The sequence below is a fragment of the Astatotilapia calliptera genome, chromosome 16, assembly GCF_964374335.1.
Source record: "Astatotilapia calliptera chromosome 16, fAstCal68.1, whole genome shotgun sequence".
NCBI classification, from domain to species: domain Eukaryota; kingdom Metazoa; phylum Chordata; class Actinopteri; order Cichliformes; family Cichlidae; genus Astatotilapia; species Astatotilapia calliptera.
The window spans coordinates 25,428,702-25,572,880 of NC_137437.1; the positions used below are offsets into that span (position 1 = coordinate 25,428,702).

Genomic DNA, 144,179 nt, shown 5'->3' on the forward strand with positions numbered 1-144,179 from the left:
CATAGATGTCCACAAATGAAAGCTGCTAGGGAGAGAAACCCATTTTTTCTGCATGTCATGCTCAGTTACTGTTATTAGTAAACCTATGAGGTGGAATAAATGTCTCCACTGCCATAAGTTGTACCACTTTGACACTAATTTCTATAGATTGACAAACTGAGAGGATAACTTCAATACGACGATCTATGGACTCTAAGGGTTGCCACATCTGCTGTACTGTTACCTGTCTGTCTTCTTAATGTATGGATCACTGCTTGTAGGCCAAATTAAATCTTGCAGACATTGAAGTTTATTTGACTTTATGTATATCTTTTTTTAGACATATTATCTACTTAAACCTAAGGTCTACTTACAACCCATCAGATGAAGCATCTGCAGCAAGACTTAAAATTGCATATCACCGTCTGCTTCCTTGTGATTTTGCTTTACCTGACCACCAGGAGGCCACAACAAGCACAGGGGCAATCACAACACTGAGAGAGATGCTCTGACCCCACCCCACATGCAGGTCTAGCCCCAGAGTCCTTTACACCATGTTCTGTTCAATATGTTCACAGCCCCAGCTGCAAATTTAGCAGAGACACTCTTCCCCTCTTGAGTGCAGCCTCATCTGCATTACACAGATAAATTAAAGCTGGTGTTGGGGGGGAAATCGTTACATGGGATCAAGGCATTCATTGTTGCCAGGCTGAAGCTGAATTCATTTCAGCTGATGACAGGCTCCTGACAGTCTGGCAGATAAGCTGGTTAGCGTCATATTGGGTTATTTATTTATGTGGATTCACTCAGGCTTGTAACTTACCTGGCAGCTGTTCACATGCAATAAAAGACAATGCAATAGGTACAGGTAGGAGCATTAAAGTTAAGCATAAAACAAGGCTTAACAGTTTCCCAGCCATGCCTATCCATCCCTGTTAGACTCGCACAACACAGTCTGACAAAGCTGTAAGAGCTGATTACCTGTCTTACCTGCTGTCATTCTGCTGAGCTACAAAGAAACAAGTGCATGTGTGGAAAAAACAGTTCAGCAGTGCTAAAAGTGCTACCCTGCATTTTCAGCACCTTTAAAAAAACAACCCCCCCCCCTCCAACATCTCAATTATTATGAGCTGTTTGAACATTTTTGGCTTTGGAGTGAATAGACCGCAGGCAGAAAATGGGAAGGCTCCTTTTCTTTATACACCAGCTGAGCCGTCAACTTATTTTCTAACTTTTTTTGAAAACTAACCACTAAATTATCCCACTACAAACTTTGTATTAATGGAAAACTATTAATGCACTTATAAAAAGTGCTTCAAAATAAATGTACCACAAGCAATTTGTGAGGGAAGGCAATGGGAAAAAGCAGATCATGGCGACTGCATGTCAAATGCTAACCATAATAATTTCATAAAAGAGTATTGGTTACTGTGTCCATAGTGTAAATTAGCATGGGCGTGTCCTCTAGTGGGATATGCTAGAAAAGACTGTGTCAGTACTTTAGATTGAGATTAGATAGATTGTTAATGAAGCTGTACCTTTACACATGCTAAGAAGAAGTACAGCTTGTAGGTAAAAAGTATTTTGAACCATATTTTGTGGTAATAATACAAATGTTTTTAAGTTGCATTTTATGAGTATTTCACTGGTGATTAGGTGGGTGTTATTTTTGTCCCAGTGACTGCTAAAAGGAAAGCTATGGCTCTCTCCTTATGCTTTTAAATAGGCAGATGCATTTATTTGCACGTATATTTCTCCCCCAGTGACTGGATCTGCATATTTGATTTGGCACAGATTTTTACACATTTGTCTTGGGATCAACACTGAGAGTACACTAGCTTGTGACACCTGATGCTGGATTTGTGTCTCCCTCTGGAATTTAACAAGAGTCCTTATTCATTAGGATAGGGACTCCTTAAATAAGTACCCAGAGGCATTACCAAGATGGTAATAAACCCGATTCTTTGATCCCCGTGATAGCACAGAGAAACCCCGACTCAGGAGTGGTCAAAACATTTATAAATCTTTATTCAATCATCTTCCTACCAAGTGGGGATGATTTTAGTACATCAAGGGGAGCTGGCATTTTGAACCTAATTCTTTTCCAGTTTATCTATAAATTAAATGATATTATTAAGGTCTCTAAAACACCTTAATAATGTCTAGGCCCTTACAGAAACCTTTTTAATCTTTTTAAATCCCTTCAGATTCTCCAATTCAGAAGTTAATCCTCACTAAGCAGAACAACCCAAGAAAATTTGTTAAAACCTGAAAAGCTGACCTTTCTAAAAATAAAGTATTTTTTTTCTTTTAACTGACAGCATCAATAAAAGAACCAGCAGAGGATTTAAGGGAAACCAACATTAATTAAGCCAGTGGGCCTATAGGCCATTTATGCTCCTGGCTGTCTTTGATGGTGCCAAGGGAGGACGACACTGACAAGCACTGGGTCTGTCACTGGTACGCTGATAAGCACCAGACAAGACAGAGTAGTAGGACATTTCTGGGTGTGCTATCCAGGCCTGCTCTTGCCTGTAGTGACAAAGGGAACAGGAATGAATAACAAAGTATTATGCTTTGTTTGTACTCTCACCACAATTCAAAGAGCTGATATGATTAAAGCAGCACAACAAGTAAATTGAAAGGTGTGATAATTGTGCCCATGACAACACAAATATCTGTAGATAAATGGGCAGCATAGTAAAAAAAGACTATGCTCTTTCTCATCCTCCCCCCCCCCCCCCCCCTCTTTCTGTATTGTAAAGACCAGATCTCAGCAGCGCAGATCAAACGGTCGTAGTGATGAAAAGAGCAGGTCTCTGAGGGCTGACACGGAGAGGAAAGGACGAGCCACCAAGATCAGAGAGAAGGAACAAATAAAGGCTAATTTGCGCTGATGATCTAGACCGTACCTAAAAAGCTTCAAAGAGTGGCAACGTGAACTCGAGATCATTGGTCAGATTGTGTGATTGTACACAGATAATCGGGGTGCTCCACAGAAGGGCCTGGACAATAAACTGCATCTTTGCCTTTGAAGATATTTTCATATTAGTCACAGACTTACATATTCCAGTTCAGTTACTTTTCATTGCTGCTGTCAGCTTGAAGGCCGCCTCTGCAAAACTGTGTTTCAAAGTAACTGATTTGAATGGCTGGAATGCACTAAAGCTGTTGACTGCAAAGTGTTGGATAACCCGAGAACTTTAGAATACGACTGCAATGTTACTGCACAGGCACTGATAGATTTGGTCAAGCATCATGTGCTTGGAAGAATATTTCCAGACGTCCAGTATTTGGTTGTGATTTGTGAAGAAGACAGACAGAGAATCACTCTGAGCTCTTGCATCAGTGTGAGTTCAGAGAATGAATGCAGCACAGACTACACCGATCTGCTGTAGTATGTTTTAACCAGCATGTGAAAGAAATATATAAAATGATGAATTTAGAACCTACTAACTGCTTTTTTTTCTTTTTGTCACAGCAGCTAACAGCAAACACGGCTCCTCCTACGCACATTTGTGCACTGCATACCAGTAAATACAGAATTGTTCAGGATTTTTTTCTTTTTCTTTGTTTTTGCAGGCACAAAAGAAATATGGAAATCATTTGCATATTTATTTTCAAACAAATCCCATTGTATTTTCCAGTTGTGGTATTTTACAAACATAAGAAGTTTTTTGGTTGTTTTCACAGTTGAATTGCTTTGTACTGACGGCGAAAGGGGCAGTTTGTTTATTGTTTTAAAAAAACGTTTTCAATGAAGTTGTTTTCACAAGAATGTTAGTGATGGTTTTGTCTTTTTTTGTTAATACAAAATAGGAAATAAATGCAGCAATTTATTGAAACATTTACAAACATACATGGAACAGTATCTAAAGAAGAAAGAGGGTTGTACAATTCCAATGAGCTTGAAAGTCAATTGTTAGTAAGGCCAACACAACCTGAACTCTCTAGGGGAAGCTTTCTTCTTTCAGTAGTCTTCAGGAATAGTTCTCCAGGCTTCCTGGAAGAATTTCAAAGCTCTTCTTTGGATGTTGGCTGCCTTTCATTGCTTTCTCTTTCGAGATGATCCCACCTTGCTTCAATAATAATGCTTTATAACATGGTCCAGGCTGTGGAGTGGCCAATCCATGATTGATACTGTTCTATTGTGTGTTTTTCTATTCAGGTATGCGTTCACTGTATTGACAGTGTGTCTAGGATCACTGTCATGCTGAAAAATGAAGCCTGTCAGACACATTCCAGATGGTACTGCATTGTAGATTTTCTACATTCATACTTCCGTCAGTTTTGACAAGATCTCCACACCACTGGTTGGAATGCAGCCCAAAACCATGACAGAGCCGTCACCGTGTTTTGCAGATGGTTTCAAACACTCACTGTAGTACCTTTCTCCTGATATTTCTGTACATGTCGGTGTTGATCTGAACCATAAATTTTACATTTGTATTTATCACTCCATGAGACCTGTGGCCAATGATTTTCAGTCCATTTTTTATGTAATTTGGCATACCTCTTGCTCTTCTCCCTGTTTCCCTTCCACTGAGACCATTTCTGATGCTTAAAGTGATCGACTGTGGGGGGAGATGCATCTTTCAGGTCCTGTTTCTGAGATATGTTAGGTTTTTGGTTAATGGCTCTTGGGAAACTTCTTACAGTGCAAAAATAATATTTTAAGCTTTTAACCTGTGTTATCTTTGGCCTTTTTTTTCATTGATTCAGCTAAATCAACTGGAACGAATTATGTGTTTCTGTGACAAGGCTGCTAGCATTAAAGCCCTTAAAAAGTACAATTTATGTTCTTGGTAAAGAAAAAGTAGCCAAAGAAAAACTTAAAAAAAAATCATCCAAAGCCTGAAGAACTATTTCTCAAGATCACTTAAAAAATATAATAACTTTCTTGGAGACAAAATATAAATACATGAGATGAGGCTAAATATTTTTTTGCACAGGACTATATAAAAACATTTTTTTATATAAAATAAACATTATTTATTTTATTCTTCTTTATGTTATTATTTATTCTAAATATACTATTAATTAAATGCAGTTTGACTATGTTAAATGCTTGTTTTGCAGTTGTTTGCTCTTTGGAGGCTGGAAGTGGAAATCCATTTTCGAATACATAGCATCATTTTTTTTAAGTTGATATTATGCCACTATTATGAATACAGTTATGTTCTGATCTGCAATAAGTGCTCAAATGTGAGATGTTAGAAAACTGAAACCACCGATTTAGAGGTCGTGATCATGTTTAAAAGAAACCAATGAGAAAATGTGTGTAGGAGGAGAGAAGCAAGCAGTGCCACATGCCATGGTCGCACTCTCAACACTCATTCATCTAGACCCCTTCTTTAAAAGGTTTTCCAGTGAAAGGTCAGTAGTCAGGGAAACATAACCATAAGCTGTTTTAAGCCTTTGAGCAATAACACTTTTATAGATTTTCTGGTCAGGGCAATCTTTAGCTTTGTTTATGAATAGCAGTCACCTGCACTGTGTGTGAAACACTGCGTGGTATTCGTGGCTAAACCATGTTTAAAATGTGAGTTTGACCAGTTGCTATGGGGTTGCAGCTGCTGTTGTGCTATCACCTCTGTGCACGCGCCCATGAAGTTTCATAACATCTCCTGATTTACAAATGAAATAATTTAAGAGGGTGAAATACGACTTGCTGGCCTTGAGAAATAAGGAAGCAACCAAAACCACAGATTCGATGGACTATGCTGGCGTCACCATGGCAACAGCAGATAGCGCAGTAGCAGAACGCTTGTCAATCAAACCATCTCATGAAGAAAGAGCTTATCGATCTAGGAGAAAGCTGTAAGAGTGTGTATGATAAAAATTGCAAAAAGGGACAAGATGAATGAGAAACATGGTTAGGACCTTACTATCAGTTCACAGTGCTTTTAATGCTCCCACACCTTTGACCAAGGCCTGTTGAATATTGAAGCAATGGGCTTAGGAAGTGTGTCATGTTACAGTGCAGTCAAGACCTGACCCAGGACTGCAAAGATCAGTGTGTGGTGTGAGCTGCACTCTGCTGGCGTGGGGACAGAGAACAGTCTAGCATAATACAGCAGGTCCTCTGGAAACAAGAACTGTAAGCAACAGGCAATTTTTAAAAACAAACAAACAAACATAATAAAACATTTGTTTTCAAAGTAGATTAATATTGCTTCTTAGTATTTGGATGGGTTACGAGTTAATATTCCACAGATTACCCATTTTTTAGCTATCTATTGATGTAATCAATAAGTAGGTAAATTGTATTAAACTATTCCATCAAAGAGCTGGAAAACATTGTGGGAAATAAAGTAAATAAATAGATGGAATTGTTGACATTGCAAAATGTTGCCAATAGTAATTCTTCTCTTTAAGAAATGCAGAAATCCTAATGGTCCTGGTAGCTTGATAAGACTGCCGACTGAATTACTGTTTCACTTTACATATGCAGAAGTCATATTTTCTTGTTTTTTCATGTGAGAATGTAAGTTACTGCATATCGGCTAAATCCGCCCCAAAATGGGAACCACTAATCCACTATTTGAGCCATTTTTGTGGGAAATTTCAACATTTTTCTTTTTTTCCAGAGAACAAAAGTAAAATGGCCTGCATTTGTATAGCGCTTTTCTAGTCCCTAAGGACCCCAAAGCGCTTCACACTACATTCAGTCATTCACCCATTCACACACACATTCACACACTGGCGATGGCAAGCTACATTGTAGCTACAGCTGCCCTGGGGCGCACTGACAGAGGCGAGTTCTGTTAGTTCTGCCACTTCACAGTAAAGGCTTAAAAATGGCTGTGTGTTGGTCCCACACAGAGACTGCCACACCTATGCAGACTCACATGTACATGTAGCCATTTACTGTCACCAGGGGGCAGTGTCACAAGCAACCAGCTAGTGCTCTAATTAATTACAAAGAGCTGAAGTGAAATCTAATGTTAAACCAGTTAAAGCTGTGCACTGCGGCCACACTGTCTGTACTTTTTGTGCACTTTTTTTGCTCTTTGATGGGGTTTTTTAAATGTTTTTTCGTCAACAGTTTTCAACCAGCCAGCATTTGACAGTTCACAGTTCAGTTGGTCTTTTAAAGGACTGTGTGCGAGCCCATCTGTGTAGGTTGCATGCCCATAATCCTTTGAGCTGCGTAGGCAAATACCTGAGCAAACAGACACAAATGTGGTACCATAAATCCCTCATAAGAAGGTTTCAGGTCAAATCTGCCTTTGAGTGTTGACCTCTCTATTTGTTGTTTGCATACTTTATGTGGCTGGCTGGCTTTTCTAGAGTGCCTTTGCCTTAGTGGTTGTAGTGATAATTTGAGGTCCTAAATTGAGTGTAGGTGTGATTATGGATGTAAATGGTTGTGTATCTCTCTCTGTTAACCCTGTAATTGACTCTTGCATGGCTTATCCTTCTCCTCATCCAATGTCAGCTATGAGTTGCCTCCATTCCATTGAGAATCTGGTTTGATAAGAGATCAAGATGATATATGGATGGGTGGATGTCATGATAAAAATGATCAAAAAGCTCTGAAAACAACTGGCCTGATTTAAATGTTGACCGTCTCTTTGGTCCCTGGACTGTGTTCAGAATGGCTGCTGCGTTTAGATCTCAGTGAAAGTCCTCTTATGTCAGTTGTGCTTTAGCAATATCTCTTCCAGCTATCAATCCTTCAGCAGCAATCGCTCTACTTTTCTTTAACTTTCAGGAAGTGGATGAAATTGCAGGGAGACATATTTTGTGAATGAAGAAGTAAGGGAATACTGTTTGTCTGGCCACAAACCTCCTGCATTCTCAATGCTCTCTGAGCTGGCGCGCGCCACAGTTCTGATTGTATCCTTTCAATGTTCTCCCTCAGACACCCCACAATGTTACAGCAGAGCTCCACATTGACAGTCTCACCCTGGGGGACCATTTCACAGCACAGAACCCCATCCGCTTCCTTCAGGCTTGCAAAATATGGGCTTTTCCACTGGAAACTGCTGAGAACTGTTCAGTTGTAGCCAGAAATGCAGCTCTCATCAATGATCCTCCACATGCAACTTTGCTCTCTTAGCAAGCTGCATCTTTGTGGTGAAAGAGCCTACAAGTTGTCAAAATAGGGCTGTCCAATCTATAAATGTAATTTTGATTGTTTTCCACTCACGAACATAATTTTTACATGTTAGAAAAAATATTAAAAGATAAAAAAAAAACAGTTTTGTGTAAAAGTATCTGTATCTGCTTCTACTGAGTACTTAAATTATATGGGTGATTCAGCTCAGGAAGATAATGGAATAAATTAGAAGAGAATCTTTGAGGAAAAAGAACAGAGAGGGAGTAAGATCGCCAAACATCTAAGGAAGTGCAACAAGGAAAACAATTTGCATTAAAATAAAACTCTTAAGAGAAAACCAAGAAAGGCCCTGCAGTTTTGTTCTCTCTGCATTTGATCAATAGAATCACATATCCTGATGATATTCTTGCAACTACAAGTTTTTGTTAAATCGTTTCCATTACGAACCTGCGCCTGTGTTTAAACACCATATATTGTGTATAATTTCAAAATCTTCGCATTTTTCTTGCAACAGTTTTCACACCCGCAGTTCTTCTGAGATCGGTGTCAGCAGAATTAGAATTGCCCGCTAACAAAAGAATGGTCTTGCTGTAATTTGCATAAAATGATTTTGCATCCTAAGCATATAAACACGTTGAGCGCAAGTCAAAGAAAATGTCTCTTTGATTAGCCTGTCCATTCATGTGAAGTGACACGGGTCCCTGTCGAGGCATCATTGTTTCTCGCAAATCTGCAGCTATGACAACGAAGGAAATTGTTAGAGCACTTGATTTACAAAATGAGAATAGTTAAGAGCACAGGAGACTTTGAAGTGTAAAAGAGGACTGTGAGAGGAATAGGAGAGGAGCGGAAGACATATTTTGAAGTTGGAAGGAAAATTGGAAATGTAACGCCGAGAGGAAGTGAGCCAGAAAACAAATCTAGGAGCAGATAATGAGAACAATGCACTGATGAAAGTGGAAGAAGAAATGTCACAGGAAGACTGCAACTGATGTTGATATATTTTGGATGAAAGAAAAAGGAACTTTCTTATACTTCAGAATATTTTAGTGGCAGGAAAAAGAACTGTAATGAAGCACCCAGTGAAACACAGAATGACAAATAAAAGAACTCTGGAGTTTTTATCCAGTCGCCCCTTTCGTTCCCATACACTGCTTCATCTACAGACAGACTGTCACTGGATTTCAGGACATCCTCAAAGTATTCCTTTTGGTGTACAACTTTTTTTCTGCATTTGAGGTCAGCAAGTCTCTTATTTTCCTCAATGTATAATCTTTTCAAGGCCACCTGCTTCAGAGGCTCAATGTTTTTTGTGCGCGCGTGTGTGCTTCAGCAACTGCCTAAGTCCCACTTCACTTGGTTCATCATTATTTGTCAGCTGCCTGTCAGAGACCCACAATCTAACAAGCCTGAGAGAACTCTGAATGTCTGGTGACTGCGACTAATGCGACTAAGCAGTTGCCACTGCAGTTGCAGCCTAATGGAGGTGGTGAACATGGCACATTCAGACTCAGTGCAGACCAAACAGCTGTATTTAATAAATCTGGATTGTTCCCTCTCCATGTTTACAATAATATAACTTAATTGTGTTTCTGTGCCAGCTGCAAAGCTTCCCTTTCATTCAGCTGCATTTCTATCTTTCACGGTAATATGCAATTATAAAAAAGGCATTTTCCCCCTAAATAATCTCTCTCTCTCTCCTTCTCTGTGTTTCTCTCTCTAAGCTGCTGTACATCGGAGAGTTTCTCTATTACAAGTCAAGGTCAAATAGACCGAAATGTCTGGCAATTAATGTTTTTATAGCATGCATTTACTTTCTTTTACTTACACAATCGATAACAGATATTTTTCCCACAGAGTGAGCAGAACAAATGTTTGCATTCGCAGTGTAATCAGTTAAAAAGCACCAAAAGATAAAAATGCTTCACACAGTGTAAACATCATGATTGGAACAGACCTGAACTGATCGATACTAAAACCTTTTATAAACCAATCGGAAGGAAAATATAGCAATGTAAAGTATTTAACAAGATTACTTTCTGCCTGTGTCCTTCCAGCAAATGGCCTGCATCATTACATGAACATATAAGCATGTATGCTTCTAATTATTCTATACGTGGCAACTTCCAAGCTGAACTGTTCTTTTGTGACGATTGTATTTTTAATAAAAACTGGAAGAAACTAGAGAAAGAAAATAACAGCAAACACTGTGTTGAACAGATGATAGACATCCCTCGTCAGAGAGCTGATCAAAAATGCACCAAAGAGATAGCTTCTGACAAAGATGAATGCACAACATTTTCATCAATATTTTGCATGTCACACCCTCTAAGTGCCTCGGTGCATATAAATTCGGGCCTTGTTAAATCAATTCCTATATAAACAATTCCCCCAAGATATTTAATTGTAATGAATCCATTTGCAAATAAATAAAGAAATAAAGGAAATGCCTGCATATTACCATAGCTGTAGACATATGATGTTATCCCCTTAATGCTAATTGTAATTTGGTTTCTAGACACGCTATTGCCAAAAGTATTTGCTCGTCTGTCTTCAAACCCATATTTTATTTTTATTTAATCTTTATTTATACAGCCAGTCCCATTGAGACTCAATGTCTCATTTACAACTTTTTGAACTTTTGAACATTTAAACTTGAGTGACATCCCATTCTTAATCCACAGGGTTTGATATGGGGGAAGGCTTTCCACACAGTTTAGGAGTGTGCTCATGGGAATTTTTGATCATTCTTCCAAAAGCACATTTCTGAGATAAGACTGATCTTGGGCAAGAAAGCCTGGCTTGCAGTCTTCACACTAATTCATCCCGAAGGTGTTTTATCAGGTTGACATTAGGACTCTGTGCAGGCCAGTCTAGTGCTTCTACCCCAAATTTACTCATCCTTGTCACTATGGACCTTGCTTTGGGAACTGATGTGCCCTGGAAGGGGCCATCATCAAAGTGTTCCACAAAAATGGGAGCCAATCACTTCCATTTTGTTATAATCCCAATAACTGTGAAATAATGCCTTTGTTAGCATCCCAGAAAAGGTAGAGGAGTTGGCTGAGAAGAGGGAGGTCTGGGCTCCTCTGCTTAGGCTGCTGCCCCCGTGAAAGAATCGATGGATGGACTGATGGATATTTAGCGGAGAGGACATTTCACAGCTGGAGTTGTTGCACAGGTACCGCGCTGGAATTCACAGAGCTCCTGAGAACAACACATTCTTTCGCGAATGTTTGAAGCAGTCTTCATGCCTAGGGTGCTTGATTATATACACCTGTAGCCATGGAAGTAATTGGAACACCTGAATGCAGTGATTTGGAGTGGACTGAATACTTCTGGTAATATAGTGGTGGTGTGGTGAATGTAAGTCTAATTTTCACCTTATTATCAGTGTCCTTGGTCTCCACCAGCTGCTCCCAAGTTTCTTGTACCAAGTCTGTATGATGCCCAGTTGCTGGCATGTAAGGATAGAGGCGGTAATTGTCAAGGTGATCTGTAGTCAGAGAGTATGCTCGACCCAGGAGACACCATCAACTAAACCAAAAGAGAATCCTAGTAAAACTAAATGTTTCTGGATTGGAAGCATACATGTGTGAAAGGACAACTTGCATTCATGTTGAGGTAATGGGAATCATTTAATGTATTACCTGTAACTTTAATATACTTACTGAAATATTGTAATGCATGGTACTGTAGGTAACATGCTGGAAGTAGCTTTGTAAAACAAACAGAAAAAAACACACAAAAAAAAGCCATTATAACTGCCTCAAGAAAGTAAATTTAACAGCTCGAAGAAAACATTTAAATAAAGCAAAGCTTGAGAATCATCAAGTACTTTAGGACTCACACCACAGCAGCCTCTGCAGTAATGTGCATGACAACTGTTATATTTCCTGGGGTGTTCCTGGTACAATGGTGAAAAAGAAGTAAAAAGGACGCATGGGGGTGGACTGACAGGGATTGAGATGAATCAACACTTTCCTTTATCTGGTGGTGGAGCAAAATGCCTTCAGTTAAAAACAGAAATATACTGAAAGATGTTCTTCTTTCCTTTTCCTGTGGCAATACCAAACACTCCTCCCTGAGAATTTCTTACGCATTATTTCATCCGGCTTGATTTCATACCTTGCGCTTTGTGAACAGACTCAGACCGATGCACAATGCATTTCCTTTGTCCTTTTCTGTTCAAATTTCCAGAGTTCTCACTGGGTTTGTGGGACTTGAGAGGAAATCACAAACTGACGAATCCATTTAACTGATAAACTGATCTTGTTTATTTTGTTGAAACAAGTTATTTCCCCCTGTTTAACTGACACCACTGGCAGATAAACATTTACTTCAAATAGTTCACTGTTAAGAAATAGGGTGCTTACACATTAAATATATGCTGGCCATAGCTGGTACCTGCTAAAGATTATTATGCTGATGTCAGACTTTAGCAGTAAGCTCAAAGAAACCCTTGTCTACAGCCTAATAGTGACATTAAAACAAACTCTCAGACAGAAAATGATCTGAAAAAGAGATAACATTCAGCCAGTGGTAGTTCTCTGAGTGAAAATGCTGTGTTGATGATTGTTGACTACTTTTAGCCAATAGGAATGCAACAGTTATTCAAATAACCCCTTATTACAGCCAAGGTGTGCAGAAGAACATATCTGAATGCACAACACATCAAACACTGAAGCAGATGTGCTATAGCAACAGAAGAGCATACTTAGGGCCAATTACTGGTTCTTGATAATTTACCCACAAGTATTTATAAAGTTTGTTCCTCTTTTCCTGTGCTTTTTAGCTTGAAGTCTTCTTCTTTAACACTGTTGTCACATCAGACAACTGTCAATTTGAAAAAAGCAGTGAAATAGCAGCAGGAGTTTCCGTTTATATCTTTAATTCAAACAAAATTAGAAAGTTTTGCTCATTTGTGCTACTAGTGGTCAAAAAAAACTCAGCAGGGAACTTTTAATTCCACAAATTAGGTAATTGGGATGAAACTGAAAAAAAGAAAGAAGCAAAATCTCTTTTCCTGGTTGTTCAACCTCCTGCAAGTGGCACACACAGAAAATGATCACAGTCAGTGTTAGAAATAAAGTCAATTGGGGCTGAGCTCCAACAGTGCAGGTACACTGTTAGGCAAATCGCCTCCATTCCCAGCTCAGCTGGATGATGCACAGTCACTCACACATGCACAAACACACAGTTACTGTGGTGTTTGCTGCTTTGTCAGAAAACACAATGTGAAAATGAGCATGGGAACGCTCCAGTACGTCTATACTCTCCTCCACCATGACTGACAAATTTCAAATGCAGCTCCTTGTGGGATCGTTTCGTGCAACCGTTTCTCATTATTTCACATGACTGAAAGCTTCCACCATCAGCATGAATCTGTCTATGTAAGAAAGGCAATATATCTCAATCACACAGGGGTAACAAAGCACATACTCTGCCCCACAGAGTTCAATCTAATATGTCTCAACTTTATTTTAACTTGGAAAAAAACCTAATCTTTTCAAACTACGTGACAGCATCTCAGACATAAGCTTAATCTTCTTGTTGTAACACTAACAATATTTCTTTTTAATACTTGCTTTATGAACCTTTTAAAAAGACCCCTTTAATGTGACAGTGAGGGCTTTCGTTTTTTTTAGAAAATGAACATCACACACACACTTTTAAAGCTAATTACATAACCATCTGCCTGGTGACTGTCCTATTGTGGTGCCTTATTTAACCAGTGTTAGAGCAAGGGGTTTTTTTGGTCCACCTAAACAGAAACCTCCCACAACAGCTATGGGAAAAAAAATGAATCATGTTTTTAAAATGATTACCTGCTTTTGCCGTATCAAGTTAATGTTGCTAATAAAGTGTGATTAGTGATTTAAGTCGGATAATGTCTGATATTTTGTTCCTATTGGGGTTGTATTGTAAATATTATACAGCCAATTTTTCACTTGAGTTAAATATTATTTATATATAAAATGCAATAACTGGCATCTGGTCTGTCTTTAACACATACTCTTATAACATATGGACCATCAAATGTATTTATTGCATTGGGATTTGTGTTTGTCATATGCGATGCATATATTTATATATTCTTACTCAGAGTCAGGGCCCACATGGTATCTGTTCTATCACAGACATTTAATATAGAACTGATTTATGTTTATTATAAAATGAATAAATCAGATGAAATGTATCCATGCAATCTGCTCTTGATCTATTTTGGTCATACTTTTAGTTCACATGACAGCTTGGAAACTCTCATTGCTGGGGCAAAGAGAATTTGGGGAACACAAAATAGGTCATGAGCCTGGAAAGGTTGGGAAACTACCCAAGTATTAAAATAGAGTCTTCACTCATCTACTGGGAGACTCTGTTTATTTGACACTTTCACAGAGTCTGCAACAGATGGCAGGTGGTAACTTGAGTTGTGAAAAGCACAGTTGTGTATACACAGTAAATAGGATAACTTCCCCCTTGTGTTTCACAATGTCTGACTTTAGGATTTTTTTTACCATTAGGTGTATTTGCAAGTTTTCCAACCTGTGTGTCTTTTCTTTAAATCCAGAGTTTTACTGGGTGCTTTAGAAGTTGCAATCCTAAAACTCACAGAGTAAACTGATGGTGCGTGAGGCTACAAATCCATGGCAACAAGCTTCCACGGGGTTCACAACTGCTTGCTTAGTGCTTCTTTTGTCCAGATGTCATCTACTGCATCTTCCCTTGGTGCAGTTAGAAATAGTAATCAGTATTGGATCAGAACGCCACATCAGGTCAGAGTGCTAGCGAGAGTGCCGGTGACGCTCTCTGCTGAACACTTCTCCAACAGTTGTGAAAAAATAAGAAACTAAAGCAAAAGTAATGGCAGATTTTTGTTTTGTTGTTGGATTTGAGCAACATTCAATGTTTAATTGGATTTAGTGTTAACACCAGGTTGTATTTATGGTGGGACTTCTCACTGCAGAGAATTGATTATTTTACTAACAGAAGTCTGGAAAACATTTGGCAAGAGGACACACAACTATGAGGGATGAAGGATGACATGACCAAGGACAAGGGGAGACTCAGATAATATGGAGTCTGGAGTCTCTGGCTTGAAGGCAAGAGTGGAAGACTGAGATGAGTTTGGTGAGGTGTCTCACCTTAAAGGCTATTTCACCTTGAGGCTAATGGGTGGAGGAAGTAGGCAGCTGAAGGTGATTGACGCTGACATTCCCTCTAGCTGTTATTCCTCTATATTTGTTTTATTCCTCTATATCTATATTTGTCAGATTTCTAAATATTTCTGTTTTCTTGTTTTTATGACGAGTTGTCTAATGAATTTGTTAAGCACTGTAAGTCCAGACTTTAGGTGAATTGAGTAGATTAAGTTAAGCATCTTCTGCAACAGTGAACATTGTTTCTGAAAGAATCAAAGAGGAAAAATGTATAAAGGAAATAAGAGGGGCTAAAATTAAAGCGTGAGGGATGCCACCTTTAATGAAAGCAGGGGATGGAGAACAGTTTTGTATTCTGACAGAGATGCTTCTATCTCTGACAGGAAGGAAACCAGTGTGAAATTGGTCTCTGCCAACCAACAAAGCAGAGTCACAAAATATTGTCAACACTATCAAACTTTGTGCTAACATGGGGCATGACTAAAACGCCACCAGACCATGAATCAACACGGAGGAGATTGTTGTATACCTTCAATGATTGTAAACCAGACTGAAATGTTTCAAATATTTCTGTGGATGAACATATTTATTAAATGATCAAGACACAAGGTTTAATATTGAGATCAATCAATTAAGCATCAGTGAGGAAAGGGGCTACTTTTAAAGTTAAATAAGATGGCTAAGCCTCGTTTGATTCTGTGAAGACGACAGTGACTTCCAAGAGATGTTGTCATCCACTGGAAGTCAGGACTCACTTACAAAGACTTTGTGTCCATCACAAACTTCTTTTTAAGTAAATTCAAACAGAAGGAGATGCGATGAATTTATTCTGCTCCTTAAAGCACCTGTCTGTGTTCACTCTAGCTATTAAGCTGTTAAATGTTCCGCTATGTTCACAAGATTGTCCCCTGAAGACCGCCTGCCCATTGCATGGTGCTGAGCAGGCAGTGCACAACAGGAATTTAGACTTTTTAACTACAAACAGGAATCTGCTACAGGCAGTTTGTCAGTTCATGCATTGAAGTTTGCTTTATTTAAATTTTACCAATTAAAAATCAAATACTTTTAGTTGCAGTTCATGAAGTTGCTTTTGTTGCCAGGTTTAGATTAAAGAAGCCGGTTTTGGGTGACTGAATCTGGACATGTTCAGCCGTGAGGAAACTCTTGGTATATGGTTTAGGCTGTCTGGCATATTCTTCACTGTGGGCTTTCTAATGAGCACAGCAGACCAGTGCAACTAACAACGAGTTACCACAGCTCTAGCTCATGCTCACTGTTATGTTACAACACACAGCATGTTCGGCCAATTAGAGTGTTTTCTGTGTAGAAATGAAATGCGTTCTGCTTTTTGTTTCTTGTTGCTGCTCTGAGACAAAACAGGGAGCGAGAGACAAATATTTTCAGTTTGCCCTATTATTGAACATTAAAGATACTTAAAGATAATGCAATTTTCATAGCCATAATGCAATAAACCGTTTGGTGGGGGTTTATTTTTCCGTACTGTGCATGGAAAAGTAGCTTGACTAATCCAGCAATGGACATTTGTATGTGCACCTCATTTCCTTCCAGCCTCTTCCTGACATCATGAAATACCATTCTACGTCTGCGCCCTTAGTTGACATTTAGACCAACTGAAGGTGGGAAAGTGTACATGTGAGTCTGCTTTTGTTGTTGGAGAGCTGATAGCATCTGATTGTAAAAAGGATGGCCTGACTCTAATAACTCCCTCTGGCCCACAGACTCACATACAAACAAGCAAACAAAAACACACACACTTTTTCTCAGCTCTTTCTCAACATCTAGCTTTCTGCGAAAAGCAGTGCCTTGTAACAACTACTACTATCAGTACTGAGGTAATAGGGCAATATTTTGGGCAGAACGTTGCACTGTAAAAACTAAAAATGCACAGGGAAAGGCTGTAACCACTTGTGATGAAAAACAGTAATGATCCAGGGCTGGATTGCCATGGATAAATTAAATTTAAAAGAAATGTTCAGTTTCAGAAAGTTACTCCTCTGGGCTTTGAAGATTTTTTTCTGTAATTGCTAGGTTGTGTCATTCCCTTTCTCTGGGTAATAGGCACTGTGGAAATTAATACAGGTTCTTTTGGAATGAGACTGGAGCAGAAAGTCACCCAAGCAGACATAATCCTGCACTGGTGGAAATGACAAAATACACACTCTGTGTGCTGATAATCAGGGCTCGCTATATCCCCAGACATCTTATAGTATAGGATGATCATTGTTTTCATCACCTGCCCATTTTGGTTGCCTAACCCTCCAACAATAAAAGAGTGTTATGTCAATATCCAAGGCAGCAAGTTTTCTTTTATCCTAGCGTTTCACCTGTGTGTATTTGTTGCTTTTCCACTGTAAGCTCCTCTACAAAAGCATTTGTCTGCTCTTCCATAAAGAGGCTGTCTTTTCTGTTTCTTTTGAGGAGGTTAATCTGGCAGTATGTTTTTGGCTCACAGTCATAGTCCACTGAGGAAGGACAGACACTGTCCAACATGGCCATAAATTCTGACAGATCCACACAACCCTGCATGGACAACAACCCGAGTGCTTGATGAATTAATCATGGATGAGAAAAGAATAAATCAAATACAAGGAAAATTGCTACAATTCACACAGAGTGAGAGATCAGTTAAGTGAATTACAGTAGAAATAACAAAGAATATTTAAGATCCTCACCACCGAACTAGTGTCAGACAGAGACCTCGGCGAACAACTTTAATTGGACCTAAATCTGGAAGAATATATGTTTTTCTCTTCTGTATGCCATCATTATCATCTTAATGACTAATTTATCCACAATGGATAATTTCACTTGTTCATGCTGTCACTTGGTGACATGTTTTGTGGGAGAATGTGGGACATTTTTTTTATCACATCTTCAGGTACTCTTTCACACCCTTGGCTGATTTAACAGGATCTACAGACTCATTTTTCTGGCAAGACACCTCTTTCATGTGCAGCTGCTCACTCAAAACTCCAGTAGACACTTTCCCTTTAAAGATAATGAAAAATGGAACCTTCGAACTACAGATGCCCGTACACTAATGCTCTAGAGTATTTGGAGATGCCTTGACTTTTCATCATGTGCAACCGCATTTTTGACATTTGGCGTTCAAATTGAAATATTTCAACTTGGATGGATTTTTGTGAGTTTTTTTTTTAATCAGTACACTGGAAGCAACATCTTATTCTGACAGTACTTGCTTTGATTTTTATTTAAGCATTTCAACACCAGCAGAGTTGACAAAAGTACAGGCATTCTATACGTAAGTAGAAGTACAAATACTATTGTTAAAAAATACTCGAGGAAAAGTTGAAGTTCTAAATCAACTTCTTTACTCAAGTAAAAGTAAAAAAGTACAGGCTCTGAAATGTACTCAAGGTGAAAAAGTAAAAGTGAACCTTGTGCTAATAGCAGGTCTTCAATTCAGCAGGTAGGGGACCCCTAAAATCAGCTGTAATGGCTCAGTGTGACTCACAGTCACCACTGAGTGCTTCAGTAGATGTTCTTCGTGTACAGGCTGTGATCAGCTGACGTGCTACTCTCTGTGGATTTACACAACCGAATTCAAGCAGATGTCAGCAGATGTTTCACGAGTTGTCCTGGCTGATTTCCATCCTCCACACTGACAGTACTCTGTTTAGCTATCTTTTTTTCTAGATGGCATAAAGCTGAGTTCAGTCAATGGAGCTAAGCATCATCGGTTAAAATGCACATGAATCTCTGCTATGAGGCTCTGTGACCAAACTCTGACCATGAAACCACAGCCACACACTGTTATTTACTTTATATCTGTCACAGTACAGCAAACTATGCTCATGCAACCTTTAAATAACACAGTAAGTCTACCTCAGTTTGTTTAGCAGCATGTTTCACTTGTTTCACATCACCTTAACCCCTGACTATAGTACACAGTTTTTCTGAAGTATTTGTACTTTGTTACTTCCCACCTCTGAAAACCAGTAAAGTGATTTATCTGTTTGATAGGTCTAAATTAAATTTTATTCAAAACTATTCAATCTGACTTGCAGAATTACTCTTCTTCTGTCTTAGCAATGAACATATGCTTGCAAGGAGATTATAATACTGGTTAAGCTAGCATGACTGCCTATTTCTGAAAAGTTGGGATACCATGTAAGTCGTTCACAGAGCTGACAGTGATTTGCTATAAGAATGGAGTCTTTTAGAAGTAATAAGGTTCTCAGTACTTTGCCTGGTCAAAGTTTAAGGATTAAGGGTTCGTCTTTCTCTAATGCTAGTGTTAGATGGCGGTACATGGTGGCTGAATCTGGCACCATGGAAAATTTTCACTGACGAGGCATGTGACTAGGATGCCTTCTGGGCATCTCATAGGAGCTCACTCACATATATATATCTATATGTTCCTCATGGATGAATTGATGGATGGATGAGTGGATGGGTTGCTTTCAGGTCTGTCACATCGAATTGGGACAGGTTCAAGAACATCATTGTTTAATGGCTCATTGTTACAAAGGTATTATTTGCTCTCAAAAGTACAGCTCTAGGCAGCAAAGTAAGAAACTAAAACTGTGAATACTTGCTGGAGTTCTTTTTCATGTCGCTGAGAAGAATAATGGGGACTTATTTTAAATTTTTCATTCTCAATTAACCGTAAAACAAGTATTACATTTCAGTCTGACATGTTTGCATCTGTTGGTAATTAAAGTTAGGGTTTTGTGGGGGGTTTTTTGACAACAGGACATGTTATACAATAGCATTCGTTTAAGGGATGAACAGCCCAAACGCATACACCTACATGTATACTGAAGCCTCAATCAGACTTACTTGTGCTCGAACAAAATGAGTTACAATATTCCTGCAATTTTCTGAACTGCAGTGGGTTTGTAATGAATAATACAGGAAGCCTTGACCACGCACTCAGCAGCTGTACAATGCACATCCTTGAATAAGTGTTACAGGACTCAGTAAAGCGTCTCAATCTTGTTTCTGCGGAACATAAATTGGGCGATAGATTTGAAAACCATGAGAAGCCACAGTTATTCTGTCTGGTCATGTTTGCCCTTAGTGGTCACATAAACATTTGCATTAAGAAATAATGCTAATAGTACCATATCTGTTAGTGTATTTACATGTCTGTCTCATGCAACATCTTAGTCTTTGTGTTGTCAGTTTCCTTATACAAATTTAAAAGTAACACAAAACTGCAAAATTGGATTGGTAAAATTTCTCCAGTTTCAATATTCTGCAAATCATACCTGAATCCTGCCTTTGTTACTTCTCTGTCTCGTAACAGTAACAGAGGCATTACCATTACTGACACTCACCTAACATTCATTCAATGTTGCTGAGACAAAAAAAAGTGGTTGATGGTAAAAAACACATTGGCAGCTCACCAGGTTTCAAAAAGGTTTTCACATTTTCACATTCCAAACTTGAGTCACTCTCTCCCTTGGCCTTAGGTTGTTGTGTTCTTCAAAAACCAATTATTTCACAAACCTAGCAGCAATCCCTCAATAATTATGCCTGTGATAAAAGCCTACTGCAGCTGCTACTCCTGATTTGGCCTGATCAGGGGAATTAGAGCCATGCTATTCAGTGTCCACATGGTAGAAACCAAAAGAGAACACTTGAATGGGTGGCAAAGCGTTTCTCCGGGGTATCGAGTAGGTTAAATCTTACACGGGGTCAGTGACGTGAAAAACGTGCCATATACAGTAGTCTTTGTATTTTTCATACAGATTTCTGCTACAGTTGAAAATGATTATTTACCCTGCATCAGACAAAAGGAAGGCAGTGTCAGATGAACAAAGCAAACAAATTACCTGCCAGAATCCTGTCTGCTCTTCACCAGGCATTATCTGTGCCTCCATTATTTCATAGCATATGAGCTAAATGAAACTGGACAGAGAAAATTATTTTGGTGCAGTTTTTTTTTCTTCTTGCATGACCCAATATTTGTTTACAGATCTGTGCAGGCAGAAGGTAGGCAAGGGTACAAGATAAGCAGAGGCCTATTTAGAGAATTAAAACCATGGTGGGACAATGGCATTTGATCCCATCTGTAAACTGAGCATTTAATGAGTGACACGACTGTGAAAAAGCAAACAAAATGTTGTTTTTCCTTCTTTATTCAGGTGAACCTTAAAGCATTAGCTCACCCTCATATGTTAGTTTGATAGAATAGCCTGGCAACCTCTCGGGGACAAGCAGTACATTTACAACAGGTAGGTGACAGATAGATTTAAAACTACACATTGTTATGTTATACTGAGGGGTTTTCTTTTAATATAGAATCTAACAATCAGTTCAATTCAATTCAATCAGATTGCCTCAAGGCACTTTATATTGTAAGGTAAAGACCCTACAATAATACAGAGAAAACAGAAATTCCCAGCAATTATATGACTCCCTGTGAGCAAGTGCATTGGCGACTGTGGGAAGGAAAAACTCCCTTTTAACAGGAGGAAACCTCCAGCAGAACCAGGCTCAGAGAGGGGCAGCCGTCTGCAGCAAAAAGTTAAGGATGAGCAGAGGAAGGATGCACAAAGACATTGTGTAGAAGAGAACCAGAGATTGATAATAACTAATAATACAGGGAGTGCAGAATTATTAGGCAAGTTGTATTTTTGAGGAATAATTTTATTATTGAACAACAACCATGTTCTCAATTAACCCAAAAAACTCATTAATATCAAAGCTGAATGTTTTTGGAAGTAGTTTTTAGTTTGTTTTTAGTTTTAGCTATTTTAGGGGGATATCTGTGTGTGCAGGTGACTATTACTGTGCATAATTATTAGGCAACTTAACAAAAAACAAATATATACCCATTTCAATTATTTATTTTCACCAGTGAAACCAATATAACATCTCCACATTCACAAATATACATTTCTGACATTCAAAAACAAAACAAAAACAAATCAGCGACCAATATAGCCACCTTTCTTTGCAAGGACACTCAAAAGCCTGCCATCCATGGATTCTGTCAGTGTTTTGATCTGTTCACCATCAACATTGCGTGCAGCAGCAACCACAGCCTCCCAGACACTGTTCAGAGAGGTGTACTGTTTTCCCTCCTTGTAAATCTCACATTTGATGATTGACCACAGGTTCTCAATGGGGTTCAGTTCTTGAAGGATGCAGACTTCTTCAAGCAGTGGTACAGGAAGAAGGTGTCTTCCAGAAACTGGCAGTAGGACTGGGAGTTGAGCTTGACTCCATCCTCAACCCGAAAAGGCCCCACAAGCTCATCTTTGATGATACCAGCCCAAACCAGTACTCCACCTTGCTGGCGTCTGAGTCGGACTGGAGTTCTCTGCCCTTTACCAATCCAGCCACGGGCCCATCCATCTGGCCCATCAAGACTCACTCTCATTTCATCAGTCCATAAAACCTTAGAAAAATCAGTCTTGAGATATTTCTTGGCCCAGTCTTGACGTTTCAGCTTGTGTGTCTTGTTCAGTGGTGGTCGTCTTTCAGCCTTTCTTACCTTGGCCATGTCTCTGAGTATTGCACACCTTGTGCTTTTGGGCACTCCAGTGATGTTGCAGCTCTGAAATATGGCCAAACTGGTGGCAAGTGGCATCTTGGCAGCTGCACGCTTGACTTTTCTCAGTTCATGGGCAGTTATTTTGCGCCTTGGTTTTTCCACACGCTTCTTGCAACCCTGTTGACTATTTTGAATGAAACGCTTGATTGTTCAATGATCACGCTTCAGAAGCTTTGCAATTTTGAGACTGCTGCATCCCTCTGCAAGATATCTCACTATTTTTGACTTTTCTGAGCCTGCCAAGTCCTTCTTTTGACCCATTTTGCCAAAGGAAAGGAAGTTGCCTAATAATTATGCACACCTGATATAGGGTGTTGATGTCATTAGACCACACCCCTTCTCAATACAGAGATGCACATCACCTAATATGCTTAATTGGTAGTAGGCTTTCGAGCCTATACAGCTTGGAGTAAGACAACATGCATGAAGAGGATGATGTGGACAAAATACTTATTTGCCTAATAATTCTGCACTCCCTGTATGTCTTTTTTAAATATCCCCAAATCTCTTTTACACCCGCAATCACTTTTTTTTTTTTTAAACCTTTTGGGCAATCATTCAGCATCTAAGGACATGACTGGCTTAGTCCAGCGTGGCTCTTATTATTTGTTGATCTCCACCAACTCTGAGAAAAATATCTGGCTATTAATTGGACCCTTATGGTCACCACAGCTGGCTGCTATCTTTGTCTGATTTTTGTCTATGAGCAGGCAGCATACAGCTGATTTTTAAAGCTTTTTTTTTCATGAATAAGACCTAAATGCTGCTGTTGAAACCAAGCCTAGGGAGCAATTCATCTAAACCCACCAATAAATCTGAAAAGCTCTGAAAAAGAGACATTAACAACACCGTGAACATCCAAAATATTTCAATTTCCACTAGAGCTCTGCTGTTGTAAGACTCTATGAATGAACAGAGATTAGGCTGGGAAAGTGAATTTCTGGAGGAAAATAAGAGAACACAGAGTTGCTGGCAAGTTTGGGAATTAATCTGCCCAAGCTGCCACAAACAGAACTGATGCTTGTTGGCACAACAAATCCCAATCAGGGAACTTACTGACCAGTTTTGGCTGCGAGACACAGACTGGAAAAACAATCCAGAAACTGCAAGTTCACCACACTTTTTTGTTCTTTTATATTATTCCACCTTGAAATAACACATTGTTTTAAAAGAAATCACTGCTGTACACTTAGTGCGATGTGCTATTTTAAATGCAAACAATCATGCCACAATGCTGTGACCCTCTTTCTTTAAGAGCATTAATTCAAGATAACATTGCATAGAGGTTGCATAGACAAGCAGTGAACTAAAAGCCAAACAGGCTCTAAATTATGTAGGCACTGTAAAAACAAAATTAAAAAAATAATAATAAAAGAAACCTCACTTCTATTAATTCAATGACAAGATGGACAGTTTGGCTAAGACCTCAAGGACATCAAGCTTGAGAGGTAGAAGTCACTTGAGCCAATGACCAGATTTAGAAACAAAGAGTGCCAGGTTTTGACTTGGGCTTATACAATAATTATTTCTCCTGCAGAGCAGAAAAAAACCCCAACCATCTCTCTCAGGATCTATTGTCTCATATCAGTACTGTGTGTTCCTCTGCCCATTATAACGTATCAGCAAAGATGCCCTCATTTTCCCATTCAGTGAGTTAGCCTATGCGAGTGTGTTTAATAGCAGCGTGCATTGTCATTGCTGTTTATCAGATAGGACTGGTATTATCTGTATCTGCTTGTCTTTTTTAGCGCCGCCTCAGTTGTCGCTAAGATGTGAGAGTGACTGCTTTTCTGAGAGTGACACATCTTCCCTTGGCTATATTAGTTGAACCAGACACATATTTTTGCTTGTGTTCAAGTGGGCTTGTGCGCACGTGTTTACATGTGTATGATCTTTTTAGCGTGTGCCAGGATCCTCCATTATCCTGTTTGTGAGCTCGCCCTCAGATGGCACTTTCCATCACTTACGCTGTTCAGCTGGACCAAGGGAACACTGGGCGGAGGCCAAACCCACTTCAATCTGCGGTAATGTGTAGACTGGCACAGACCTTTACAGGGTTTGACTGATAAGTGCTTTCAGATGTCTGATACCCATGTCAATTTTTAGATTGCGACTGCCAGAATTTTTGCACTGACAGACAATAAACTTGGATTTTACTTTTTATACTCCAAAAATACAAGGATTCATGGCCAAGATGTGAAACAGCTTTTGGAGCATCACAGGACACTTAGACATGCCAGTAAAAGACAGATTTTGTTTACTATTTGGGGATTCGGTATTTGTCCATATTACACAATGTGAAAAATTTCACATTGTGAAAAACTTTTGTTTGCAGTGGTTAAGTTGCATTCAAAGACCAGTGTGACCCAGAGGCTGCACACACAGTTCCATACATCCAGAGTGAGCTTTGGTACTATTGTGGGATAAAATGTTCAGAACAACCTTTCTCACAACTGGCAATGAGAAACTGGCTTAGCTTGGAGAATTTCCACTATTTATGTTTGGAGCCCAGTCTTATGTATTTAAAAAAATGTTTTCAGCTAAAGCAGCATGCCTCTAGGGATGACGGATGGCAGTGACAGTTGGTCGACTACTTTAGTCCAGACTGAAATATCTCGACCACGTTAGTGTTGGCAGTGCATGTTGTGTGAACATGATGTAAGAAATAATGACATTAAAATGTCTCAGAAAGCTGAAAGATGTAGCAGATGCTACCTTGTTACTGGTGACATACTGAAGGACTAAAGTTTTCCTCCTCAGCCAACCACTCCGACCTGCAGACCCTCTTTGATGGATCCCAGATGTCTGCCAGGTTTAGTTTATTAATTCAGTGCCAGCTGATGTTATTTATTTACCAGCTCGTGTTCCATATATGGAGTAGCTGGAATATTTTCCACTAATTTCATTAAAATAAGATGGCATTTAAGTCAAATTGATTGCTAAGACTAGCCTCTGACATATTCCTCTTCAGATTTAGAATATAATAGTTTGAGATGTCCTGTTTCATTGATCATAATGGTAGGTGTATGTTAGGTTGGTAGCATTAAGGCATACTTGTAAAAACTTATATAATCCACCAGCCATAAATCTAATCTTTTAAAGCATCAATTAATACCGTCAACAATAAAAGGAATGTACGTTTTCCTAAATGTACAATTTAGCACTTACAATTGTTATTTTGGTGGTGTTATGTTGTTAATGGGAGGGTTTTAGCATGCTTCAAAGCACAACAGCTGATAGCGTTGACAACCCTGCTGTTACAGTGTTTGAACAACTTCCACTTCTTGTTTAAACTGGGGTATTTATGGATTAGTTTACTGCCTGGTGACTTAAAAAAATGCTTAGTCCATGGATATGATTTAAAACGCTCACCAAACAATGGTTACAAGTCTGAGCAAAAGAATGCAAATAATGGTCATTTCACCAAACACATTAAAAACAATTAAAATACTCTCATCAGCCAAATACTGTACCAAATATCTAAACACAAACACGTGATATCACCAAAATCAAATGCTGTCAAACCAATTTTTTTCTGCTTCATGAATCTTTTATTGTCACTTGAGATTGTGCCAGAGTGATGGTGATTCAGCTTGCTGGTCATTTTCAAAGCTTGTGGTGGTGGTGTTGATGTGTAAGGTGTTCCTGAGAATGAAGGCTGCTAGAGAAAAGAAATCTCCTGAACATTACACATTATATTCATAGCTAAAATCCTTGAGACACACACATATTTGTGATAATGACTAAAAGCTCTTTCAGCGGCGGCACTTTTGGCTAGAACCTGCCTCCACTTCTTCTTTACAAATTCTGTTGGATCTTGAGGCAAAAGTGTCAGTATATTTGGGAAGATTGTTGTCATTAAAAATTTAAAAAAGAATATGCTTGTATCAGATTCTCTCTATGTGTGTGTATGTTTATGTCAATATTCCCACAGCTTAAGTATCGCTAATAAAAAAGAAGGTTAATAAACTTGTATCTGAAAGCACTAACACAATGCAGGAACCAACCAAGGTGACTAAGCAGTGAAAACCTCCATTTTCCAACAAAGAGTGCAATTTAACAAACATAACTGAACTGCAGTTTTATATTTTTTTATGCTTATAATTTAAGGTCTTTTTAAGCAGCTGTAGCAACAGAAAGCAGAAACTTATGAAACAGAAAAGGTTGCTAGCTTGTAACTTATGTTCACCACAAATGTTTGTATAAAACATGTACCAGGGAAATGCTTGTAGATACATCTCTTAAATTTCAATCCCTTTAATTCAGTTTTACAATTACTTCAGAGCAGCATCTGCCATTTGAGAAAAAATAATCTTAAACGTCTTCAGCATTACTGTGCTAAATAGGACAACATGTTTAAGGGTCAACTGATACAGGAACATTTCCATCTGTTTCTACATCAACTTGTCGTGACACTTGTCTACTTCCTGTTGAGGCAAGGCACCAGCGATACTGCCACAGAGACCCCTGGTAACCAGTGGTCACTAGAGAAAATTTTGTATTCCCCATTGGCAAACACTTGGCTGTAGCTGGGCTTATTTTGTGTAAACATACCCAGCTGTCAAAAACAGCTTGTTTGGCTCCAAGGTAGAAATGCCCTGTGAAGGCACAGTAGACGTTTATTGACATGGGTACTCTGACTGATCTGTGGCTACGCAGCCTCATGCACAGCAGGGTACAATATACTTTGTGTTGTGACAGTTTACTCCCACAACTAGTTTACATTTCCTTTGAATTGTGCTACAATGCTGTTCTGTCAGAGCATGCAGGATGCCAGATGTAAGACTGAAACAACTTTGTTAGGCTATTTGTTGCATCCTCTCCACAGTGATTAGAGGGCTTGGTGATTCGGAAGGAAGATGGAAAATATGAGAACATTTGTTGTGAATGGAAAATTAAAAGGTGGTTTAGAATAACACCGTGCTTGTTATTGTTTAAGAATCTTGAAACATGAGTGTCAAAATCATTCCCATAATATTCTCAGGCAATAATATAATACGACTGTTCCAGGTTGCTCTCACTTATCGCTGCCCCTGCCAGCCCTAATTGTGCCTGTTTACTGTAAACTCGAGGGCAGGAAATCATTAGGTAATGCTTGTGTCGTGATGACATTAAAGAAGCCGTGCCATCCATCTGTCTCTCTTAAATGACTAATAGCCGATGGTGGAGAATAGAGTATTGGCATGTTATACAAGTGTGACCCGGGGTTGTTTCGCACTGTCTACCTTCACTACAGTTCCCACGCTGTGCACAGAACATTTGGTTCAAATTATTTGTGTTGCTCTTGATATTCAATTGTGTGGGTGGTGAAATAGCTGATTTGTTTTGGAAATAATGGACTGCAGTTCAGTAAAGCAGGAAAAATTATATTTGAACGCTCTTTTACCAAGTGCTCCTTCATCCTTAAACCTCCAATTTATTGCTCTTGTAGTGGAAGAGCACTGCATCTCGTCGAAAGCAGGCAGTGGGAGTATTCAAGTGTGCACAAAGAAAAAGAAAAAAATAACTTTAAGTTCAGAGAACAGATGTTCCTCTGTCTGTTTTTTTTTTTCTCTCTTTTTTAAATTAAAAGATATGTTAGATAGAATACGCGACACACTCTGATGATTCCAATGAGCTGCAATCACCAGTGGATCTATGTTGTGACACAGCAAAGGTTTATATCTCTGCAGGGGTGCCATCAAATCTGGAGTATCTTCTACTGATCTTTGCCTGAAGTATCTCTGAAACCCAAGGAGCGAGTGTGATATCAACACTAAACTGAAAGAGACAGCAAACAACAATAATGTAAGCTTTTGCAAAGCCACTAAAAATTTGACTCGGTTACACTCAAAACACAAAAAGTAACCTCACGACTGGTGATTTTAAAGAATCATCTTTAGTTGGATTCCATGAATAAAGTATTTATTTTTTGAATTATTTTAAAAAGTTATGTCAAGAGGTTTCAGGCGACTGTGTTACATAACTCTTAATAAACTGGTTATGTTTTATTCAAATATGTTGAACTGACTCAATAAAAAAGCCATTGAGATACTGCCAAAACACTGTATTATATTGAAATAATGAAAATTACTAAAATAAATGTTTTTTGGGAGTTACTTAACACAGCTGTATGAAACCGCTTGGCATAACTTTTTTAAGTAAACCAAAAAAAGAGAAAACAACAAAAAAAAAAAATTTGGGGGAGTGTATATCTGTTAGAACAGTGCAAATTTCAAACCTTTGTCCCTACTCTGCAAACATTATGTTCTTACTGTAAGCCTTTTTTCCTTAATTTGAAGACATGGAAGTCAGTTGGAGTGATTATAATTCAGAAAATTGGAACAGGTGTTAAGCAAAGCCAGAGATGAGTCGTGCATTTGAAGAACAGGTTGCGTCTTTTTCTAAAAAAGAGAGAATAAACACACTATCCAACACATGTGCTCTAATTTGGCTCCCCCCCCCCCCCCCCCCCTTTCAAACAAGGCTGAATTTTAAATGCAAACTTTTTTCCCCATTTTAGTAATTTTACTACAAATGTGAGCAGATAAGATTGCAGGAGTACAAGAATACAGTAAATGTGGCCATTTGGATTTAAAAAAAAATCTTACGCACAACTTATTTTTTGTGATACCCAATTACCAAAAATGTGCTACATGTGCCATTTGAGACAGTTTTTCAGTTTTTCCTACCTTCTTGCTTTAAATATGTGTAACAATATACAAATACATTGTATGGCCACAAAAACAACACTGAATAAAACACAAGTTTTCCCAGTGAGAAGGCCATACTGATGTAACCTCCGCTTATTCTGAGCTTTCTAGATATCCCATCGTGACTAAATAAATGGCAGACAACATACCAGTTCTATAGTCCTTCAGAATACCTGCCGAATTTGTGTGTCAAATCTGTTGACCTTGTTACATAACATTCATGACGACATAAAAGAATGAGTAAAATAGGTTGTACAGTAGTAGGCGTAGACAAGCAAGCACACTGGGATGTTGTGGTGTTTTTAAAGTGTGGCAAGCTTGTAATAATTGCCAGTGTTATTTTTTTTTAAATGGATATCTGCTTTTTATAAAAGAAAGATAAAAGATTAGACAATGCAGCAGATACTATATTAAATTCAGTGAAGACTTAAAATATTAATTGTTCAGAAACGTTATTCTGTTTAACTTGCTGTGTATGATCGTTAACAAGCAAGACAACATTAAAAGTGGCAGATTTTGCAGTCGAAGACAGCAATAAGCAGACACACATGACTAAAGCATGATGAAGGTTCATTAAATTTTCAGTTTAATCTTCACACTGATAAGATGGCAAAAAAGTCACTGCTAATTAAAAACAACAACTGTGATTGTAATTTCTCTACTGAGAGCTCCTTATAAAGTCTCTCTATAATGCGGAATAAAAATAGGAGCCTGAGCTGGTTTAAATATGAAGCTTTAGTTATTTAAAGCAGATAAAAAAAGATGATGGAAGATTAGGTTTCGATAGATAGACAACAGCAATAGACGTAAAATATAGACTTCCCGAGCCTCCGCTTGCAGGTACCTGAAACTGGACTCCTACATTTTTCCCTAGAAATTGATTTAATTAGAAAGCAGTTTATTGGTGTTTACCCTTAAGAGCAGCCTGCTCAAATGTAAATCGTTCATGCACTCTGCTTGCATATGAAAGCACAGAATTACCAGCTTATATCATTAAACCCTAATGAAATGGACACATATGTGCATGTAGATGTAATGGTAAAGAAAATGTTGCCCATATCTTTTTTTATTTTTATTTTTTTACAAACCTGTGTACGCACAAATCTGTGGTTTACTATCCGGGATTACTCAATATTTTCTTGTGTGAAATTTTTCACATTGTGTAATATGGACAAATACCGAATCCCCAAATAGTAAAACATATATTTTAAATGAATGTATATAAAGCATATTAAAACAATGACTGAAAGTGATTTGACTGAAAACAACATTTAATACCATTAGTTCCCTTACTGCTTGTATCAGCTTTCAAATGTGTTAAATAACCATAAAATTTATTCAGTTTCCATCCTTGGATTTCATCACTTTCACTCTCATTTCTTTGTAAGACCTAGGTTATGGAGGTTTGTCAAATTATTGCACTGAGTCTCTGATCTTGGTTTGACAGATCAGGCGGTTCTTGTCCTCCACCTGCTTCCTTCCTCGGCGACAGTTCTTGCCTTAGGGGACACATGATTCAACACCTTAATTATTGCAGCCCGAGCCTTTGATTGCAAAGAGTGAGCATGTTGCTCTTGATTTAGAATCATTCTAATTCACTACACTGAATAACTGAAATTGATTTGGCTCATAAACACGTTTCGCCGATTGATAATTTTGTGTACGCACTTGTTTTAAGAATATTTGAGTGCACAAATTAGGGAATTGACCCTGCATTTTGAACATCTAAGCTGAACACTTTGAAATGGATCGCTAAGTTAAGGTTTTGTTTTTGTTTTTAGTTCACTACCTGGGATGAGATCCTCATTTTAGGTTTGACACCATTTCTAGTAGATAATGGCAGATGTCTTGAGCATGAATTGAGGCTGCGGTTTGTAGAATGTCTCAAAAGGGAATGGCAGCAGCTCCCAGGCCAATAAATTCCAATAAATTATATCCACTTAAGGTTGCATTCTCATAGATCCATTAATTGTTTTAGCATTAAAACAGCATAATATACACTCAATTGTATTTTAGTGGTACACCTTACCAGTATGAGTGTTGGACCCTCTTTTGGCCTCTGAATTGCCTTAATTCACTGCAGATTCATTGCAGGTTGTACTACCTAAACATAACAACATAGATGGCTTCCCCCAAAGGTTCAACACTTTGATCAAATTGGTTTACTTTCCGGAGGGTTTATTAAAAGAAGGGACATTTCCACTTTAATAGGCTTGTGGTTTCCCAGAATTACTTAATTGTATTTCTCCTTTCCCACAGAACAAGGCCACTTGTTATGCATAGACTAAATGGCCTGTATTTGTATAGCGCTTTACTTAGTCCCTATGGACCCCAAAGCGCTTCACACTACATTCAGTCATCCACCCATTCACACACCGTTGATGGCAAGCTACATTGTAGCCACAGCTGCCCTGGGGCGCACTGACAGAGGCGAGGCTGCCAGACACTGGTGCCACTAGTCCCTCTGACCACCACCAGCAAGCAATGGGTGAAGTATCTTGCCCAAGCACACAACGACTGAGACTGCTGGAGTTGGGGCTCGAACAGGCAACCTTCCGATTACAAGACGAAGTGCAAACTCTTGAGCCACGATCGCCCCACTGGAGAAACCCAAGAGCCAGCATATCAAATAAAATGTCAGTTTCACAAATGAGCTTTTTTAAATAGATAAAGTAGGTTTGTTACATGTGGCCAGTGTTTGTTTTGAGGAGCATAGAATCACCTGATGTAGATATTGTAGAGATTAAGGCTGTCCACAGATTTATCTCTAAGGAAATGGAACATTTATCCAAAAGTCAACACTTACAAGAACCAAATTTTTCACTCTGTCTATATGTGATTCAGTAAAGGTTTTGTATCATTTGGCAACCAATACTTTATTCTCAGTGACTAACAGGAGCTTCAGCTTCTCACAGGTGTTGTTGTAGGCAGCAGCAATGATAATTCTTTATCACTGTGGCCAAGCCGAGTAGACTGCAGTGCAGAAAATTTAAGACCAATTTATTTTCATTTTCCAGTCTTATGTTTTCTTATTAAATCAAATGAAGCAAATGCAAGTCCACAGTGCATGATCAGCCTACGCAACACATCACAAAGTGGCCATATTTTATTTCCACACCCTGCCATAACAGCTATAAAGCCAATCTACATCCACCAGTCAATCATAAGAGACTAAACATCAACCAATGGTTTCTTACAGGAAACATAGTGACTACACATTTACATAACACCCAGCTAAATAAACAGCAGAGAGCTGCAGTGCTCAGAGGGAGGTGAGTTGAGAGATTGATAACACACACCTCCAGCTCTAGATCACAAGCCAGCTCATTTTATAATCAGTGTTTTCCAATTCCCTAGTAATGACCAACATCTCAACCACCAACACAACCAAAATGACATCTACTTTTTCCATTATTTTTTTCTAGTGGCATCATACTTGTTTGCATTCTTTAATGAAGGCTTTCATCGCCTCCTCATGAAACCTGCACAGATTTCACACTTTCTCTGTAAAATAAGTGTGTTTCTGCAATACAGCGAGTTTTCTTGCTAATGTGACCAATGATGCATATTCTAGGCACTGTGTACTGCTGCTACAAATTCCCCATGTTAATGTTAACTATTTATGTTCAGCACAAATGTTGGTGCAAAACTCAAGTTACAGAAGTTATAACCATTCTGTACTCCACCTGATGCATGCATGTTCACAACTTGCGTGTGGCTCCAACACATTTAAGCAGTCAAACATCCTTGTTTTGTATCCACTACCCCGTTTCCATCGTATAAGATACCCAATTACGCTGCATTACACTAAGGTCATAGCGAACCAGTAGCAGGCTAGGCGACGTTCTTGCGCATCTGGCAAAGTTATATACAAAATGCCACAATAATACTCGTTTTCTTCATTACTGGAGGGCTGTTATTACTCTTATCTTGTCTTCACACCTCCTCCTTACTGACGCATCTCTCAGAGCTCTGTCTATGCTGGCCAAGAGGCGCGCTCTCGCTTGCGCGTCCCCTTCCGTCGGCACACGGACGGGTGTCGGCGTGAGCGTCGTTGAGCTGTGAATGGACATTAATGGGGAATGTAATACACTTCTCTCAGTGACTGGTTTCGTCTGTTATTTAATCGCTGCAGCGGAAGAGTGGGTAAGTTTATTTTCTGCAGGTTGTGCATTTATTGAGAGACAGACTGTGTTCAGCTTTTGAATTCATGGACCGAAATTAGGAAGTACTTTCTAGACAGAGACAGATCTCTATGTGCCAAGTGCATATTAAGCTTAATTAATGTGGCATCAATATAGTCTTGGTACCCTAATTGTTTTTTGAAATGTCACTCAGATATTGCAACGTTGTCTTTGTACATGTATAAATCAAAGCAGAGCTCCCACTTTGCCTCCACCTTTGTGCAAAGCACAACTATTTCCACGCTTATAATTCGATAAAGTCTGAACTGGATGTTCAAAAAGACTCAGGAACGATGCACCATCTTTACACTTGTACCTTTCTATTTTTTGATAAAGTTACAGTCCTTCGTTTTCTTTTCTTTTATTCAGTTTACCCTCCTCTCAGATCTAACACAGTGACTTCATAATGAGCGTGCGGTTTTAATTATATAAGAGACAGCAACAAATTAATGTACCTGCTCCTGGTACAGGCTGTTTTTGCATTGACTGAGTATTGTTTGGATCTTCATGGCTTATCAAGAGTGAAAAAGGATGAGGAAAAAAAATCATCTTGTCTTGAAATGTTCTTCTGAAAGCAAAGGCTTTCGAGTTGCTACATGTGTGTTTGTGAATATATAATACAGCCATATTCTCTGGCTGCTCATAATGTGCTTCACATCAGAAGGACATTTTATAGCAGGCAATCAGGTTTCCAAATACCTGGTGGAATTCAGCTACAAGGCTTTTTTGCTGCAATGAAATAGTTCTTTGACCAGCAGCATCAGCAGGTTCACTGGTGTTCCTGGACCAACCCATGGAAGATCAAACCTACAGCATTACATCAAGTGTGCTCAAGGAGGAGGATGATGTGTGGTAGAGACAGGCAGAGCCTTGTATGTGAAGGGAGTGTGGATGTGTTTGTGTGCGTATTACAGCATATGTGTAGGATTATGTGCTGGTATGATAAAGAGAGAGTGAGAAACAGTGATGGCATCAAAGGAGAGGCTTTGCTTTTTCATATAGTTGTGAGAACCAAGCATGGTCACATATCTGACTGCATGCATGTTCATGCACATCTGCAGATGTGAATGTCAATATCCTAATGGGCCAATTTGGCAACATTTATATCTACTAACAACATTTGAAAAAAAGAGTATTTCTTCCCTGATGTGTGCACATGGCTGAGTCTTTTTATGGAAAATATGGCAAGGTTAGTTTATAGTAAGGTTATACAATGACTTGGCTAATGGTGAAAGTCTGTGTTTTCAGGATATGGAAATATCAATGCTAATCGCAGGGCTTGTCCTGGCTACATGTCAGTTGGACACAGTAAATGTTCATCCACCCCTGACTTCCTGCCTCGTTATAAAGGATATACATCTTGCTCCACTGACATTAATATTGAGATAAGATGTACATATGGATATAACTCCCAGGATACTAGAGTGGTCCATGTGCACGCACAGCAAAGTGCCACACCATCCTTCAGAAGCTTGAGGACAGTATTAAGGACTCTTTCATTTAAATGACATGAAATATTTGAGAAGGTCTCCACGCTGGGCTCTTTTTCTGGTCAAGGTGACACATTTACTTATGGAACTTAATTACAGCTGCGAAGTTATCTTGGAAAGAAAAATAATGGACCTCAGTGATGAGTAGCAGAGTCAGACCAAGGACACGTCGTGGCTCGTGATGGTCTGAGGGCCCCGGAGTAGCAAGTATTTAGTGTAGCTCATGCTAACTGATTCCCATAGATACAATATCACATACCAGAGTGATGCTTTATCCATTTCATGCTTAACAAAAAGATCCAAGTCATTGCAAAATCCATTCTAAAATTTATGTTGCAACATATACTGCAAGACAGAGTAGGATTTTATTTTTTAAATATCAATAAGAGCAGTAGTACAGCAATAGAATCAATTTTGCCTGAGGCTAGTTTTTATTGACAGTTTGTCCTACCTCATCCTTACTTGTGATCATGCTTGATTCTGCAAGAACATATTTACCTCATTAAATTATTAAAGCTTCATACATCTTTAGCTGACACATTTGATTTTGGTCAAAGGTCAAATTTACAGATAGGAAATTTATGAGAGCCCATTTTAATAGTCACAGTTTTAATAGCAATGGTACTACACTACTTCTGTGTTTCTTAACGAGGGTTTAGGGACCTTCGGGGAAGGAGGTGGGTGGGGTTGGAGAGACTTACAAAGACTTCAATAAAAAGAGAAACATTAAAAGCAAACAAAACATGGAAAATGAGCAGAATATATATATATAAACATTTAGCAACAGAAAAAGCAAACAAAACACAAAATGACAAGGGTTCAACAATAAAACAGACACCCATGTCACACATTCTGCTAATTCACCCAGAGTACATCACGGTATTCTGTGTAAGAAATGATAAAAGCATCCCTGCAACTTTATGTAAATGTGAATGTAACATTAATATTTCCCTTACGCTGAAAGGTAGCTGAAAAATATGCCTCTGAGAAGTTCTGAGAGGCAATGTTGGTAAACTTTAGGCTGTAAGCTTGGGCTGCAGGATTATTATTATAATTACTCCATAAGGGATGAGCAGTAAAGAGCAAAGCTCTATGGCAATACTGAATAACCTGTGCGTTGATGCATTGTGCTCTGAATATTTTACAGTTTGAGTTTTTGCAGCCCCTCAAAGGAAACTAGCAAACAGCACTGAGTAGATGAACTAAACCAAAAGGTGTAGCGGATGTGTTTGCTCACTACAAAAATGATATTTACCTTGTGTTCCCCTTCTGTTTATGTCATGCTCCGATAAACTTGTTTTCTTTGCATCACAGTGGATTTCAGTGCTTAGCTGAGAGTTCTTCATCTAACATAAGACTCTTTAAATATTTAAAAGTATGTAATATCTGTAGTTTTGTGATTGGTATGCAGACAAGACCTGCTGTTTCTGTTTACACTTTGAATTATTTGATAGTATCAGCAGTGCAAAAGACAGTATATCAGCAAAATAGAACATCTTATATTGTTTGTCCTGAAGGGGTATTTGTTTGCTGTCTTTACTCTTAAATACACATGTTATCCTTTACCTGTGGCCAGTCTTTTACCTCAAAACATAATTTTATTAGAGAAATGAAGCTTTTAAGATTTCTCTTTCAGCTGATCCAAGTAAATCAGATGAGGGCTGGCACATTTTTCATAAATGTAATGGCTTAAATCGTTTTAAAGAAAGACTTCTGGGACAAGCATTATCTTGTCTTCTTTCCATTTCCCTCTGGCTCTTAACAAAGCCCAGCCACATACCTGATGTACATCTTTTCACTGACACATGTCACAGAATCAAGAGCCTCAATCAAAACCTGTCTAGACACATCTGACCAATTGCTACCAGACAATGAAAATATATCTTGTTGAATTCTCTGTCTCATAGCTCTGCCTGTCCTAAAAAGATGTGCATTACTGCTTTCCAGCTACCTTAAAAAGTCCAAGGCCTCCCCGAATCAATGTTTAATTAATTGTCACCAGTACATGGCAGATGAAAATTCAAATTAAGGGTTCTTATGCCTACATTAACCGCCAAAAGAAACCGAAATCTTGACAGCTCTTATTGTTTTTTTCATGGATTTTTGAAGGCGATGCTCAAAACCATGACAGCAGAGAACAAACATAGCAATATTGCACACTCTCATTTTTGTGTGTGAGAGAGAGATAGATAAGTGTGCAGAAACAATAAAATAGCCACCTATTTACTTGTTTTATTCTTAAAAATTAATTGAAGCCATTAGACATTAAATGACTTTGCAAGGGTGATGAATGCACACTCTAAAAGAAAAATACAAAATGAAAAGAAAAACAGGGGTTTGTTATTAGCCCTGAAGAGTCCATCATCTGGTCATATCTAACTGAGTGGACTCTGCCCTGGACCTTGAAAGATGGTCTCCCCTATGGCATCTTATATGAAATTGACTCCTAATGGAACAGGGGGGGAGGACCCATAAAGACCCATTAGCGGCACCTAGAGGCTGTAATGTCCATTACACAGAGTGTTTTAAGGAATAAACAACTCATCATACTTATATGCTCATCTTGAAAGCTTATGTAACAATATCACTTGGTTAGGTTTGTTTTCTGAGAGCAATGCAGTAAAGACCACAGGATCTCATATGTCCATCCATGTATTCAATTCTATTCTATGTCTCTTTCTATGCCTGCATATCTTCTGGGGGCTGCATCAAAGAGACAGCCCAAAAAGTCTTTTGGAGACCTGAAAGTCTCACAGAATCCTTGCATTCATCCCAAAGGGAATAGTGTAGCACAGTTCCCCCTTTTTCTGCCAGTTCTTCCCTTTGAAAACTCAAAGCGTCACTAACTTATCCTTCCAAAAGGTGCAGTTATTTTTGTATCATTTATATAAATTATATAACATTCCTGTCAATAATATTATTGATAATGTTAAAAAAACAGATTTATGATGTGGACATGCTATGAAAAAGGTGAAGGCAAGCAAACAGCACTATTTGGTTCATTTTCTTAAACACATTTGATGATACACTATGAAACAGTGATGGTGGTAGACATGTTTTTATTGAAGTGGGGGTGATTGTTTGTTGGAAGTACCATATAATAAAGAAATTCACGCTGCATTTGCATTCTGCTGTTCCCTTTTCATCTGCTCTAATAGGTTTATTAAAAGTGGATCACCATTAGAAACAAAGGGCAAAGTGGCCTGTAGATAACTGCTGATGCCTTTCAAAGCCTAAAATTGCTTAAATTTGACTCTGACAGCTATCTGTGAAAACATTCCCTATCTATAAGCCTCCCGCAGGCTTTACACCTTAGTATACGTTTGCAAAGGTGTTTGTCTATGTAAATACAGATGTTCTTGCATGTAGTCTTCCAACTCAAATACAACATGTAAGCCCACAGCGTTGATGCTTTATGTAGGTAGAATGCTGTACTGTTGAAAAGTTGTCATGTACGGGTAAGGTAATGACAGCAAAATTAAAAGTGAAGAGGAAGAAACTCTGAAAAAATATTACTTTGAATCTGGGTCAGGGACAAGTTTCTGCCCAAGTGGAGGAGTTTAAATACATCAGGATCTTACTCAGTAGTGAGGGGAGAGTGAAGTGGGAGATTGATAGATGGATTGGTGCCGTCTGTAGTGATGTGGATGCTGTAGTAGTCTGTTAAGGTGAAGAGGAGCTGAGTGTTAAGGTTTATGGTCAGTCTATGGTCCCACCTTCATCTATGGCCATGAACTCTAGGTACTGATGGAAAGAATTCGATCACAGATTTGAGTGGCAGAAATGAGTTTCCTCCTAAGAGTGGATGAGCTGTCCCTTATCAATAGGATAAGGAGTTTGGTCATTTGGGAAGCTGGGGGAGGTTTTCTAAGAGAGAATTTAATAATTCTTAGCAGGCTTGCGTCAGTATCCTCTGAGATGGGATGAGGACATGGCCTGGCAGAAGGAGGTTTGGGGTTCTCTGCTTAGACTACTGCCTTTGTGAGCTAGACATGGATGGATGGACGGACGGACAGACGGACGGACGGACGGATGGATGACAGACGGATGGATGGATGGACGGATGGATGGATGGATGGACGGATGGACGGATGGATGGACGGACGGACGGATGGATGGATGGACAGACAGATGGATGGACGGATGGACGGATGGATGACAGACGGATGGATGGATGGACGGATGGATGGATTGACGGATGGATGGATGGATGGATGGATGGATGGATGGATGGATGGATGACAGATGGATGGATGGACGGATGGATGGACGGATGGATGGATGGATGGATGGATGGATGACAGATGGATGGATGGATGGATGGACGGATGGATGGATGGATGGATGGATGGATGGATGGATGGATGGACGGATGGATGGACGGATGGATGGACGGACGGACGGATGGATGGATGGACAGACAGATGGATGGACGGATGGACGGATGGATGACAGACGGATGGATGGATGGACGGATGGATGGATTGACGGATGGATGGATGGATGGATGGATGGATGACAGATGGATGGATGGATGGATGGATGGACGGATGGATGGACGGATGGATGGATGGATGGATGGATGGATGGATGGATGGACGGATGGATGGATGGATGGACGGACAGTACACAGCTACAGCATGTAGACAATGCTGTGCTAAGCTCTGCATAGTACCAACACACAACCATGTTGAGCACTTCACTAACAGGATGAAAAGACACAATGCTTGGCCAAGTATCTTTCTTTGGAAATCGGGAGTTCCGGTACACAGTGAGGGTGTTGTTCTAGTGGGTCAAGTGAGAAAAGAAATCATGGGAAGCGTCAAAGCACCGACAGTGCCACAGGTTTTTTGGATAACACCTAGATATAGTAGGGATGAGTGCGACTAATTAACTCTACATTAAAATGTTGCTGTTTGACACCAGAAATTCAAGTTGCCAACTGGCATGCTTCTGTAGTACTTTTATGTGGCTGCATATAGTCTGTGTAAGAATATAACTAAGAAACCATTGTTTAACTCGAGTGATTAGACTGGGCTCAGTTTTAAATGTTTTCTGTCGTTTTTTCTGTCTTTTAGGCTAGTCGACTAGTCTATTTATTTTCTTGTTTAACTTCAATAAATTAGTCTCCAGGAACATCCCTAGATGGTAGCTGTTGAACCTAAACAGAACTGTCATAACCAGCTTAACAAATACTGAAAGCCTTTATTGCTTTTACTCAAATGTAAAGAGTCAGATTCAGCAGCGTTATCTTTACTTTACCTGTCTCTCAAGGCATCCATTCCATGTGTCTACTCCGCTCTTGTGTTTGTGCCACACTGACACACACAGGGAAGGAGAAGATGCAACACCAACACACAAGCATGTTATTTTGAAAAGCATATAATGCAAACATGTTTAAGGACCCAAAATACAGAGACTTTTATGACTCTTTATAGCTAAGGTCAAATAATTGTGATGATTTCACGGTCCATGAGCTTACAATTTTTACATAGTTAAAATTACACAATAATGTAAAAATCTAGGAAGACAGATAAAAGTCAGAGAGATCCAATAAGAGCCATTACACAATACTGAAATTAAAAAACAGTAGAGAAATTAAAAAAAAATCTAACCCAAGATTAAAAGCTATTCAAAGAATGAATAAAACTAGTGATGGAAGTAAATCAAAAGCTAAAACGTAAACATCCTTCCTAAATACATGTCTGCTCAAACAGGCATTTGGGTAATGTTTGTGTACCAGTTCTGGTTTTATGTATTTATGAACTGTAAACCTTGGAGATGCAGGCAGCGCATTCCACTGTTCAGATCCCACAGCCTCAAAAGCTTGATTACCCAGGGTCCTTAGGCAAACTGTGTGACCACATACACAGGAGCTGATGCAGTATTTGCACATAAGGATGAGAATTTTAAACTGGCAAACCTCTGTATTATCTGTTGCGAGCTCTAAGAAATTGTGTGGCACCTGTTTATTGACAGCATTAAAGAACTTGAGCCTTTATGAACTCTAAGCTTTATAAGGTTTTCCCCTTAAGGAAAAGGTAAATATAATCAAAGTGGTATCATATTGTAAAACTCTCTACAACATGTCTCAAGGCCAGCAAACATAAAGACAATAACTGAGCTCTGCTAGACATTATGAGATAATTAGGAGGTGTGAAGTTTAAAAAATGCATAGCAAACCCCAGATTTTTAAGATAAGAAATAAACCAGTATATACCTTTGCCTGACACGCTAACCAGTTGCAAACTTCATAATCAGGAGTGAAATGCAGAGGTCAGGTAGCATTAACACAGAACAATCACGCGGATAAGAGGATATTAAATGATCATTTAAATTCTCAGAAGAGCAGCTACAGATCTCTCATGAGGAAAAGTATCTTTTTTCCAAAAGCCAGGCTGAATATCATCATAAATATTGTGCCTGTCTGTAGCTGGCTATAGTTCAAGGACACAGCAGGGTCTAAGCAAGGCTACTACTTAAGTAAAATAGGGGTAGGTAAATCCTGACAATGAGGGCTTAATTACTGCTACTCTAGCAGGGCCAACACTGACAAAACTTTTAACAGAGGACAGTATTAGTAGAAGATGACTTCATTTTGCTAATCAATGGCATCAGAGCTTGAAAGCTGATAAGTTGAAATAAGTTCTGAACAGTCAGAGATGAAGCTGATACGTCACACGACGAATACTGCTCCTCATAACCATAACCTTATCAAGAAAAGAGTAAAAAACTTATTATCGCCATGGACAGAAAAGCATTGTAGAGAAGAGTGGGGTGATGAAACAATGTTATTGATAGCATCAAATTCAATCTTTAGATTTCTTTTATGATGCATTCAATAACTGTAAGTGCTCGGGTCAGAAACGCTTCTGTCTAAGACAGCCGACAGCATCCGTCCTCGGAAGAAAAACATTGCAAAGACATTTAGTCCTGGTTTTTAGTGGTTTTAGCCACACTGTCCTGCAGAATTGAACAATCTTCATTAAAAGTTTATTGCTTTGTGAATTGGGGACCCAGACAGGAGTAAAGGGGTACAGCATTTTAGTAGAGCCTTGAATGGTATGTACTGCAAGTTATGCAGCTTAAAGGGATTTTCAGTGCTGTTCATCCAGGCACCAGCAGTCTGAATACAAATTTCTAATTGGCTTTTCCCTAGCGGTTTTCTTCAGTTCAGGTTGAAACATCCTCCACTTAAAAGGTCAAATAATTCCCTCTGCTTGTAGTTCAATTTCAGCTCATTTTCACCACTGGGAACACAAGTTGTGTGTCAGTTCAGGATTTCTTCATTGAGGACAAACCTGTTAAATAAATCACGAAGTTTTGATTTATTAAAAAAGAAAAACAGGAGTGTTTTCTGTGATGTTACCAAAACAATGTGGCTTAAATTAGTATCCAGCTGAGTCACATTGGTGAGATTGTTTTCAAACTAAATTCATCCATCCAATCCCTTAACTGCTCGTTCAGTTTACATGGTTACAGAGCCTCTGGAGCATATCCCAGTTGTTATGTGGCGAGGAGGGGTACACCCTGGACAGATCACTGATGCAAGGGTGTTTGAAATGATTTTGATTGTGATCCGATTGTGCAGCTTTTGTCCTTTACTCTTCCAGTGAGAATTGGCAGTGACCTCATCGATTCGTTCTAGCAACTTCCAGAGCTGTTAACTTTGTATGTGTGGGAGGGTTGTAGATGCAGGAAAGTAAAATAATGTTGCATTATTATTTGTGTGTTTAGGTGTTTGTGAGTTACACTGTAACTGTGAGTATTGTTGCTTGTGAAATGTGCATACTTCAGAGTAAGGATCAAAAAGCACAATGGATTTGTGTGCTGTCGGTGCGTCTCAGGCTCAAAACATGCATACCAAGATTTGCTAAGCTTTTATTTTGATTGCTCTGTACCGATGTACTCGAGCATCCTGATGTCAAAATTGGTCAGAGAATTTATCTCGGCAATTCATTTGTTATGACATGAAAGCTTAAACATAATGTATTGGTAGGACTGTAATGGCAAGACACTTTTTAAAAATACATGATATTTCTGTTTTTGCAACTCTCTACTGCAAATTCTGCAGCCCACAGTGACCGATGTGACAATCTCAAAAAGTTTAATTTACATAAATGTCTGTTAAGTCACTTTTTCCAAATAAGGTAACAAAATTGTAACTGCATCTAAAATTACCATATTTGTCTGTAGGGATGTTTCCATCAAAGGTTTCAGTCCACACACACATTAAAAGGTTTTACCACAGAGGTGTTGTAGATGAGATGGCTCTGCATGGGTTCTCTCTGGGTATTCTGACTTCCTCCTGCAGTTTAAAGAGAAGCATTTTAGGTAATTGGCTATTCTCATTTGGCTGCATGAATGGTTGTCTGCGTCTCTGTGTTAGCCCTATGACAAATTTGTGACTTGCCCAATGTACCCTTCGTCTTGCCCCATGAAAACTGGAAAAGGGCTCCAGCTCGCCCTGAAAGAAAATGTTTGAACTAGATCTTCAGGTTCTGGTGTATACAAGTTGGTGTAACTCTTCTCTGCATGTCCACTGATGCAAGTGTTTGCTTGGTTGTAATGCCTCTAAAGGGCTGGTCAGAGCAGGGAAATTTGTGGAAATGTACGGATGGAAAAACAAACTGATTTTCAATATGGCATAATCATGTGACATCTGAGGTGCAGAACAGGAGTGTAGTCCTTTTTTCATTTTTGATTGGAAGATCAGAGATAATTAGAAACAAAAAAGAAGCAGTGACACTGAGCCATTAATGTTGAACTGCAGGTCACAGTTATTCAAAACTGATGATACTGAAAACTGATATAAGAAAATGACTTTCTGACCTTATTAAAGCTTCCTTTTTTCCTGACCCCAAACATTTTGTTTTTACTAACAGCAACTATCAAATTAGTCATTTTCACTGAGAACAGAAATCTTTAAATTCAGTTTGCATTGCACTGGATAAAATACTGCAGATGTAAAACTTGTGTTGACTTTTGGCGTTAGTATGAGTTTAAAATAGAAACGTAGCCAACATCTTATGTTTGTTCCTGGTGTCTACTAGAGTATAGCTGTTCAAGAAGTCCTGATTTATCTCATTCTGGGCCTCTGTGCGGCCCCCTCAGTTCACCCACTGTATTAAAGAAGCTATTTTAGCTGCTATGTGTTTAAGGCCACCCTCCCTTCAAGCCAGTGTTCTTCTAACTGGTTGTTTTGTTAGAAAATTGTTTGAATAGCAGGTGGGTGTGATCACAGATCAAAATAAAGTAAAATAAAAAGGGCATTTAGATCACTCTGGGGTGTAGGCTTTAGGCTTTACAAGGGACTGACTAATCTCTGTATTTGAATCTTCATCTTTTTTAATATCCGTATCCATCATTACACCGGTGAAAATCATTAAAGGCAAAAGTAATCTAATCTTGTGTCACAAAAGTTTAAGCTGTATCCAGAATTGTTTTTTATATTACGTCTGAGTGTGGCGTGAAGCACAGTGTACTGTAGTACTGGTGTAAACTTCTTATTTCTGTGTAGCTTTGAATGTAGAAGCCCAGAAACAATTACCAGTGATGTGCTCTCTGGTAAATCCAAAGTAGACTTTAATAAGCAGTAAAAGAAGTAATAAAAGACAGGGATATAAAATGTATTCTGATAAGCTTTGTTTTCTGTAACTTCAAAGTTTGCCTACGCATCATGAACTGATTAAATACAGCAGGAAGTGCATGTGTGTCTATAAACCAATTGCTTGCTGCTGTGAGTAGACGTGAGATTCATCACATTCTTTTAAAAATTTTAGCATTTAGTTGAAAACAAGACAAATAAAAAGATTCTATTGCACTCTTAGAAATATTGTTACTTAATCTTATTACGTTCCTACATTTGATATGACACCCTTCAGTCTGCAGGAAAGCCTCCTCCCACTAAAGCAGTTTAGAGCACAGTGATAGTCTCGCAATAGAACTTTGTCAGTATTTGGGGGGAAAAGTAAATCTCTGCCCTTGTTAATTCATGAATCAGCTATGATGAGACACATTTTTGGAAAGCTGGGTTCAGTTTCACTAGCTACACCCAGGCCTGATTACTGCTAGACATGTGGATAACGAAATCACTTAAAAACAAGTTGTTCTGACAAAGTGAAATAGACTAAAAGATCTCAAATAGGAACAATCAACACTCTAAAGAAACAACTGAGAAAACAAGGTTATTGGCTATCAGTCTGAAAAGGGTTACAAAGGGTTTCTAAGGCTTTGGTACACCAGCAAACAACTGTGAGAGCCATTTTCCACAAGTGGAGAAAACTTGAAACAGTGATTAACCTTCCCAAGATTGGCTAGACCAAGATTACTCCAAGAGCAAATCAACAACTTATCAAGGTCACAAAAGAACTACAGAAATTAAGGACTCACTTCTCTAAGTTACGGTCTGTTTATTTCACCAATAAAAAAGAGACTTGGCAAAAACCCATAGGAGAGCTCAAAGGGAAAAGGCACTGTTTAACCAAAAAGAGCAGAAAGGCTTATCTCACACTTGCCAAAAAACATCTTGATTATTCCCAAAACTTTTGTGAAAATATTCCATGGGACAAAACTTTGTGAGTCCCATTACATCTGACATTAAACTAACACATCATTTTATAAAAACAGCATCATACCAATGGTCAAACATGGAGGTAGTGTGATGGTATGGGGAAATTCTGAAATTCCAAAAAGAAAATCCCCCAGTTATGCAGCAAGACAATGATCCAGAGTACACCAGTCCACCAAACAAAATAGAGGTTTTGGAGTGGCCTAGTCAAAAGTGGCATAAATGCCTTTGAGATTCTTTGGCATAACTTAAACAGGCCATTCATGTTTGAAAACCCTGAAGTATGGCTGAATTAAAACAATTCTGCAAAAGGAGAGTGGGCAAAAATTCCTCCACAGAGATATAAAACACTCATTGCCAACTACTGCAAACGCCTGATTTTACGTTTTTGCTGCCAAGGTGGGAAGAACCAGTTGTTAGGTTTAGGGGGCAAACCCTTTTCCCCCCCACATAGGGCGATTTAAGTTTGGATAGATTTAATTAAATCAACATTTAGAAACTGCATTTTGTATTTGCCTGTGTTATCTCTGTATAATATTGAAACTTGTTTGATCATCAGAAACATAAGTGTGTCATGTGTAAAAATATTTTTCAAAAACTGCAAAAAGAAAGAGAGTGATAAGAAAAGGGTCAAATACATTTACACAGAGCCATATATGGAGTATTTTCACAGATTCACTTTGCAGCATGACAAAAATACAGCCAGAGCCACGGAGAACAAGCAGAGGAAGAGTGAGGAGGGCCCTGATCTCCACATTACCTAGTCAGTATGGCATTAAATTAAAAGAAACTGAGGCAGGATAAATCCACAGAAGAACTGTGTTAATTGTGTTGTCAAGTATTGAGAGAAACTATTGCGATTTTAAAGGCAAAGCGGGGTCACAATAAATATTCATTTGTTGAGGTTTTTACTAATGTATGTAAATAGAAGAGCCATTATACAATACATTTAAATTTCATTGTATATTTTACACAAGTACATATCCACAATTGATTTCCCATATTACAAATTTAACACTGTTTTTTATACAAGTGCCATTTCCAGCAAAAGCAATACTTAAAACTCCAAAAGTAATCAAATTAAAAATGAGCAAAAGTCTCCTCAAATTACACCCAATTTACTTAGTACTCAGCAGAAATTAACCCTAGTAATTCACCACTCAAAACTCTGGAGACGGCAAGAATATGTGATTAAATATTGTAGTTTTTTTCCCTGACTTGCTTGAAAATTTGTTTTGAAAGCTTAACACCTTAGAGTTATATTATTAATCATAGTAATTTTTGAACCCCCTACAGTTATGTCAGCCTTTTGATACTGTATTCAGATTTTAAAGCTGCATACAAAAGAATTCAAAGCTTTTTTTCACCTTGCAGTCTCAAATCACTTGTCTGTTTTCAACAGTGAAGAACATGCAGTTTGAGTCAGCAGGATGGAAGTTTCAGTAATTTCATGTGTTTCTGACAGTATATTACTAATACACACATCAATCTCTCAAGAAATGTGTCTATAATAGTCATGTATAAAGTGTACAAATAATTTTACATTGATTTATCCACTTCTGGTACTTCAGTAATAGATTGTAATAGATCTCTTTAATTAGGAGTTAATTCATGATCTATAGGAAAAACAATAATCTTATTGAAATGATTGGTCAGTTTTCAAACCAATTCTCATGTTGTCAAAAATGTGGTTTCCATATTTTTAGTTGTGCTGTTGTATTAATGTACATTTGAAATTAAAAAGTCAATGCCTTAAATTAAAAAAAAAAATTTAATAATCAGTATGAAACAAGTCAAGACTGCCATTGTTAGAAAAAGGACAACATATCTTTAAATAACTTACTTCCACATGAACACTTTTTTCTCAAAGACTTCCCATCACTTTAGCCATTTGCTTCCAATCTCCCACCCGGTCCATTTAAACTGTGTCGTGTTAGAAGGTAACTCTTGCAGAATTAATGAACACCGGCGGAGGATATTAGCTCCTGCTGGTTTGAGGAACTATGAATGCACTTGGATTCATTTCATTTGGCTGATTATGCAGTATTACAGCTACTTATTAATTATCTAAATATAGTTATAGATTCACTATGCATATGTGGCAAAGTGTTCACAAATTCATAAGCACTCTTTAAAAGCTCTATGCTGAATTTCTCACCAAATTAGCTGTGCAGTGCAGAAAATGGCATGAGAGATCTTAGAAAAGGCTCACCCCCACCAGGATTCAAAATAAAAGCCTTACATGGTGTTTTACTCAAGGGTATAGGCAGGAACTGAGGTGGTGAAATTGTAGACTGATTAACTGTGGCTGTAAACTTAAACACAAACAAAATGTGTTTAACCTCTTTAACCATTAGGACTGCGCAACATTGATCGTCCCGACAATGATATATAATGACAAAAAAACCCCACATTTTCTGTAAATTCGGTGAATCTTGGGCAACTTGACTTGCGTGAAGTGTTTTCAGCTGGGCGTCTTGTACCTGGAGTTTAGTGTTACATACATTGAAACAGCAAAAATTTTCTTTGTGAGTATTTATTTCACGGCGTGCTGCGGAAAAAAGCCTGTTCTACGGGGGTTAGCACCTGATGGCTCTTTTTAGCTTCTCATCCGTAAACACTCTGCATACTATTTCACGTGATTAAGTTTATTTTGAAAAATCTCAACAGAATCTATTGTGAAAGGTTTATGTGGAAAATAAAGATGCGGACGGCGGAGCCACGCAATGGATTTACTGTCATTGTTGCTAACGACAACGCATAAAAACAGTCGCTTGTCCGTCCGTAGTGTGGTTATATTAAATATAAGAAAAAGAGAGAACTTCAAGAAATTCTACAGTGACCATCAAAACGATGAAAAAATATTGCCGTAAACAGTTTATTTTGCAACACCACGAAACAAACGGTAGCGTAATATGAAATGATAGATGTTTTTATATCGTCATCCGATATATATCGTTATATCGAACAGCCCTATTAACCATGCTGACTAACTTTAAATTTATCTGGCCTTTCATTTAAAATATTTTTTTCAAGGCTTAAATAACTAAAAAAAAAGTCATTTAAGTCACATAAATTTTAAAATTGTGTACTGCAATAAAATATCATAATAATATGTATTTTTTAAATGTACAAAGAAGCCAAGTAGTACTAAGTCTTCTGCAGTTTGTAAATATAATCAGCACATATCATGTTTAGGATCAAGAGCTGGTGAGACGAAAGTTATCACACAGTTATCAGTTAAACATTAACAATCACAGTGCTGTACTTTCCACTCTAAATGCAATTAAACCAGAAAAAAAAATGTTTAACTGCTTGCATATTCTTTGAGAGTTTTCTAATCTTGCTTTTCTCCACAGCGTGATAAGTGAAATAAGAATAACTTTTTTCCTTTTTTGTTGTAACTACTCACCAGTAATGTTTACTTTTTCAATCAATGCTCTCATCAGCTCAAATAACATTTGGCTCTTCAGCTGTAAATTGATGAGAGATAAGCACTCTTGTTTCCTGGCAGTAGCTGTAGGCAAATCCACTCACTGGCCACTTCATTAGAACCTCACCAGCACTGTGCTGGATGCCTGTTTGTCTTCAGAAATGCATTAATCCTTTGGGGCACATATTCAACAAGGTGCTGGAAACTTTCCTCAAAGATTTTGGTCCATATTGACATCATAGCATCACACGGTTGCTGCAGATTTATTGGCTCCACATCCACGATGCAAATCTGTTCTACCACATCCCAAAGTTGCTCTTTTAGATTTCTGATCTGTTGATGGTGGGCCAAAAAAAACTTTTGAGTTTATTCAAGTTTTGTGAAATTGCACAAGTTTTCCTGCTGAGAGCAGCCATTGGAAGATGGGTATGATGTGGAGAATAAGGCATGCATATCGTCAGTCAGCAACAAAACTGTAGACTGTAGCATTTAACTGATACTCAGCTGGTATGAAGGAAGTGTGGCAAGAAAATGTTCCCCACATTGTTCCACCACCACAAACCTAAACCACTGATTCAAGGAAGGATGGATCCATGCTTGTGTCTTAAATTCTGACTCTAAGATTCAAATTTCACATGATACATTAGAACAGACAACATTTTTTCTGTCTTACATTGTAAATTTTTAGTAAATCTATGTAAATTTTAGCCTCAGGCTTTGTGTTCTCAATAGTAATGCGTGTGTTAGAGATTTTCTACATTATACATTATAACCAAATCTCTATAATACAATATAATCAAGTAAGCCTTATATTTTAACCAAGTATGCCTTATATTTTGTGTGTTCATATATTTTCACATAACCAAGCCTATTGTTGAAGAATCACCTAACCAAGTCTATTGTTAAAGGAAAACTGATGCATTCCTTACCTCAGTGTCTGAGATGTTTGACAGCATGATATAATGATGCATTCTTTTCCTTTAGTGTCTGTGATGTCAGATAAAGCATGATATACTTCTGTATTCTTATCCCAGTGTGTGAAAGATCAGATAAGTTGATTTAATGTTTAACCTCTTCCCTGACAGTTAAAAGAGGAAGTACTATGTAACCCATTTTTGCCTTATAATAAAGCAAGCGAGCCTGTGCTCGGTGTGTTTTGTCTTCTCAGAGACATTCACCCGTGTGGGTGTCTTCTCAGAGACATTCACCCGTGCGCACGTTTTCTAATTACACTCTGAGTCGGTCTGCAGTTGTCTCATTTCTCTTACTTGTGTTTGAACAAATGTCTACCCCTGACAGCGTGCCACCCAGTGTCGTCTGAATTAAATCTGCTTTGAGGGTGGATGTGTTGTATGTTCTGCATATTTTGGTTTTAACAATGAGCTACAGTTGCCTTCCTGTCATCTTGGAGCAGACTGGCCATTCTTCTCCGACCTCTGGTGTCAATAAGGCATTTTGGCCTGCAGCTCACAGGACATTATCTCTTTTTTTGCACCATTCTCTGCGAACTGTAGAGATGGTTGTGTGGAAAAAATCCTAGTGGATTAGCACTTTCTGAAATGCTCAGAGCAGCGCTACTGGCACTAACACCAACAACCATGCCATGTTCAAAATCCCCATTCTTCCTCATTTTGATTCTCAATTTGACCTTCTGCAGGTCGTCTTGAGCATATCTACATACCAAAATGTTGATGCCATATGATTAGTTGATCAATGAGCAGTTGAACAGGCGTACCTAACAAAGCCGCCATTAAGTTTAGATTTCTCTGAAGTAAATACTAGTGTCAGTCTTCAGTTTCTGACATTAAATCTAGGAAAAGAAGTATTATCCCCCACTTGCTCTCCTGTTTACTTCCTGTCATTGTATTAATGAAGTGCTCAATTTAGGTATGTCATACACTGTATTTGCTTTACCTCATAAACTAATAACAGTGACAGACTCACCTAATTGTCTCCTTCAGTAGCGTTCTAATTCGGATAAGGACACCAAAGAGGAGGGTTGGGCAGACAAGGTTGTGTTGCCAGGATGTTCAGTGATGCTGACAGGAAAATGCTGTAAATTGTCATGAGGCCTTGTGTCGCTCCCCCACGCTCAGATGTTTGTGTAGTTGTTTTGTAGTATCTTTGTGAGCGGAAGATACTAGAAACATTTTAAACATTTGTTGTGCACTTTCGTCACCCCCAATAAAACGTGCTACTAGCCATGTGTTCTTCAAAGGGACTGAATCTCCTGAAATGGATTACCTTCATTCACAATAAACTGTAACTGACAGATACAGGTAGAAATGACCCATTCATTTTTAACTAAGTGCAGACAATGTTGGCATTTATTGCTACAAATACTTCTTCAGGTTCCTATGATTAGGTAGCAATCTTGCCCTTTAGGGCAGAGAGTGTATATGGCTTAAGTAGGGGCTAGTCTACAACTAGTTTTGCCTGTTTGGGTTCCTATAAGGAAAGTCTGTAGGTAACAAATTGTGAAATTTGGAGCATGCCTGTGCCCCCCATTGTAGGGCTAGAATGTGCAGTACATTTAACCATCTGTGTGCAGACCGAGTGGCCCCACATGGGCCCCAAGCTGCCATGTTTACTTGATATGGATGCTCAACAAAGTATTTCAGGGTTATTCTAAAATGTATATATAAAAGGAAGTCCATAATATACACTTTAACTTCCAAGCCAACACTTCAGAAGTTGAACCTGATCACATAATATATTTCACATATCACATATATATTCACACATACACTTAGACGTGAGTGTGTGAATTATATTTGCAAGGTCATATGTTCATGAATTGTCCAATGAAGGAGAAGGAGTAGATATATGAGGCACTTTAAGATGGTAATATCACAAATTATTGTACCTATCGGTGTATTTTGTTTGTGTTTCTAAAAAAAAATGTGTGGAGGTGATCTGTAACAGTGAACACCAAATAACCAATACTGCATTACCTGCCAAATGAAATGAAAACAACAGCAACAAATGCACTACAGCAGCTATATTTGCCTCTGGTGAGTGCTGAACCAGTTCCATCAAATTAAGTCCTCAGTGGGCATCTTGCCAGGTAATACATCTATCTCCATGAAGCAGGTAGGGAGAGCTGCCGGTGACATGGTGTGTATCCGCTTGTGTACAGAAACCCACGAGACACGTGGAGGACACAGGTCAGTGAGCGAGAACACTGCTGTAAAATAGAGATGACAGTAATTTAGTGTACTCAAAAAAATAAATAAAATAAAATCAATGAATTAGATCACATTAGTAGCTGGCACAAAATGTCCTTTAGTCTTTGTCACTGTTATCCTGAATGTTACACTTTTTTTACTGGTATTCTTTATCTAAATGAAAAAGTCTCGTCACTTGATTAAAAATAAGGCTAGAGCTGTTTAGTTTAGTTCAATGCCCTAAGCTATACAGGCTGTGCCCAGCAATGCTGTCCAAAGTCTGCCGGAATAGCCCCGTCCCACACCTTAGTAAGTTACTTTATCATTATAATATTGTAGTGGAAAGTATTTTTCTGTCCCAGAATGCAGAATTAATCTTTTAATTGTACTTTTATTCAACTTAGAAACAAATAAACAAACAGCAATAAAAGCAGTAATTAACCTCCTTAAACAGTTTCCTTTGCAGCGTTACTTCTGGCTAACTCTGTCATTTACCTCAACCCCAAAATTAAACAGATACAGAACAAGAAAATAAATAAACAGACAGATACTGCTCTGCCCTCATAGTGATTTATTTAGCATCTTTCCTGAGCTGTCAGTCACACAATCTGGTTTTTCACAACTCTCATCCTTCACAACAACACTTGGCAGCTTGATGTCCAGCCTGGGCCAAACTGTGTTTTAGAGATTGTAATCCACATGGTAAATGCAGCTTCCATGAAGCTGTAAGAAGAAAACAGAGAGAGAGTGAGAAGAGAAGGATTGAATGTCAGGGGAATGACACCTTTTTCACTGATTGCCATCCTTAAAAGTTGATGTTTGTGTGTATACATATAGTATACTGCACTGACTGTTTTGGTTTGTAAATGCTTTTACCGTATGTCTTTAAGTATTACTGAAAGACTCTGGTTAAGATTGGATTATACTGATCTCTATGACATCATCTGTGAAAGTTGGAGAACGATTTTAGCGCGTTTCTGCTTTGTCAGCCTCGAGGTGACAAAGCAATCTACATCCTGAATGTAGTAGACTGCAAGAGTACAATAATCTTGGAGCACAGTTTTATATAATAATTGGGTGCTGTGTAAATCGTCCAATATTAGCAAATGTAAAGATCATTAAAAGTAACTTTGCAGTGTTTGGGTCTCTTATATCTTATCGCAACTTATTCATAATATATAGACTGAAAGTAAATAACGAAAATAATGGAGCAACAGGGCAAACAATGGATTAAAAAGTTACTATGTAATTTTGAAACAATGTGGCTGTGATACAGTAAATTAAGTTCTTTCTGCAGTTTGCTATTTCTACAGTTTGCCAAATTCAAGCAAAGGGACTGGTATTTTTTTTTTTTTTTAACAAAGCAGATCAGACTAGATTCATGCTGGCTCACTGGAGCTTATCTTCAGATGACCTCGGACTGAAAGCCTGTCTTATAGAACATTTCAAGGCAAAAGCAGATGTTTTCTTTGTTGCATATAATAACTGGCTGACACTGTTTTTGCATACGTCAACCATTGTGCATGCACACAGAAATGCCCATACTCTATGTCTAAATATACATTTTTGCAAAGACACTGAAAAAAATAAACTATTTTCAGATGCACAGCTGAAAATATGGCAGTGCTGTAACACAGAGTGCGACAGAAGTGCAGCGGTAATTATCATTTATCTAACTGAGTAATCTGCATATTAAGTACTGTTAGGGTTTCTTGCAAACTCATCCGTGGGTAAATGGGAAGGAGTGTACAATTGCATCATTAAGCAGAGGAAGGAAATTTCATTGCCATTAAAGACTGATATCAAAGGTGTGAAGGAAGTAGAGACCATCTTGTAATGGGATTATACCAGCTGCGATGCAAGTGAGTTTTTAGACCACCATTAAATAAAATATACAGTCATGTGAATAAGAATGTTTCCACAAGACCCTACGCAGTCCTGTGAAAAATTAAGAATACTCTTAATGCTTCCATAGGAATTAAGAAGAGAAGTAGCAGCCAGACTGACAATCAAATGATTAATTAATTAATTAGCAAAGGGGAGTGAGCCAAAATTCTTCCACAATGATTGATTAAAAGACTACTTCACGTTATGGTATGGTATAACCTCTTGACTGCATAGATTCCTGCGAAAATGTTGTTTTTCTCATCACTGTATGTTGATTTACTAGACAAATCTAGTTTATAGGAAAAGTATCAAGAGGACAGAGGATGAATTAAGGTTCGTACTAGTGCCTGGGGGTATTAGCTACTCTATATTAAGGAGTCAAATCGCCCACCCATCATTTTTGATATCAGCTACACACCTGTAAAGTTTCATGACTGTGTCTTACACAGTTGTGACAGTTTCGTTGGACAAAATCTGTCCATAGTTAATCAGGATTTACTTTCAGTCAGTGTGGCAAAATTTGTTTTCTCAAACTCTGTTCCACCAAAAATGAGGTGTACACAATTTGTCATAAAATAACTATAGTTCACAAGGGGTTTGTGTCAGTGTGCTTTATCAATAGAAATCTGTACTTATCTTATGCAGTAAAACAATAACACTAAGCAGCAGTGGCACAGTCTGACTAAGGGATGGCCAGTGCCCACACCTTGGAGGATGCTGCAGTTGAAGAATACTCATCGCACAAGCCTGCCTCTGCACTGTTCTTAGTGAATTTCACCTACATATTATATCTTTATGGGGATTTCACCTAGATTACATTACAGTATGGCACCAGTAAGAGCTAACTATGGACAAGGTAAAGACACATTTGAAAATATTTTGTGCTAAGTCAGTAAGACTGAGGTATTGTGAACTGAAATCTCTTATCTCATTTACTCATTATATAGTCTTGCCACCCCACTCACCCACCCACAGAGCCCCGGACATACCGCCTGGGAATCGAACAGTCTCAATAGAGACCTGACAGTCAGAGTTTGGCTGCCTCTGCTGATTACCACATTAAGTGAAAGTACTGTACTTCTTGTGTTTCTATAGCAACAGTTTCCACTCTCGTCTTTGGGATACTGAGCAATTGGTGGAGGAGAGCTGCAATGGCAGCCAAATCTATGCTTTTTAATTTAATCACAGTGGCTGTTGCTAAATTAATGGCAGACCATTACACATTGGGTGTAATGGTCATACCTGCAAATAGGCCTCCATTTGGACTGAAGTTGCTGATCGTGGTTACAACTCTCTGATCATGCTGCTGGTGCTTTTTTATGTTTTATAAAACTTTTTAATCACATTAATTTTAAAAAGCCTTGATAACAACATATACACTAACAAATCATAACATGAAACATAAATTAATCATATTAACAACCAATGAACTGAACCATATTACTGTAGTAATCATTGGTGGTACTGTTGTTGCATGTTTGTACATGATTATGAGTGCTTGATAAGAAGGCAACTTAATTTTTTTAGGTTTGTGAAGGTTCGCTTATTATCCATGAGGCTTGTTCAGTTTTAAAACAAATAGCCTAGAGTCGCAGGTATTTAAACCCTAGTCGGGGGTGTTCCCCTAGAGGGGGTCCTGAGAGTTTCTGACCTAGTATTAATCGCGTGAATTGCCACATGAGCTAAGGTGTGAAAAAAAATTTGGGTCATTCCCATCATCATTATTGTTCCAGTCCACCATCATGTGAGCTATTAAGATAGGAAAGATGTAAATGGGGGGTTGAAATGCTTAGGAATTGATTGTTAGGTACTGAGAACTACTGTATCCTGGATGACTGAGAACCTACAGATATTTTGTACATGATTATATTAAAGTGTAATTCACTGTACTTTTAAAAAGTGCAAAAAAGTGCAGTGTCTTGAAATGCATCTCTACTGTTTTGGGGTCTTTTTCTCTCTCTCTCTCTCTCAATATTCACCTTTTTCACATTTCCATCTCCCTCTCTTTGTGTCCCAGGTGTTGATGAGTTGATGACTGACAGAAGTGATGTGATAGCAGGTCTGCCAGGTTAGACAGATCAGAGCAGACTGTCTGCTGCACAGTGAACCACCTGGATGCAACACGTTACAGCATAGACAGGTAGGACTGGAGTAATATATATGTAATGAAAGATTTGGCCAGACTTTTGTGGGCAAGGCAGCTGTTTCTCCAAGCTTTCTCAGCCAAGTAATGTTTCAAGACCCTAGCAGACTTTAAAAGCATATTTTTAATTAAAAGAAAACTGACTTAATTCATTTTGACATCTTTAATTTATGAAGTCCAAAAAGCGAGAAAATTGACTGATAGTTCAAAAGAAAAATAATAGTGCAAGTCTTTAAACTCCGTCAGAGATTGTAGCCCTATCGCTTAATAACAATTAATACATGCAGGCAAAAAATAAATTTAGACTTGCGCAGCCTTTCTTGAAAAGGAATTTAGTAAAATACAATTTCCCCTAAGCCCCTTTGATGTCTCACTCTCTTCATTTTCTCTTTGCTTGCAGAATGGATTTCCCCAATTACACTGAAGGGGTGTTTGCCACAAGCAACGTTAGCAGGAATGACTCACTGGAGACCACTGAACTTCCCCCTAGTGAAATCCTGCTTACTATAACTCTGTCTGTGCTGGCCATCCTCACCACATTTTTCAACTGCCTGGTGATAACAGCTATTGCAGTCACTCGCAAGTTGCACCACCCAGCCAACTACCTCATCTGCTCATTAGCAGTGACCGACTTACTGGTGGCTGTGCTGGTCATGCCCTTCAGTATCATCTACATCCAAAAGAAGAGCTGGGTCATGGGTCAGGTGGTGTGTACCTTCTGGTTAAGTGTGGATGTCACCTGCTGCACATGCTCCATTCTGCATCTTGCTGCAATCGCCATTGACCGTTACCGGGCTATCACAGACGCAGTGGAGTACTCTCGCAAACGTACAGGAGCCAGAGCTGGTGCAATGGTGGCAGTGGTGTGGCTCCTGTCCATCCTCATCTCACTCCCTCCTCTACTGTGGCAACACTACAGTGGCAATAATGACCATGAAAATGAGTGCATCATCATCCATCCTCACATGGCCTTCACCCTTTATTCAACACTCGGAGCATTTTATATTCCACTGCTGCTCATCCTCATCCTCTACTATAAAATCTACCTGGCCGCTCAGACCCTATATATGCGGAGGGAGGCTAGCCGGGCTAGCCGTCACTCATGCATGACCAATGGCAGCATGATCCCCTCTACCTATCCTGCTGGAGATGGTGATGCCGATGGCGGGCCTCGAAGTCCTGAGCCTGTAAGCCCACCGGAAAAGTCTTTCTCTGAACCCTCAACAGAGGAAACTCCACGTGAACGGGTCCGTGTGTCTGTAAAGGCCTTTAAGTGCAAGTCACGACGGCATGAGTCACGCAGTGAATCACGTCGTAGTCAGTTATACCAAGGACCTCGAATCTCGGGCTCACGAGAGCGCAAAGCGGCATCCACGCTGGGGTTGATAATAGGGGCCTTTGTCGTCTGTTGGTTGCCGTTTTTTGTCAAGGAATTGATTGTCAACACCTGCGGTTCTTGCAGTACTTCAGGGGAAATGGCTGACTTCCTGACATGGTTGGGCTACCTTAATTCTCTGATCAACCCTCTGATCTACACCATCTTCAATGAAGACTTCAAAAAAGCCTTCCAAAAACTTGTGAGGTGCAGTCATTACCTCTGATGATTATTTATGCATGATCAAACCTGTACACCATCTATATATGAGAGGAAACAAAATTAATGGCTTCAGGTCAAAAATACTGACTGAATAACTGAGTTATTATGTCTGAAAAAGAATAATTTAAAAGAGCAAAAGGATTGATACTGGAAAAGAAACTTCATCAGCCACTTCAGCAGCCTAAATGGCACCGACTCAGCAATGAGATGGTGCGAGTTCCCAATTGAAAATCAAGTCCTGCTATTTATAGAAGAGCCTGAGACCTCATTGATGTTAATTGGAGTATGTAAAGGGACACTGAGAAAATGTGCCATCACTGACCTTTTTTGAGGCCTGAGTTCTGAGCATTAGTGATCAGCCCCATTTATAGGTCTTGAAATAGCTGACCATTATGTCTGTTTCATCTAATGACCTCCCTTCTGCCGAGTCCACGCTGCTGGCTTAAATATTGGACATGTGTAAAATACCACAGTATACCAAGTTGTTGCTTTTTGTGGCTGTGATGTTATGAAAGGTGACTTGTTTTCTGACTGTTGCAATGATTGTTAGCAGAACTAGTATATATTTAGCCCTGCAAAACATTCCAAAAATATTAAACCTCCATTGATTGATGGTTTGACCTTCTTGTAAGTTAATGGTACAGGTACTGGCTTCATTTACTTGACAGTCTAAAAAGACATGGGAAGATATGGTCTAACTTTCATAAGATGTCAATGCCTGAACTTAACAAATAATATTTTAAATGTTTACAATTAACAGCGTAAAATGTAATTAATATAAAGAAAAAAATTTTAACATCTAGGGCTAAGTCATACCATAAATAACAACAAAATACTGGGGTACCAACATAAACTTGACCCTAAGACTTTTGAAAAGGTCTACTGTTACAAGTTATACAAAGCACTGCCACTTTTATTGATTTTTTTTCAACATCATTTGATTATTTCCTATGGTATTTATATATTATTTATCTAGTGGAACCAACACCCCATCTAGCTTCACTCCCACACCATAGCTAGCATTAGATTAATTGAAGGTGAGAGTCACTGGTGGAGAAATCCTCATTACACTACTCCCACTCAAGTACTTGGAATAGAACTACTATTTCTTTATTGGTTTCAAGAGGGCACATGATATGTTGATGGATGTGGATGAGTCAAGTGTGAGGGTGTACTGTATACCAATGAGATAATATAAGGCATTCCATAAACGTATATAGATCTCTGACAGTATGACCAGTCTGCTGTTTCTTCCTTTGTTTTTCACTGCCTAAATAATCAATAATAAATGGTCCACAGCTGAAATATTTGTTCCTGTTCTTCTCCGAGTTAAGTAATTGTTTAAGGAGAGAGTATCACCATATTCCCTGTATGTATGGAGAAAATGGTAGCAGGAATACCAATGATAAGCTGTATGTGTAAATTAATGTTATTATGCTATATTACATCAGTCTGCTTACTGTTTAATGTGAATAGAGTGGATATTTTCCATATTTTGATTTGATGGTGCCCCCTTGTGGCAAGAAGAAAGACACTCTGATTGGTTAGTACTGTCTTTCAATGCTACAGCAACAAGATTCATGAATCTGAAAATACTGCTCACTTACTCTCATCGGTCAAACAAATAAAAGTAATTAGAAATAAGCATTGCTGTGCAAGTTCTCTCTGTGTCAAATGTTTGTGGATAATGTTTTTACTTACATCATAAACACTGTTCATGTCATGATGAAGACCATGTTTAAATGTTGCCTAAGCATAGGAAAGAACATGTTTAAATGGCATCTTTTCGCACTTGTTTCTTCAAAATTACATGCATTTATGTTCCGGTGTGTGTGTGTGCGTGTGTGTGTGTGTGCGTGTGTGTGTGTGTGTGTGTGTGTGTGTGTCAGTCAGTGAGGAGTTGCACTGTCTCACTGGGAGAGCTGATAAAGCTAGAATTCCTGCCAGATGGACTACGTTACACTGCAAGTGGGTGTCCCAGTAGAACATCAGGGCATTCCAATTGTCAGTCCCGCCAGTTGTATTCACTTACAAGCACTATAGCATTTTCCTCAAACAGAACCTGTCGCAGGTTTGCCCAATTTATTTCAACAGTTTCCACATTAAACTTGTAGACTTGTAGGCTGCAATAACGTACCCCATGTCCATACAGACAAAGGCATTTGAAGTGCTTTTCACAAAAAGACAAAGGCCACATCTGTTGGTTATGAACAGAGCTTCTTCTAACTATAGCTGCAGCATAACAGCTGCTTCATTAAATAGGGAATACCAGTGCAGGAATAAGGCAGAGACAAGGTATAATATACTCTACTTTCATATCCTATACCTAAGCAAAAAAAGAACTATTATCAGGGGCTTTGGATTAGTGAATTTGCCCACTAATAAAGATATCAACATACTGCGCCTGACCCTCTATGGGCTTTTCTGATGTTAATGTTATTAGCAGTATTTTATTGAACAGCAATACAAGAAACATTGCCCGCCTGTCTGTGTGTGTGAGAGCAACATTGATAGGGCTTTATGGAACACTAAGTTGTTAAAAGGTGTTAAGTAGGGACCATTTATCTTATACTACATAAAGTATCTTTTTTGAGAGTTCTTTTAATTTCAAAAGTACAAGTAAATTTGGCATGTTGTAGTACAAAAAGCACGAGTATACACCATAAAGGCTGAATTAAGTTTAGTTACTTTACTTCTAGTATTTTGGTACTGTGCATATTTTATGCCAGATGCCCTTTCTCATGCAATCTCCATCTGGATAATTCATCTGGGCTTGGGACAGGAGCAAGGAGTACACTGACTTGTGCTTCCCAAGCAGCTGCACCATGTGAGGTATAGTTTGAAGACTGTTACACTGACAAAAAGACAGGAGGACAAGCTGGAGGTGGCACAGCTAAATATGTTAAGATTTTCAATGGGGTTGATTGTGATGGACAGAATTTGAAATGAGTATATCAGAGGGGCAGCTCAGGTGAAGTGGTTTGGAGGAAAAGTTTGAGAGGCAAGGCTGCAATGATTTGGACATGTGCAGAAGAGGGATACTGGATATACTGGACGGAGAAAGGTGGTATGGAAAAGGGTGAAGTGAAGGCAGATGATGCCCTGTGGCGACCCCTAAAGGGAACAGCCGCAAAAAGAAGAAGTAATATTTACCTATATGTGAATAACACCTGTGCAGTAGGACTAAGTCCCATTCTGCATTCTTCCTATTGAAATAACAGGTATTATTTTAATTAATGACATTTCTCACTTCTCTTTTAATTATGAATTTCTAACCGAATTCCTCTTTGTGATTAAAGATTCACTTAATAAGCTGTAAAAATGTATTGTCTGATGATGCAGCATGCTAAGGATTAGATTAGGAATTCTAAAAAAAAAAAGAAAGATTATTGTCATAAATGTGGGTAATTGTTATTATTTAAGCCACGTTTTACAATTTTTTTTTTGGATGAGTCTGACATGTAATATATATTATATAAGAAATACTGATTTATGCAAAGTCCCCTATTACAAGTGAATAGCTATTTAATACTATTTTAAGTCATAGTGGGTACCATCTTTCATACCGGATTTCCTATTGGCAACAGCCGTACAAGGAACGTACAAGGGTTAGTGACAAGGATAATTGCGCGGTTGCCAAGTAGTTAGTATCCTGTCGTGAGGAATCGGAGGACGCTTTCTTACCAACCTGGCAACTTTGAGTATGCGCTGGATACGGCAGACAGTATGGCGGACAACGAAAGTGATTTGGAAACAGACGGGCTTGAATTAGCTCTGGACACGTTGTGTGCTAAACACTGCAGCGGCGAATCGTCACTGAAGAGCAAAGAGTATTGCTCTGAGTTTTGTGAGGTATGTCGGGTGAATTTATATCCTGTGATTTACGGAGTCGGCGTTTGTTTATCGCTAACGATGCTAGCTTTGAGAGCTAATGCTAGCCCCTGAGCAGCTCTTTTAATGCAGTTATGTGTTTAAGGCGGAGGCATAGCACATCAGAGACAGAGCAGAATTAGTTAGTCAGAGTTTACAGGTACGAACTGGACTTTTGGGTGTCTTATTTTTGTATTAGTGTTTGTTTTTTTTGTTTGACGTTAGCTTTATAGCTAGATAGTAAAGCTAAGCTAATTAACGTTGTGGGCTTAACAAGGTTTGATGAACGAGGGAAATGGAGCAGTTTCTACCCTTGCTGCCTAGAGTTGACATCAGTTGATAAAAATGCAAAAAGACGTACGTACTGACAAATGGTAAGTTATTTTTAGGGAAAAGCAGGAGCGTGGTTTCCTTTCACAATGCAAGGTGCCCTCGAAGTGAAAAAAATACCATAGCTGACTGCCAAATCGCAACTGAATTGTTTCACTATCCAGAATAACAGTACTCTGTTTTACATATACACACTTGGAATGCGTTTATCTGGGAGCCAAACGTTTGGATAGCTAGTCGGATGAATTGGCTTTTAACTATCCTAGAGCATGGAGCTTTAATTGCGTAAATTAATCCATAAGTTCCACCAGTAGCTGTACTTAAAGTTTACAATTTAATAAAGTTGATTAACTTTACTATTATAGCACTTATACTTACAAACACGCAGTTGCGAAAATGCTTCACATTTAGGATAAAAGAAACATCCCTCAATAAAATGGCACACTGTAACTACCACATGGCACCTATACTCAAAGGTGTATGATGTATAACTGAAATTAATACACATGGTTAAAACAAAGAAAAAAAAACACGGAATACAAGTTTATAGTGTCTGCGAAATGAGTAATCTAAAACTGTGTTTTAAAGTGGACATGAAACACTAAACGTATTAAGGCTAATTTACACCATGGAATCTCACTCTACAAATGGTCATAGATTTAACACTATTTTGAAAGCGGATTTAGGAAACAAGTGTTTAAAGTTTCAGTTTTTAGATCATCTGTAGAACCACTTGTGCCTATATGTTAGCTAACTAGAGACAGAATTAATAACCTTGTACAAACTATAAAGCAGTGTATGAGGGTCACTGTTGCCTATGTCTGTAGCAATGACTTTTATTTTAAAAACAAAACATGGATATACTGTTCATTTTCACTCTCCATTTCCCACTTAGTGGTTCTTTGTTGTTGGCTAGCTGCACTGAACCAGGAAAATCCACCTGTTTGGGCTTGTGCTTTATAAATGAGCACTGTGTGGAGGAGAGCCTGTTTGATTCAGGTGCACTAGTGGTTCACTGGACCAACAAGCTAAATTTGAAAATTCAAGGATAACAGTAGTTATATTTTATCATTACAAAATATCATTTCAATTAAAGAGTTTGGCCATACTTGTGGATTAACCATTACAGAAACATTTATTTTTTTTGATAATTATGAATACTGTTAAGTTATGAGAGCTGTGGCACAAACCTTAGATTGGGTGATGGTCTAACAAATGTGTTAGACATCCATACAATAAATGTCTAATGGAGATGTCAAATAGAAATGTGCATTCTAATGAACATTTCTATTTGATTGTGTTACAGTGTGTCTTATTTACGTTCTTATACTTTGGTTCTAAGATCCAATTTGTGTTCATATTCACACAGCACATCCACCAGCTGTCTTTATTATCCAAACAATTTCAGTTAGAATTCTTCTTGGTTTTGATCGTAGTGTATTGTTAAAACATTAGTACTCTGATGTGCAGTGTGGACGGATAATGAGTTCCACCATTTCATATCAAATCACTATTTTCTATATATTACTTGTTTTTAACTTTTGGCAGCGTAAACCTTTCTGTTGTAAACTGTGTTAGATGTGGGATGAAAAACATACAGCTTTTAGCTGTCATGCATAGGATTCATTTAAGTCTTTCACATTTCTGTTTCATTCCTGGACAGCTTGTTGAGGAGTACACAGGGCAATGGCAAGTTCCTCTCCCGCAACTGAAGGTGCTGCGGACCGCACTCTACAATTTTACCAAAGCCACCACTGCCTTTACAGATGACTGTCAGCACATCCAGTATGTTCTCAGCAGTTTGGCCTTGTAAGTGCAATGTTCACTGGAAGCTGTTTTAATGTGCTGTATTGATTGTAAATAAATTTATTTGAATAGCTGAACCCACGTATTTGGTTCGAAAATTCTTAATTGCCTAGCAGAGACACGACATAAAATGTTATTTCTAAAACAAAACTGTGAGACAGTTACTGTGAAAAATCAGTGTTGAAAATAGTACAGAACATTTTCTGTAAATCAGTGTTTGTTGATGCTTTCAGATAAAATGTAAAGGCTGTAGCTTAAATAGAGGTGAACCATAAATTCATGGAACCCTTTTTTATCTGTTGGGAAGAGCTGGAGCTCCGTGTCCAAAAGGAATAGCAGAGTTGTATTTGCTGCCTGTCTTTGAAATAGAAAAAGACACATATTGTTTTAACTTGAATCATTTGGTAATGAGCAGCACAATTTTGAGTTGATCACCTCTCCTTTAAAACTAGCACTTGTAAGGCATTCATGTTCTGGTGGTTGTCACCTTGGTGTGAGATATTTTTCTAATGTCTCTGTCATTGTCTTGCAGGAGCTTCTTTGAACTCATGCTGTTTTTCAGCAAGGAAGAATTTGTGGAAGAGCCTTTAAAAGACATCCTTGACTCTTTTCAGGTGATTAAAAACTGACCTACTGTCAATTCACAGTACAATTTTGTAAAAGCCAGGTGTTTTTACAGGTGCTGAGTTTTAAACTAAAGGTAACAATACTTGTCTCAAAACTGCTGCCAGTTTCTTCTTGCACCAATGTTTTATGATTGAAAATAGTGACTAACTCAGCTTCCTTCTATAACATTAAGATTTTGAATGAACGTCTTCTCTGCAGATTTGCCACACTCGCCTCATGAGGCACAGGAACATCTACCTTCAGCATGTAAAGCAGATTATTAAAGTAGGAGGCCCATGGGAAAATCCTGTGTTACAGGGAATCCTGAAGGAGGATGATTTGCCACCAAACAACGGTAGGCATATGTGACATATAGGAAATAATACAATGCCTGTCCAAAATAAGAAGTCATACATGCTTATATTTCATTGCATTGCCTTTAGATTTGATGAGGCACACATAAGTTGTGATAAAGTTTCAAATAAGCTTGGGCAATGTCACCACATTTACAGAGTTGCATTAAGTTTTTTGCCCAGATCTTGTATTGATGGTAAAGGACCACTGCATAAAATCTTCCAAAGATTACATCAGGGTTATTCTCTGGCTCTGTGATGACCACTCCATGTATAAAAATCATTTTTCATGCATGGAGTCATTTTTCATGCAATCACTTCTTAAGAAATTAAGTGGGATGAATCTTGGTATGTCATCTTGGAATACGATAAGAAAATGGCATGTAATATCACTGAAACTTGACCTGGCCTCTTGAAGAAACCCCATTTCAACCCCTTCTTACCCTGATACACTCATTATTAAACAAATTTTGTTACTAATCTACCAAATGTTTCAGTCATCTTCTGTCATGATCATCCCCCCCCCCCCCCCCCCCCCCCCCCCAAAGCAACCACATTTCGTTCTCAATACACCATTATATCTATCATCACGTTTTTAATAATACATTGCACTGTCATTGCTTATATATAAATATAGGCAATGACTTTATTTTCAGCAGGTAGTTCATATTAATACCCATCCCATGAGATTTACATTAACACATGTAATTACCTTCTATGCAGTTGAGGACTACGTGAGCTCAGAATTGCCAGTGTTCTTGGAGCTGCGAGTGCGATATCTGCAGGCCTGTGAACGAATGCAGGAGGCAATGGCTCTTGCTAAAAGCTGCCTGGAAAATCGTGAGGCTGGAAAGCATCTATACTTCCATCAGGCCTACTTGACCTGCCTCTACAAAGCCTCGCTGCATGAAAACCTTTACAAGGAGGTGAGAATTGAAGAGCAGAACAAGTAACCTTGAAAGAATTCGTGATAGGCGTTTCTAAAAATGGACATGGATGAATAAGAAAGGGGGGGAAAAATGCATTATTTAGTCTTATTTATTTGTTGATCTACTATGTATTTAAAGTCTATGTTCAAATCAACCCAAAACAGGAAAATAGTTACGGCTATCCGGTTGTTCAGTGATGACGCGACGGATCCTACTTCCGGGTCTAAAGTAGTCTGCGTTTAATATGGCTTTTGTGTTGTTAACATGTTTAATGTTATGTATTTTCTTCTATTTGATTTCAAAAAGCTCCTAAAACAGTCAGTGATCACTGTTGACCTCTCTCGGCTTTTATTACCGCTAATCATTTATTTAAGCTCAGTTTTTCAAACCTTAGGATGTAGCTACAGCCCAGCCCATGCAGCAGTATATGAATGACTAACCTCGTAGTGTGGATGGATTATCTCAGTTGTTCTCCTGGCTGAAGGTTGGTCCTTTTACAGCATCCTGCCATGCGATTACATTTGTTCCTGACCACCGAGAACACTCACGTTAACTTTTATCGAGTGGAAAAAAAAGTTAGCTTGTTTATATTATGCTAACATAGCTGTGTCGCTAGCGGTCACGTAGCACATCATTATATACCAGCTAGCCCAACTTCAGTAACCCTACAAACGTCACTGCTGTTTAGTTTTCTGTCTTCATTGATGTTGGAAGTGATAACAGAGCTGTACGTTTTAATTTGTTTCCAAAACCCCGCAGTCAGGACATGCTATATTGTATTTAGATAGAAGCTAGCGAGCTAACTCCCTGCTAACTTCTAACTCCGTTAAATGTCATAAATTCCGTTTTCATGGATGCCTGGATGTTAAACTCAATTGTTACACCTGGTAGAGCAGAACGCTGATCATTTTATTAAAGATGAAAGACTTTAGACAGTTTTTCTACTCTCAGTAATGCCATAGTGATCGTTTGATATATGGACCTGCAGCGGAGTTTAGGTCCAGACACGGCTAGTGACGTCAGACTGAACAACCGGATAGTATATTAGTAAATATGATGTAACTGTATCACATATAATAGGTGACCATTTTGCAAATGAAAAGCTTTGTGAATGCCATACATTAACTATAATACATGTTTTATAATAAATAAATGTATATGTGTATTTTCTTAACTTCTTCCTTAGATGGCAGAGATAGATGGTCGTGATGCAGTGGAGATAATCTGCAATACAGAGAGTGTTGAAAAAGATGAGCTGTTGTTATCACTGTGTAAAGCTTTTCTTACACAGCAGCTACACAATGGAGACATGTATTACATCTGGTAAGTGTGACCTCATATAAAGGATTCAGCAAATATTCAGACCCTCTATAGGCTTATCAGGCCAGATTTCAGTAGTTTATCCCATTCCTTTTTGCAGATCCTTCCATGATCTGTCAGATTGGATGGGTACCATCTGTAAACTGCCATCTTTGGGTCTTTTAACATATGTTCTATGGGACCATGTCTCAGGTTTCTGTTACACTCAAGGACAATCAAACTTGTACTGAAAGTAAAGCTTGCACTGTTGTCTTGACTGCATGCTTAAGGTCTCTTGTGCAGGTCTTTTTTTCCAGCCCCCTTTCTGAATTTAGCTTTGTTTATTCTTTCCTTATTTTTGACCAGTTTCCTTGTATCTGGCACTAAAAAGCTCTGGAGCGCTTGTGAGGGGGAAAATCTTAAAGCTTTACATTTATTAAAAACTTTTTATTGACTGTCCCTCTCAACATCTCCGTTATAGAAGTCTTAGAGTTCTTAAGAGAGTTCCTTTGACAGAACTTTTTTTTTAGTAAATGTAAGGGATTTGATTATACATTTTGGTGTGCCACAGCAAAAAGTAGAAATATTTTAAACATATTTTTACTTTTTGGGCAGGAGGTTATTGACTATAGAGTGAAAGAAATAGCAATTTTACTACAATGGTGTGTCTCTCTCCTGTCAGTTTCTTCAGCCAGATTATGCAGGGTTGGGTATAGGGCATATCTTTGAATATGGCAGTAATGTGAGTTGTTGAAGTGATAACCCCATTACAGTGCATGACTTTATTTAATTATTTTAAATGCTTTAGCATCTCTCTGTTTGTTGACTTAATATCATAGTTGTTGCCTGATTAAAATCATACCTGAACTAGATGTATATGTCTTTATGCAGGGACCTGGTGTTTATCTGGAGCAGACTGTATCTTAGGGCCCATCCCTCCAGACAAGGCTTCTTAGCTGAGTGCTTGCAGCTGGCCTCCTCTGCTACCAATGTCAGAGCCATCTTCCCCTTCATAAAATTGGTCACTACAGAGGTGAGATGTCATTGCAGCATCATCTTTTGTCGCCCTGTTAAATCGTAACAGTTTCTGTACACTGTCTATAGTGTACAGAAACAGTTTAAAGTTGTGTTTTTAATACTGTTAAATATTAGTTAAATGCTTTGGTTAAACTGTTAAAAATGTAAGTACTGCAGACATTTACAATTGGCAATTGAATATTTTTTTCCTTTTGATTTGATTCTTATATCTGTTTTAATCAGATTTATTCATCTGTGTTTATTTCCTTTTGAATAGCTGGGTGGTGATGGAATTCAAGTTTGCGTGGAGCTTTGCGCCAGGGCCCTGCAGCTGTGTGACATGCAGGCTGACACTGTAACCCGGTCACTCGTTTGCAAGACAATTGCCTTCCTGCTGCCCCATGACCTGGAGGTCTGTCGAGCGTGTGCCCTTCTTGTGTTTTGCCAGGAACGAAGCTTGGAGGCATACCGAACTGTCTCCCTGCTTTACATGCATCCTGATCAGGAGCCGCATCCCCACAGCAACCCTGTCCGGACCTGTGTTCGCTTTCATATTCTTCAGGTTAGAGGGGGTGATGCGATATATGTTGAACTTTATCTGATATGGGCTATATTTCGATATTATAACTGTGTGATTTGTTTACAACTGTGTTTTGCATGATTGTTGTTTTTTTTTTTTTGTTTTTTTGTTTTTTTTCTTTTCCCAGATGCTAAAGGAGCGCCTATGTTTTGACCCTGAATTTTGGAACTTCCTGACCCTTAGGACACATTGTTTAGAGTTAATGAATGATAAGGTTGTGACTGCTGCTGTTCTCGACGAGATGGAAGAGGAGAAGGCATATAGTGAAGAACTACTAAAAAGTAACTGTGTAAATGAGTCATGCACTCAAGACTCCATCTCTTGCAACTGCACTGAAGCTGGATTTGTGAACCTTCCAGAAGAGCAAACTGTAGATGGAGAGGCTGGAAAACGTGTTGCACTGTCGGATAATGATTCTCTGAAGAGGAGGAAATGGAGAAAAAGGCTACGACGGAGAAAACGGCCTCGGTCTGATGATGAGTTTGAAATAGGTGATGATCCAGAGATCAAATACAATGTCAAATCAACCTCTTTAGGTAATAACTCTGTGTACTCACTAAGGCGCAATCACACTAACAAGGAAAATTCTTCTGTAAGTCTCCCTCTGAACCGCAATAGGGAATACTTGTCTAGATGTGTTAAGAGCAAAATTTTGAAAAGAAAAGGTCAAAAGAAAAGATGGTTGCAAGGTCTTCCAAGACTGGAGCTGGTACAGGCAGTGACAGAGAAAAAGGTCAAAGTTAGAGGGAGAAAACGGGGAAGGAAGCCATTATCAAAACTGGAACTCTCATATCCCGATAATGAAATATACCTTAACAAGGAGGAGTATGGATTTGAGAAAAAAATGGACACAGAAGACAAAGAGCAGAATATGCCTCAACTGAACTGTGAGCTTGAAATGAGTGACCAGAAAGAGAACCAACTTGGGCACTTGAACAGAGAAAATGGAGAACATAATGATTTGTTTTATGAAATTAAGAATGATAGGCAGATGAAAGACCTGAAAGACAATGAATTTGAGCAGATGACAGACTTTAAGGAGAATGGAGAACATCCTGATTTGGCCTTTGAAATCAAAAGCGAACAGAGAGCGTATCAACTCGAGAAGATGATGGGCCCTAAGAAAGAAAATGGAGAACATAATGGCCTTGATTGTCATAACACTTTAAGTGAACCATCCCAAGAGGAATCTCAAACACAGGTGGAATCCAAACTTTGTGAAGGTCCACCCATTGAGAATCAAGCTGCTATCGGTATTGCTGAAGCTGATCCTGTGGACCTTGATGGTCCACTATTGGAGTTATTGGATTGTCCAGTAGAACTCTTTCACAGTTACTCCTTTAAATCCAAATCACCTGACAGTGAAAATCCTCAACCGCCAGAATCTACAGCATCTGAGGACCTTAATGGCAGCAATGAAGAGGAACCCCATCCGTCAGTTGAAACAGAAACAACAAACATTGAGGTTAGTTATTTCTCCATATTTACATTACTGTGCAAGTGTCTCAAGCCTCCCTTATTTTGTTTTTTGCTGGGATGCGAAAGAGGAAAGGGATGCAGTGATTTATTTAAACATGCACACCCATGGAAATACAGGCAGAAACAAAGTTTGTACAATTCTAGCAAGTCAATTAAAGTCAATATTTGGTATGAACACCTCTATTCTTGAACTCTCTTAGGCAAGTTTTCCTGTGGTTTCTTTAAGTAGTCTTCAGGAATAGTTCTCCCAGGACATTCAAAGCTCCTCTTTGGATGGTGGTTGCCTTTTGTTCTATTCTTTGTCAAGATGATCTACACTTCATTCAATAATGTTGAGGTCCAGGTTCTGGAGAAGGCAATCCATGATTGATAGTGTTCCACTGAGTGTTTTTTCTAGTCAGGTACACTTTTCTGCACTGACAGAGTGTTTGGGGTCATTGTCATGCTGAAAATTAAGCCACTGCCAATCAGATACTTTCTGCATGGTATTGTATGATGACTCAAACTATGATCAGACTTTTCTGCATTTATAATAGGATCAGTTTTGACAGTTAACCCAGTATCACTGGAGACCAGTGTTGGGCAAGTTACTTTAAAAAGTAATTAATTATAGTTACTAGTTACTTCTTCAAAAAAGTAACTGAGCTACAAGATTCTAAAAGTAATTAATTACTTGAAAAGTAACTATTGCTACTTTAGAAAAAAAAAAGTTTAATCCTCTGGGGTCCAGGGTATAATTAGCCATTTTAACCACTTTTGATTTTCCCTCTACATTTCACCTTTAAAAACTATTTATTTGCCTTGTTTTGTATCATTCTTTCCAGCACAACCTCACGTGTCTGAATTTACAGTTATGCTTTCATTTTGAGATACTATATTAACACAATTGATCTAAAATCAGACATAAAACATAAAATCTGAGTAGAAAAAGTTATATTTTTTATTGTAACAACCACAAACATGTTTATTGAATCATATTTCATAACTTTAAATGCAAATATAAATTGTCAGTTTTAAAAGCCTATGCACAAGTTTTGCAAACAAGTTATTTGCAGCTTTTTACCTTTTACTCTCTTTTTTTAAAATAACCATTTCAAACTATTGACAGAACAATCAGCTGTTCTGCATTCAATACGATGCCACACAAATTATTTGTGCCACTCCAAAAAAATAATTTCTGTCCATTATAAAGGAGAACATACAGCCTGATACCTGCAGGTCTGACAGCAGCAGGTGTATCACTCCTGTTTTCTACCTGGAGATAGCAGTCACCTCGTTGTTCTGACACACAACACAAAACTATCCGCAACACTACACACTAACTACACAAGACAACACATTAACTACACACTCCAAACATGCTAAATGTCAGAAATCTCAAAACTCGCTCTCTCTCTTTTTCTGCTGTCTGTCTGTCTCTCCCTCCGTCTCTCTCGCCGTCACTTGTCGGGATGAAATATTATTTTACATTCATAATCTAGGTTACTAGTCATAATCCTTATTATTACTGTTGCATCACTTATGATTTATTATCATTTCATTGACACATTTATTATTTATTAATATAATGTAGTTATATTAAAGTCGGTATTTCAGGTGTTATTATTTATTAATATAATGTAGTTATATTAAAGTCGGTATTTCAGGTGTTATTATTTATTAATATAATGTAGTTATATTAAAGTCGGTATTTCAGGTGTTATTATTTATTAATATAATGTAGTTATACTAAATGTGTCAATGAAATGATAATAATGATAAATCATAAGTGATGCAACAGTAATAATAAGGATTATGACTAGTAACTAGAGCTGGGCGATATGAGATTTTTTTCATATCACGATATGTTTTTTTCATTTCAGGCGATAACGATATCTATCACGATATAAGCCAAATAACTATATTTGTAAGATTTAAATGTGCCGTTGCTCACAAGTAAAATGTGAAATAATCAGCAGCTTATTTTTATTTAAATATTTATTTCCCATAATAAGTTCAACAGGGTAGATGTACTTAAGGAACATGAGACTTTTTCAGATAAATAAAGGCAAATATTGCAAACTACACAAAAGGCAGCCACTAAAGCGTTTAAGTTTCAAAATAGAACAAACGAAACAGACTACTAAATTGTCAATTCCACTTAGAAACAAAATATTAATTCTAAAAATAAATCTTAGTTTGTTTTACAGAAGAACAGACAAAACTGACTAACTTTTGTCAATATCAAATAAACTGAGAACTAAAAGGAAATTCTCAATCTCTCCTTGTTGTATAGCTGAGCTTTTCAAACAGTTTTAACAGTTACTTTAGTCTGACAAAAGCCGAATGACGAATTAGCGCTTCCAGTCAGAGACTGAGGCTACGTCCACACGTACACGGGTATTTTTGAAAACTGAGATTTTCCGTTTTCGTTTTAAAAAATAATCCCGTCCACACATAAAGGCAGAAATGAAGGAAAACGCTGCTATGAACATGCCAAAGCAGCAGGTGGTGCTAGATTCCTAACCGTGCAGAAATGTTGGCCAATCAGAAGTCTAGACGCCTCGGTGGGAAAAAGTAAACAAAGCTGGGGCATAGAAGCAGAACCGAGTCGTATGTGTGGACGGACAGTAACTGTGTGTATATGTAAGCATTTAAACACTGCAGAGAGTAGAATTAACAGTAACAGTATTGTAGAAATTCATTTCACCGAAACAATAACGTGGCGCACAGTGTGACGCATGCACCAGTTTATTGTATTTCCAGACTTGCTTTCGGCACAATTTACAGTGCACGCTACTCTGTTTTTTGTCAGACTTGAAATAGCCGAAATACCTTCACAATACGGAACTTCTATGGCTCTTCCGTTCGACAATCTCTCCGGCATTGGAACCATCATCTGTTTTCTCTTCGGTCACGCTCGGTTGATTTTTCTAGTCGGCACACTCATTTCCTCCATTACGCGCTCTCTCCATTACCCGCTGGCTGCTTCCCAAACAAACACATGTGCGGCTTGGCACTTGTGCTGTAAGTAACAAGTCACGCGACGTGACGCTGCGGCTGTGATTGGTTCGGCTCTGTGCTACTTAATTTGGATTGGCTGACCTTTTTTTTTTTTTTTTTTTTTTAAAGAGGACAAGAGCGGCGAGGTCTATCGCGATAGCTTAATTTCTCTATCGAGTAAAAGTTATATCGCGATACATATCGTTATCGTTCTATCGCCCAGCTCTACTTGTAACCTAGATTATGAATGTAAAATAATATTTCATCCCAACACACTCCTAAAACTTCCATCTTCCTAAACCAAATGTCATTTTGCCATATCATTTTTGATTGGTCGACATGGTGCATTTTTCCACCAACACGAACGGGCTGTTTTGTTTGTTTGTTTTTTTTGTTTTTTTGGTCTTAAGCAGAGAGTGCTTGCTAGCGCTGTCCTTAGACGTTAACGTGACGAAACTATTCAGGAAAAAACATGCATATATATTCTTTATCATGACTCAGACTTTTGCGTGGCCTATCAACACAATTTAAAAACTGGTACATATCACCTTGTTGCTTTGTAATCTTAAGCAGCTGCGCGCGCTCCCGCGGGCACCAATTACTTTCTGGTAGACGATCTGGTAGGCTTTTCTAATGACCATTAGAAACGCCGTTGCTTGTAACGCCGTTAATCCCATCACTGCTGGGGACTAGGGCTGCCACGATTTGTCGACTAGCCACGATTACGTCGACTATCAAAATCGTCGACGACTGATTTAATAGTCGACGTGTCGTTTGAAGCTTTGTAAGATCGCAAAAGACACAGGAATAATAGCAGGATTTAAGAGTGTAATAACGGACTGAAACAGAAGATGGCAGCACAGCATGTACAAGGATGCCAGCTGCCGTTAAACCCCGAAGAAGAAGAAGCAGCTGTGTCCCAGAATTCATAGCGCGGCCCAGCTTAGTTTCCAACAATGGCGGTAGCTAGTTAGTTTTAATATTACTCTTATTATTCTTTCTGGGTCACAAAATAAACGTTTAACATATTTTCAGGCGAGAATGTAGCTGTGTAAACCTCAAATATCGGCTCAGTTTATCAGGACACCACATATTTTCAAAAGCGCTCCGACGTTTTCGGAGACGTCTGTTACCCACTAGCTCGATAGCTAGCCGGGGGCTAGGTCACTAGCGCCGTGAGAACACCGGACTCCCGGCAAATTGTTTTCAAACCCACCGCCGTCTTTCGCGACTCAGGTTAAATATATATGAGTCACTTAGATAAATTAAAAATGTTATTGTTTGGCTTTTTATTAGTATTTTATTTGTTCCTGAGTAAATCGGTTTGGCTGAGATTAAAGTTATAGTTTTTACACAGCTGAATAAACGTCAAGCAGACAGCTGATTATCAGAAGTGTGAGATGCTGGAGAATATACTCCGGTGTCCTGTTATATTTTAGATAGCAAGGAGTTTATTAAACTTTACCGAAACAATCTGCAAATTTCATTAAAAATTAATAAACTGTCATCTTGTCTTTATTTTTAGTTAGCACCTTAAAAGCTTAAAGCTGTAAGCTAATGATAGTTATATAAGAGCAGATGCTGCTGGTGCAATAAGCTGTAGTTTTACGTCCAGTGGATGATGATCTGATTAGTCGACTAATCGCATAAATAATCGGTGACTAGTCGACTATCAAAATAATCGTTTGTGGCAGCCCTACTGGGGACCACAGACTTTTGCACAGTACTGTAATTTAAGAAATGTTGTTATGAAAGTCAATTATTACAGGGAGATATTTGAAGTATGTTCTCTTTTCTTCATATTAGGTTGCATTTGATTGCACATATACACTTCAGGAGAAGTACAGTTTTGCATGCAGTGAAATGTGAATTGATGCTCTGCTGCTTCCAGCTCTGATTTGACTTTTCTCTTTTTCAGGTAAAAGTTAAGAGAACATGGAAGGACAGGGCTCTCCGTACTCAACAATATTCTCATTTGTCCCACTACTGCACATTCTGTGGCAAAGACTACAAAGGCTTGAATGTTATGAGACATGCTCTCTCGCACCTCAAAAGTAGGAAACTAAAATGCATTCTCTGCGGAAAACGCTTCAAACAGCTTCCTTTTGCCAAAAAGCACATTCTTGAGCACATTGATACAATGTGCAAACAAAAATCTTCTAATAAGGAGCCATCCATTGAAAATGCTCAAGCTGCTAATGGAGTAATAGACAATGCAGGAAATAAGTGTAAGCCTTGGGATAAAAAACAGACTATTTCTGAGGGCGAAACTTTTGGACAGAGACCCGGAAGCAAAGCTAAAGTGTCACATCTCAAGAGGGAAGAACGAATCATCAGGAACCTCCGTACCCTCATCAAGAAGACATCTGTGCTTCACAAAAAATGCAAAAAACCTAACACAAATATATTCAAACAGATCGACTTTAAGGATGAGCAGGTAATCATTAAAGAAGGCCTGGTAATTGTAAGTAATCCATCTGTGATTGAAGAAGAGGGGCAGGAGACGCCTGCGGGAGAAAATGCTTGTGGTGCAGACATCACATACCACTTGTGCCCGTCTGACTCCTGCGATAGAGTATTCTTGAGGATGACCAACACACTAACAAAGCATGCTATCAAATGCCATATTACTGAAGACAAGGTGCTAGAGAAGACTTTTGTTTGGGCCAAACACAAGTGCACCCTCTGCCTCAGGTAAGAGAACTTTAAATAACTGCAGATATTTTAAAAAAAAACAAAAAAAAACCGGTCTCTTAACTGATTGTAAAACACTAAAAGACTCCATACATGTACAGTTAAAGGGTTTGAATTTGGGAAGTTGATTCAGCATGTTGCGCACGGTTTTTTTTCTCTCTCAACAGGCAGATTCAGTTTCTTCAGCATTATAAGGACCACATGAAGAGCCACAGTAGTCCTCTTCCACACTTCTGCTACCATCTAGAGTGTAAGCAGCGCTTTGTGACACAGCAGGAATTAAAGGATCACGTAAATACCCACCAGCCCTTCCGACCTCAGTGTCCTTTCAGTGGCTGTGAGAAACTTTTCTCAAGTTATCTGGGTCTATATGACCATGAATGGAGGCACTATGTCCCAGTCCCGCAGAAAGACGAGCTAGAATTGGGACCCAGCAAACTGATAAAGGAAAGCGCTGAAGCTCCATGGAAACAGAGAGTGAAGGTCGAGGAGATATGGCTACAGAGTAAAAAGGGGCAGCAGGAGAGTCCCATTCCTGATGGTGAGGCCTCTCGTGTTGAGGATCTCACACTAATAAACAAAACTGATGGTGAGGCTGGTGGAATAAATGCGCAAAACAATAATCTTCTTAAGTCTGATAACTATTCAGAGAAAACTGTTGCAGATCAGCACACAGATGATACCAAACCTACCATCAATGGATATGAAGATGTGAAAAGAAATGTTTCAGAGGGGTTCATGTCCACTTCTCACACTAACGCTGCTTCAGCGACTCCCACCAAAAGATGTCGAAAAAGACCAACTACTGTCGAGGTAGACCCTTTAAACGTCAGAGATCTTGAAGATATTTCTACTTTGGCCGAGGGAGTCCAACAGAATATAGCAGAGCCACACATTCCTGAGCACAAAACCTTCAAGCCCGAAGATCCCTCCTACGCAACTTTTGTTAAGGCCCCTTTCATCCGGCCACCTCCATCCACCTACCTGGATGAATCTGTGCTTTCAATGCGCAAAAGGAGGTCCACTGATGATGCTCCCAAGAAAATCATTTATTGGAGTCATAAGAAAAAGAAGGACCCTGATCCAGAAAAGGAGCAGCAGGTGGAGGATGTGGCCCCCGAGCATAAGATCAGACATCGCTGTGATAAATGCCTTTCCTCTTACAGCAGTCTGGAGGAGTTGCAGAAACACAAAGCCCTCAACACGTGCTCTTCCCTCTTTGGCTTTGATTCAGATGATGAAAGTAAGTTTGCTTAACTCCATTTTCTGACCCTGTGTTTTTTTTTTTTATTACCTTGAACAACCAGTAACTGTTTTTCCCCTTGCTGTTTTTTAGGTTAATATTTGCAGGAGTGTGAAGAGTTGCTGCAATTGGAATGGCTATTTCTGTTACTTGGCTCAGGAAGGTCCTTCATGACAACTAAACACTAAAATCCTTTCTTAATGATCAGTCATAGTGCTTAAGGCAAAGGAGATGTAAACCAGAAAATACCTAGTACCTAAAGTACCTAAAAACCAAATTTGGGTTGAAACTACACACAATATTTATTCACCCTTTTTTTTTTTTTTTTTTTTTTTTTTAAAGCTAATTTGACCTGCTGACTTTGTCAAGTCCATGTAAATTTGGGAAATACACTAATTGTCAGGTAACGGGAATCTGAATAATGGACCCATTCCCTCTGCTGTGGTGTTCACGAGTCTTTGGAGACTGGATAAGAGAATGAATTCTACACACAGTTCATCATTGGAGGTGTGAATTGCAGTGTGCAAACAACATGTATGTTCTGTGGTCTTCCAAATGAGGCATAGACCACTTAGTTTGTATCGTAGAGCACTTGAGAACTTACTAGACATGACTGTAAAGGTGGATATCAGATGGCTGCATCATCGTAACTTTTGTACACTGTAAAATCTATTTTCTAAATAAGTCCTTAAAACCCCTGTCACAAATGCACATTTTAAACTAAGAAAATCATGTGGGTAGCAGTTGGGTGGGACTGGGGTTGCCTTTATTAAATTTCTCTAGTTGCGATACAATTATGTATTAGGGCCGTGGCCAAAACATTTGAAACAATGTAAATCTGCCTTCATTTTGTCAAACTTTCTGTACAGCGTATGCATTACTCACAATTCTGTTAGTGCCAAGACTGAATCAGTGTTCACACTGTAGGATGATAAAAACCATGTAACTAATACAGTACCAGCTTGCTTTAAAGTTTTTATTCTTTTAAGTTGGTTTAAACAATGATTGTGCATTTCTTTATGTAGAGTATTTCACATTTATCATATATGAACCTTTCAGGTGGTTGATCTGTTTAATACCTTTTTGATGTAATGTTTATATAAGACGATGCACTTAAACCTGCTTATTTATATGTACAAATGTCAATAGATTGGATTTGTAAAGGTATTGATTCCCCATCTATTTTTCTTAAAGAAAAAAACTGATGAAATTTGTTTGAATAAACAAACTAAACCTCTGCCCTCTAGTGTGATCTGCTTTAAAGCTTAGGTTGCGTGCTGTGAGGTAGTATAGTAAAGGAAAACACAAACTCAGTATACGCATATAGGTCAACATTGCATATTTATTTATTTAGGGATGTAAATTTTTTTGTTGTCAATCCTAGGAAAGAGGAACAGTGATATTAGAATTGTTTAAAAAAGTTTTTTGCATCACATCTTCCTGATACATGAGGTATGTTTATCTTTTGGGGGAAAAAAAAAACAAAAAAAAAACGGGGAACATCTATAAACAAAAATCTTGTGTTGTTTAATTTAGTCCACAAAGTGTCTCCCACTCTTAACACTAATATAGTAAAGCCAAAGGTGCACTTTGTTGCTGAAGGCTGCATTCAAAGAAAAACTACAGTCTGTTAAATAGACTGGTGTCCTCAAGTCTATACGCAGTAATCAGTGTATGCCTGACTTTTATCAGATGTGGTTTTTTACTTTGTGTACTTCGATATCTGACATTTTAGGTCCAAGCAGTTCTTATAGCCAAGCACACAGGCTGGGGGAAGGAAAAAAAAACAAAAAAAAAACACTAGCCAGCAGAGGCAGTCCTGTTATAGTTACTATTCAAGACTGAAGGGTATTCCTCTAACTCATGCAGCAAATGTGTTCCAGCTCTGAGACTAATTTAACCATTTGCTTTGGTGCTGCTTGTAGCCTTAACAAAAACACAGCAGTGTGCAGGAATCAAATGCTGAAAATGATTTTGCAAACAAATACAAACTATACAGAAATGCTAAGACTAGAAAACAACATGCAGCATACGATGCACTGATGACATCAAACAACCTGGTGTCAGATTTTGCTTTGACCTGAGATAAGAAAATCTTAATTAAGACGATGTGACACATTATAGAAACTTAATGGAACGTTATTGCACTGCTATGCAATGTACAATGAAGCACTATACTAAAAATTAATAAAAAAAAAAAACCCCATGAAAGGCTAAGTTTAAAGAAAAGCTCAACTCCTAAATAAGAATAGTTTCTGTAAACTTGTTCAAGGTGAAACTAAATACACTAATATCCTATTGAATTAATGACCAAGTGTACATTTGGTACATTTTGGTAATGTACACTTCTAAAGACTTTTTTGTCCAGTTTCTGTAGACATGCTGAAATAAAAAGCTGGATCAACAGCACATTATTCACATACAGACAAACAGAACAGCGACCTTGTGAAAAAGTACAAATATGTCTCAGTAGCATAAGTAGGCAAAAAAAACATGCAAAGTGTCAGAGTGCATCCCGAACGGGTTTGGTTTTGATAAATGTTTCATAATTTTCTTTTTAAAACAAATAACTGTGCTAAAAAACCCAAAACACAGTAATAGCACTTCTGCAATTTACAGTGGAATACCTGGATTAAAAAGAGGGTTGAAAAGCCACATAGGCTAACATGCATAGAGGAAGAATAAGTTTACCTATGGTTGATAGGAAGACAAACTGATCCATACATTTAAATAAAGTCTAAGCAGCAGACACTGGATATGTCTGTGTGTTCTACACAGTGCACACAGAAGCTGCTCCCTTTGCTGACGTAAATCAACTACTCATTGAGTGCATCCTATGCTGACCAACTAGGACAATAAGAGCAGCACAACCAGATTTCATTTGTCCCCTTTAAAAAAAAAAGCTCAGAGGTTGTTAACCGCAAACAAACTCAAAAAGGATCATTATTTACAAAATCTTCACCTTGCATTTCAGATTCTACAGCCACAAGCTGAGTTGTGACTATATAATATCCACACCTATATTCGATTTCATTTAAAAGATAAAAGGAGCAGCAGCTAATCCTTCCTTTCCCCACAGAATGGAAAACCAAACCATTTAAATATGTAGGTTGCAAAATGCTTAAATGAAGGACCAGAGAGAAGGTGGTGCAGTCTGCTGCACATGAATGAGTGTTTTTCTTTAAAGTTCAAAAGGTTTTCTTATGGCTTATAAAAGCAGTATGTTTGATAAGCCAAGTTATCGTTTCCATCTGCTATAAATATACGCACCACATGAATAGCTCAACCAGTGTTGAACTGGACAGAGAGGAATGGGATCATCTATGAGTCCTGAGTGGCTGACATGGAAAGGAGAGCCACAACTATGGTTACAGATAATAAAATATGTTTAGTGTGCATTTGATGTGCAAGCTGCTGGAGTACACCATTCATGTGTAGAAAATACTGAGATGATCTTACCAAATTCTCTAGTATTTACACAGCATCAAAAGATGGGGTGTAGGAGCTTACAATGAGAGCAGAATGTGCTCCTCATGTCACAGGGACATACATTATGTTCTGTATAAAACATACGCATGGTTAAGAATAAGTGTTTTTCCATTTTGTACAGATTCAATCAGAAGACAATGGACGTAAAACATGTAGACGTACATACAGGTAGGTGTGAATGCATTTGTGTGTGAGCTCAGTGGGTGCTGTTGGAGCTCCAGTCATAAGGGAGAAAACTGACTTTGGTCTTTCCAGCAGAAACGACGCCCTGCAGGCTGGTCTTCTTTGGTGAGTCACCCATGTGATCCAGCACCCATCCCAGCAGCTATGAGATAGAAGGGGATGCAACAAAAAAAAACAAAAAACATTAAAAAAAACAATTCATCTATTTTTCCTACAAGAAAAATTCAGGATCCATACATGTGCACACATACAGCTATTAAACTTAAAAATACCTTCTCATCCGTGCCTCCAAAATCAGCTTTGTACCACTTAAATATCTGACTTAGGTGCACTTCTTTTTTTACAGAATCTACCACACAGGCGTAATCATTCTCCAGGAAGGCCTCGGCTGCTGTGCGGAGCTGGCTGTCAATGTCCTGAGAGGGGCGAGCACATAAGAATTAATTTCTGACCATTCAGGGTGCCGCGATTATGGGAGACATTATAAGAGGCAAGACTTGGGAAACCTGATATGAAATCTATGGGACAATTTCACAACTGTAAAAACTGTGACAGAAGAGGGAGTTTCCAAGTGTATTTATTTTAGCTAAGCCTTCTCAGAATCAAAAAAACTAAAGCGAAATCACTTACTTGTGGTGTGTATGTTTTAATAGGTGGACAGCCCTTTGCACCACAGTTCAAGGCAAAGTGAATCAGTGGCTCAGCATCTGGAAGTGCCACCTAGTGGACAACAAGAGACATGACCTTTAGTTAACTAAAGAAAACTGTCACCACATAAATTCAGCTATCAAAATGTGAATACTTGAAGTCGTGGGTCCGTTTTGGAGAAGGGTCTTCGAAGCTGTGCGACACCTTTTCTGTTCCCTCTAAGAATGCCATTCTCAATGTCCTGCAGCGTGAATACCTCTCCTCCAATCAGGTAGCTCACATAATTGAAGAACTACAATTCAAAACATTCCTAATTTCAGCACATAAGTCTTATTGATATTACAAAGGAATTCTGGGGGAGACAGTGTAGCTGTGTAGTCCTACTCTGTATCTTTGCCACATGTTGGTGGGAGCCCCTAGGCGTAGGTACCCATGGATGACTAAGGCATTGTAGATATTGATGAAGAAGGCCAGCTTCTCCTCCCGGCTAAGCGACAGCAACTCCACCCTCTGCAGCTGAATAGCTAGCTCACAGTAACGCTCAAAAACAGGATTTGCTGACATGCCTTTATAGTCCACAGACTGTGGGAGCATGGACACAAAGTACATGCATTTAATTTAACCGTTTGTACAGGGATAAAGTAACAGAGAAGCATTATTCTGTCAAAATATCTTGACAAACAACCTTGAATGTAGGTCACAAAAAGACCTGCAGTGAAAAATACAGTAGAAATGTTTGCAGACAAGTTTTTTCTGTTTGCCAAAGTGAAACTTCATATGAACACACAGCTTGCCCAGTGCAACAGTACACACTGTGTGGCACAGATCCAAATGCACTGTTGCTTTTACAAAATAGCAACATGCACTCAGTGAGCATCAGGGACAACATTACCTTGCCATCGGCAGAGAGATGCTCCGAGAACAATTTCAGAATCATCTCCCGTAAAAGCAAAGAGAGCTCAGTGGCTGGCAGGAAGACAAAGAGAGAAAAACATGAAATAAAAATCAACATAGTTCAGAGTCAAAATATTAAACAAGAGCTGGGAAAAAACAAAACAAAGAAAAAACAAAAAACAAATTGTGCTTTTTATCAGGCGCTATAGAAAAAAAGGAAGCTGGGTAAAATCCTGCTGGTATCATGGTGTGACTCTACAGGTTCTACAAGTGTGCAGCTTTCAGGTATAAACACGCCAACACAGAGCCAGCCAATATGACTCACCACCACCATTGCAGAAGTAAAGGAATATCTGACAGGAAATTAAAACCAAGTATTAATTTGACCCAAGCCCACAGCAAAGCAGGAAACTGTTGTGAAACAGCCAGCAGCTGACATTGAAATCCAGCTAGGTTCTTTGCAGCCTGATACACTTTATGCATAATATCATCATAAAGCATTATTTATGATCAAATATAGTTTATTTATTTAGTCTAAATTTGCTAAGTTATGTTAATTCACTGATGAAGACAGTGAGTGTAAGTATTTTTTTAAAATACTGCATAGATTTTCAAGACAGAGAATGCGCTCAGTCACGCAGGCGTTGCAAGCTAATGAGCGAATGATGTTTTTATTGGATACACCATATTTCAGCTCTTAAAGCCACAAACCCAGAAGGATCATATGCTAAGTTAGCAGCAAAGAAAGGACATGGGTTAGTAGAGTGCTGAAAGACACTGCTCAGAGTGAACCTGAAATGCGATACGTGCACACTCCAAGCCTTATCTGGTCCTGACGTACCCTGCATGGGACTGCAGGTTGAAGTCTGTCCTGCGTTGAGAGCTGAATCATCCTCCAGTAGCCTGTACAGTGCATCCATGGTGTCTTTTCCTTCGCCAAAATTGCCATCCTGCTGCTCACAGCCATGAACTCTGATCATGTACTTCTTCTTCAACAATGCCTGTCCAGTATTACAGGCTGCAGCCCTGGCTAGTGTACACATAGCCACAATCAAGTGCTGACAGAACTGAATTTGACTATGTTTTGTAAGGATAGGGGCGCTTGGAAAATTGCATGAGATTTTACCCATATCACTGACAGCCTTACTTACCCATGCCCTTCTCTTTTTGCAGCCAGTCAACCAGCTGACTTCCTGAGAAGCTCTTTTTGTATAAAGTCAGCCCCCTCCTATGACTGCCAATCATGCTGGCATGTTTGAGGTCTTCCACTAGGTCTGCCAACTCATCTCTCTCACACGTAAATTCTACACGCGTGGAATTTCCAGGTCACACATGTATAAACACACAGAAATATAATCATGTTCACACATGTATGAAAGAATTTGATAAACGATGTAGTTCTGCATCTGTGAAAAAATGTCTCGCTGGTGAGAAAAGGTATTGCCTGAGCTGGGTAAACTTCTGGCTTCTTTCATTTCAACACAGCAGCATTGCTTTGGTTTGTAAATGAGATTTTTGGAATATACACTACTGAAGAGGAATTAAGTAAATGTGTAACTGTGTATATATGGCACAAGCATTACTAAGATTTTTTTTAAGCATCAGACCTCAGTCCTGTCTATTATATAAAGTCTGACAGGGATCACAGAGACAAATCATGTTTCCAAAGAAATATTTACACGCACAAATGGCAATTTCATTCTTTCTTCTCCCCCCCCATTATATTGTACACTTACCTGCCACTTAATTAGGTACACCAGTTCAACTGCTCATTGATGCAAATATGGAATCAGTGAATCTCATGGCAGCAACACAAGTCTTTTAGGCATGCTTCTGCAACATTTGGATGGTTAGAATCTGGTATAAGGAACGTATTGTATAATATGGTTCTGACTGTATATGTAAAGGGTGTCATTGTTAAAAAGGCAAAACTGTAAGTACTCCAATAGTCTATACATCTGTGCAAACACTAAATAAAACTGCTCTATCAGAAGCAGCTCACCTATATTACACCGACTACAGTCTGATGACTTGTTCTGCTCTTCAGTGCATTATCGTTAGGTCCCAGAGATGTATGTGTAGTACCACGTACTGTTGATTTTAATTAAACTTCACAAAAGCTAACATTAAATTTCAATATTTTTCTACAAACACTGTTTACACTGTACATATGAGGTGCTGTGGGGCAGCCCAGCACTACTAGGCTTATCCAGAGTTTCAGGTTTCCTGTATCAACTGTCCGTGTTGGCATTTGGAGGAGTAGAGGAGCATGGATGTAAGACAGACACACACACACACACACACACACACACACACACACACACACACACACACACACACACACACACACACACACACACACACACACACACACACACACACACACACACACACACCTACCTGATGTTGCCTAAAAATGGCTTTTTCACTACATCAGCCAATGCTATTTCATAACCACTCTTTGCTCACCTTCAGCCAACAATGACTATGCATAACCGGACACGCTGACTTCAGACCATGCTTGTCTATTTCTTGAAAGATAGGCAGTTAATATACTAAAATATCAGAAGGTATTTTACAAATATATTTAAGAACCGCATTAAAATGTGCCTTAAGAGCATTTTTGACTGTAAAGGGAAGGAAAGGAAAGTAATGATCTTAAGCAGGCAAAAACTCTTAAGAATTAATTCCTTACCTCCTTCGTTCTCTGAAGCTGTATGCTCTGACTGACTCTGTTGTGGCAGAGGTGGTGCATCTGCTGGAAGGGGCTCTTCCTTCACCAGACTTACCAGCCTCTGAAGCTCTTCAGGTGACTACAGAAATTACAGTATCAATTCAAATTAGTTTTTCTCCCCCATTTTTGGACATTGCTTGACCTCTTAGTTTACTGGTCATTAGGGACCAGTAAACTAGTGGTATCGTCAGAAATGTTTTCCTTTTCCTCACCAGTTTCTGCAGGTCGTCGTTACCTCCAACATGAATATTGTTAAAGAAGATCTGAGGGACTGTGCTGCGTCCTGTCAGCTCCTTCACCTTTGCTCTCAGCTCTGAATGACTACCGAGGTCTATGTCACATACAGGCACTCCCAAGCCAGCAAGGGTGGTCTTGGCCTGCGTGCAGTGTGGGCAACCCTGGATTGAATACACAGTTATTCGCCCAGGAGCACTGCTCTCATAGTCTCCCATCGGAAATACTAATGGAAAATCAAGAGAGAAAGATTTATACAATTTGAAGAATGTATGCAAAAATAGATAATCCCTAAGCAGAAAACATACCCAACATGAAGCACACTTTTGGCCTCCTCAATTTGTACAAAATGTAATAAACTCCTTGAAATACAATTATCTAGTTTTAGGCTTTGTGTACATATATCTAGTGTATACTGTTTATATGTCCTGCCCCTGTGACCCGGCCCCAGATAACCAGAAGAAAATGTATGGATTGTCTCTAACAACACAGAAAAGTATATATATTGAAAAGTATATATACACAGGTTGAAATATATAGATACACCGCCGCTAATATTAAGTTAAGTTTCCCTTAGCAAGTTGCACCTCAACAAGACACTTTTGATATCCATTATGCTTATGGCATAACTGTGCCTAGATATTAGACCACTATTCTTGGCAGAAGTAGTCCACACATTTTCAATAAGTTTGAGGTCAGGGCTTTAGGAAAGTCAGTCCAGAAGCTTAATGTTTAATGCTTAATCCATTTCAAAACTAGTTTGAATGTAAATGGTAAATGGCCTGCATTTGTATAGCGCTTTTCTAGTCCCTAAGGACCCCAAAGCGCTTCACACTACATTCAGTCATTCACCCATTGACACACTGGCGATGGCAAGCTACAATGTAGATGTTTGTTTGGGACCATGGTGGTGTTGGGACATCCAGTTATATTCAAGTTTTAACTATCTAGCTGTTGATTTGAGGTGAAGTTGAAGAATTTGAAGGCAACCTCGTTCATTATTCCCAGCCCCAGAGCATGATACTACCACCACTAGACACTGGCAGTTTCTTCCTCCTGCTCATTTCTTAATATTTCCTTGTGTTGAAAGCTGGCCAGTGTGATGTGCATGTCCTGCGAAATGATTTTTTTTTTTTGCAATGACACAGTTCCTCATTCCTTCTGACAGCTTTAGCTTTGAAGTCTATCAATATTTGTCTATGCGACCCAGATGCTAGATAAAAACCAGCAGGAATAGGTCAATGTCTAAGGTACGTTTCTGTGTCATTGAACGTACACATGTCAAATCCCCCGATTTGCTCTCGACAGAAACCTCCAGATCTAATCGCGTTACCACGATCATACACTGATTTCAAGAAAAGTATCAAACTGTAAGATGTAAGATAGTTCAATTCAATAAGACCAAAGATAAACAGTAAATACCAACGTGTGGTTGAATGTGAATCCCGAAAGAAGGGAAAATAATATTACATACCCTAAAACATTACTGTAAGTGGACCAGCAGTTTAACTGAAAAAACTAACAAGAATGCCTAAATGTTTAAGTGACATGTAAATAAGCGGCACTGCACTAACAACATACCAGCTAAGCTAAACGAATGGATAACTAGCTGAGGGTAAATTAGCAAATGATAACAGTACATTACCTTTCGGGTTCACTAGCTTCACAGTACGATATTAAACTGGAGAACGGATCCTCTTAGCCTCGTTAAAGCATGTTAATATGATAGCGTGACGCCAGCTAAACAGGCTGACCAGCTCTCCCGTCCGAGCATCGCTACTGCGCAGGCTAGCTGCTAGCTTGGTTTATGATGCCTTCAGGAGCTCACCGTACACTTCAAATTTCAACGATTGATATTTTGGTATTTATTCTAATGAGCCTCTAATAACTCAAAGAAAAATGGAGAAAACTTCCCTTTTTTTACGTAATAATTACCATAAAACGTGTCAGTACACAGCACCAGTTTCCCTGAATGATACAGCAGAAGACACTGCACTCTCTAGCTCCTACTTATTAGTGAGAGCAAAAAGTAATGGAAAAAATGTCTTTTGTTTGTTTTGCTTTCTGTAAGTAAATATCAAGATTCCCATATTTTTTACAAACCTAAAGGCAGCGAAAGCCCTTCTGTACTACATTCGTGTTCACTCTGTTATCGTAATTTCTAGCTCTTACGGTGACAATTGCGGTGTTGACAATACCTTAAGTTGTCTGCCCTCCGAAATATTGCGAACGCATCAACGTAACATAGCAACCAGTGTTTTGAACGGATCCCGTTCCCACTACTGCTTGTTTCCGTACGGAGAGATTTCTTGCAGGACTCGCATGGACGAAACCGCCCCAGTGTTTTCGTTTTGCCAAAAATGTCAGGACTATCAGAAACAGAGCGTGCTGGATTTACGAAGATACTGAGCCTAATGACAAAATGCGACTTACTGTCACTCAGTGATACGGTCACGAATAAGATGATAGTCGTGGAAAACATTACGGGTAAGACTTTTATTCAATTTCATATGGCAAAGAGGAAGTCAGCTTACCTTAAGTCTTTACTGGAGCCCAGTGAGTTACATAATGTCCTTAATCAAGAGATTTGTTGTATACCTACCAAGAAATAACAAATAAATTGCATGAACAATTTCAGTGTTTTCTCACCTCTGCTGGATAGATAAATAAATGATTAGCTTATCCTACTCTGTCTGATCATTTTTCCACTGCAGAAGCTAAAGAAACCATTCTCGCCTTCACTAAAAATGCCGAAGAGCTCCTGAGGAGGAAAAAGGTTCAGCGTGACCTGATATTCAAGTACCTGGCTACAGAAGGTGTGGCGATGCCCCCAAATAGCGAGAAACACATGCTTATAAAGAGGACCCTGGAGCTGTGGTCCTCTGTAAAGGTAACTTGACACACGAGAGAAACAGAAGCCACTGCCGCCAGTAAATGTTTTATTTGGGGATAAGCCAAAGGCGACCCATCTATTTTATAAAGGATGGAAAGTATTGTTTATTGAATAGTGAAGTTCAGTGAAGTGAAGACATGGCACTGATGTTGGTATGCCTGGAAAGAGAAGACATAATTAGGGTTATTCACACACAGTGTCCTCACACACCTTTATAACAGTTTATATATTGCTTTGAAAAAGTAATCACCGAACAACAGACTGTGCCACCCTTGGCAACAAGAACTGCAATCAAGCAGTTTTGATATTGAATAGGCCATTCCAAAAACTTCATTTTATTTTTTTGAGCTATTTAGAGATGGAGTTCCTGTTGTGTTTTGGATCCCTGCACTGGTGCATAACCCTAGTGCTCTTGAGCTTCAGGGTGCAAATTGATGGCTGGACATTCTCTGGATTTTCTGGTAGAGAGCAGAATTCATGGTTCAATCAGTCAGGGCAAGGCATCCAGATCCCAAAGCAGTCCCAAATGATCACACTACCACCACAGTGTTTGACTGCTGCTGGGTTTTTTTTTGTTTTTGTTTTGTTTTTTATGAACTGCTGTGTAGTAGTTCTACACCAGATGTAACAGGATGCAAACTTTCCAAAAAAGTTAATATTTTGTTTTGTCAGTCCACAGACTATTTTCCATTGTCTTGACAATCAGAAAGATGTTTCTGTTTTTTGTTTTTTACTTAGGGCCAGGTAGGGTTGGATAGCTTTTTACTCATAATAAATGCAAACATCATTTAAAGACAGCATTTTTGTATTTACTCTGGCTATCTTTGACCAATACTAAAATGTGTTTGATGATTTGAAGCATGTAACTGTGACAAATATGCAAAAAAATAAGAAATCAGGAAGAGAGTGCTGTTTTTTTTTTTTTTACAGCACTGTATATTGATATTAGAATTTGTACTTCCCAAAATTCAGGGTCAACACCAGCTCTAAAATCAAGCCTTACTCAGACTTTATATTTTAGAACCTGTTGCCATTCCATCAAAGAACTGACCTTCTAGCTAATATGGGTGTAGTGCTCTGACTTGTAGAGACTGAAGATCATATGTAACAACAACCTCTCATTTCTTTATGGAGGTGGTGGATGAAAACCCTCAAGGAGAGGCGGCTTCCTCAGATGTGAACTGTGGGATGGGCTTTGATCCGCTGGTCCTCGGCCAGCAATTCTGTCAGTGGTTCTTCCAGCTGTTGAACAGTCAAAACCTTTCACTTGGCCAACAGCCCCAAGACTGGGGACCACAACATTTCTGGCCTGATGTGAAGTTACGTCTCCTCTCCAAGTAAGAACCTCATTAGTAGTGAAAGCAAATGAGAATTTAAATAATACTGATGTTGTTGGTTTATAATCTTATTCAGAGTAGTCCTCTGTTTCAGGTAGATTATTCCTTCTGATTTTCTTCTTACAAAGCATAGAGATGAAGGTAAAACAACCCCAAAACACTAATAACAGAGTTATGTCTTTCTCAGAGCTGGCAGTGAGCAGATGGAGGAGTTTCTGGGTGCTGATCTGGTTAGTTGTCGATTCTTGGCACTGACCAGGGATGAGCGTCTCCTCTTTAGTCCCAATTTGGATCCCCATGGCCTCAAAGCCTTGACCTCTCGTCATGGCTTGGTGTTGGTGGCTGTGGCTGGGACTATTCACAGAGATTCAGTCTGTCTGGGAATCTTTGAACAAATATTTGGCCTTATCCGCTCTCCTCTGGACAACAACAGCTGGAAGATAAAGTTTGTCAACCTGAAAATCAGAGGGCAGGATGCTCTTAGTGGGACAGATGTGCCAGCACCTGCTTTGACCTACAATTCCAGTGAACTGCAGCTTCTCTGTAGCTGACAGTCAAGATAGATTAGTTTTAGATTTATTAGTTTTATTTCCTTTCACATTATTTATCCAAAAGTGGTGGTTTGGCCTTTTGGTTCTACTCTACACTCATCTTATTTGCATGAACACTTATTTTCTGGGCATTTGGGACCTCATATTGCATCTAATAACTCATCTGATACAACCCTATCTTCTAACTTATAGGCCGTCATGCAATAATATAAAGGTAGACTCAAACTGATGCATTTAAATTGAATATTTGCATCATAACATGCAAAGCAGAATTCTCAAAGATTATCCTAGAAGGTAAATGGATGGGCTGCTTTAAATATACTGTACCTTTTTGCAAAGCATGTAGTGCTTTGGAAGCCTGTGCCTTATGTAAAATATGTTCAATGTATACATTTGTGGTATAGTAACAGTTATACTGTCACTCAAAAGATCTCTTAGAAATGTATTTTTTAGGAAAGAAAAGCACATTAAATTTTATTTCAGCTGTAAAAATGAAAAGAGTTGTAAGTGACTATGGTTTTTAATTGACTATGTTCATGCAGAGCAGCCAGCATTTCAGTGTCACAGCAGGACATTGAGATGCCTAATGCAGGTTTATAATGCTAATAGGCTTTTTTTTTTCTGAGATGGCACAACTGAAAGCAGTTATACTTGTTCAAAAAACAGTAAGCAAGAATAGGTATCAGCCTTTGCATGTTTTATTGTCTGAACAAAAGCAACCAAATATCTTCTGAAACTCTTCAGGTTATTCTCGTTTAAACAAATTCATGCTTTTTTCATGCTGACAGTTGTTAAAATGCATCTTCCCTCACAGAACACAGCAAACTAACACAGCAGTTTTATCCGTGCCAACATAACTGCAAAGGATTTAACATAAACTTGCATTAGGTAGCACAATGTCCCAACAGATGGTTGTAGAAAATGGGCACCTGTGTGATATGTAGGCATTTTATTCAAGTTGTTCGCAATTCCTTTAATCGGTGCCATTCACAACATTTCTCAATAATTTACTGTTGGATTAAATTTAATTTTGAATGTATGTTTTTTTTTTTAAAGGAGTTTTATGAGTAGCAAACTTTTGAGATGTAACGTAGCCATTTATTAACAAATAAATATCTGTCTTTATGTGACACTACAAAGTCAAGCAGTGTGCTTTCATGGCTTTTCATCCCACAATGTTTACAGATAAACAGTCTGTTAGAAATACCAACAGAGTAACATAGTTCAGAAAAAGTCTAATATTTAGACAAATGTGCATATAAAAATATTATAATTTCAGCTAATTTGTTCCTGTTCAGTGCCAGGTGTTAAGTGGTTTAATTAAATGGCTGGAAGTTGGAGATTGGAAAACATTGCTGTGAAACTGACTCTCCTTAATGAACTGAATTACAAGTCTAAATGGTGCTTTTTAATTTTGCTGTTTTAAGGATCTCCCAGAACAGACAGTTATACTTTTTTTTCTGCTGCTTCCTTTAGGGGCAATCAGAGTAGCTCATCTGCTTTTATCTCACCCTGTCCCTACCCTCCTCCGTGTCTGTCACATCAACCCTCTGCATGTCCTGCTTCCCTGCATCTATTAATCTTCTCTGTGGTCATCTTCTTTAGCCCCATATTCAATGTCCTTTGTCCAGCTTATCCACTCTCTCCCCTCTGCACATGTCCAAACCCTCTCAATCTCGCTTCTCTAACTTTGTCTCCAATCCGCTTAACCTGAGCTCTCCCTCTGATGTACTCATTTCTAATCTTGCCCCAATGAAAATCTTCAACTCTGCCACCTCTCAGTGTAATGCATATACCGCTGAATCACTTGCAGGTTGACTGGTTTTTTGGTACCAAACTCGTCATCCTACTATTCCCAGCACTTGTTTAGAAAAACTGGCTTTGTGGCATTTTTAAATTGTGACCAAACAGTGCAGCTGTGGGCAAAATAAAAACATGCTCCCTTTTGTCTAGGAATTGTGTTTGTCAGCACAACGTTTGCCTGATGAATCTAAGACAAATTTAGCTCAGGTTAAACCACCGCAGTGACAGTCAAACAGGTGATGCCCTTGAATATTAGAGAGATAACCTCAATGATCATCTATGAGCAAGCACTTGGCAGTGGCAGAAAGGAAGACCCTGTTAAAAGGAAGAGACCTCTGGCACAGGTCTTAGGGAGGGACAGTCATCTGTTTCGGAGAGAGTAGGAGAATGTAGAGAGACCCCGACCAAACAAAGCATTTGAAAGAGTACACAAAAGTTGATGACATGCAGTAGTACTATATGAATGCATCAGGAGTAAAAAGATGAGTTGAAAATTGGTGCAATCATGTAGGCTTGCTCTGCCAGCTAGCCAGAGCCGGCTATCATAGAGTATATTATAGCCTGCCATTGCTGCTGTTCACTCGTAACTTTTAAAACTCAAATCTCCACAGGGTTAATGTCTGAGATGTTGTGTCAGCGGTTAATGTCCATATATTTAGCCACTTTCATACTCTTTGAGTAGGTTTGATTGCACACAAGCTGCCACACCACCCTAGAAGGGCTTTACTGGTTGGTCAGACATTTCATATAAAAATATACATTTACTACCTGTGGTCAGGAAAAAAAGAAAACTCAGTGCTATTGGTCTTGCCTTTTTTTTATTGGACCAAATGGCACATGACATGAATTCATCTAGACCCGCTTCAGACAGCTGCGGATTTGAAATTTTGCTGGATGGGATGAAGAAAGCAGATCGCTTTTCCACACAACGTGCCTAAGATCATTTTACACGTTCAAACTCACCTGTGCTGATATCATGTTATCAGGTATATGTGCTATATGCTAAACATGTGACCTGTATCAATGCTTCTTTGCATTTGTCTCTGAAGCTTGTTCTAGTGTGACTTTTGAAAATAGTTTGGCAAAGCTCGTTAATACTCATGGTACAAAAACTGGGTCACATTTGAGCAACACCCGAGCAGCATCCAGTTCTTGCTTTTTTTCTCATAAATGTTTTTTTTTCAGCCATCTGTATATAAAAATAAAGACAAACGTGACTCCTTATTAATGAAGTGGATCTGTTTTTCCATCGATTCTCCTGCGTCACTCTAGCGAGGGCATGTGGGGTCTAGTGGGGGCACAGAATATGCCAGTATGACTCTGTGGCTTTGGTGGGAAATGTTACATGTGGGAAATTATTCTTGGCAGCCTCTTTCAAAGGCCCCTGGAATACTTAATATCTGTGACTGTATGGGTCGGAGCCACACGGGTCTTTGTGCTTTATAGGGCCATAGTTGTGGCGAGGCGAAACCACTGCAGCCATTGATCTCAGCCTGTTCACCTCTCAGAAAGAATAATAACAAGCTGCTTGCCTTCTGTCTTTATGGCACTTGGCTTCTCTGCGTTTTAATAAGCGGTTTGGCCACGGGCGCAGCTCTGACGCACGGGTTCAAAAATACCGCTGCAGTGGCGTCTGGTTAGAGTTTTGACTCCAGAGAGTTTCCCCCCCCACACTTTTCGCTTTACCCTCCTCTAATAGAGAAGTGTGTTTCTTATAAGGAAACATGCTGAAACTCAGACCCACAGTTATTTGAAATGGCTTATTGGTGGTGAACCATAGAAACTGCTTCTTTAATTGTAATTACATTTTTTTTTCTCTTTTACAACTGTTGAGATATATGTTGTGCTCCTAGAAGAGACCTCATTAGGGGTGACTTTATTTATTGCTGAATGCTGATAGGCTGATAGATTTACAGATTTATTGATGCCCAGGTGTTTTCCCCTCCCTTCCTAAATGGCTTTAGCTGTAATGTTTAAAGTTGAACCCACGGACTCCCAGTGTCTTCTCAAACCATTTAACAAATCCTTGAATTGGTTCCAGGCATTTTATACATGTATAAAAATGATCTTGATATTTTACTTTACTGGAAGAGACTACAGTGCACTTGTAGTCTCATGACAACATGAGGCCAGAAGGGGGCACTCAAACTCCACAAAAAAAGGGCAAGGCTGAGCCACAGGTCACAAAAAGCAGAGGAAAAAAATAGGACTTTTAAGATCACGGAGGAAACTAATCAATTCATAAGAGCAATCTAAGCTGAGCTTATGTTACTGGGCAATTTCTATATGGCTGCATCCGTGAGGAAAACTGTAAATATTTCAAGCTTGAATTGTCCTCCATTAAAGTAATGGGGTTCTAAAAGAGAGAACTGTTGGCTTTCATAGGCAGTAATTTATCTGGACCGGTGAAGGTGTTAAGAGACAGCTTTGACACAATATTCTCTGCGGTCTGCATTCTCTGGACAACAAAGAGCAGGATTTATGAATTGAAAGCAAAAAGAAAAATCAACTAGTGGCCAATGACATTTCTCCTGCTGACAAAACACATTAGAGGAGAATTCAATCAAAGGTTGACAGTTATTTTATCATCTTGTTGGACTTGCCCTCCAACCCAGCAGTGTTTCATAAACCTGCACACACTAAAACTGCACAGAAACAGCTACATAACTTGAGGCTGAGGAAATGAGGTCAACATTGTTTGGTGTTAAAGTCTCACTCTGTCGTTCTGCAACGCCATATTTCATCCAGTTCTGTGGAAGGGTTCCATTTTTTTTTTTTTTTTTGCGGGGCTGACACACAGCTGTGCAATTTATGCTGATTATTCAGCACGTTTTCTCCCACTGATAACTGCACTGAATCATCGAACGTCTTAAAGCAGGAATTGATGGATGCTGGGTCAATATGAATAATAGGATTTGGACACCTTCAAATCAAAATCTGTGATTGGTGGGAGGGGACTATGGTTAGCCAGCAGCTGTATATCTGGTGATATAAAATACAAAGAAGTCAATAAGATCAAATGAATAGAAATTGCATACTGGGTTTCGTGGTCAGAGCATATTGACAACATCATTTAGAAAATTGCGAAAGGTATAACAATGTTAATTGTTTTGCTCCCTTTGTTATAAGAATGCCATTAGCTCATCTGCAGTATTGCTGAGCGATATGGTCTGCCGCTCCTAAGAGAGACTCAGGCAGAATAAGGTATAACAACTGTCAGGTTTAGTTTTCTTGTCCACACAACAGCAGCATCACTGAAATCCACAGCAGACAGCATTGGTTCGGTGTGGAAGTTAAACTTATAGAGGAAAGCAGGTACACCTCGCTCATTTTCAAGCAAACTAACTGCTGTGGCTAATGCAAATCCAAATAAATGAAGCTAATGAGAATGTCATTAAATCCCATTTTATCCACTTACTTCTTGCTACAGTGTAATTGTAATCCCCTGGAAACATTTACATTTTAAGTACATTACACAAACGAGGAACAAGTTCAACAACATCGTCCCATCTGTAGAGTCATGTTTGACCTCGTGGCCTTTTAGCCTTTCTTGGGAATGTGCATGAGCGATTAATTGCTCTCTGCGTGCATTATAGAACAACGCTGCAGGATCTGACTTTATTACGGTATGTTTGAACTGACATCACTGCTCCGTTTTAACACAAATTGCTTTGGACCTGACGAGGCAGCCGTCACAGTTCATAACAAACCCCTCACTTGGCCTGGCAGTGTATCCTTACACATGCATCATTATCTCATGTAAACAGTGGAAATGAGAGACCGCTGGGGGAACGAACGTCATTCAAGGCAACAAAGCGAGGGCTCAGTGAAAAGATCCTGGGCCGTGACACTCTCGTTTAGCGTCAATTAGAGGAAACAACAAGCAGACCTGTTCCTGAAGGCATCTGGATCTGATGTGTTTATTTATACTTAAGCAAATATGCATACTTGAAAGAATGCATGCATTCAAGGATGTTTCAATCGGAAAAACATGGAGGCAGTGTGGGGGCAACAAAAATGTCCCTCAGATTGTACTTGATGTACTTGAGCTGAGCTTGCACACAATGCCCTCCCCACTTCTCTCTCACTTTATCTTTTTGTGTTCCTCTATCTCTCTCTTTCACACATAGTGGCTCCAATGTGCTGCTTTGCAATGAGTCCCTTTCGTATGCAGTGCAGGGGCCCCCATGAGTTCCTTCCCTTGGCTCTCAAACTAAACAGAGAAGATGGTGTTATCTAAATGCTGCCAGGAGGTTGTCAGCTTGTATTGGGCCAGGCTGACCAAGTGGCCTGTTGGCGGATGCGTGTTGATGCCAGGCTCCCAGCGCCTTCTCTCTGTGGACATCTGCTGTGTGTGGGAAAGCTGTGGAGTTTGTCTGTGGTTGCATCTTAATCCTCCATCTCTTCAGCTCCAGCCATGCCTGGCCGAGCAAACCAGCAGCCCTGCTCGCTTTGCTTGTATTAATTGCCCTTGCCTGGCTCGCTGTTTGCTTATGATTACACTCATTAATTTCAATTCCCCTGGACGCCCCTACTACAGTAGCTGCCTTCAGACAGACTCACACACACATACACAGTTATGCACTTATTCACACTTACATGTATTGTTGTGAAGCATGGCAAGGAAAGGGTCAGCTTTCACCTGCAAATGAAGGGACGAGGAGGAGACTGGAATAGGCCATTTTCAAAGCAGACGTGTCAGTGCAGCGTAAACACAGGTGTAATTAATGACATTAATTATGGCCTTGTTCCATTTAGATGGGCGAGGGCATGGTTTGTACATGCTTTCTCATCGGAATGACTGTGACACACTAAATAGAATGAGACCGTAATTTATTTTATCAGTTACCCTTGTGTTTACCCTGGGATGACATGCCAAAATGGCTGCTTTGAAAAGCCCCGGAGGCATGGCTGATGAGCAGCATATGAAAGGGATTCACGTGTGGCCTCTTTTTCCCTGATCACCAGCAGCTTGATGCTTCAATGTCGATTGCTTCAGTGTGTAAATATGAGCTCTTTTGTTCTCTGTGTTAATGTTCCATGCTTAAATGTTTTAAACATTTGTGCAAGTGTATGTGGCTGATAATGGCTTTTCAGCACTCTGTGTAATATACTTAGAACTGTAGTGCCATATGTTTTTATCCCTTTGTTTAGAGAAAACAGTGAACTAACAGTCGTCATCATCCTTACTGCTCAGCGCTGCAATAAACCTGTCAATCTGATCTCTTCATCTTCTGTGTTCTTCATTTCAAAGCTCACATAGTGTTTATCCTGCCCTTGCTATTCAAACTAGTGCAAGCCTGCCAACACTGTTTCATATTTCTGTATATATGGTTATGGACAGCCAATGTGGACAGTCAGCATATTCTGATGGACACAAATTTATGTTTTAAGTGTGAATTTGTATTTAAGACCTGCATGTTCTCATTCTGCACACATACCTAATGCTGCAATTATACTGCAATACAAGGGGAAGGTCGTCATACTGTGACTGTAGTTGAGTGGGAGGAGAAGTGTGATTATGGAGCGCTCCAAACATCCACAATTAAAAGTGATAAAAGGGTTTTTTAGATCAGATGTGCGCCGCGTGTAGGTTTAAGTCTGCCAGCGTCTATCCTTGGGGAGCACAGTGATGTTTGGGTTAGCATTGTAGCCTTACAGGACAAAGGTCCTGGGTTCAGGCTCTGTTCAGGTACTCCAGCTTCTAGCTACAGTCCTGAGACATGCACATCTAAACTGGCCATAGATTTGACTGGTTATTTGTTTTTTATATTCACCCTGCAAAAGTGCAGTGACCTGTCCAGGGTGTACCTCACCACTTACCCCATGGTAGCTATACTCCAGCCCTGTCATGACCCTGACTTGGATAAGTGGAAGAAAATGAATGGAGTGTTATCTTCATAATCCGATGATCCGATATTAGAACATGAAGAACCCGTAGATGAGGGAATATTGTTGATGCTAAAGGTTTCTGGTATTTGTAGTGCACGTAGTATTAAAAAAAAAAAGATGATCTCTTTGTCCATAAATCAGTTATCTGAATATCTAGATATTGGCTGGCTACACTAGAAGCTCCCACAGGTGAGCTCTTGAGAGCACAGTTGATCAGTTCCCACATTAGTAAAAGCTAAATATGGTTACTGCTGTTGCTTTCATCTACAAATATGCACAATGGTCATATGGACAGATGCAAGCATCACCCTTCTCATTTTTATATCATTAGTAGCTTTGTTTTATACATCCCCTCACGAAGAAAGTTACTGTGCTGCTGTTTATATGCTGAAGTCCCCATTCAAGCAGGTGGAGCACAGCCAGTAAAACCCAACATCTGGAGTCATATGGTGGCCTTGTAAGTTGCACAGACGTGGATCAGAACAGCTATGAAAATGTACCATTGGATTTTCAAGGCCATACACAATCAGGTTCCATTACATAACTATTGCATAATTAGGTTTCCAGCACCTTTTAAAAATATGATCTAAATACATTCTATAAAAAAAACCAGTTTTGCTAATAACCACAGAAAATCTCCCATTCTAAAAAAAACAGAACACAGCTATTTCCTGGATGAAATGTTATCAAAATCATTGTGGCTCCATTCAGGTGCTTCCTTCTGTGTACATTATCTTCAAACTGTATTTAATCTACAGCACTCAGCTTGTTTTTTTTCCCCTGTAAAAGGAAACTAACATGCCATGCCACTCCTCAGCAGCCACTAATCTGTAAGGAGCAATAAAGCTCTCATAATACCAAGCTGTGTGGCCTTTTGCCTTCTGTCACCCTATCACCCCAGAACTTGGGATTTTCTGGGAAAGTGGGGCTTCTGGACTGACTCATCAGACAGCTGTACCTTAAAGGGCCTCGTGGGGGCATCATAACTAGAGTCGCTGCACTGGGCTGTGATTTGGTGTCCAGGCACAAATAAAAACCTCTGAAGCTTGACAACATCCTTGCTGAGCCCACGTAACCCAATTAGTGAACCAGTCCTCAGTAGGAGAAAATGAAAACATTCCGGACTCAAATTCCCAAGATGGCTGTATTGGTATATTACATTTCTTGTTTCACCTGCTTCCTGAGATTTCCTAGGACTGGCTTTAATGGTTCACCAAGGAATGACTCAACAACTCAATATCATGGCAGTGGGCTGACAAATATACTGTACTACTGACTTTTCAGAATCCTGCAGACAAGCCTGAGTACTTTACATCATTGTTAATGGGCTGCTATCTTTCTAAAGGGCACCAAGATAATGAGCACAGATTGCATCAGCTCTGTGGGTGCTGAAAAATCTACACTACCCAGTGGAAAGAGTATGCTATGGGGATGAAGATGCTGAAGGGTGAGGCAAAAGAATCAGTGCTCTAGAAGGTCATATTGATTGATAAAGCACCCTGTGGATTGAGCTGTGGCTTGCTCAACCCCCATGGTGTGTTTGTTGTGGGATACCAGACAGCTGCCTGAAGGCCCTGAACAACACAGACAGGCAGAGAAAGACAGTGAAATCAATGGCTTTCTCACCAAGGGCTCTTATAAGTTCTTCCCAATCATCTGAAGTGGCTCCCTTGGCACATCTATTTGCACCTAGCTCCAGTGAAAAAAAGTGTGATTTGTTAAAGACATTTCAAGCTAGCACCCACTGCACTGAAGTAGCTATCTGCGACAAAGAAAAATGAATTCCTCTGAAAAAATAAACATTCTGGGTATGCGGTATGTGAGACATACCACAAACTCCACCCTGAGAAATGCTTGGGAGGATGGTTACATTACCCTATTGAGACCACAAACCCTGGAGTATTCTCATTCCCTTGCGGACCCTTGACAGAGCCAGATAGGTCTCCTCAATGTACTGACAGCCAAGTGTCCTCATCCATTCTCATCCAAGAGACCTGCAGGCGTCATCAGACCCGTCGAAAATTTCCCCAGATGAAACCCTAAAGAAGAAATCTCCTGCCCCAAGCCCAGAAAGTGATAGAGCTGGGAGTATCTCTGTGGAGCCTCTGTCAATATGTCATCATCATCATAGCTGCCAGTTGGCAGCACAGTAACCCGCTGCAGATGTGTCAGCAAAACAATCTCCATTTTATTACTGTTTTTTTCCAATGAATATCCATTGCGGGATACAGTCTTTTCTGTATTCACACTTTAAGCCATAACTCAAGCACACCATGATGTGTTTCCCAATTGTTGTGAGAGAGAGGTACTTGCAATGATGTACAGACACTCGAGGAAGTGCTTGTTTTCTTTAAGAGGGAGAACTCTTAGGAGGGTGGAGCTCTGCAAGCAGACCTAAGCATTTTCTGTCCAAACCTGGCTGTGCTGACAAAATAATTATAGCCAGTTTGGAGAGCAAAGCGACTGTTTCATAGGATTATACACCTTCGATATAAATGTAGTGTATGAATTATTTAGTTTTATCTTTGTGGAGCTTCAAGGGAAAAATGTGAGGCTTTGACTATACAATAAAGAAATACTTTAAAAGTCTCCCCTTTTCTACAGAAAATATGAGGTTCATGAAAACCTTTGAGGTTTCAAGTATACAGCCCATGTGCTTACATAGGGAAGCCAGTGTGTCTTTCAAATATGTGGTGGCTGTGCTTGCTGCTCAGTAACGGTTCTGTTAAGTGATGCTATCCAAGCCACTGTGGTTTGCAATAATAGCCCACGGCGGTAACATTAATACAGAAGTGAACAATATTTATGCACTTTAGGCATTAAAGTGCAGTGTAAACACGAAACACTTTGCTAATAGCTGAAAATCACAGTAATATCATGGCCATTTGGAAAACCAAACATTTCTGGGCCTCATATCATCAAACTGGAGACATCAATTGTCTACACTGCAGTTGGGGATTAGTCAGGAAGGAAGACAGAGAGCAAAACAGACAAATGAGGAAAGTGAAGAGGCAGAATCCGAATAAGTAGCAGGTAACTTCCATGCACAGTCCCTAGCAACGTTTAACTTCCCAGCATCTTGGACAAAGGTGCATCTCTTCATTCTGCATGACAAGAAGGAGAGTAAAACAAGTTTACACATGTTGCCTTTCCTAGAATTTAACTAATGGAGGACAAGATGAATCTGAAATTTCATTTCAAAAGCTGCAGCGGCAATAGCAGAGATGATGACCTTGACTGAATTACTCTACATGCAATTAGATTTGAAACATTTTAGATGTCTTTTGTTTACTTCCCACAAGATACAGATACAGAAAAGTTTACAGTGGCTTGGGTTAAAAGAGAAACCTCAACTGCACAAACACATGACATCATCTTTGACATTGCCTTTTTGTTTTCTACAGTCTTGTATTACTGGTTGAAACCCTTTAAATGTAACAAGGCACTACAGAGTCCACGCAGATAGAATTATATTCGTATTGCGCCTGTCAGAATGGATTGCGTCTTGGCGGTGGTGGAAACTCCTTGTTGGGTGTTCTGTGGCCTTTGACCATGAAATGTTTTTCATAGCTGACTCATCCGTCTTCATTTTCTCATGGTGGTTGTTGTGCAGTACAGCATTAATTCAAACAGATTGAGGTGTTTGGATAACAACGCTCCATTCAAGTCAAAACACAGCTCAGAGCTTGGAAATGGCATCCATCAGTCAAACTTTGTTTCAATAAGGGATCAGGTTAACCTGTGTTTATCACTTACTGTGATTGAAGCTTTAGTGATCACATTCTTTCGCATTATAAAATGTAATCATAGCTTTTCCTTCACATGCCTTTTCTTAGTATTCTTAGAGTATCTGTGTAGTAACTTCTACAACAACTGAATACTACAGAGGTTTCAAATCACTTTATCCCAGCACCAGTCGATGCCCTGCCTCTCAAGAATGCTGACACTTTATATAGTGGTATTGATGGCTTTATAGTTAACTGCATATTCTTTTATCGTGGATACTGGCAAATGGCTCATGCTTTTAAAGGGCTCTCATCTTAACAGTCGGATGCAGAGAAAGGGAAAGAGGCACAAAGAAGGTCAGAAATAAATGATGTGATATTTCTAAAACAATTTACTGTCTTTTCACTGGGGACACAGGGTTTGGACAGTGACACATTTATTATTTTTACCTTGGAAAATAAAGTCCTTCCTGCTACTTGTATTGTGAAATGGTTTTATCTAAATCCCATGGAATTTATATTGCTGACATAATTGGAAGAAATTTTTATGATGGATTCTTCACAACATCTGCAGTGAATACAGTCCCAGCTGAAGCCTACAACCAATAGACACTTTGACAGGTCTTCACATCTTTAATTTTGCTTTCAGTCTGGTGTTGAGCAGGTAAAAAAAAGTACATATTATAAAGATGTTTACTGATCAGTAAATCTTTTCTACATTTGATGTTTTGTGGGATCAAAGCCCTTTAGCCAAAAATATTAAAAATCCTGAAAGGCAACTCTGTCCTCCTCTGACTCTCCAATCAGGTCTAGGGTGTGACATCTATTCCCAGCTATGTTTTATTAATCCATCTGCATTCCCCAAAACTAGGCCAGTTACACAAAGCTCAGACTATTCTCTTGTCCTTTGTACGGATAGTATTACATGTTTATGATTTTGTCTGCTTTTCTACTTTCGTTAAATGGCCTTATTTGAGAACTGTCTATCCGGGGAACAAGAGGGAAGTGAAGTAAGGCCTTCAGATGGGCGCTGTGATGCTGAGTATCTGCCATATGGATGCACATTCTATCAATATGAGTTTTCAACACAGTATTGCACAAACACATTTACAGTTAGTTCCCAATACTTGTGTGAAAACAACAGTAAAAAGCTGCATTAATTCATAGGAATTTTTGCTGTCCTTGTGCAGCCATCCCCTTCATAAATGCCACAGGGCATGCACTACGTCTAGACATTCGACCACACAAGGCGACACTGGCTGCCCCCTAGTCTTAGACACTGCCATCTGTGTATGTGTGTCTGTGTGCTACTGAGTCTGTGTATATCAAGCTACTCGCACAAAAGGAAAAAGAGATTCATGTGGCACACATGTGCACCACGTGGCTCTGACAGAAAACGAGTGACTGTGAGACGCCCCTCTCCCCCATGGGTACAAGGAATCTGCGGCAGACGTGTCACCCACCCTGGCTACTGCTTTAATTAAAGCCCTAATGATAGGTTTTCAACTGAGAAGCAAGTTATCATCACACATAATCGCTCCGCGCTAGTTAGCCCTAGCAGAATTGCAACCATCTGCTCTGCTAAAAATATAGAACAGATGTAGTGCACATACAGTACTTATATTAAGAGACATCCAATATGTTAAATAACCAAAAATAGATAAATAAACAAAAGGTCCTCTTTTAGAAATAATTAATAAATTTAATTACAGCATTTCCCCATATACTGTGCATATACACTGATCAGAGATTTAAAACTCCTTAGAGGCAAAATATATAGAAAAACAGATTATACTATAGTAAAGGCACCTTTCATATGGTTGGGTAATTTCGCAGCAATTTATTAGGTTCTTGAAGTTGTGTATTTTAAGCAGGAAACAAACGCAGGATAATCAGTAAACAGAGTGATTTATGGTGCATGTGAACGGAAAAGCTTGCCCATGTGGTGCCACAGAAGAGTTACCGTAGCACAAACTGTTAAAAACTTTAATCTTGACAAAAAAAAGAGTACCGCATAATGCATCATAGCTTGTATTGAGCTGTGTAGCAGCTTACTGGTCAGGATGCCCATGCTGAGCCCTGTTTGCTGCTGAATGTGCCTACAATGGGCATGCCAGTGCCAGAACTGGAGAGGAAGCAATAGAAAAGGGCTTGTCTCACGAATCGCATTTTCTTCTCCATTATGTCGATAGCTGGGTGAGTGTGGGAACAAGCTGGCATCCAGCAGGGGTGGTGTAGAGCATCACCTTTCGTTTAGCTCATGTAGTGTGGGTAGGATGACTTAGCATTTCTTGGAATGTTCAATATAATTTTTTTAACAATCTCTCAATGTCTGAAACTGTCTACATGAAACCGTAGCGAAATGTTCTTTGCTGATGTTATCCCCGTCACGGTTCTTCATACTAACAAAGAACATCGAGAAGGCAGTGTTGCAGATATTAAGATATGGTACATTTTGAGTGCACATTAAGTTTTCCTTAATATGTACCAAATGCTATGAAAGCGTGTAATTTCGTTTAATTCCAAATCTTTTCCTTAAACCAAACAATTCTGGTGCCTAAATCAAACCCTGACTCCTAATTCACTTTTTCATTCAGCAACATGCTATTCTAGAGCTCTACCTGTGCATCAGAAATGAAGCTAAATGAGTATCCATAATGTTGCAACATGACAAGAAGGGGTACTGTTCATGTGTCATTATGTGACAAGTTGGAAGTGAAAATGCAGACTTGCACTAGTATCTTTGTTGTTTGATAAGACAAGACACTTCCCGAGGTCATGTGGAGTGCTTTTTTTCCAAAAAAGAAAAAACAGACCTGTAAAACTTGATAGTTAAACAGTTTCCTAAGTGAACGGTAAGAAAATTAAAGTGGCTTTAAATTACGGCCACATAACATGCTGTGTAAAAGGGAAATACAACTCCTAGTTTAATAACTGGGGACTGCAAACATAAATAAAAAAATCGCAAAGCCAGTTTTATTGTTCATTGTTTCCATGTTTGATTTATATTTATGTTTCATTGATCATATGTTTTGATTTCTTGGCATAAACACACCTACTAAGCTACAACAGACTGCTTTTGTGCATTATAATGTTTCAATTCTCATGTGGACAGCAATGTGATTTATTTATTATAATCAATCTGAGGTCAAATAAGGAGCAGTTATTTACTAGCGCTGAGAAACAGTCATAGTCTAGCTGACAGAAAAGCTGCACCCTAAGAGCTGATGTAATTCTCCTCCTTGTTGGGTGCCTCAAATGCTTTGCTGATAGAAAAAGCTTTGGCAGCAAAGTGCAAAGTGATGAAAGCAGCTTGCCTCCACTGATGTAAATCCTGCCCCTGTTTACTAAGGTTTCCTGATCAAAGGAAGGAGGGAGAGTTCGAGGGTCTCATGGAGAGACGTAAAATAAAGGGGAAGTAGCAGACTAGGAAAGCTGAGTCACTGTAGGTGTCTGTTTAAGGATCCGCAGGGTTAATAGAGTAAGCGCATGTGGGGGAGTTTATTGTGGGGGTCTAATGGCTCGCATTAAGCTGAAAAGCTTATAATGGTTTGGTTTTTCATGCCATTCTGAACTCATATTAAAGGTCATTTACCAAGGCCTTTTGAGTATACCACTATAAATAAGGACTTAGTTGGTCTAAACCTCCTACTTGGCACTTGCTAGTGAGAAAAAAATATTTTATGTTGCCTCTTATTCTTTTAATTCATCTTGTTTTGCAAATTTGATTGCTATTCTTGAAGTTCACCCTGTGGCACCCTGCTTTTCTGTTTTTGTATTAGTATTTTCTGTGTATCTGATGCCCCCCAGCTGAAAGTGAAAGTGAACAGAGGATGACTCAAAAAAAAAAAAAAAAAGGTTTACTGTCTGCAGTGTTTGACAACCTCTCCCTGTGGGGCTCTTTAATCATTCATGCTTCATTAACTGCCTATCTGTTATCATTTTGCATCTTTCTTTTGAAGGGGATGAGAGAGGTGGAGGGCTATGTGGCAATAATCAATTTTCTGTACCACAGCAGTGGCATTTTTATCAAGCAAAGCAGAATGAGGTTCAATAAGGCAAACTTCTGGATTTCAAAGCAGGTCAGTGGGTCCCAGTACTTTAAAGGATGCCTGTCATTCACAGACACACGATCTTTAATAATAATAATGCTTCTAGAAAGTTCACGCCATGCTTCACTTTAGAGATCTACTTTAGTTCTTTCCCATGATTCATGGATGTAGTGAAGGAGGACATGCAGAAAAATTTTGTGACAGAAGAAGATGCCAGAGATTGGGTGAGATGGAGGAAGATGTTGTGACAAACCCTATAAGGGAACTTGTCAAGCAGAGAGGGAAACTGTTTTTTCTTGGCTCTGCTGGCATGCACGTTGCAGATAATTCAGTGATATTTGATGGTGGACTAGCTATGCCTGCTCGATGGAACACAGTTCATTCTACACATGCAAGTAAAGTTGACAAAGATAGGGTCTTTGGGTCTTTTAACTTATTTATTTTATGCTATGATGCAAATCCATAAGCAGATAATTGGTAGTGATGTCAATAATTATATGGTCATTATTATTTTTTATTTCTATTAAGATTTTGAGGTTTGTTAGCAATAAGTTGCTCAGAAATAAGCAAGTTGAATAACATGTTTTTAGATTTTGATTACAGAATTCAAACTATAGAGTAAAAATCATTGTGATGTTTCGCTTGAACCAAGGAGGTTTTCATTAGTGACAATGCCCATATCGTGTCAGAACGTAGCAATCCTTGAGCTGTTTATGAAGCTTTTTAAACATGTATTGTGGAATTTTTAGATCTGATTAATTATTGTCATTGAAACCACCACTCTGATTTCACGCAGAGCTTCGTCCTTTGTAGGAGAAATGGCGTCACCTTTGCCATATCTGTTCATGGAGTTCGTCGTTTTGCTACATTCAGTTTAATTCTAACTGCTCACACTTCTACTTCAAGATCTCTTGAACTGATGTGAATTTGTAATATTGTCACTGCAGTAATTAGATAGCACATGCTAAGTTTTGACAAGTCATTGTGATGTAGACAGATATCCTGGATTTAATTATGACTAATCAAAGCTATCTGTTATAGAGTGTTACCGTTTAAGTGTACTCCTGCCTGGTCTAAATGTGATTACAGACATTATGATTTAGAGTTTAGATGAATTTAAATGACATAGCTGGAGCAAATGGGGAAAAGCTTTTAACAGAATGAGGTTCCCCCTCACAACAGATTCCTTAATAATAGGCTCTTTGTATTTCATGGCATTTTCTAATGATCTTTCTTTGGCCCAGCTGCTTCTGTTAATAACACCACTGTTCAAATGACTCGTTGCTTTAGATTCAATTGAAAGCTTCACAAGAAGACCACCATACACAACAAATCAGACAAGTCATAATGAAGTCCGAGATATCTGCAGATATTATTTTGAGTAGTAAAAATTAATAACGCTAGTTGGTATGATGTATATATTATGAATAGAAATTCAAAAAGTAAAAATTATGCAGGTTATATTTGTGGTCTTAATTCTTGAAAGTGACCTACTAAATATGCAGAACAGTTTGCCATGTAACTACTGTATCTCACTAATTAATTATAACATATAATTTATTACATAAGCACATTTTACTGATGTTACTTACAAAGAAATAATTTGGAAATGGCCCCACAGTCATAGTTGCAGTGAATGTAAACTAATTTCTGATTAGATGCTCAATTAGCAGCTGGAAAGCATCATACTGCAACAGAGTTTGTTTTCTCTGCAGTTGTTGCCTCTGTATCCTCACTAGGGCTGGGAATGGAGAGTGGGTTCTTGAACCCGTTCCCAGGAGTTGGAATTGTTAGTCTCCTTGCCTGTCGATTCAGCTTTTCAGTTCCATTTGCACTTGCGTTACAATCACGTGATTTTAGTTTTCAGGAGGAAAATAGTTGCACAGTCTACAGCGTGGATATGAAGATTACGTTTATTAATGTTGCATAAAGGACAAGAGCGCAATAGTAAACTACAAACTGCGTCCAGAACAGAAACAATGTTGACTCTTTGCAGGCATGCTAACCCATGCTAACGCTAAGTTAGCCAAGAACCCAGTGTGACGTTAAAGCCGAGTGAATGTCGACCACAGCCCAGCAGCCAGACCCTGAACAACAGGTAACAAACTGATGAGCAGTCAGGCTTGCCGCCTCCTTTTGTACCTGTTTATGTTTCTAAAATAGAATCAGTGTGGCAATTACTTTGAAGTCTCTGTTTGTTAGTTTTCATCTTTGCTTTGTGCTGTTCGGTTTATGTTCATACCTAAAACTAAGGGAAAGATCATATATATGTCCTCATTAGGATAGGAATATGTATTGATGTATGGGACTGTAGCCTATAGGTTTATACTGTTAAATGGTTATTGTGAGACAAAGCGTTCAGGTCAAGCGTACAGAAAAAAGTAATGTTACCAGTAGTTTAACAGATTAATTTCTGCTTGGAGTAATTAAGTAACTTACTGCATTGCTTTTAAGAAAAGTGTTCTGTGTAATATTTATAATACATTACTTTTTTTGAGTAACAACCCCAACACTGATGACAACAAGGAGGGGTAATACCTCCAACATGCACAAATGGTTGACCACACAGCATGCAGTTAATTTGCAGAATATAATGTTTTTGAAATGCTGCTTAGCAATGATGGTAACTCTCAAAGCGGATCCAATAAAAACCCAATGAGAATCGATTATGAATCAAATCAATAATTGATATAGATAATGCAATTGGAATTGCTAAATTCTTATCATTTACCATCCCTATTCCTCATCGTGCTTTATTGTCAACTAGGGCTGCCACAAACGATTATTTTGATAGTCGACTAGTCACCGATTATTTTTGCGATTAGTCGACTAATCAGATCATGCATCCATTGGACATAAAACGTACAGCTTATTGTACCAGCATGTATCTGCTCTTATATAACTATCATTAGCTAACAGCTTGAAGTGTTTAAGGTATGTGCTAACTAAAAAGAAAGACAAGATGATAATGAAATTTGCAGATTGTTTCAGTGGAGTTTAATAAACTCAGCCGTCTGCTCCTTGCTATCTAAAATATAACAGGACACCGGAGTATATTCTCGAGCATCTCACACTTCTGATAATCAGCTGTCTGCTCGACGTTTTTTCAGCGGTGTAAAAACTATAACTTTAATCTCAGCCAAACCGATTTACTCAGGAACAAATAAAATACTGAAAAAAGCCAAAAATAACATTTTCAAGTTATCTAAGTGACTTATATATCATGTTTAACCTGAGTATCGAAAGACGGCGGTGGGTTTGAAAACGATGTGCCGGGAGTCCGGTGTTCTCACTGGCTCTATTGAGCCTTGAACCCGGGCTAGCTATCGAGCTGGTGGGTAACAGACGTCTCTGAAAACATCGGAGCACTTTTGAAAATATGTGGTGTTTTGATAAACTGAGCAGATATTTGAAATTTACACAGCTGAAAATATGTTAAACGTTTATTTTGTGACCCAGAAAGAATAATAAGAGTAATATTAAAACTAACTAGCTGCCGCCATTGTTGGCGACTGAGCAGGGCTGCGCTATGAATTCTGGGATAGTTTGGGCCCCGAAGTATACACCCAACCCATCCTTCAAATCGGAGTCTTCGAATTTGGTTAGTCTTTGTCGTGTTGCTGTAACGTAATCGGCCTACAGATGCGGGCACAGGAGGATGTGATTCCTGAATTTGGACACAGCTACGACACTGCTTCTTCTTCGGGGTTTAATGGCAGTTGGCATCCTTGTACATGCAGTGCTGCCATCTTCTGTTTCAGTCCGTTATTACACTCTTAAATCCTGCTACTTATTCCTGCGTCTTTTGGGTTCTTTTAAAGCTTCAAATGACGCGTTGACTATTAGTCGTCGATAATTTTGATAGTCGACGTAATCGTGACTAGTTGACTAATTGTGGCAGCCCTATTGTCAACAATCTTGGATGTTTTCTGGGATAGAAAATAAATTTTTTTGACAGTAAGCCAAACAAATATCAATGCCTTATTAATAGTGTTTTCAAGAAGCCTTTGTTAGTTTTAAAAGTGAAGATGATCAAAAAATGAGGGCTTAGAGCTTATTTAGGCAAATATGTATCCATCGCAGAGCATAGCTTACTCTCAATCACAAAAAGCCCTAGACAACTAGGGGGTGTCAGACAGCGTTACCTTGTGACTGTGAATTAGATTAAAAGGCAAAGCACTAGTAGACAACAGAGAATGCTATATAGATTATATCTGGTTTTAATCTCAGCTCAATGAGCTTTAAAGGGAAAGCATCCATAATTGTTACTTTAAAAAAACAGTTTAAACAGTCAGTGAGTGAAATAGTAAATCCAGTAAATCCAACTTGACCTGCTCATTGCATTTATATTCCCTTAAACATCAATTCTGATGTCCTATTTGCTGACCTCCAGCATTAGCTGATTCCAACATCTGGAGGCCTGGAAGTCTTGTATGCACTAAGATTGTGTAGCTTCTCCAGCAGACAATCATGGAGGTCAGATATTAAGTTTGACACCACTCATGGTGTCAAAATAGTAGACATGAACACTAGTTGCTCTGATGTCTATGTACAATAAAAACCTAAGAAAATGAAGAGGTGCTGCCCTCTAATTCTATGTATTATATATTTACTCACTGATGAATTTTTTGATAATAATGTGCTTATTGGCTAACCTGATAACCTCAGCTCGTTTGTAAAATCTGTTTCTGTTTCTTCTTGGAGGCATATTTATGCCTTTCGTGCTCACTACTTTGATCTCCTCTGACCACTTACCACTGTGACGCTCTGATTCAGATGTGTGCTGCTTATGAGCCATGACATACATTAAACCATTGGTCTTCACAGCTGGCTCTTAACCAATGTATCATGACAGGCAATTGACTCTATGTGATCTCTCTTTTCCTCCTGCTGAACTCTGAAGATATGATCAGAGATGGGGTGCAGATGTGAGGCTGGGAAATGGTGGCAGTTCACTTGAATTGAATTGTGCCCCGGAGAGAAGGAAGTGTAGTTTTTCTATCAGATGGAAAGATCAGAGGAGACGGATAATTCAGTTATCACATCTGCGGTGATTAGGGGGACAGGACGCAGTTTACTGATAAGGATCTGCTGGCTTCTTGGAGACTGTTTTCTGTCATTAGGTAACTGCAAAGGCACTCAGAGCCATGTCCTCATTTTGGTGTCTCTCTCTTTTCATGTCACCTTGGTTAATCTTGTTTTATTTATTGTCATCTCGCTTATTAAGGGATCAGTGAGCCTGCAGGAGATTACATCCTCTTTTGCTCTTTCATCTGCTCTCATTTCATCTTGTTCTGACTCTTCTTGATTTGTCGCCTCTCATCTAGTCTAATTCTGACTTCATTCCTTTTTTTGACTCCTCAATTTTGTATATGTGATTACAAGTTGTCGGTGAGCTTTAAAAAAAAAAAAAAATTTAACAGGGCTGCAGCCTCCGTGTTTAATTTTGTCCCATCTCATTTTGCCTCATTTAGTTTTATTTTGCAAATAGTAAGACACTCTAGGCACGTTATCCAACCAAGCCAAGTAAATTTCCTTTCTCATTTTAATTATCCCCATTTAATTTCTACTCCTTTGTGCTTATTATATAAACCTGTGTTTTACATTTATTTTGTCTTATTGATTCATTTCAGGACTAATGACCTGAATTGAGATTTGATTATCTGAAATCTGAGAATCACGATTTTTATACTCACTTATTTTTCTGACAACTTTAAAAAAAAAAAAAATCTCTTTACACAAACACCTACACTTGCTACTCCTTTTTTTCCAGAATAGGCTTGTTGTGTTATATTTAAGACATCTGATATGACTTTTATCCTGTCACTGTGTACCTTGAAATATTTGAACCTAAATAGAAGGACAATAACATAAAAGACAATCCTATTGATGTATCCAACACCAGAGCTTATCACAAACAACAAGATGAAATAGGCAAAAATATATGATTCATGCATCACGTTACACTAAACACAAGAATTTCCAGAACGGCTTTTTTCCTACATATGTCCATAAGTTGTGGTCACAGTACTTGGGTATAGCTAGTGGTACAAAAAGGGAGCAAGCATAAAGGGAATAACGTACTTTAAGTGTCAGATAATTTCAAACGCAGCCTTTCAAACAACTCAAAAAAATATCAGCAAGCAGGGGTTTTTTGTGCACTTTGTCACAGAGTGAGTCTGCAAGCTAAAGGTACTGCTGCTGAATTTCCCAGGGAGAAATAAGCAAGAGATAACTTCACTCAGTGATACAGAAAAATGTAAGAAAGTCAGTACAGGAGAAGAAGAAGAGAGATTATTGTTAAAGTTTAGGACTGCTCGGTGACATTTAATACTGGAAGTTAGATAAAGCCTACATATAATCCCCTCAATTACTTTAGAGTTATTTTGAACAGGTACTGGAACTATACATGATGTGTTATTGAACTATGTTTTCTTTTGTGTCTTGCAAAACAAACTTAAGTATATTAACTCTGTGCTATTCAAGGACTGGATGAAACCAGGAAGTTCAATGTAGGTTATGCTGGTTAGTTTACAGTACTGTTGTAAAGTTTACAATAATGTGGTATGTTGGACTGGTGCCGATCAGATATGGTGTTTGTGAAGGGTAGCAGACATCAAATTAAATTTAAGGTAATGATTCTGATTAGATTCACTCACATTTATATTAGATTTATATGGTCTAGGGGAGAGAAAGCAGCCATGATAGCTCATGTAATGCTCTTGTAATATCTGTTAAACCAGCTGACTAAATCCACAGCTTACCTGATCATAGTAGAAATTAATGTGACCCAGAGGCTGCACCACTATAGCCAAATGTAGGGTTCCCACACCTGCTGAATCCAACTGTAAACCCTGACACCTAAACAGTTACAATGCAGGCAACAAGAAATAGAGCATTTTTTAAAATTTACTTTATTTTTCTTTGCTTTTGTTCTACATAACAGATGTTTAAGTTGAGTACATTCAACAGAATTAGAATTTAAGTTTTGTGTAGTGTAGTACTCTTTGACTTTTATTTATGTAAAGAAGTCAAATAAGTACTTGAGCTTTTCTAAAACAAGGATCTGTACTTCTACTTAATGTAAGTGAAAAATGACTGTGCTTTTGCCACCTCTGCTCTCACTGGCTTTTCTTGGCATTTCAAAGTAATCTGTCAGCAATGCTATATTAGTGTGAAGTGCTTCATTTAGTTTGGGAAGTGGCAGTGATTGGGATCTGCACGGATGAGTAAGTTTCAGTGAAAAAGAACAGCTCAGAGTACCATTTTAAAAAATGTTTATTTTGCAAATGTAAACTTAGTTTGAAATTCAAAATTGCGAGCTCGGAGGATGCTCATTTTTGTCTGTGTGAACTGAATTTTGTGTTATAGGTCTTCCAGAGTGTGAGAGTAGTGTTCCCAATGCAATGTTGTTGTAAAAGTCATTGTAACTTTTTTATCATAGCAATCAAAAACCTGGCCACTTTGCACATGGAAAAAGACACTAAAAGGAGTGTGTGTTTCTTTCATTTCCTTATATCTTAGTTCCTTTTTTTTTATCCATCTCTGGGTTTTGTACAGCTCATACTTGTCATTATCCTGACATTTTGACCATTTGATCTCATCATAGAGCAAGTAAAATAACATACCTTGGTGCTTTTGTGTATTATTGCACTGGCATGCATGGGACTTACATGGATTGTTATGGTAGTGCATTGTGTAGCAATCTGCTGAGAGCAGATTCAATTAAATTTGAATATGTAGCATTTCATCTCAAGCTCTGTTAAATCTAATAGCTGTATTATGTAAATGCTGATTAATTCCAAAGTCTGCAGAAAGTTGGGCCCATTTGTTGCTCAAAGACAGATGTTTATAGTTTTGCCTCTGTATACCACCACAATGGATTTTAAGACCTGACAATCAATGTGTAACTGAAGTGCAGGCTTTCACCTTTAATTTTTATATTTTCAGACTCAAACTAACATAATTGTATATATAAGGATTGTTTCTAATACCTGGATGAGAATCATTGCAATCAATGATTCCTAGTTAGGCAGCCATTGATATTTATCATCAAATGCACTGCCAGACCTTTACTGTAGCCACCTTCAGTGGCTGCTTATTTGTGGGTGTTTCTGCATTCAGTTTTTCATTATTGTTTTCTCTCTCTCTCTGTAAGGTTTATTTTGTTTTAGCCTAATCACTTGCACTGCCATCTCTTTGGGTGTCTTTTTAAAAATTACAGTGGAAAAAACTATAAAATACAAATTCAAGACATCAGATATCAACTCCAGAAGTTATATCTGTAATATAGTAGTAATATATTGAGGCAACAGGCCTTCACTCAATTATACAATTAATTTTGTGGGGGACAGCAATCTGCTGTGGTGATGTACAGAAGGAAAACTACAAAACTGCAAAAGTTTGTCCAACAAATTATCGATGTAACGTATTAGCATAGAATTTTTCAGCTGTGTCTTTATCGTGTATACATCATTTTTTTTATTATGTTTGCAAAGAAAAACAAACAAACAAATAAACAGCTTTTATTTGCATATGTATTCGACTACATTGTCCTAATTTACAGCAATAACACTTCCAGTTGGGCCACTATGAAATAAGTACTCTCCGAAATTTCCGTCTCTTCAGTAACTCATGAATAGAGTTTTTGTCTTCAGTGCAATACATACTGAACACATGATTAATCTTCACAACCCAGTTTAAATGCCGTGTTTGTTTGCCAGTTTTCACCCCTTGCAAATCCCCACCCTTGAGTGCTTTGAAGCGCGTACCAGATATTGATTTTTCTATGGCACAAGAAAATGAGCGGGAGTTTGTCATTATTTTAATTATAAACATCCAAAGTATCCTTTATGATGCCACACTAAGAGTCACTGAATGTTCTTCCGACCCTCACTGTAGCTAACTTTTATTATACCACCAGATGCATACAGCCCTGCATGGGGGCACATCTTCAGATCTGGCACCAAAAACAAAAGTTTCTGTGGATTCTGGCAGTTATTACTGGCATTAAATGTACAATATACCAACAGACACACAGTCGGATATGCAGAAGAGAGATGATGAAAAACAAAATGTATAGTTTGGGACTGGCTAAGCACTGCAGCTGATGGCAGATCCACAGTTGGTACACCCACCCACCACCAGGAGAGCAAAAAGTTGGCCGTTGTTGAATACAATGGATGATAGCAGCTGTAATGGGAATGAAAAAAAAAGAAGATTCATAATAAATTCATAGACACGTTTTCTATTTCATTCTATTGTATTTCAAGTTAACACTTAAACATCACTCAGAACAATAATACAAGGTATCTACTTTTTAAATTTAATTCACTACAAGCAAGAGAAGTTTGAATGAGTCACCAGCTGAAGACCAAAGAGAGCTGCAGCATGAGGATTTTGATGAGACGTGCATTTACAGAAAAACAAAATATATTCCATAGGTTTGGGCTTAACTGCCTTGAATAAAGGACAGACTGAAATAAAAGGTCTGATTTTTATGCAAATTCTATTCACAAACTGGAAACAATTACTATACCTCTAAACTATACACTGAGCTTCACTGATGAGTTATGTCATAAATTAGACCTGTAATAACACTTAGCACTACAGCAAAGGAAAAAGTGGATCTAGTCCAGGTTAGCAAAGACTACTATTTATAGGGATTTACATAACCCATACTCATGTACATAAGACATTACTTCAGAACTATTAAGCTTAAAGATGTTATGATGCCTAACTCGTCATGTATAAAATTCCCTGAAGTAAATCAGTTCTGCAGGACAGTCCAATTATAACGTCCCTTCATGTATTCAGTTGCTTTTTTACTCTTCAATATATAACAGTCAGAGCATATGCATGTTAACTGTCCCGTAAGCAGTAAGGAGTAAAAGAGATGGGTGTAAATTGCGCCTGTAGATGACTGTACAAATTGTTTGTCTGCATTACATAGCAATCCAAATTTGTGTCTGGTTTCCTACAGTATAAACTAATCTTTAACATACTAGAGTTGCCACAACCAATTTATACAAAAAAAAAAAACTATTCAAAAGCTTTGGCAGTGCAGATTTAGCTGGGTTTGATATGCAGATGAACAACTTCATCCGGGCTTCTTTACATTTTTTCGGAAAATGTGTTTTGCTAATTTAAATCAGCTGCATATGAGCATAATTTAAAAAAGATAAAGGTTGGCTTGCAACTCACACAGAGCTGCCAGCTTCCCCTTGACTGTTTGTGCCTCTGTTCTTACTTGCTCTCCTCTGCCCTGTCTGCTTGTATATTTGGGCACTTCAGTGTTTATTCGAGTGCTACCAGTTCCCAGCAACCGAAACATGAATTCATCCTCAGATTCACTACTCTCACTAAAAGTAATAGAAGGTAATAAACTGTCAACACTCAAATCGTGACTGTTGGTGAGTTGGTGAGGCAGGGGAGTGATGGGACAAACTACGAAGAAGAGAGCTGTTGGGGCTGTGGTGTAATTAGAGAGCTGTAGTGCCGCTCACCTGCATGTCGGCCTTGCAGATTTGGGCCGTGTTGGCTCGCTAAGTAAGTATTTGCACGCAAACTGGTGTTATACGATCCACCCCAGTGTCAAGCGCTGCCATAACTTTAAAAATTGAAGAGGAGGCGGTTCTCTCGCGGCTCTCAGCTAGCAGTTTGATTCAGATTTTATTATCTGTGCTTGGTTCTATAATAAGCAGGAACTGTCCTGTCCGATTAGGCATGCTCGGCGGCGCTCTTGGCCACCCCCTGACTTGCTCCACCTCCACCACCCACATCCAACTCCTTGCTTGGAAAAAGGAGGAGGATGCCCCCCAAAAATCTTCATTTTCTTGCTCCCTCACGCTCTTTTTGTCTGCTTGGGTAGGGAAGAGGAGGGGAGTTGCCCCTTCAAACTTAACCCGTTATTTGCTGTAATATTTCCCTATTTTTTCCTCACCCTTCCATTTTTATATGTCTCCATATTTGGCCTCTGCTGGGCTAATCAAGTCCAATCTTTACACCAGCAAGTTGGCCCCTTTCACGTTACCTTTATTACCAGCTTGTCATGAAAGTTGGGGATGGTCTCAAATAAAAAAATAAATACAAGTAACTGAAACATTTAATAAAGAAAAAAAAAGATTACATTACCTGAACTCTGAGCTTATAAAAATCCTGAATAAATTCAAACCTGCACATACAATTCTCTGTTTTTAAAAGATAAACATGTTGTACAATCATTCCACCACAGAAAAATAAGAGTTCAAAGAAATAATTAAAACTCCCAAAGGTCAACAGATATTGATAAACTGTTGACCACAACTGTAAATGGTCGTGTTTATTTTCCTGTCAGCGGTCACCCATTGATTACTAATACATTTCATGATACATACATGTTACTTCTTACACTTGTAAAAAAAGAAAAATGTACATTTACATGTTTTTTAACTATACAAGCCATTGAAAAAATATAAAAACGATACATCATGGGAAAAACCTTCATCTTCCAGCTGATCATTATCATCAGTTTTATTTATTATAGATTGAAAAAGTATTTCTTTTACAACTCCCACTGGAATATATATATATCATACAATCTGCTGCCCTCTGAGTTATGATCAAATCCCTAAGGTCTTTGCATTGGTGTCTGTGTGCTTGTGCACAATGTGTCACTTTGTGGATGAACATCTTTTGTTGAACCTTGTAAAATGTAAACAGCCATTCAATATTCATCAACTTATGTTGCATTCAAAAATGCCTTATAATCACAAATTTAATTCTGCAAATTTTCATTCAATTGAAAGATTTTTTCGGTGTGCGAAAGCTTATTTATAAGGTGTTATGCACAGATTTCAAATATGCTATTTCAGTATTCATTTTTATATTAATAAATCTGATTCCTGCTTTTCCCTGTAGAATAAAGTGTTGCTGCCTGGGCCTAGACTTGTGTTAGTCCTTGGCTAAAAGTGCTATATATATAAATGAATCTGATGAAATATCTGTGAGCCTCTTTCTTCAGCAGTCTGAGGCTATATTGCCTGAGGCAACCAGGCAAGCTGCTGCTGATGAGCAGGATCTACACCAGGATTCACATCTTTATATTTGTAAGCTACACCAGTTCCTGGTCAGCATTTTATGAGGCCAAAGGTAATGCTACAATAGACAAAATATGTCTCACAAAACTAAACGACAACAACGTGGCATTACCTGCCGCACATTTTGTTTATGTAATTTTTTTTCACAGAACCATAAAATTGACCCAGGACTCATTTCCAGTAAATAGGACAAGTGTTGCATATGCTGTCTGCACATTTTGGGAGGGTGGGTTATGCAAGCCTCCTTTCACTGCTAATTCCATCAAAGCTTTGGGAACAGTTCTAATTGGGCGTCTCTATTTTTGGTTTTCTTCCAGCCCTGTTTTGCTGCCTTTGAGAAAAGGCAGCGCAGCGAATGTAAAGCTGTGTGATAACAGGGCCATTCGCCACAGTACTGAGTTTGACCCTACAACCAGCCTCCATGACGGATGTGAGATGATTCCTAGCCCTCGAGCTCAGCACGACACACTCAGCACAACTCAAATACACTCCCAATCTCTCATTTTCCTGTGTTCACTGTCTAATTCTCTCTCTCTCTCTTTCCCTCTCCCTCTCTCTGTCACTCTCTGTTACTTTACCAATTGACTCAGGGCTTTATGCTGTCTATTTAAAGCTGCTGCCATAACCACCTACTGCTGCTTTAAGAAGTGGTGACTCACCTAAACAGATCAACCCAGTTGTGTGTGTGTGTGTGTACGTGTGTATATATGTGTGATGCGTGTGTGTATATGTGGGAGGGGATGTTTTATCATCTTAGCTTTACTTTTCTTGGGCCTTTTCTGTTTGGTGACAAGTACAGCTGTTGTATAATGATAGCGCTTGTCGGCAAAGCGGTATCTGCAGGATCCCCAGATTAATGCAGATGCCCACACGCGCGCACGCACAAGTGCACACACACACTTAAATGCAATTTGTGCACTTAGTGCTACTGAGTTATGTGTTATTCCTGGTGCATTCAGGGGACATCCAGTTTATGGGAAAAGCAAATGAGCAAATTTGCATTTTTTCTACTTTGCTTAGTAATGGAGCATGTGTAAGAGACTATTTAAGTGCAAAATGAAGTGTGAGTGAAAATTGCATGTCTGCAAAGAGTAGGTATTGCTGCCAATTAGAAAGAGATAGGGCAATACATTTTGTATCTGTGGCAAGAGCTTACAGGCAGCCAGCCTGAGCAGTTTTTACTGCCATGGTTTTGAGTCTCCTCCTCACTTCTCTGCATTATTAAATAATTCCTGAATAATTCACAGCCCTACGTATCAAACAAATATTTTTGCAACTTGCACCTTCAGAAAGGTGAGTAGAGAACTTCTGCACAATGTTAAGTACCATAGGAGTGAAATCGTTATTGTTATTGTTTATAACCTTACCCCTGTGTCCAGCTCCAAGCAACACTTTACTGTAAATACCGTTTTTACTGTTAAATTTCCTAAATATCCTAATAAATGGTTTGCATACACATTACAATCATTTATGTTAATAATGTCTATTTAATTCAGTTATATCCCTACAATACATATAGGTTTTTTCTTCTTCTCTTGTTTCAGGTGCTCTTTATTTGTTAGGTTGTGATGGAGGATGAGACAAATACAGTTAGATTTGGGTTGACTTACTGTGTTGATGAATGTTATTTGAGATGAATCTCTTTACCACAAGTAATAATGGTAAAGTGAGTTGCTACAGTATGTTGCCATGCAAATGTATGGTGAAGATTTTCCGACCCTGCCTGAACGATGATAGGTGACATCTAAATCCCAGCGATGACGCCACAATGTCATGGCAGGCAAGGACCGACTTGTGTGCTGACTTGTTAGTCATGCTTTGATGCACAGTTTAAAGAGGACTCCAGGAAGCCTGTCCAATGCGCATGTGCACGTTACGCATACACGGACAAACCCACATTTTCTGCACGTTTGCACAAAATAACACACAGACTCTGAGAGCATAAAGGGAAAGTGGCTGCATCATTTGCTAGTCTGACATGAAGCATTGATTATGTGCTTTCATGAGGTGATTTCAGAACAGTTTTTTGTGTACTGATTCATAAACATAGTCATTTTACAATTTTTAAAAGAAATGCCCCAAAAAACAATTTCTCCCAAAAGAAAAGAAAAATTATGGGCTCTTAATAAAAGCTAATAAAAGCGAATATAATAATAGTTATACATTTATTATACTGCAGTCCCCTTATTCATTTCTGTACAAATGAAATGGGTAAATGTAAGTCCCTGTGTAAGCTACAACATAGTGTGTGATGTAGTTAAGGGCTTCCCCTAAAATGCTTTTCAAAATTGTTCGTTTTTTAAAGATCACATTTCAGTTTTATGTACATTTAAGAATTCTTCATCTAAGGTAAAATTACTAAAATAAATTGTCCAGCGCATGTAGTAAAAAAGGTTTACAGCAATCATAATTTCTTGGATAATTAGTTGTTAAAGGAAAGACAGGAACATTGATCAGTAACAGCAAAGGACCTTTTTACCATCAGAAAACGATATTTTAGTTAGAAATATATTTTATAACAAAATGACTTTTAATTTGATTTCAACAAGCCAGTCTCTTCTCTTCTAATATGAAACTCTGCAATGTAGAAGTCGACCATCACTGCGAGAAACAGTTAAAAAGTCAAACAACTACTAACAACTACTCTAAAATACAGAAATAGATGTTATTTTCTTATAATGTCTTAAAAAGAAAATTAACATTAACAACAATTTTCTTATCGGTAGATTTTTAGTAATCCTTCTCTTCAGGTCTAACAGTGTTTTTTTTATATTTCTTTTTTTTAAGATTAAAAAAACAGAATTTAAAAAAATAAAATACTTAAATACTTACCTAAAAAAACTGGTAAGGCAGCAAATTACCAGCAAAATACTCAAAAGCACTTTTCTTTGACACACCACAATATAATGTTATATACTATTGTTAAAAACTCCAATATTAAAAGACTAAAATAGGAACCTTTTTATTTTTTGCTTAAAAAACATCCGAGCCCCACATATATATTTATAACGTTTGCTTTGATTTTTCTAATCGGTTTATATATATTTTTAATGTACTTTTCTTTTAGTTCAAAGCTTTAAAAAATATTCCGTTTAGATTCATTTCTGTATGTAAAGTTATATTTATTAATACTATAAACAACATATTTTTATAAGTTTGCAGATAAATAGCCAAAAGTGAAACTACATTCAAAATTTCAACTTTTTCTCGCAGGCCAGTGTGTATGTGAACTGTACTGGCTGAATGCCAACAATATGCAAGAGGAGCTCTACACGGTCCATTTATTAGAAAGGTGCTGGCTCATTATTTAGCAAGACGGAGTGAAGGAACTCTAGCAAGCACTCCGCAGCTGTCGGTGCTCTGTCTTCACATGCAATAAAGTTTGTTGCCTCATGTGGGGGATCTCTCCCTCTTTTTGAAGCAGACTTTTTTGGTCCATAATTTATACATTTACCTTACTTGCTTCTGCGTGCGTTGGCCTCCTGCATTTTTTAAAGGCCGGGTATTGAGGGATTTTCTGTCATGCTCTCTTGCTTTGTTCTGATCACGCAAGCTGCAGTCATCCCACATACAGGAACACTGGCAAACACGGGCCTTGCTCGTGCCAGGAAGCTGAAAAGGAAACACACAGGCGCATACATGCATACATACAGTAGCAGTCTTATGCTAACAAATAGTCAACATACGTACAGAGAGGAAGGCCCACTCTCTCCTCTGACTCTGGGACAGACTGTCTCGTTCCATTGCGTGAGGGTTTTTCACACAAACTAAGTCATCCATGTGTGTCTCAGCAAGTGAAGGGGTGTTGAATCTTCCTCTCACACCCATGCATGCGAAAGCAGTCTACCTCCCCTGCTCCCTGTGGAGAACACATGGCAGACAAAAATAGAGAAAGAGGGAGAGCCCGAGATGAACAGATTAAGAAAACACAGAGATAGTTCCTGGATAAAGTTCTTCTTCTGAATAACTCTCTTGCTTTGTACAACAGTACTTCACACAAGGTACATCACTTAAAAACACACACTAACACACAAACACAAAAAAACTTGCACTGTACATAACATATACATTTATCACACCTCATACATTTTAAGTGTTTTATTGTAAATACATTGTGGATTGACAGGACATATTTTCCAGTCTTATGGGATGGATGTTTAGGTTAACTTTCACATTTTTTCTGTCAGTAAGAATTGAATTAAATCCTGTTATTCTAGCTTACACCAATAAATACATAAATATGTATTTTCTTTTACTAAAAGCTTTACTCAAAGATATTTTCAACAGATCAACTCACATTTATGTGATTCAATCAACTGATATTTACCTGACTAATATTAAACATAATTATAGGCAGTGTTCAACTGCAACAGGTTTGGTACAGACTTAGAAAAAACAAGCAAACAATTAAATTAACTATACGAGTTAAATTTTCTCTCCACCAAAAAATATCGTATACATTTCTAAAACTGTTCAGTTGCTCTTCTGCAATTTGGATTCAAAAGTGAAGCTTAACCCGTACAGTCAAAATAAATTTTATAACAATAAAGTTATATCTTAATAGTAATAAACTGCAAACTTTTTAATGTTATGTGTTGGTCACAATGTACACTGATAACAGTTATACCACTTAATATAATAATAATTAATAATAATTAATCTAAACTACATCCCCCAGAAGAAAAAGTAAAATATTTACAGGTAAAAGATTATTAAAGTATAAAACCTAAATCGATATCTTCTGTTCTTTTAAATTCTTTATGCACAAACAATTTTGGTTGTAAAGAGGTTGCCCTCCTTCAAAATTAAACTTAAGGGTCCTCATTCTTGTTTGATGTAACATTTCTTTTAATTGCTTCTCTCTTTTTTCACCTCCATGCCACAATTTAAACGTGTCAAATCAAAAGAAAAAAAATATTCAAATGAAAGTTCTAATTTAAGTTAAAACAACTACTCTGTGCAAATAAATACGACCACTTATGTGAAAATGCAGGCTGAAAATTATTCCGTTCAATTCAATTTAATTAATTTCAATTTTTTTTAGTGTCAAATCAGAACATCGGTCGTTTTACGGGATTTATCTTGTAAGGTAAAACCCTACAACAAGTAACAATAAGTAATGATAAATATTATTGAGGGTTTTTATGGATTATTATTTTCTGATTCTTATTTACAAAAGGTAAATAAATGTAAGCTGTTTCTCACCTTTGATCCCAAACGTACTAAATACATATTTTAATAATAATAAAAAATGATTCTAACTTAGGTTACAGTATATTAATGCTTTCATTTAGTTAGACATAGTTAGACATAAAAAGTTAAAATAATACTACCCTATTTTTAAAATAATTTCTAATCATATTTCTTCTCCTACTACAATTAAAATGTGATACATTCATTAGGCTCAGTTAACGAGCTCATATTAAAATAGAACAACTGGCAGGTGTTGGACTCATTATTTTGACTCATTATTTTGACATTTTGATTGAAGGTATTCAACAGAAGTATAAAACTTTTCTTACTGTCCAGAGAAAGTCCCTGACGGACAGAGACACCCACTCCTCATCTCTTGGTCTTTCTCTCTCTCCCTCCTTCATGTGCTGTCATCTAGATTCCCTCCCTTACATGTAAATTTAGGTCAGACCACAGTCTCCTCTCCAGGCTTCAGAGGAAAATGTGGAAATGGATCGTTTCACACCAGTTAATCTGATTGGAAGAGAGAGAGGGAGACGCGAAAACAACAGGGTCTAATGTGAAGAACAAAGGAGGGAAGAGGAGAACTAAGTAGTGGGTGTTAGCACAAAAAAGATAAGGGAAGATGCGAGTAAATGGAAATAGAGGGGGGAAAAAACTGGGGATATGCACAAATGAATAAAGTACATATGAGATGATGAGAAGAATGATGGGAGTAGGCACGAGACGAGATAGGGACAGAAAGATGGGTAGCAAACAACAGAAGGAAAGAGGAGGAGCACAGAGAGGAGAAGAAGAAGGGAGGGGAGGGTAAAGAAGAAGAGCAGGGATGGGAAAGAGAAGAAGACAGGAGTATGCCACTCACGTCTGATCTTAGTGCTTTTTGCCAGCATCTCAGCTCTGAGTGCTGGCAGCTCGCATGCTAACAGACAGGCCATATGGCTTCATTATGAGACACCCCAACCCCCAAAAAACACGCACAAACAAGGACATACCACTCTCAGCAAACTCATAACCATACACACACTCAATAACCAGGCACACGTACACAAACACTACATACCCGCAGGTGCAAACACTTGCAGGGTGAAGAGGAGGTGTGTGACGAATTGAATGAAAGGAGCGAACAGGAGGATGTAATGGAACGTTGAGTTTTTCTACCTTCGGGAGCTCCCCGGGAGAGCAGAGCCGGCCCAATTACTGAGACTAACTTGGACACACACTCGCACATATTCAAGTTACACACTCGGTCAAACACACCCGATTTCAATCTGAGGGAACTGGGAGAAAATAGTCATTATTATCAGATACAGGGAGAGCAAATATTTGGAATAAAGAAGTGCAAATCACAGTCTTTATACAGATGTAGCAACTCGTCTATCTGCGCACGCACACACACACTCATACACAGACTTCAAGGGGATGCCAAAGAAAGAGCCGTACAGCTGTAAAGACGTTTGGAAACAAGGGGTTGCCTAGATAGGTTGCACTTATGGTTGTGTAAACCAGCTGACAGACATTAGCTTTATTAGTATCATGAACTAGGGACTGGTTGTTCCTGGTCAAGTGTTCCAAGAGGTCAGGCTTTGTGCTTGGTGTAGTCCCTCACTAGGGGTCCATGTACGTGTTGTGGGAGTTTCTACTCTATCACAAGGATATCTTATCATCCTCTCTAGGAAAGAAAACATGTATTCTTTGAAATGTTGCTAAGCAGGTTCTGGAGGTTGCTGCTAGTGACCAGTTGAAATTGGTCGCAAACAAAGTGCTGTGCCAAAAACCTCCTTGTGAGTCCTTTTGTTGTTAATTCTGGGTGCCATAATTGTCCATCGTTTGGATGGAAGTGGATGGAAGTAATTGCCCATTGGATTTGTCTGCAAATACTTGCTAACTACTAGCCAAACAATGCACTTTGGAATTGGAGACTTTCAAATTAAAAGTTGTGCCTCACAGAACAAATTTAGAGAATGGAAAAGGTTTAGTTTTGTTAGTTTAACAGTAATAAGCTAAAAATAGTCATAGGTGTTATACTGGTTATATAGAGTTTTCCTTGAAGTCCCATATTTCTCTCCCTCTGACTTTTACAGCCTTTTGTGTGGAAAGATCACTGAAACGAATGCATTTTATCCTCCTGTTTCTCATATTGTTGTCCAGCTAGGCAGACAGTGTTAATGATCTGTAGTTAATTGCATTTTTAATAAATATTTGATTATTGCAAGATCATTTACGTCTGTTGTCTGTTAATGCTCTTTTGTATTCAGAATATTATTTTGGAATTAGCAGGAAAACCAAGGTATTTAATGGCTTTAACAGAAGCCTGCAGAGCAGCAAGCAGACATTTTTATCAGATGATGCGGTAAGTATGGATTTTTCTGTGGTTTCCTATTACAGTACACACTGGCTTATTGAATTCAACTGAGCATGTAATCCTGGAATTGCTGACTCCTCTTCATTTCAAATCACTTTGTAATTCACTTGACATTATTAGATAGCAAGACATATGTTATTCTAATATAATGACTTATTTGAGTAGCTTGAAAACAAATCAGTGGGACATTTTGATGGCACTGCATTGAGTTTACTTAGCGATTGTCTATAAGTGCACAGGCCTGTGATGCAATGTGGCTGTTTGGTTCGCTGAGATTTGAGTTACAATTTACAAAGCAGACACAAACAAAACACACATGTATGGTGGAACGATTTATTCTAGGTCAGGTTTATATTTCTTTGTGGAATAAGAAAACATGGCATCAAAGTATTCTGTACATTTTGTATAGAGTTTAGGCACAAGGCATCTGTACAACGGATTTTTTTGGAGACAGTCATTGATTAAAAAAATGAATGTCAGTTTGATTTTGTTTCATTGTTCTGCACAGTACAACTACAAAGGGAAAGCATTAAACGTGTTTTCACACAAAAACGGTACAAACTGAACATTCACTTTAATTGCGCTCTTTGACAATGTCGAACACTTTACTGACCCTCTGCCTCCATTGTTCAGGTTAATTCATCTGGGCCAAGTTATAGGAACAGATGAACTGAAGCTGATGAAAAGAGAATGGAGCCCTGCATTCTCAATCACCACGGGATGGGTACTCTCGTGGTTCGGGGTGGGGAGGAGGTGCCTGTTGCCAGGATACTGGCCCATTCCAGTCCAGAGATCCCGCTGTTATATTGGACAACACGCTTGACCCTCTGGCGACCCCAAATTGGCCCCTGACCGGAGTAGTCACACCTAATCAATGCAGCCATGCACACGGTGACTCAGTTAAAGGTTGGTGCTGCCTACCTGCTGGTAGCACAGAGCAGGACTATAGATCAGTGTCATACAAAGTGACATCTGCAACTGTTTAAAATCACATTTACTATAATTGCTCTTTGATGTGTTGTCATGAACATGACATGTGGCATTTGAAAAATTTTAAGTGGTTCCAATTCCATTAAAGATTTTGAAAGTGACAAAATAAATCACGGGGAAAGTGTGTTATATGTCTTTATTGCATACAATGCAGTGCGTGCTGTAGTTACTGTATATTTACAGCCCTGCTTATTGTGTAGCCACTTATTTTTCCGTGTCATATTCTGTAGTCTTAAGGGTTAAACTGGATGCTGGTTTTGTTACATGTCGCAGCACTATTTATGTGCCCTAAAAAATACAAGACACAAACTATAAGTATGATCCCTTGTCAAGGCCAAAATGACAAAAAATAATAATTTTAGAAAAGAAATGGATGAAAAAGAAAAAATTTATTGATGGACAGTTGAAAAAAAACTTTTTTTTTCTTTGTTGGATGAACAACTGACTCCTCATAACAGCCTGTAGTTCCCATCTGGCCATGAATAGCTCACAGTAACTGAGAATATTTGGGGATTTCCACTCACTTTTGGCAAGAAAATATAGTATATTCATTCAATATGGAATCACTCACCCTTCAAAGACCAAATATAGTGCAGTGTTGGGTGTGGAAGAGTATAAAACCCTGCCTCTCGATCTGGCCTGTCGTTGGTCTGTCAACAAATACAAACCACGCTAATCCCACGGATTCTTCGTTCTGGGGCCTGACATAAGGAGAATGATGACGACATGTCCAGTGATCGCTGAGATTGCTTTGGTGCGGCCAGCTGTCTCAGACAGTTCAAACTGGTCAGGCTTTGTAACACAACGCACATTTTTAGAAAAGCAAATCAGAGAAAAAAAAAATCGTATTCCTATACACACATGAGTTCAGAGGAAAATTAACATGTAATTAATCTAAGACGCTTTCGGTACTGATCAGTAGAAAAACTCAAGAAAACTAAAGAACCTAAAATCAGTTGTATTTTAATGCAAAGTCTATGAATCCTGAGTGAAAACCTATATGAAATATTTCAGCATAAAATAATTTGTCTCTTTAATGGTTTACTCGTTGCTATTACATCTTTGATTGTAGATTGATCTGTCAATAAATATGCCTTAATGGAATACAGAAGAATTTTACTGTTATAGTTTTGCATATATATCTAAAATGTCAATTTTCATTTAAACTGTGCCATTACATATAACATGCAGATCACAACGATGCATGAACCATTTTTAATCTACGTCTACTGTTTGTGTAAGTTAGTGTGCCCATTTCTATTGATGTGATGCTATTTCTGAGTTTTGGGTTAACTCAGCAGCGTCAACATTATTTCACCCAATTATTGGGTTCTGCCCTGCTTGATTTACGTGAGTACAAAAACATAAATAAATTGTGTTATAGATACTCCTTTTTAACAATTAATCAATGGGTTACCGAGCCATTATGGTTCCACAGGGAATATACACAGGGTTCACCACAATAACAAATCATGGAAGGGTTTGAAAGTATAATAAATATCCAACTTCAGAAAAGTCATGAATGTTTTAATCATAAAACACACTTAATTGGGACTATGGAGAAACACTAAAAGGTTTACTATAATTATTAACAGACTGAAATATTTGTTTTAAATAAAAGGTTTTCGTTGTGGCTCTATGCTCATTATAAGACGCTTCCTGGGTCTGCATGGGATAGTTTGCTCCACAAAGAAGCTTTAACTTATTCTGACTGAAAAAACAAAGTACAGAATAAAAAGAGAGGAGCTGGCAGGGAAAATCTGGCAGAAATCAGATCTGTTTGGATAAACACAACATGCATAAGCGCTACTCCATATTGACTTCGTCCAAAATACCACAGCACTGTAAAGGCCTGGCAAGGATCCAGCTTGTTCACACTGGAAAAAAGCACAGGAAAAAAAATCTTCACCTGGAAAAAAAACACCAAAAAACAAAACCCAGGCCTGGCTTGTTTTAAAGTCCTTTTGTTTTTGATATTTTCTTTCTTTTTTTAAAAAATGGAACTTTAGCACTTTTCTATTACTTTTCTTCTTTTTTTGACATTTTCGCTTTAAACTTAATACAGTTATTGTGATACAGTTCACTTTCAGTCATTTACAGTGTAATTCTGTTATGTGAATGAGGTACTCCAACACTAGATAGTTTAACATATTGCTTATTTGTTATTGCAGGTGCTCAGATTTGGGGATAGTGGGGAAAAAGGAAAACTCGTAAGTAAATTGGTCACTGATTTTGTTTTTAGTGACATACCATTTACCTACAGGATTTGACTGGGACCAGAACTGAAGGTTTGGTTAATACAGGGTGTTACAGCTGAAGTGTACGAGTAAATCAACATTTGACTTTATAGCCTCTGTACATCATTACCAATTATCTAATTTTGTATCCAAGCATTTTCTGATACAGCCACAAAAATTCAGTGAATATACAAAAAAACATAAAACTTAAACACCACCGTTCTCATCTTTATGTCCCCAACATTAATATTTCTGTTAGCACTCACAAAGACACAGAGAGGGGAAAAACAGGAATTGCTGAATGTGGTAAAGTTTGCTGAGAGACCTTTGCTTTAATTGCATTTCTATTGGGAGAAGAGTAAACTGCTTCTTTCATTGGAACCATCGTCCTCCTGCTTTTCTTTGGACCCTTACTGTTGATCTCGCCTAGTTGTGCAGGACTCTTATTGCACATGCATTTTATTCCCAGATATAATTTATCAGCATAAATCTGCCAGTCTATTGGAATGATTAGAAGGTTTGTCTTGGCCACTGAAGCTACTGAACCCACCCACTTTGCCAGCTAACCAATTTATTCACCTGACCACAGCACCTTTAGTCACATAAATCTGCTGGACTGTTTTGCTTATGCTTTGTTCCTCTTTTTACTACACGTGTGACTCTTTGTGTAGTTTTGTGCAAATGTTTATTTGCATGCATGCAAACGTGCACTTCTTGTATGCATGACTCAGCCCACATGTCTGTTTTTAAGCATCTCTTCTTAGAGACAGATAAGAGTTTTTTTGATTCGGGGTGTGCTGTGCACATCCATCAGAGCGGCGGTCTTGTTTCCCAGTGATTTAAGACTTACCGAAGCGGCCTTGCTGGCCACTGTATTCTGACCAGGATCTTTCTATCACCTGCTGAAACTGTATTGCACAATGTCTGGTTACTCTTACGTGGTGCTCCAATGCTGCCAAATAAAAAACACAAAAACTTTGATTTTTAAGGATATTTAAAATTCTTGCAAAATTATTTTGGTCATTTTAAACCTTAATTGCAGAAACATTTTAATAGTAGTACAAAATTATATCCAACCAAAAAACTTATTGAGTTCATGATTAAAAAAATAATAATAATAATTTATACTCACACATAAGTTTTCAAATAGTATCTGTTTCAAGTAACGTCAGCATTACGCTATATTGAGAATATAGCCGAGTTGTCCTCAACTCCTTCGGGCTTGGATTTTTTTTTTTTCTTTTTGGAGTGCCGGCTGTCCATTTGCACAAAGCGGATTTTGCATCAGCCAGCTTAGAAGTGAGCATTGCTTTGAAGTGCTCTAATCCTTCCTCTACCTTCAGACAACCTTTCCTGATCCACAGCAGAGTCACAGTGCCAGCTAACTGCACTGGCAGGATTGTCCATAGCATTTACCCTCAGATATATGTGCATTCATAAAAGTAGGCGTATTCTTTAAATGTACTTGTAATTCCTAAATACACAAGAAGAAAAATGCATGGAACAGCACATAGCCATGCAAACACAGAGATTAGTCTATTCCCCCCCCCCCCCCCAATGTATGTATTTAAACTAAAAAGTACTTTGACAATATTCATGGAAAAATTCTGTTTTGGTACAAGTCATTTGCCTATATTATATTCTATTTCATTTGTATCTTAATAACAGAATACAGTATTATTTTTTAACCATGAAATGCAGTAAAAAGATTTTTCCATTTCCTTCCTGTTATTTTATTCATCTTAACATTTATCTTGTCACATTTTGATGAGTCCTAATTCAGACGTTACTATGTAGGCTTTAAGGAGTGCAGGATTTGTATGAATTGTTTTAAATTAGTTTTACCAACTTTTCCAGGAAGGCAACTACTTAATTTGGAGTTGCTCTGATTTGAATTTATTTTGCAAGTCATCAAGACACTACCCTAAACAAAGAACCACTGAAGATGATGAATTTACATAAGCACACATTTCCATATGCATATGAATGTAAACAAGCACATGGTGTACACTTCAGTCTTCTTCATAAATATCCACAACCACGTGTATACACAAAAACCATTCAGAAATCTTACATTTGATCCAGCCGAAGGCCTCAAATTCAGTCTCAGTGAAAGTCTGCTCTTAACTGAAGAGGCAGTGCTATCAGAGTGGGTGGCATAACCAAGCTGACAGCCCGATGTAGACTGCTGCTCTTTATTTGCCAGACAGAGATCAGCAGTTTCCAATTTCCTCTTTGCTCCACACTTGAGCCCACACACTACCAAGAAACCCTTCAACAACAAAGGCAAACTTGTTTGAGTGAGGAAGATAACTAACAATTGGACATAGGGGTGGATTATCCAATCGTAACTGTTGTCGTTGGTGGGTGGTCTATCTGTTTTTATACTCTGTTCTCTTTGGTTGAACGTTTGAACCAATCCTCTGCCAGATGGGGTCACTAAAGTCTCACCAACAGCACCCCTATTGGCCAGGGTTGTCTATGGAGTAACGGTGCTGAGAGGAGAACAATGACTTACATCAATAATACAGCAGGCCAATGCAGTGTGTGTATGCGTTCTAGTCGATATATTTCAATACAGCTGTTCAGTAATACTGTAGGACTTGTGAAATATCCACATTCCTTTCAGTTTGTGTGCCTGACATGTATGCGGGTTATTGTAGGTGTGTATGCATGTGCGTGTGTCATTGCCTACCCGATGCTGGAACCAGACAGTGCATATTGGCTGGCTCTCGCTCCGTTCTCCGTGCGCCAGTTCTTCTTCTGAAAGGAATCTCAAGCTTTCAAGGCTTTTTTTTGTGTGTGAACTGCTCATCAAAGACCCTGAAAATGATATGCTGCTGGTTTTGAAGTCAATATGCCATTTTTACCATAGATGAGACCTTGGTTTGTTGAGGTTCTGTGGTTCTCTCTCCTCATTTTGTTTTGTTATATGTAAATTTGTCCATTGTTTTTCTAAGAAATATTGATTTAAATTGTTTATACAGAATTTAGCCTGATGTTTATACTCTCCCATCATCCAGTGTTTTTAAAATCTGCACATTACCTTTCAGTTACGCTAAAAACCTTCTTGTAAAAATTGGCGTCATCTTCATGACCCATTAAAGATGGTTAGAAATTGTAACATAAAAGCTATAGCTCATAAAATCCAGAAATAGTTTCATAAAGGAAGACAAAATTCCAGTAAGCATAAATGTTGGCTATATTTTTATACAGTGCATTGGTGACTGTGTAACATTCATAATCTATAAAAAAAATTAAGACGTAACCGCAGACCCTCTACTACCACCCCATCCCCCAAAATATGACTGTGTATACCCTTTATTGGATCACAATCCCTGCCAGGAGAGGGTAGTCAATATGGTTGAGTTTTTCCTCCCATGCTTTGCTCTCTGAAGATTTGGCCAGACAGCCAGAGGAAAACTGGAAAGAGAAATTTTGGAAAGGGGGTGGGGTGAAAAGGAAAACACTGGCAAGACGATAGGGATGATGGAGCTAGCTTATCCCCAGAAAACATACAGAAGGTAAGATGACACATCTCCTCCCCCCCGAAACAATGAAGACTGCTTTGTCATTCCGCTAATTGGATGTGATTACAATATAACTGGGAGGGAATGATTCCACTCACTGGCAGGGGTGAATCTGGGTGCTTGTTCTACCACAAATTACCTCTTATTGAATTAATTTTCTTTGACTGAAAGTTGGCAGAGAATCCATGTATCATCAAAGAGCATCACATCATTGTTTGGACACAACTGTGACAGTGGGTGGGATAATTCATTGCTCACAAACAGAATATAACAAAAAAAAAAGCGTAGCTGTACTTTAAAGGAAGAAGCATCCCTCCGTACACAGTATTTGCCTCTCTGAGCCTATAGGCAGACTTGCTGTTTCTTCATATTTGTAAATGTACACCGACTACAATGGATGTCATCGTGTTGTGATTCTGACCCATAAATACTCAGTGAATACTTGGACCATGACCATCTTTGAACCTGTCATATATTCTGATGTTTACTTGCACAGTTGTGACACTACTGCTTTAACAATATGTCTTTACAGACATCTGAACATACAAACACCTGCTGTATCACTCAAAGTGACCTTTGTGGTATTTCCCACAATCGTACAAGTGTCCAGGACCACATTCTGCTATGATCAAACACGCAATGACAGGCAGACCCACAAGGTGAAAATAATACCAGTTACTGCAGCGTGTTGTCCTGTCAGGCTCCATAACAATAGAGACTGTCGAAAATGTTTTGAAAAATGTCAAACACTAAAAAGACTGATACCATTACAAATGTCCAAGATGCAACTTTTTTTTTTTTAAATCATCTAATATTTTCCAAACATTTTCATACGGGCCTGTACAGAACCTATACAGACAATGAAAACAACAAACAACAAACATGTATTCTGAGATTAATGTAAAAATGACTGTTGTCATTAGTAATTCCTGAAAAACTGCATAACAAAGTCATTAAGAGGTAAAATAAGCTAATAAAGCTATAAGCTATTGTCAAGCCTAATATTGTCAGACCTGATTGTTTTTTTTTTTAAGACTAGCTTATTTCTATAACACATATTGCATTAGTTGTTTCCAGATTTTGATTGTTCTTACCTTCACCTTAGACTTTAGCTTATGGTGATGAGTAAACTGTGACTTCTAAGGATGAAAAATGAAGCCAACACTAAGTGCTAAAAATTGCACTCATGCCAATGGCCATTTGAGGCTGGCTACAAAAAGCAAAGCCATTGCTTTGCATAGCAAAAAACGTAAACTGTACAGGAGGAAATTTTTTCTCTTCTGTTTAATGTCTGTTAACAGTGTATGAGCCATAAAGGTCATGGCTTGCTTTGCATCTTCCCATAATAGCTATAGATGGGCTGGCAAGTTTCTACTACTGGATGTTCGTAAAAACATTTTTTGTACATACTATATTTTTGACAGACTGGCGACCTGTCCAGGGAGTACCCTGCCTCTCCTGATATGGTAGCTGGAATAGGAAGAGAAGAGAATGGATGGAGTATATTTTAACATATTTGAATAATATCAACACTTGACAGTAAATCAAGTATAAAGACAAAAAAAATATATGTTAATTAAGTAGTTTACCATTTTACATTTCCCCAAGTCACCTCAAAAGCTCTGCCCAGTTTGTTGTCAAACTGCTGTTCATCTCAGCTGTCAAAAGGCCCAGTGTGAAGCACCTACATGTAAATACTCTTGAGGAGGTTGTAATCCTTTGTGTAAGGAGTCTGGTGTCTGAGGTGAGTTTTTGAGGATATCTTGACCTTTATTGTAGCTAGCTTCTGTTGTTTTTGCTGGTGTTAGCCAGTGGAAATTAGCAAATAAACTCTCATACAATGTGAGCAGGTAATCTTTATATCAGAGGGAAAGTGTGATTTTTAGGACACTTGAACCCAACATTACCTGATTATAGCTTCGTTTATAGCTTATACCAACTCATTGCCAGCTGTCCATAGATGGGAGAGTCTTTTGAAGTTCTCAGTAACCTTCTAATAGAAATCTTTTGAGGAATTGAGGGTTCAAGCTGCATTATTAAGGGGATAGCCTATTTAAGTGACAGATGTGTGTTAAGTTATCATTTAGCACCAAGTATGATCATTCTGGCTTCTAAAAAAGATGATTGTGACAGCCAAGATGCCAGACCAACAGCTGAATTTATTTAGTCTGAGCAAGTTTAGTGCATTATCAATGTTGTGACTGAAAGGCATGAACACAGCTATTTTTGCAGCCGGCCTTGCTGCATCGCAAGTTTAACTTCTAAAGCACAAAACTTTGGGAGAAGCGTATTTGAAATAATCACACAAACGTGATTTACTCAGGTTTGAGAGAGGTAATCTGTGCTATATTTAAGCTAACTTAACATTTTGTGCCTGATGTGGCTGTGATAGTTACTACCTGGAGTTTTGATTTATTTAGAAATCCAGTGGAAGGTGTTATTAGAACAATTGCATAATTGGCAAGGCTGGATTGCTCAAAGCTAGGAGTCCTGTAGCTCCTCAGTGACTGCTCACACAAAGTGTTTAGAGCCAAGTCTCACATATTTCTAGTCCCCAGTGGTATTGTGATGAAACAAAACACAACTGAACTTAATGTTGAACGTCAAAGGGATTGGGAAACCCAACACAAGCCAGATACTGTATAAGGATGGCTTATATGCCATATAAAACTATCTGTCCAAAACAAACATATGGTGTGCTAGGTTAACCTCTGTTGCATTATGTACTTTTGACACTGTAACACTAAGCTCAATAACATGTAGCTGGGTGAATTTTTTTTTTTTTTTACTTTTTTTTAGATAATGTTCTTTTTCAGCACATCATCCAGGGCAGCTGTAACACACAGACTTAAGATTTATAAGATAGTTTGTAATTAACAGCTTTGCTCTTGGAAAGTCTTCAGATTCACCTTTCCTGTCATATTTATCCAAAAATGGCTGTCTCAACCTTGAAGACCTTCAAGACCTCCTACAGCCCTCTTACAGCAATACATAACACCTTCAAGACATCAACCTCATATCAATAACATATCGACTCTCTTCAGTTCCCTCTCATTGATCTGGATTACCATGCTTTTTTTCAAGGGAAACACATATAATCCTACGCTTGCATGAAATTGTTTTGGTTAGTTCATTAGTACAATACTCACTTCCTCATCATGTTTCAGTGATGTAATTTTACGCCGTTCGTGCCAAAAATGCATTGGTCATTATTAAAATGAACCGGCCAAGGCATTGTTCATAAATTAGTGCATTATCACTAAATCTTTGGCATAATGTTCCCCTTTGAATAGCGCATTTTTTAGATTGCAGCCTCACACTAACGTCTCCTGTTTTGTAAATCAAGGTTATAAAACATCACAATTTATTCGTCCATGTTTTAACAATAATAGAGAGTCTTGGTCTTTCCTTGAGCTAGAATGAAACACACACATTGAAAAGAAGATAAAATTTGACCATTCTCAAATTGTAATATAGGCTATCCTCTTTGTTAGTTGCATTTTATCTTTTCTTCTCACCTAGTGCATCTTCCTGAATATGACATTCGATAGAGGGACTATATTTGTTTGTCATTTGCCACATATGCTCCACCATATGCAAACAAAGCAACAGTGGAGTGGTCAGTTAAGAAAACCAACTAATATATGTAGTCAGAAAGTAAGTACTTGAGAAAATACTGTGAAGTTCTCCAGTTGGACTGTGAAAATGAACTTTTTAGCTGATAAGGTCAAGTTAAAGATATTACGTTTAATATTACATTTCAACAGTCCTACTCCGTTCACAACAATTGGTTGATTGCGCCACAGTAAACAAAGTCCTTAAAAGCCTGTCAGTTTCAGTAATAGTTAAACCGTCACCATAAACTTTCAGCTCTTTTCTAACAAATAAAAGAGTGTCAGCTCCATCTGTTAGAGGCGATTTTCGAAGCTGTTGTAGTAGATGAGAAAAGGATGATAAAGAGGAAGTGAAAGTATCAGGTAAGCAATTAAACTGAAGCGCCCTCTTGTCATCCTTTTCTCATCTTCTTCACTTCCTCTTTCCCCTCCTCCTCCTCCTCCTTTGTGCTGCTCAGCATTCATTAGACCCGACTTCCCCAAACACTGTTTTATCTGCAGGAAACTTTACTGCGTTGAACTCCTGATCACCCTGATAAACCGCCAGGCTAATTAAACAGAGTCATACAATGTGTTCCTGCATGTGTATACGCATATTTATGTGTGTATTTGCGTGTGTAATCCACGGAGTGTGTCTCTTTATCTTTTTTCCAGTCCCCCTCCCTCTCCTCTCTCCTTGTCTGTCGGGCTCAGGGAAATGATGCTGAATGCTGAATGCTGAAAATATAACTCACGTTGAAAGCAGCATTTAAATCTCGACAGTGGCTGGGATTAGCCAGGTAACGAGGAGGACAGCTTGAGAAAAACAAGGCAGCGAGGTGAACTCGAGGACAGGGAGGCGGAGGAGAAATACTCTGGGTTTTAGGTGCGTGGAAAAAAGGGACAAATTTGCGCTCTAAGTTTCGTAATTATCCATTAAACTAACTCAGTTTTTTAAAAGTTTCACTTTGATCTTTTTTTCCCCCCACTTTTAACGATTGTCAAGCTTTTTCAACTTCCTCCCAACATAAACTTCATCTGAAATGGCCTGAAGTTTTAAACTCCTCTCATGGCCTTTTTGTCTGCCATCATTATCTGTGAAAAAGATACCAAAGTGACTTATAAAAAAAAAACACTTGAAGGAAACTGCAGCTGTCTTTAATGTCCTACTTTCCCTCCTACGTTATTAATCAGCTCACATGTGCTGTGCTAAAATCAAACACAATCCTGATTGCGTCTTCAGCTGCCTGCCATCGCCTTCGGACTGTAGCCTGCTAAATCCTAATCCCCTCCCCTATGAGTCTTCTGCAAACCTCTGCTTGATGAACATGTGCTGAACTGACTCTGCGGGTTTTCTCTTTTGGTCTGACGAGAGGATGAGGTGAGGAGAGAAAGTGTGAGGAGGGAAAAAGACTTAGCAAAGGAATGAGAAAGAGAGAGAAACTTTACAATTAAGCAGCAGCAGCTCTCTAAGAAGTCAGACATGTACATGTCCACATAAGGGCAAGAATCCATAAACAGTACATACAAGCGGTTTCACAATTAACTCGTGCTTCCTTGGCTGGACAAAAATAAAGGGAATGGGGGTTACACCATATGCCTGCCTAGCTGTGTGTGCATTGCATATGCAAAGCTTAATGTTTTATGTATGAGGTGTTATGCAATCTCTATGTCAAGTCCTTACAGTTGGCCTGCATTTCTATTCCGACAGCACAGGCATTTTTCCTATTTCTTATTTCAGGCTTTGCACTGACATTCACATTGATATATTCCATCATGTCACTCACAGCAAAGAGGTAAGCTTAAGTGTATGAAAGAAGGGCAATCCAACCTGTACTGAGACTTAACTGACACAGGTGTTTACCATTCAGAATCTGGGAAAACTCTCTAAATATTGTAAAAACTACTTAAAGCTAAGTGGAATTTTGAAAGTCTTAGTGGGTTTAAGAAGGCAATGTGAAGTTAGCAAAATCATACCTTGCATTTGCAGTCATCCAAGAAAGTAACCAAATTTGTATTTAAAAATAAAGTAAGGCAAAGACAAAGGTGTCTGTTATATGAATGGTCCTGTACATGAAGCATCAAAATAAGAAAAAAAAGAGGGCGAGAGAAGAAAGAGAAGCTTGAAGCTCTAAACACCTGGTCATTCACTGCATGATGTACTGTAGGTGCAAATGTCAATCGAAATTGAAGAAAGTTTGAAAAAAAGTTAGATATGTTCCACCAAAAACCTGACACAGGAAAAATCTGTAAATAGGAGGTTTCAGAGGTTATACAACTTATCCATCAAGCAGCTCTGATATACCTGCACCTTCAGATAAAGTATTTGGTGGTATTAGATGTAGTTTGTGCAGCTACCGCTGATCTCTCTTCTTAAAGACTCTATGGGGATAGACGTAACCAAGGTTTGATCACCCTGTGATGTCCAGGGTTCAGCTTGCTCACTGATGTCCTGAATCCTGAGGTTTCATACAAAAAAATCCTGCCCTGAAACTGGCGATAGCTCTCTCTCTCTCCCTATCTATCTATCTATGGTGGTTGCTACATAATGCAAATAAAGCCTTAAATTTCCAAAAGACTGGTGTATCATTCACAGAGTCTATAATACAACACAGCTGATGAAACTTCATTCAATACGTGTTATAATTGGAGAATGGCAGTGACAGGTATTTCCAATTTTAAAGCACAAGGCCACTTTTGACCTCATTTATCAGTCTAACCTTAGTTGTCAGTAATGTGTCTGTGCTTCGGTGCTGTCACGTCACTGTCTTGTCAGAGAGAAGCCCACAGAGAGAGCACAGACAAGCCCTCTGAACTCTACCACTCGCTGGTTCAAACCCTGACACATCAAGCACACATACACACACTCACACACTTAACTAACAGAGCTGGCTGCTGGAATACCGACCAGTAGATGTCCATGAAAAAAATGATATACAAGGTCACTTACTTATTTGTTATTTTCAGAAATATTTTTGACACTGAAAGCTTTTACAACCAGAACATTTTTATTTCTTTTCAGATCTTGATTAACATAGGTGTCACAATGATCAACTGCTGCATGCTGTCATATAATTTCCATCATAACTCTATATCACTTTGGCGAGAAATAAAACATTTGGCTCATTCTCAATCGCTCACCACTCAAGTAAATACTTTTTCTTCAGTTAAGCAACAGTTCTTGCAACACAATTTGTAATTTCTTCACTTTTCATGCTTTTATGTGGCCACATGAGGCTTATGAAATTGGACATGATCTTCAAACTACCGGTTTAGAAGGAAAAATGCAAAATACGACACAGCAAGAGTCATATAATATTTCCAACTGGCAGCAACAATGGGACCGCTGTAGAGAGATGAAAAAAAGTGCAACAATTACAGAACAGACAGGGGAATAAGGATGGTGTCGGCTTGTGTAAGGTACATTAGAAGACATAGATGCAGGGAGGCATTGCTGTGTGGTAACAACAACATAATCGACTCAGAAACATTGAACGCTCCCCTGTTACCGTGTCCTCTTATCCTTGTGGCTCAGCAGCAGCCTTTGTTATTTCTACAATAGTGGCGTTGTGCTGGCATGTCATCCTTTCACGGTCATTGTTTCTCACCTTAGCTCAGCGACGAGGGAGGATGTCTCAGTGGAAAAGACTCTGACCTCTGTCATTGAATCATTCTCGCTCATTCTTTTTCTTCCAATCCTTTTTTTCTCTCCAAACTCCTCTCATATCACTGAGAATTTTAAACACTAACTGATATTATAGAATTTTATAGCAGAAGATACACACCTACTGTATAGTGCACATATATTTGTTTTCATTTAATAATCTTTTGTATTTCTTTGTATATATGTGACCCTCCATCTTCAATCTCCATTTCTTTTTCTTGGAACATCCTTTAGCATCCCTTTCTCGCTCGTTTCCTCTCACCCACATCACCCATGTGGTATTGGTGATATCTCTGAGTCAGGGGACCAGACACTTCCACTCACTCACACACATACACACACACACGGTCACACTCATTACAGAGCAGCAGCTGGAGTCTGAGGCAGTATTAATCCTATTTCTGCTTGTTAATGGGATTATGTCTTTTAATTAAAGGCAAGTGGAGAGCAATTATGAGCAGTGAGAGGATGTGACACAGTTCACTGTCGTGTCATCCTGTCAGTTTTCAAGGTGCTCTCATGCAGGTGGACTTGAATATGAAGCTTCTGGAATATTTCACTTAATAGAAATATATCTCTACTTCTTTTCAACCAGTATGTTTATTTGTATATCAATTTTCTCAGCAATCAAGCAGCTGCAAAATGCTTCAGTCTATTCAAGCCCTGGTATTTTACGTGTGTATTCCTTTGATATCTTGACTGACTGTAGCTGCGGGTTATGAAGACATCTGTGCTGGCAGCCCTATTCATTACTGTGTCTCACATGAGGAGTGCCATTCACTGAATTGAGGAGATATATAAGGAAAGTAAATTACCTCACAAGGGAAGCTCTACCACATGGTTTTTTTTTCTTTGTCTGCTTTATGTTGGCAAACACAGAGAGAGACATTTAAAAAGAGACCTATTGGGCATTGAGGAGCAACTGTGAAAACACTAAAGTGTTGTGCTGATAAGTGGTAGACAGATGCGGGTTGTTGGGCTCATCTAGACGATCAGGGGAAGAATGTTTTTTTAAGCAGAATTTATGGTCCAGCATGTGTCTCTGCCGACGTACACTTCAAACGGTCGGACAGAAGGGGGAGAGGTGCACACCTGTGCAGTCACCCAAGATTCTAACTGTGCAACGCTGGAAGCAGAAGTAGCCAAAAGCAACTGCAGAATGCTTATTGGTTGACAAGCGTGCTTGTACAGAGAAGGGAGCAATAGCAGAGTTCACCAAGAACTGAGAATGATAAAAAAAAGGATAAAAAATAATTCCTTTGGTACCTAGTAAATTGCAGCAGTTGTGCGTTGTTTGCCTGGGCAACACTGATGTGTCTACAAACACTCACCAATCGCTCAAACTGGAGAACTGGAGTTTGCTTTTCTCCTTCAAAGTAAAACTTGGATCATACTGCTGCAACCCACACACTTCAAAAGGTGATCTGTTTTTCCGTCACACTTTCCCAGTTTCATTAATGGTCTGCGAGTACTTGGTGAGTGTTTGCTGACAAGTTGGTGTAAACTAGGGGTAATCTTTATGAACAAAGCAATTATAGAAACTTTTTTGGTGTAGCACTGTATACCTCTTTGTGACTGACGTAGACTATTAAGGCTGATCAACTTTTCTGTGAATCTTTTGCTGTTGACATCCTTCTGTTCCTGGTTAAAATCTGTATAACCAGAACACAGATGATTACCTCTTGGAGTGTTTGACCATTAGACCCTATCGTCTTTGATTTACTTGTTTATACCTTGTAGTCTCCCAGACCCCTGATGTTACACCTTTTGCATCAGTTTAACACTCACATGTAAATCATGCCCTGACCTGCTGTCCCCTCACATCCTCTTGCGTATCATTATAAATGCCATCAGTTTATCTTCCCAGACCCACTCTTTATGCTGGTAAGTTCTCCGTACCACCACAGCAAACCCTATGAAACAGGACTTGGAGTCATTTCTTTGACACAACCAATTTCACTTAACAACTGCCCGGAAACACTTGCCATCTGTTCGGGGAATAGACATACCTCATGATCAGTAGTTTCCAGGGGTCACCAACCAATCTCCAGGGCTGTAAACAGAAGTCTTTAGTCCCTTTTACCTACATATCATTAACTATCTCTTTCTTCAAAAACTACATTCTTGTTTTGTGGGAGAAAGCTAAATTCAAGAGTTTGTAAATTTTCCAAGGTTAAATGGTTTTAAACTTCAACCTACAGCTTCATTGCCTATTTAAATGTTTAATTCTTTCCTAATTAGCCGAAAGTGGAACATGCCCTTAATTGTGGCCAGTCTCTTAAAATTAATTAAATTTCTATGGGGACCACAGCACATGAGAAAAAAAAAGAGCAGTGGAGGGAAATACAACTGCTACACATCAATTTAAATAAACACTCACTACAGGGCAAATTCCGTGTTTCATTTTCTGTTAGGATAAAACTGAAGTGTTGCTTCCCAGAAGCCTGTGTTGTTTAGATCTTTTGCCCTTTGGTGTGTTCAGCAGCACACTGATTCCATTAGCAAGGTGAGAACTGGCCTCTGTGTTCTTTCACTGAATCAAAATCCACTTATAGACTTCTTAAAAGACCAAGTGACAAAGGAATGACATCAAGAGCTGTTGTTACTATGGGACAGATAGAATTGCACTTCTTAATCAATCACATCTGCCAGCTGAGAGTTTGATAATGTGTGACGTTGTACCGCATGCCCAAGTATGCGTACAGAAATTACAAATACACCAAAATAAGTATATGAATATATAAACCAGCTTTGGCATATATAGAGAAGCTGAAAACTTTTGTTTGTCATGTTTACAGTGATATATACACTTAAATGCATGTAAACACTCTTCACACACTGATGCACACTTAAACTCTTTTAGATCTCCTGTTACCACACGACTCTAATTACCTGCAGTTGCAGACATGATTCTGCGTTTAGCCCGCTTTTTCACTCTGGTTTTTCTTTGAGAACAAGGGTTTTGTTCCAATTAGTCCCAGCAGACAAGTAGACAGCCACCCAGCCAGCCCTCAGGATCATTAAACCCAACACACCTTCCACTCCTCCTTCAACAGATTAACATACAACCATGCTGGAGGCTGAGAGATACGAGGGATGCTAGAAAGGAAAAGGATGCATAAAAAAAAAAACCTGAGATGGCAAAAGAAGAGAGCGAATGAGAACAGAGGTAAAGGTGTTGAGACAATGAAAATGAAAGGAAGGCTCATCTGTTGTTTCTTCAGCATGTTTTCATTCTAATCTGCACTTCATTTCTTGAGCATTTTGGAGTAAATTTAAGATAAAAGACCTAAAATGGGTTAAGTGGTGCTTTTGCATAAAGAGAAAAAGCTCTTTAAAAAGACTTTAGTACGTGTTACATTAATGTGAACACAGTGACATTATCTAGACTGGGATCCTGTGGTTTTAATGGTTCATGGGTGAACACTGAGGAGTCTTTGTGTTTTTTGTGTTTTTATAAGGTTGAATAAAACAGCTTTGTCATCTTTGCCAAGATGAAAAAGATCTTGATTACAGCGTGAGCCATGACCCATAATAAAAAAGGTTGAACAATACGTGGGAAGTAAGGCTTGCGTTGGAAGGCATTAACCAGTGTGAAGCTAGGATTTTTACCCAAGGAATCGCAACTTCAGGTGCAAAAGTAATGCAGGTTTGTCATAGTAAGAGGCAGGAAAAAAAGATTATATTTGTCAGTAATTAATGAATTGATTAACAGTAACAAAATAATTATTAAAACCCCATAAATCAATACACCAGATAAGGATTAAAAAGGAAGAGATTTACTATTGAGAACAGGAAGGTCAACCTTCAAGGAGCCACTTCAAAGCACACATCTACACAGATATCCACTGAAGAGTTAAACCAGGTGCAGGGAGACAAGGTGAAGACAGCACAAAGACAGCCCCTTGAAGAACCCACCCACTGCTTTTGCACAGTGACCAATTTGATTAGTGGGTTCACACACCCAGCAAACAAACAAAACAGCTGTTGAAACTATACAAAACACCAGCAAATGTATGAAATAAATTGGCAATTCCGATCCAAGCAAAACAAAAGAATGAATACACATTACCGTAATATTGGTGGCATGACATGGGCACATAGGGAATTTACTCCAAAGAAACAACATAGATCAGTTTACAAGGAAGAAAACACTGAAAAAAGTGCAAACTGTGTAACTGTGTTCTGCACTTTCATAGAAAAGTCTATAGATTAATTTGGTGATTTAGAAAATGTTTAAAATGTTCTTGCACTTGATTCTAATCTGGTGTTAAGTCTCTTTACACCACCTGATTTGAAGCTTCTAACACAGAACACACATCAAGTATTATGAGAACTTATTCCAAGAGATTAATGCATTGCCTTTTTGAAAATCAACATAACACTGCTCATATTTGTGACATTTACAGAACATAAAACAAGGTGTTTAGTAACTGTCAGCTAAGGGTTCCTACAGTATGCTTAGGTGGGTGATCGCCAGTTAATTAAAAAAGAACAAAAGCATGGTGATACAGACCTGAAATATGTAGGAATCCGCTACATATCAACTCTGCTACACATAGTTAGTTCACAAGAATTCAATAACACTTTGTCCATTGTTATTTTCATCCTTCAGCTTGACAAGGTGTTGATTAATTTGACATATAATTCATTTAAACTTGGCATAACACTATACAGCTATTAATATATTGCACTTTTACAGGCAAAGCTGTTTGTGTTGATCACACTTCACTGTAAATGTTTTAATATACTACTCTATTAACTTTTTATTACCACCACAGGGAGGGTGTGCTGTAGAGGAGAAACTGAATTATATAGATGGACGGGCTGCCACAGTTTCACAGCCTCAATACCAAATAAAGGGACAGTACACTGTGGGCAATTAGAGAACCATAGTCCTTGAGGCAGCTTCTGTTTAGCAGATTTCAATTCTTGTATTTTCTCTTACAGCAATTATTTTATTGGTCTTCCTGTAAAGGTTAAATAGACTA

The 144,179-nt window shown here is 38.6% G+C and overlaps 4 protein-coding genes and 1 long non-coding RNA gene across 6 annotated transcripts; 3 read left to right on the forward strand and 2 right to left on the reverse strand.

The window, feature by feature from the left end:
- The first annotated feature begins 33,454 nt into the window (after window positions 1-33,454).
- htr1fa (5-hydroxytryptamine (serotonin) receptor 1Fa) lies at window positions 33,455-58,700 on the forward strand. The gene is made up of 3 exons (XM_026145076.2): window positions 33,455-33,591; window positions 56,194-56,316; window positions 56,720-58,700. Exon 3 carries the CDS (start codon window positions 56,721-56,723, stop codon window positions 57,918-57,920), a length of 1,200 nt encoding a protein of 399 aa, XP_026000861.1. The 5' UTR covers window positions 33,455-33,591; window positions 56,194-56,316; window position 56,720; the 3' UTR covers window positions 57,921-58,700.
- Window positions 58,701-61,323: 2,623 nt separating this feature from the next.
- On the forward strand, window positions 61,324-78,342 carry LOC113007555 (zinc finger protein 654). Its single transcript, XM_026144231.2, has 12 exons — window positions 61,324-61,768; window positions 63,780-63,925; window positions 64,455-64,536; window positions 64,748-64,883; window positions 65,605-65,807; window positions 66,997-67,133; window positions 68,001-68,142; window positions 68,404-68,688; window positions 68,834-70,171; window positions 75,086-75,861; window positions 76,029-77,104; window positions 77,198-78,342. Exons 1-12 carry the CDS (start codon window positions 61,643-61,645, stop codon window positions 77,200-77,202), a joined length of 4,452 nt encoding a protein of 1,483 aa, XP_026000016.2. The 5' UTR covers window positions 61,324-61,642; the 3' UTR covers window positions 77,203-78,342.
- Window positions 78,343-78,426: 84 nt separating this feature from the next.
- Window positions 78,427-87,084, reverse strand: LOC113007556 (uncharacterized). Its single transcript, XM_026144232.2, has 11 exons — window positions 86,932-87,084; window positions 85,265-85,512; window positions 85,014-85,131; window positions 83,470-83,622; window positions 83,160-83,348; window positions 82,317-82,390; window positions 81,809-82,006; window positions 81,579-81,716; window positions 81,407-81,496; window positions 81,049-81,192; window positions 78,427-80,918 (listed from the first exon to the last, which is right to left on the reverse strand). The coding sequence occupies exons 2-11, from the start codon at window positions 85,502-85,504 to the stop codon at window positions 80,790-80,792; spliced, it is 1,473 nt and encodes a 490-aa protein (XP_026000017.1). The 5' UTR covers window positions 85,505-85,512; window positions 86,932-87,084; the 3' UTR covers window positions 78,427-80,789.
- A 466-nt stretch (window positions 87,085-87,550) lies between these two features.
- c16h3orf38 (chromosome 16 C3orf38 homolog) lies at window positions 87,551-91,211 on the forward strand. Its single transcript, XM_026145750.2, has 4 exons — window positions 87,551-87,773; window positions 88,001-88,176; window positions 89,314-89,516; window positions 89,704-91,211. The coding sequence occupies exons 1-4, from the start codon at window positions 87,647-87,649 to the stop codon at window positions 90,065-90,067; spliced, it is 870 nt and encodes a 289-aa protein (XP_026001535.1). The 5' UTR covers window positions 87,551-87,646; the 3' UTR covers window positions 90,068-91,211.
- A 22,837-nt stretch (window positions 91,212-114,048) lies between these two features.
- LOC113007942 (uncharacterized) lies at window positions 114,049-123,872 on the reverse strand. Of its 2 annotated transcripts, XR_013902273.1 has the most exons (4): window positions 123,139-123,863; window positions 121,307-121,475; window positions 121,071-121,228; window positions 114,049-114,731 (listed from the first exon to the last, which is right to left on the reverse strand). It is a non-coding gene; the product is annotated as an uncharacterized LOC113007942 (long non-coding RNA). The 2 variants fall into 2 exon arrangements; XR_013902272.1 differs by having other exon boundaries at window positions 121,071-121,475; window positions 123,139-123,872.
- Window positions 123,873-144,179: the final 20,307 nt, after the last annotated feature.

Excerpts from the sequence above, each read along its gene's own strand:
- htr1fa (XM_026145076.2), top strand. The coding sequence starts at position 56,721 with ATGGATTTCCCCAATTACACTGAAGGGGTGTTTGCCACAAGCAACGTT.
- LOC113007555 (XM_026144231.2), top strand. The coding sequence starts at position 61,643 with ATGGCGGACAACGAAAGTGATTTGGAAACAGACGGGCTTGAATTAGCT. Across the intron at positions 61,769-63,779 it reads ATTGCTCTGAGTTTTGTGAG|CTTGTTGAGGAGTACACAGG; the intron begins GTATGTCGGGTG and ends ATTCCTGGACAG. Across the intron at positions 64,537-64,747 it reads ACATCCTTGACTCTTTTCAG|ATTTGCCACACTCGCCTCAT; the intron begins GTGATTAAAAAC and ends TCTTCTCTGCAG.
- LOC113007556 (XM_026144232.2), bottom strand. The coding sequence starts at position 85,504 with ATGGGAGACTATGAGAGCAGTGCTCCTGGGCGAATAACTGTGTATTCA. Across the intron at positions 82,391-83,159 it reads AACCTGCAGTCCCATGCAGG|CCACTGAGCTCTCTTTGCTT; the intron begins GTACGTCAGGAC and ends TCTTCCTGCCAG. Across the intron at positions 81,717-81,808 it reads ACATGTGGCAAAGATACAGA|TTCTTCAATTATGTGAGCTA; the intron begins GTAGGACTACAC and ends TTTGAATTGTAG.
- c16h3orf38 (XM_026145750.2), top strand. The coding sequence starts at position 87,647 with ATGTCAGGACTATCAGAAACAGAGCGTGCTGGATTTACGAAGATACTG. Across the intron at positions 87,774-88,000 it reads AGTCGTGGAAAACATTACGG|AAGCTAAAGAAACCATTCTC; the intron begins GTAAGACTTTTA and ends TTTCCACTGCAG. Across the intron at positions 88,177-89,313 it reads AGCTGTGGTCCTCTGTAAAG|GTGGTGGATGAAAACCCTCA; the intron begins GTAACTTGACAC and ends TTCTTTATGGAG.